Below are 144,179 nucleotides of genomic sequence, written 5' to 3'. Positions count from 1 at the left end.
CAAGGCACACTTAACCAGCATGGCTACCACAGCATTCTGCAGTTTGCGCTTAGTGGGACTATCATTCATTTTTCATCAGGACAATGACCCAACACACTTCCAAGCTGTGTAAGGGCTATTTGACCAAGAAGGAGAGTGATGAAGTCCTGCATCAAATTACCTGGCCTCCACATTCACCTCAACTCAATTGAGATGGTTTGGGATGAGTTGGACCACAGAGTGAAGGAAAAGCAGCCAACAAGTGCTCAGCATATGTGGCAACTCATTGAAGACTGTTGGAAAAGCATTCCAGGTGAAGCTGGTTGAGAGAATGTCAAGATTGTGCAAAGCTGTCATCAAGGCGAAGAGTGGCTACTTTGAATAATCTAAAATATTAAATATGTTTTGTTGAGCCCTTTTTGGGTTACTACATGATTCCATATGTGTTACTTCACAATTTTGATGTCTTCACTATTATTCTACAATGTAGAAAATAGTCAAAAATAACGAAAACCCTAGAATGAGTGGGTGTGTCCAAACTTTCAACTGGTACTGTATATATATATATATATTACACACCAATCATATTTCATCCACTAAACATGAGGAATAGAATGAAAGTAAAACATGAAAACACGAATTTTCATAAATACACACTGGCCCTTTAATGTCCAATGTAGGTGGGCATACATCTACAACAGTTTCATCAATTGCACCGAGCCCATCCAGGTCGTGTACTGTATAGGCTGCTGTAATTGTTATCTCCAGTAACCAGTCACAGCGAATGGATCAAAGGTCTCGGAGAAGCTGCTGACTCCTGAGACGAACAGCGTCATCTGTAATTGACGAGGAACCCTCTCAGATCTAGGCATCGCCGGTGGTTCCATCCACACTCATTACACTGTTCCCCCTGTTGATCTGGTTGCCATCTTCCTGTTCTGGAGCAGATGAAACACAAAGAGCAGACTGGGGGCTGACTGACAGAAACTGACACAACGATCATGGCAGTAATAAATAGGGGCGTGGTCCATGTTTAGAAAGCTGTGCAATTGGATAGTGAGATGCTTTTAGGTGGGAGCGTCGGGTCGAAGTAGTTTCTGACTAGACTGTGGGCAGAAGATGTTCTGATCATTAGGAATATAAGACGGGGTAGTAATCGCTTGACAGTCCTATCCTTTTCCCAGGGTGGATCTGTTGTAGAATGGATGCCCTGCTTGTTTTCAATGGGGATTTCTCACATTGATCTCATTTGGTCTACTACCATTTAAATGAAAACAAACGTATTTTCTCAATATGTAGGCCTACCTTTCTTACCATTTACACAATGTCCTTTGTCAAAATGGCTGACACTGTGTTTGTGTCTTGGTGATGATCTGTGATTGCATGGCAGTATGGCATCTATTGTTCACATAGCTTTGAAGTTATGATTGCCGCCTGCATCTGCAAATTGTTTTTGCATTTAGTGATGATGATGATGATGATGGTGATAATTTGTTGTTGTACTTATTGCTAGTGTGGCTACTTTTTTCATCTCCTGCCTGCACTACGAGTAGTGAGGGTTAACACTCTCACACGACAGCCCCAACACACCATGTGGCGTGCCACATTCCCTGCCAGCCAACGCTCGACTCCGGAGACGTTTTGTACACACAAACGGGAGGCTGTCAAAACCAACAGTCGAGGCAGGGTTGCCACGACGGCGCCTCGTCTCGCATCTCCTTCTCCGGGTGTCACACAGTTGGCCTGGCGCTCGACCCGTCTCTTCACCTTCCACAATGTCGTTTGATCTCTGCCACGCCAACACCACAGATCAGTCTCACGACAGACCCTAGTACACACAGCCACCCAGTGTCAGTGTGGTGGCCAACCATCTGTCGCCGGGCCCAGAGACCTTAGCAGCGTAGGGCTCTACCTCCTCACGCACAGTTTCCCCTCCCCTGGACCATTAGCTCTGCTACATACAGCAAGTGTATCCAGGGCGGATCTTAATAGGCACAAAATGGAGTCCTAGCTACATAATTCCCATACGGCTGCTTTTCAGTGCATACATACACCATTGAGTTTTTCAACCATTTTTCAACCACATGCCGTTCCTCAGCTGTTAAACAAACATGTTCTGCCATGTAGACAGTAGTGTAAATAATAATAATGACAACACTAAGAAAAATGTATCTGGGAGAAGTTATAAAAATAAGTCTTAATATAAGAGTCACGTAACCCACTCGTTTAATTCCTAGAGAGAGTTTAGTCAGTGCAGAGCCTGGAAAGTACACTAATGTAGTCAGATGATGATAGATGTTGCATGGCTAAATTTAGACCATCTCACATTTATAACGACCTAATGCTCTTAAAATAGGCTTAAGAGGAGAAATAGAAATAGGTTCTGAGGCAATTATCAGTTTCTTTCTCTGTGGAGTTTTTACAGACGCGCTCGCTGTGCTAATACATGGCAGCCATGTCAAATCTACTAAATAATGCACCTATTACAATACACCTTCATTTCTTTGTGATGAGCATTTATGGGCCATTCACATGTGAGATTGAGTACAGGTGGTAATACTCTAGTCATAACTCTCTTAAAGTTATTTTATTCTTTTCTAGCTCAATGTTAAAGTTTCCTCAATGTTAAATAAGGTAGGCAGAGAAAAGTTTGCTTTGGTTTGTTAGCTAAATCCAGGACCTGGCAATATTCTAAGGATGTGCATTGGAACTTAACAGAGTCAACAAAGTAAGCGAAACCAAAAATAGAAACACTATGATTTCAAGCTTAACAAAATGCTCCAAATGGTGTACATATGAAATGACACAAGCAAACAATTGTCTGCGGAGGCCTACACAGACCCTGGCCAATGATTTGTAAAGAAGGAAAATAAACCCGTGTGGCGCCTGTCAGATTTAGAACACTATCTCAAAATACATGTCATAAACAAGGGAGACAAATATATTTCTGAATGTGTTTCTTTCAAGGTGTAAACAGAAGACCAAGAACCCTCCTCTTCTCGTTAACCGTATTGGGAACAACAAAGGCGCTGTGTGATATTGTAAATGGCACACCCAGGCTCCTCCACAAGCTTACATGATGTAACGTCATATATATATATATATATATATATATATATATATATTACACTGTAATATATGCCTATATATGACATGTACGGTATATGAAATAAACACAAAACCTGAACAAAGCCCGAGAGACAGCCATGGCAGTGAGTTTGAGTTGACCATTACAAACCCACTCATGTGAGGATCAATTCTGCTGTAGACCCCCGTCGTCTTGTTTTGGCAACAGAGGGCCGAAGGATTGGATGCCGAGCCAGGACAATATGTTTTTTCAAATGCCCCTCGGCCAATATTTATTTAGCTACAAGCTGGCATGTCTGAAGAGTTTTACAGAGCCAAGGCTACTGTGGAACCCTGGTTTAAACACAACGAGACATTAGGATCATCAGGCTTCAAAACCCTACTTGACATTGACCACAGTAATCTACCGCTCAAAGACTCTGGCAGGAGACTGTCATTTCTGCCCTAGTAAGTAACACGACAATGAAATAATCGATAGGGGATAACAACACTTATTGTGTGAAGTCAACCAATGAATAATGCTTCGGACAGAAAAAGAGAATCAAAGAAATATGGGAGGTTAAATGAAGCCTATTAGACAGCGAGGAGAGTCCTGAATCAAGGCCATCTAGGTGTCGAGAAACACTTGTTAAGTAATTCCTTTAAGATAGAGACAATAGGCACATTAGACACTTTTAACGCTATTTCATTGGCTATTCAGTGAAGTATGAGGAGTATCCCTGTTGTAAAACACTGTTTACTGTAGCATGGACATAGAAGGATGGGAGGAGGGAGGAAACGGGTGGTATAGAGAGGCTCTTTATTTTTTTTATTTTTTTTGCCTTTAAACAGATGGTTCCTTATGTGCCGAGCGGAAGTGTCTGTTAACTCAGTTGGCTCGCTATAGTGGTGGCTCCTGGCCAACGACAACAACAGGATCGGGGAGTGCGAGCAACAGTGCAGTTTGCTATCTTCAGATGCACTGCTAACAGAAGGAAGGCAGGCTGTACATACTGTTGCACGGCCATCCCATGTCTATCTGTGCCAGGGGGACTCACTGTGGGCAACGGCTCGTCTTCACTCCTCCTGCAAGTCCAGGCAGGGAGAACCGTGGAAATGGGGGGGGGGGGAGTAGTAAAAAGTGATGATGATCCCAACTCTTTGTGCAGAATGTGGGCCAAAGATTTCAGCATTAAGTCTGTTGGGAGGCAGGGAGGTCTCTTGCTCTGCCCTTCAGTGTCTTTAGGCTGGAGAGGGTATGGTTGTAAGATGTGTGATTACTTTATGAGTAGGTGTTCATTTTCTAGTGTAGTGAGAAGTGAAGTATTTAGCCACAGATGTAGGATCTTAATTTGACTTAACTCTTTTGTTGCTGGCAATTTTCCTGCACTGTCGGAAATGCAGATGAGCTTCATGATTTACATAAATTCACTGAAAACCTGCACTTAAACACGGTTATATTAACAGTATTGCACTTTTCATGTAGCCTACTTTTGGCCAGCTAGTAGCCTAAACACCGATCAAGTAACATTATGGACTAAACGTTCAAATCCTGTTTACTGTGACAATATAGGTTAAATTAAGATCCTACATCTGCATACTTCTTATCTTTAGATAAGATTTCATCATATAAGAAAGATATATACATGTTCAAGCCAGAAGGTCTGAATGAGTCATCCTCATCCTATATGAGATTTCACTCATTAAAAATGTAATTCATCTCTATGCTAATGAAGCAATATTGATAAACTTGAATCTACAGTATAGGTCTGTCACGCCCTGGCCATAGAGAGGCTTTTATTCTCTATTTTGGTTAGGCCAGGGTGTGACTAGGGTGGGCATTCTATGTTCCTTTTTCTATGTTTTTGTATTTCTTTGTTTTTGGCCGGGTGTGGTTCTCAATCAGGGACAGCTGTCTATCGTTGTCTCTGATTGAGAACCACACTTCGGTAGCTCTTGCCCACATGGGTTTTGTGGGTAGTTGCTTTCTGTTTTGTACCTGACGGAGCTGTTTGATTGTTCTTTTTGTTACTTTGTATTTAGTGTTCAGTTCTATTTAATAAATGACAAACACGTACCACGCTGCGCTTTGGTCCTCACCTTCTTCCACCAATGGCCGTTACAAGGTCCCTATAGCAAAAAAAAAACTGCCATCAAATGTGTGTACTGGGAAAGTTGCTTCTCTAAAGCTTGATTGAATCAAACATCTCCCAATACGTGTTCCCCCCCACATTGAGAAAAACGGAGTCTCTCTCTCTCCCTTTCATATTGCTGTTTTTGTGCTGCGTCTGGCCCAGTGAGCGATAGACAGTTACCAACCTATATTTCCAGTTGTATTCTCACCTCGCGATGCTGAGCGGCAAAGTGAAAATTGAAGGCAGAAGGCTCGTGTGACAGGATTAATTAGACAGGGCCAAGTGAAGTCACACTCCTCATGGCAAACACACTTCAACCTTCAATTACACACAGTGCACAAAGCAATTAAAAGCTCATTCTCCCCTCCTTCCTATGGAGTTCTACCTGTGACTGGCTCTCAGGCTCCAGGTCTGTCTATAGCACCGGCCCCAGGGGCCTAAGAAGCAGCACTAGCAGCACTAGGCTAATCCACAGGTAGGTAATTACAATTGATCAATTGGTGTTGGAGGTGTAATGGCTTATGGTTATTTTGGACAGGGCCTATTTTGAGCGAGAGTTCACCTAATTTTGGAGTTGTTTTGTAGGTGAGGATCTGTTGGAGAGGAGGGGGGGGGTTCGGGGATAACTGTGTTTCTCAGTTTGTGAGACGTTGTTGCTCTAATGGGCTCTGTATATTTGTGTGGCGCGTGTGTGTGGTAAAGCTCATGTTCAGAAACATTTTTATTTTTGCCATTTAGTCTATATTTCACCTTTCTATTCATGGCATTTCAGAGGAATAGAAAACTATTATTTCCACTGTTTTGACTGATGTACGTACAATATGTACAGTAGGTTCATCAATGACCTATTACCACATATCTGTCATATCTGTCACAGTAGAATGACAGAGATCATGAGCCCACTCTCACTAAGTCAAACAGCAACGTATTATAAGACTGTAATATGGACACGATTGCTATAATTAGCCTAAAGTTAAAGCTGCAGTCTATAAAACAGTATCTCTCCCTCTTATCTACTGCACAATACAACACTAATGTGAGTTTTACACTGTGCTCTTCTCGTTAGCGCTGTCTCTTCATGCTATTCCTCAACAGGGCCATTGGCACTGTGCGCCATTCACCCTCTCCTTTGCTCCCCCTCCTTTGCTCCCCCTCCTTTGCTCCCCCTCCCTTGCTCCCCCTCCCTTGCACCCCCTCCCTTGCTCCCCCTCCCTTGCCACCCCTCCCTTGCTCCCCCTCCCTTGCTCCCCCTCCCATGCCCGTGGTGACCCCTAGGCCTGGGGCTGGGTACACCCTGTTACCACCCGTCCACCCTTCTCCCCACCGACCGGACACTTGATTGATTTAGATGTCTTGCTGGTGCTCCACCGCCCCTCCAGTGTTCCAGTAACATGTACAGCGCGGCGCTAGACAATCTTAGACACTACCGGATGGGAGTGATGATGTTTACTATATCAGACGCCTTTTTGCACTCTTTCTCTCTTTCTATTTCTCCCCCTCTTCTGTTTCTCTCCCTCTCTTTTCTTTCTTTCTTTCTCTCTCCCTCCCACGTCCTCTCCCTCTCTTTTCTCTATTGTTTTTCCCCTTCTGTTTCTTGCTCTCTTGTTCTCTCTGTCTCCTACAGCGATTCCTAGCTGGAAGCTGTTTGCAGTGTCGGTCTCCCTCACAAATAGAAAGCCTTGGGGAGAAGTTATCTTACAGATTTACACCTCAAAGCAGTGATTTCAGAGATTCTGAAAGTCCAGCCAAAAGCGCCATATCTCTCTCCCCGGGTCCTTTGAGTCTTTTTATGGATGTTTTATAATTCAGAGATGCACATTTACTCTGAAAATCAGTTAATTTAGGGATGCATATCCAAATGGAAACAACACGGACCTCTTTAAAACTGCGTTCATTTTTCCAACATTTGAATGGTTGTGTATTTGCACATGCCAGTGCCCAAATATTCAAAGGAGAAAACCATTGGTCTGTCTGTATCTTGTTACATCAACAGATTAATAAATTAATGAACATACATTTTTGTGTCTCTGACTAAGAATGATGTGGCTCTGCGCCTGTTCGCACGCTGTGTACATTGCTAACAAAATTTGTCTCCTTGGAAAAACAGACCTAACTTGAGCAATACTTGGGTTAATTCCAATTGAAGCAGCAAATTGACATACTTCCCTTAAGACCTTGACATATTATTAAGATTTAATGGTGGAATTATGATCATTAAAACAACATGACTGATACTGAGGGCAGATGATGAGCTATTCATTAAAACCTACTCTTCCTGTAATAATATTGAGACAGTCTGCCAGTTATTAGATCATAATTAGCTGGTGCAATCTGTACGGAATCTGAGGAAATGACGCCAAGTTAGCAGTGCAACAGAGCTCACTCTTCAGTGTGTACATTTCACTGTAAGGACCCACAGATATCAGTAACATTGTTGCTTACACAATGACTTACAAATGTGAAGAAATGATTGCAGTGGATGGGGTAAATATTATACCTTCAGTTTGGTGGCTAATATAATGAGCAGTAAATGAAAGGACATGAGCACCTCCCTGAGCCAATTTGAATTGGAAGGAACACAATCCATTTGGCACTGGGCCAGATGGTAGCTAACCAAAACATAACTGGTCCGGTGCTTTATTGTGATACCGCCACCACCCAAACATCAAACCCTGTTTTGATTGTGTGCTGTCATTGACTCAAAGCAGAGGTCAATTGAGGGTTGGACTCACTTCCTGCCAGCTTGCCCTTTCCTTTGTCCCCGAGAGAGAGAGAGAGAGAGAGAGAGAGAGAGAGAGAGAGAGAGAGGGAATGAGAGAGAGAGAGAGAGAGAGAGAGAGAGAGAGAGAGAGAGAGCTCTCATTGTGACTACATTTTTAGACAGGTGTAGGCATTCAAAAGACACATTGTGATCTGATTGTGATCAGAAACCATTTAAATCATCATTATTCTGATATCTATTATTCTGACAGGTGGCACCATTGACTGATTACATCAATATGTATCTTACAATAAATAAATAAGTATTATTTTTGAAAGAATAGCTGTGAAATAATTTGCATAAAGGAAGGGACCAAGAAATCTGGACACAGTGCAGACACAGTGGATGGATAACAGACACATTTTAATAGCATGTGTCGACACATTTCTGAAAATGTGGACACAATCAGAATGTAGACAAGATCAAGACAAAGGACCCATGTTAGCACCAGGTATAAACAGGGCTATCTCTCTCTCTCTCTCTCTCTCACACACACACACACACACACACACACACAGTTTGTCATGCATGGCTGGCCTAGCTCTCTGATTTCCATACAGTGCGTGCGTTTGTGTGTGTGGGTGGGTATTCACTGTGCCAGTTTCAGTGATGTCAAATCTGCACCATCAGCTGTTTCCCTCACTCACATGAGAGCGTTACCCTATGGGCGCCCTTCTCCCAGCCTCCCTTAGGCATTTCTCCAGGTAGCGTTCGCCAAAGCCGCCCTATTAATAAGCAACATATTTGATTTTCAATACGCAAGGTATTGTGTCGGGCTCCAACTCTGTTCTGATATCCAACACGGAGACACCAGACGTATGGTAAGAGTTGAATTATTCAGGGTAGATCAGGAGTGTGCGAGAGGTGTCATACCACCCTGGGGTGCACACCGTGCTTTAGGTGGGTGAGAATGTGAAACTGAGAACGTAGAGGCTCACTACATACCTACCGTAGCCCCAGGCGGACTGGGAGCTGAGCAGGCCAAGTCTTGCAATTAGATTCCATTTTCCTTGCCACCACATGTTGCCATATAAACCTGTACGTCTGGAACCCACTGAAGTGGTAATGAAAGGCTTCCACTGTACACTGATATCATTGATAGGAATCGTGCACAGGAATATGTTTGTATCGATCAGAAAACAGAAAAAAACATCACATAGCATATGAACATTGCACTTATCTCCACTCAGTGCCGATAACCTGTCATGTAGGTATTGCAAGTAACGTCTAATGTGCGTACAATTTGAAAAGAGCACATTGGAATGTCCAACGGTTCAGATCCTATTTGGAGACACAACAACAACATGAGATTGGTCCATGCTGGTTGCCCCATCGCTGTCCTTGCGTGTCATTGTTTGGGAGTGGTGAGCGAAGGAGAGGAGCTTGTCCTGTGTTGATTACAGTACTGATGGGCCTCCATTTGTCACCGCTCTCGCTAGCTCCAGCGCCGAGCAGCGGGGTTCCCTGATTACTTAATTGCTTGTAAGAGCTCATTAAACCTTCCTATCCATCATAAGTCATATGGTGACTATCAGTTTGAGAGAGAGAGAGAGAGAGAGAGAGAGAGAGAGACAGAATGAGAGAGAGAGAAAGTAAGAAAGTGTGTGAGACAGAGAAAGAGCGAGAGAGAGAGAAAGTGAGAAATGTGAGAGAGAGAGGAGAGAGAGAGAATGAGAGAGAGAGAAAGTAAGAAAGTGTGTGAGACAGAGAAAGACCGAAAGAGAGAGAGAGAAAGTGAGAAATGTGAGAGAGAGAGAGAGAGAGAGAGGAGAGAGAGAGAATGAGAGAGAGATAAAGTGAGAAAGTGTGTGTGTGAGAGAGAGAAAAATAGAAAGAGAGAGAGAAAGTGAAAAAGTGAGAAATGTGAGAGAGAGAGAGAGAGAGAGAGAGAGAGAGAGAGAGAGAGAGAGAGAGAGAGAGAGGATGGCAAGGATGATACCACAGCAGCTCAGAATTTGGTCGATGGGAAACTGACTAGTCGAGATGTCTATGCATTTGCTGAGAGACAAATAGGTTAGTGGTGTGCTATAAAGGACAAAAATGTTACATTGTACCTGGTGATCAAGACAAAAAAATGAACTGAGATGGTGGGCCAGTCATTTGCCTCGGTTTGGATTTCAGGAGGATTTAACACACATCACCAATACAATGAGGATCTTTATGGAATGTCAATCCATTGGTTCCTTAGCCTGTATTAGACTTGGAGAACGATTCTTCTCAGAGACTTAACCAGGTGCAGCACTAGAATTGGATGCTGTTCGTATTAATTGGTGTTCATTTGCAAAGCGTCTGGAAAAAAAAAGTATTTTGCCAAGAGCAAGTCTTACAAGCCCCCAGCTGGGGTTGTCAGGGGCAGGCTTGTTGGCATTGTGGCAGCATATGTTTGGTGCCAAGAACACCATCGATTTGCATTTCTTTTATATCAATTTCACAAAGCAGAAATGCTCTCTCTTGTGCAGAAATGATCCAAATGTGAGTGTTGCAATTAATCACAAGTGAAATATATCGGCTGATGAAAAGCCGTAATTCTAGTTGCGACATTTTGGGGGAAAGTGGGAGCAATCATTTACGACACGCGTAACATCTGCACCATGCTCGCTTTCACTTTTTGATAAATGTGCCGTTAAAGCGGTGTGGCTGGGCTCCATTTGAGACTGGCTGGAAGGATAGGAAGAGAAAGAAGCTGTATGAGCATTGAGATATTGAGATATTGAGATATTGCAAACACAATAAGTCATGAAGATTGTCCCTGCTGTCTCAAAAACATATACAGTGTAATGACAATGACATGACAAAACAAAGTGTTTTCATGATTGAAACGGAATTGAAATCTTTGTGATACAGACCAAAGCCTACTAAATTTTAAAAAAACGCCATATGGTGCCTAAAACCTAGAAAGGATCAATATTTAATTCAAATTCCACTTTAGAGACACTTCATACAATCTTTTTCAACATTTTTGAATAAACGTTTGGCGGATTTGATGTTTTATGTAGGTGAATAACCCATACTGAAGCTGAAAAGTAGCAGAATGGAACATGTTGTTATATTGCGTTAAAGTTTGCCATGAATTTACAAACCAGAATGCAACTGGGGCAGATCAGTGTGACCAATTGGGATGCCTAATTGATCCAATTACACAATTAATTGTTTGGTAGGATTAGAGCCTTGAACAGCCTTGTACAGTATCTGTAGAGAGACAGGGCTGGCCTTGCCAAGAGCTGTTCGAGGTCCAGGTTTTTGCTTCCTCAAAGCGGTCTCCAGATGGGTAGGGGACTCAACTCTCACCAATGGCCAAATGGTACAAACCGCCTACTGTTCCACAGATTCAGTATCATCCAAGGCCATATCACAATCTTTCTTTTGGTGGTAACTGAGGAACATACAGTACAGTCCTTCACCAATACCAGAAGAGGTGTTGGTAAAACTCAGAGTAAACAATTTGTTCAACTATCTCTTGCTGATGCTGAGCGATGGTGGTTTCACTTTACTTCCTGTTTTCCCTGCTCACTTTCTGTCCCTCCATAAGATCCCCAGTGATCAATATAGATGAGGGCTCCACCAAAGGCTCTGTGGAGAAACCAACCTGTATCTCCTCCTCTTGGTGCCTTGAGTAAGATTCGTTTAATGAGCTAAGTATCTCACTCGCTCAACACTCCCGTGCAACTCCCAGTTGACTTCTCAACACACATCCCGCGTTGATAGAAGTTGCGATCACAAATCCACAACAACAAAAATGATTTTTTTGTGTTTTTTTTTGACAATGACCCCACTTTTCATCAACTTTTTCTCCTTACGCCTAGCATTGTTATACCCAGTCCAACGGCCGAGAAACGCTACACCTCTTTTTATTTTCCTTGGATAATGATTTACAAAATGCCTCTCATCAAAGAATTCATTAACAACGAACATTAATAAAAAAAAAAATGAGTAAACATCAATATCAAATCTCAGCACTGTGGAAGTGAATACATTATGCACAGTAATGATGTTTGAAAGGGGCTTTAGCACCTCTGTGGGACTCTTTTAAACCCCTTACCTCTTTAGGCAGTTGCTTATTTTGCAACCCTTTGTTGTTAAACAACAAAGAGAATGGGCTCTCATAATGTTATATTAATCAGCGGATTAATATTTCAATTTGATTTGCTTTATAGTTGAGGTGCTGTTGGCATTTCCATTTTCCCTCCATATGTGCAGCGATGTTAAGTGGTATCATTACCATTTTCTACCTGGGGGTTCGGGAGATAACAGGCCCCAGTGATAGCTCTATTGGAAGGAGGGAGAGGGAGGTTTAGCGAGCGCTCATGCATTTTTAAAGGGCCTGTTTGGTGTGCCTTCACATTCAGTTTCTACAATGCAGCATGGAAACAGCTGAGTCACAGGCTTTCTGCTCGCCACAGGACAGGAAAAAAACAATAACGCCTTAGATTCAAATCAAATCAAGTGTTTTGTTTGTCACATGCTTTCATAAAACAACAGGTTTAGAGACTAACAGTGGAATGCTTACTTATGGCCCTTCCCAACAATGCACAGAGGGAAGAAAAGAGAAGTCATAGAAAAATAGTAAGACAAATAAATACACAAATGGTAACGATAACTCAACTTCAAGCCTCATACTCTTGGTTAGTAGTGGTGTTCCCTAGCTTTGGTAGAAGCTAGGAAACATGGTAGGTTTTGGAGGGGACAGGTAGAACTCTCAGATGATAAGTCTGATAAAGGCAGACGAAGAGTTTCCTTCCAAAACGCTATATATCCATTTTCAGAATTGTTGGTAAATAAGCTTTTATTGTTTAAAGAAATTATGAAAGAGATTGGTGTGCTTTTTCACTATCTAGTCATGGAACGGGGTTGTTCAATGACAGACATGTATTTGTTTTAAAATCTATCACTTGATGGTTTCATTACAGAGAGACAAAAAGTCATGTTTTTTTTTTGCGAAATGCTGTATATCCACCTCACTCTCAGAGAAAGAAGTAGTAGTGCTAGGATTTACAGAGTCAAATGTAACACTTAACTATGTTTAATAAAGAACTGTACAATGACACATGTGACATCAACATTTTGTTTTAACACATAGTTAAATCAAGTAATATCTGTATGTAAAACATTTACATTTGATATTTTAGTCATTTAGCAGATGCTCTTATCAAAAAAGAATTACAGTAAGTGCATTCATCTTAAGATAGCTACAGGTAGGCGAGACAAGCACATATCACAGTCAAATTTACAGGATACAAACACTGTATTCCAGCTTATAGCGTTTTGCAAATAAACACATTTTCATACTCATCTAAAATCTATGAATAAAAAAATCTGAGAATAGTCATATTTTACACACACATGAAGGTGTGTATAAGCAATCATTTCTGATGGAAAAACACAAATATGAAAAATGTGTGGATATAGCATTCTGGAAATAATATTTTCAATATACACCAATCCAACGAGCCTTGAATGGACTAGATAATAAACGGCATGAGTTTTAATATGCAGTGGGAATCATGACAAACACTTCCTCTAACTTGACTCTTCAGATCTATAGCTTCGCCGTATTTATACATACACTGTAAAGCACTTATCTAATAACTTAGATATATGTAATTTAACACATTTTGATAGCGGTGTGACGCCAAATATTTACATGTCACACATTGTCATCGCATATTTGATGACCACTTTATAAGTACAAGGTTGTTTACATAAGGTTGGCAATGTTCGTGTTAACTTTAAGGCTAATTTGTCTAATGATGTCAATTCTACTGCTAGCTAATCATACGGCACACCTCTTAAAGAAAACAGGTGCAATTACATAATTGTTCATTTGTCATAAACACCACACTGCAATGCAGTAAAAATAAACATAATTGCCAGACGGATTTTGAGTGACAAGTCATTAGATAATTGTTTGCGAAAGCTGATTACTATGACAGGCATTGTGGAATATAAACGTATCCCCTGGATGCGCAACTAATGCAAACTATTGGCACTACAATAAGCAGTGACTTTACTAAAGTATACCTTTGAAATAATTTGACAACACAATGAGCAATGACAAACAATGCATTGGTTCGAAATAACATCATCCTTAATGCTGGAATCCATAGTGGTAAAACTGCCAAGTCCGTTTGCGATATTAAAACAGAAAAGACGTTAGTTCAAACTACTAACACAGTTTTTTCCCCATCCGACATCATTGCACGCGCGATAAAACAGCGAGTATGTACTAAGATGCATTTTTACCACAATGCTGGATGCTCATTTCCTCAAAACAAAAACAATAACAAATGCGCCTGGGGCTGACAGTGGTGCTGTTGCGCCTATTTTGGATTTTGGCTATAAATACTTTTGATAATCCTCAGAAAAACACTGCATGTAACGGAATAGATTCAAAATGTGTGTGTTTAAAAAAAATCATTTTACCTCAATGTATACTTTAGAGGGGCAGTTTACCAATGCACCACTTTCTGTCCTATGGTTATCACAGCTGATTGGTTAGAGAGCTCATTCTCTGACTCCCTGACCCCTGCTCTTCTGTGTTTATAGGCCCCTAATGGGACAGTTAACTAATGTTCCCTAATTCCCCCAGTGACCAGTGTGTGTGTGTGTGTGTCTCTCACCCTTCCTAATCAGGGGTCTAAACTGAAAAGGCCCCTCACTCCCAATGAAATGCTCCCAGCTGTAGGCCCCTCGTAGCGCTGGCAGCCTCAGCCCTGTCATCGAGCTCCTGCCTATCTGACCTGCTAATTTGGATCATATGTAAGTGCTCTTAAAGTGGCGGCCCTTTTGACATGCCACAAACAGCAGCTGTGGCAGCTGCCCCCGAGAAAGCTTCATTTAATTAAATTACATCTTTGGGAGATATGTAAACGAGTCGTATAAGGGGCGTTAGGGTGGTAGTGGTGGGGTAAGAGGGATTTGTAAGGAGAGTTAGGTGGGTGGGGGGGGGTCACGGAATGTTGAAATAACCCCTCAAGCCTCCTGCAGCCCTACCACCCCACCAGTCTTCCCCTTGCCCCCACAGACCCTCCAAGCTGCACCCCCCTCCTTCCACACTCGCCACCCCTAGTGTCAAGGCCCAGGTGGCTCGATAGGCAAATGATTGGGTGAATATCTGTTGCAACCCCCCTTGCCCTCCCTACCTCCCTTCTTCAAGGGGGGATAATCAGGGTCAGGATCCTCTACCACACTGATCAGTGCGTCTCAACCCCCGGGCAGCCCTGCAATTAATGCGCCGTTGAAAGGGAGCGAAAATATTCGCCATCTGGCAATTAGGGTTCATAGGCTTCCTCTCTCTCTCGCTCCCTCTCTGGGCTTTAAATGCAATTGTGATCTTATTCTTACCAGCGCTCCACCAGCGCCTAATACTGGCCCTAGGCCCAGTGGCTGCTCAGTGCTCACAGGGCCTAGCGCTGGAATTAGACACATGTAATCCAGGGCAATTCAGCAGCCCCTCTTAGCCCCTCAATAGAGGTATAATAACAACTCTACCCCTCTGTTCTCTCTCCTCATGTGGAATTCATCCCTCGTTCATCTCGTGCTCTTAGCTCCAGCTGCTTGTGGCCTGAAAAGGCCTGAAAGAGCCTGGTGTCATCAAGATCAAATTAACTCTCACTGCTCGGGAGCAAAGGTTGTCAATGACACCGCGTTTGTTGTTTCACACTTCAATGATGTTATGATTAGTCATTTACCCCCCAACAATGGATGCCGAATGCGTGTGAATGCCCTTTTCACGTAAAAGAGTGAGAGAGGCTGTTGAAAGACAGTGATTTTGTGTGACGCCAGATTCTTTCCAGGTTTTTGGAGCACATTATGAGATTCAAATCTGGAGATGACAAATAGAGTGATTAGCTCTGGCATTAATGTAAATGGTTTTGAGTTGTAAATTCTTCACCTCAAAATGTGGGCCCTGAGTGAATGAGAGGCACAAACAAAGGAGGTACATATCTGAGGAAGCAATAGGTCACAGTTAATTTAGGTTACTCAAAACTCCAGAGCATACTGTGAACCTGTGAATGTTAAGCACTACCCTAGGGCAGTGTCTCATGAATTGATTTAAATGAATACATTTCCCCTAAAAATACAGGGAATTCGAGAAAATACTGTAATTTGTGCTCGTGTCTATCACCTGAAGTGGCATGTAAATCATATTGTCAGTCATCCAAAGAATCCCAGAAGATCAAGTTAGTTTGACGGAGTCGGTCTCGACGACAACCCCTGTACGTTCAACAAAGTCGACTCGACAAGATGGTAGCCTGTCATGTCCCCCTTGATCTTGTGACCCCGATCTCTCGCTGTAATTGCTCTCGTCATCCCTACAGCGCCCCGCCACCATTGTTGCTTTCCACACTGGGATAATTACACACATTGAATTATTAACAGTCATTATCAAAGCTTGTGCTTAACTTGTTTTGCTGTAGTGTAAGGTTCCTGTGATCTCGGGCAGTCATTACTTATTAACTCACTGGATGCTTTCCCCCAGTCGGAATGTGTGGATGTGTGGCTCTAAACATGCACCCATCCCATATACCCCTATTTTAACTTGAACTAAATGGCAGAAAAAAATATTAGGGTTATTCTGCGTGCTGATAAAACTAAAGTGAAAATGTCTATTTATTGACCCAGATGAAATCATTATCATAAAGGGAAATTAATTAAACCAGTATTTTGAATTGACTGTGTACATAGCTGAAAAGCTGTTTTGGCCCCGTTGTGCTTAATGCATCTGTTTCTTCAGGGCCCGGCCCACTGATGGTTTTAACCCTGGTGGAGATAAGCTCATTCCAACAGAACACATGGAGACAACGGTTATGTAGGAAAGTCTATTGGGGCTACTTAATGTTAGAAAGACTATGTAGGTTACTTGATGTAGAAAATACTATTGGGGTTACTTAATGTTAGAAAGACTATGTAGGTTACTTGATGTAGAAAATACTATTGGGGCTACTTAATGTTAGAAAGACTATGTAGGTTACTTGATGTAGAAAATACTATTGGGGTTACTTAATGTTAGAAAGACTATGTAGGTTACTTGATGTAGAAAAGACTATGGGCTCTATTCAATCTGTATCGCGGAAGTTCAGCGTTATAGAGTGATTGAAATTTAAAGGCAATGTTCCCGCATTAGTGGAGAACGGTGAACGGTGCACAAGACGGCTCAATCTGAAATTACATTTACATTTCTATCTCGCTTCAGAGATACAGATTTAATAGATCCCTTAGTGGGTTACTCCATGTAGAAAATACTATTGGGGTTACTTTATGTAGAAAAGACTATTGGGGTTACTTTATGTAGATAAGACTATTGGGGTTACTTTATGTAGATAAGACTATTGGGGTTACTTTACGCAGAAAAGACTATTGGGGTTACTTTATGCTATTGGGGTTACTTTATGCAGAAAATACTATTGGGGTTACTTTATGTAGAAAATACTATTGGGGTTACTTTATGTAGAAAATACTATTGGGGTTACTCCATGTAGAAAATACTATTGGGGTTACTCCATGTAGAAAATACTATTGGGGTTACTCCATGTAGAAAATACTATTGGGGTTACTTTATGTAGAAAACTATTGGGGTTACTTTATGTAGATAAGACTATTGGGGTTACTTTATGCAGAAAAGACTATTGGGGTTACTTTATGCTATTGGGGTTACTTTATGCAGAAAATACTATTGGGGTTACTTTATGTAGAAAATACTATTGGGGTTACTTTATGTAGAAAATACTATTGGGGTTACTTTATGCAGAAAAGACTATTGGGGTTACTTTATGCAGAAAATACTATTGGGGTTACTTTATGTAGAAAAGACTATTGGGGTTACTTTATGTAGAAAATACTATTGGGGTTACTTTATGCAGAAAATACTATTGGGGTTACTTTATGCAGAAAATACTATTGGGGTTACTTTATGCAGAAAATACTATTGGGGTTACTTTATGTAGAAAATACTATTGGGGTTACTTTATGCAGAAAATACTATTGGGGTTACTTTATGTAGAAAATACTATTGGGGTTACTTTATGTAGATACGACTATTGGGGTTACTTTATGTAGATAAGACTATTGGGGTTACTTTATGCTATTGGGGTTACTTTATGCAGAAAATACTATTGGGGTTACTTTATGTAGAAAATACTATTGGGGTTACTTTATGTAGAAAATACTATTGGGGTTACTCCATGTAGAAAATACTATTGGGGTTACTCCATGTAGAAAATACTATTGGGGTTACTTTATGTAGAAAATACTATTGGGGTTACTTTATGTAGATAAGACTATTGGGGTTACTTTACGCAGAAAAGACTATTGGGGTTACTTTATGCTATTGGGGTTACTTTATGCAGAAAATACTATTGGGGTTACTTTATGTAGAAAATACTATTGGGGTTACTTTATGTAGAAAACACTATTGGGGTTACTCCATGTAGAAAATACTATTGGGGTTACTCCATGTAGAAAATACTATTGGGGTTACTCCATGTAGAAAATACTATTGGGGTTACTCCATGTAGAAAATACTATTGGGGTTACTTATGTAGAAAATACTATTGGGGTTACTTTACGCAGAAAAGACTATTGGGGTTACTTTATGCAGAAAATACTATTGGGGTTACTTTATGTAGAAAATACTATTGGGGTTACTTTATGTAGAAAATACTATTGGGGTTACTTTATGCAGAAAATACTATTGGGGTTACTTTATGCAGAAAATACTATTGGGGTTACTTTATGCAGAAAATACTATTGGGGTTACTTTATGTAGAAAATACTATTGGGGTTACTTTATGCAGAAAATACTATTGGGGTTACTTTATGTAGAAAATACTATTGGGGTTACTTAATGTAGATACGACTATTGGGGTTACTTAATGTAGATACGACTATTGGGGTTACTTTATGTAGATAAGACTATTGGGGTTACTTTATGCTATTGGGGTTACTCCATGTAGAAAATACTATTGGGGTTACTCCATGTAGAAAATACTATTGGGGTTACTTTATGTAGAAAATACTATTGGGGTTACTTTATGTAGATAAGACTATTGGGGTTACTTTACGCAGAAAATACTATTGGGGTTACTTTATGCTATTGGGGTTACTTTATGCAGAAAATACTATTGGGGTTACTTTATGTAGAAAATACTATTGGGGTTACTTTATGTAGAAAATACTATTGGGGTTACTCCATGTAGAAAATACTATTGGGGTTACTCCATGTAGAAAATACTATTGGGGTTACTCCATGTAGAAAATACTATTGGGGTTACTCCATGTAGAAAATACTATTGGGGTTACTTTATGTAGAAAATACTATTGGGGTTACTTTATGTAGATAAGACTATTGGGGTTACTTTACGCAGAAAATACTATTGGGGTTACTTTATGCTATTGGGGTTACTTTATGCAGAAAATACTATTGGGGTTACTTTATGTAGAAAATACTATTGGGGTTACTTTATGTAGAAAACTATTGGGGTTACTTTATGTAGATAAGACTATTGGGGTTACTTTATGCAGAAAAGACTATTGGGGTTACTTTATGCTATTGGGGTTACTTTATGCAGAAAATACTATTGGGGTTACTTTATGTAGAAAATACTATTGGGGTTACTTTATGTAGAAAATACTATTGGGGTTACTTTATGTAGAAAATACTATTGGGGTTACTTTATGCAGAAAAGACTATTGGGATTACTTTATGCAGAAAATACTATTGGGGTTACTTTATGTAGAAAATACTATTGGGGTTACTTTATGCAGAAAATACTATTGGGGTTACTTTATGTAGAAAATACTATTGGGGTTACTTTATGCAGAAAATACTATTGGGGTTACTTTATGTAGAAAATACTATTGGGGTTACTTTATGCAGAAAATACTATTGGGGTTACTTTATGCAGAAAATACTATTGGGGTTACTTTATGCAGAAAATACTATTGGGGTTACTTTATGTAGAAAATACTATTGGGGTTACTTTATGCAGAAAATACTATTGGGGTTACTTTATGTAGAAAATACTATTGGGGTTACTCCATGTAGAAAATACTATTGGGGTTACTTTATGTAGAAAATACTATTGGGGTTACTTTATGTAGATAAGACTATTGGGGTTACTTTACGCAGAAAATACTATTGGGGTTACTTTATGCTATTGGGGTTACTTTATGCAGAAAATACTATTGGGGTTACTTTATGTAGAAAATACTATTGGGGTTACTTTATGTAGAAAATACTATTGGGGTTACTCCATGTAGAAAATACTATTGGGGTTACTCCATGTAGAAAATACTATTGGGGTTACTCCATGTAGAAAATACTATTGGGGTTACTCCATGTAGAAAATACTATTGGGGTTACTTTATGTAGAAAATACTATTGGGGTTACTTTATGTAGATAAGACTATTGGGGTTACTTTACGCAGAAAATACTATTGGGGTTACTTTATGCTATTGGGGTTACTTTATGCAGAAAATACTATTGGGGTTACTTTATGTAGAAAATACTATTGGGGTTACTTTATGTAGAAAATACTATTGGGGTTACTTTATGTAGAAAACTATTGGGGTTACTTTATGTAGATACGACTATTGGGGTTACTCTATGTAGATAAGACTATTGGGGTTACTTTATGCAGAAAAGACTATTGGGTTTACTCTATGTAGATAAGACTATTGGGGTTAGTCTATGTAGATACGACTATTGGGGTTACTTTATGCAGAAAATACTATTGGGGTTACTCTATGTAGATAAGACTATTGGGGTTACTTTATGCAGAATATACTATTGGGGTTACTCTATGTAGATAAGACTATTGGGGTTACTCTATGTAGATAAGACTATTGGGGTTACTCTATGTAGATAAGACTATTGGGGTTACTCTATGTAGATAAGACTATTGGGGTTACTTTATGCAGAAAATACAATTGGGGTCACTATGTAAGAAAGACTATATGGGCTACTCTGTGTAGGAAAGACTATGTGGGCTACTCTGTGCAGGAAAGACTATGTGGGCTACTCTATGCAGGAAAGACTATGTGGGCTACTCTGTGCAAGGAAAGACAATGTGGGCTACTCTGTGCAGGAAAGACTATGTGGGCTACTCTGTGCAGGAAAGACGATGTGGGCTACTCTGTGCAGGAAAGACTATGTGGGCTACTCTGTGCAGGAAAGACTATGTGGGCTACTCTGTGCAGGAAAGACTATGTGGGCTACTCTGTGCAGGAAAGACTATGTGGGCTACTCTGTGCAGGAAAGACTATGTGGGCTACTCTGTGCAGGAAAGACTATGTGGGCTACTCTGTGCAGGAAAGACTATGTGGGCTACTCTGTGCAGGAAAGACAATGTCCTTTTATTCTCTGTAAAAAAAATACAAATATAACATCCTGTTGTCTGTTCTTGCAGTACAGTTCCTGCAGAAAAGATTGAACAAAATTGTAGAAGGGAAAGTGTTCAGTATATACAGCAATTGCAAAAACAAATTCTAAACGGGTGGTTACTTTCTTCACTCCTGGTAATTTCACTGCAATTGAACGGTTTTTCTCCAATAACAATATGGGTCACTCATTTTCAAATGGAATAACACCGAATCGACTAAACAGGTCTTTCACCTCACCATATTTGACTAAAAGTAGTCTTCAGTAAAAGCCACCTGGCTCTAAATCCAGCAGCATCCAAATGTAATCAACTATGGAAATAGCAAGACAAACATTGAGGAGAGAAACCGTGACGGACAACTGTGACCTGTACTATTTCTGCCCTCCCTGACTGTGCACTCGGGCTACAGGTTATTTTCAATCACTGAAGTCATGAAAAGATGCGACCAGACTAGGTATCGCCTGTCAAAACACATCAGATCAGAGCTAAAGAGAGTTGTGATGAGCCCCTTTCATAAGCACTTACACACAGCACAAGCAGTGACAACCACACACGCTTAGAGGAGAGGAGGGGAGAGAGAGAGACTGCCACCGCAGCGGATCAACACAAGCCCTTTTTGCACATGCAAATGTGGCGCAAGTGGCACGCCGAGCTGCAGCCAGCCGTGATGGGCAAGTGCCAAGTTGCCAACCGGCACTTCACCTGCATGCCCCCCCCCCCTCTCCCTTCTGCCCTCCTCTACTCTCACTTCTCCTTTCTCACCCTTCTCATTCCTCCTCTCCTCTCACTTCTCCTTTCTCACCCTTCTCATTCCTCCTCTCCTCTCACTTCTCCTTTCTCACCCTTCTCATTCCTCCTCTCCTCTCCCTTCTGCCCTCCTCTACTCTCACTTCTCCTTTCTCACCCTTCTCATTCCTTCTCTCCTCTCCCTTCTGCCCTCCTCTCCTCTCACTTCTGCTCTCCTCTACTCTCACTTCTCCTTTCTCACCCTTCTCATTCCTCCTCTCCTCTCCCTTCTGCCCTCCTCTCCTCTCACTTCTCCTTTCTCACCCTTTTTCATTCCTCCTCTCCTCTCCCTTCTGCCCTCTTCTACTCTCACTTCTCCTTTCTCACCCTTCTCATTCCTCCTCTCCTCTACTCTCACTTCTCCTTTCTCACCTTTCTCATTCCTCCTCTCCTCTCACTTCTGCCCTCCTCTCCTCTCCCTTCTGCCCTCCTCTACTCTCACTTCTCCTTTCTCACCCTTCTCATTCCTCCTCTCCTCTCACTTCTGCTCTCCTCTACTCTCACTTCTCCTTTCTCACCCTTCTCATTCCTCCTCTCACTTCTGCCCTCCTCTCCTCTCCCTTCTGCCCTCCTCTACTCTCACTTCTCCTTTCTCACCCTTCTCATTCCTCCTCTCCTCTCACTTCCGCTCTCCTCTACTCTCACTTCTCTTTTCTCACCCTTCTCATTCCTCCTCTCCTCTCCTCTCCTCTCCTCTCCTCTCCTCTCCTCTCCTCTCCTCTCCTCTCCTCTCCTCTCCTCTCCTCTCCTCTCCTCTCCTCTCCTCTCCTCACCTCACCTCACCTCACCTCACCTCACCTCACCTCTCACCTCACCTCACCTCTCCTCTCACTTCTCCTTTCTCACCCTTTTTCATTCCTCCTCTCCTCTCCCTTCTGCCCTCTTCTACTCTCACTTCTCCTTTCTCACCCTTCTCATTCCTCCTCTCCTCTACTCTCACTTCTCCTTTCTCATCCTTCTCATTCCTCCTCTCCTCTCACTTCTGCCCTCCTCTCCTCTCCCTTCTGTCCTCCTCTACTCTCACTTCTCCTTTCTCACCCTTCTCATTCCTCCTCTCCTCTCACTTCTGCTCTCCTCTACTCTCACTTCTCCTTTCTCACCCTTCTCATTCCTCCTCTCACTTCTGCCCTCCTCTCCTCTCCCTTCTGCCCTCCTCTACTCTCACTTCTCCTTTCTCACCCTTCTCATTCCTCCTCTCCTCTCACTTCCGCTCTCCTCTACTCTCACTTCTCTTTTCTCACCCTTCTCATTCCTCCTCTCCTCTCCTCTCCTCTCCTCACCTCACCTCTCCTCTCACTTCTCCTTTCTCACCCTTCTCATTCCTCCTCTCCTCTCACTTCTGCTCTTACTCTCCTCTCACTTCTCCTTTCTCACCCTTCTCATTCCTCCTCTCCTCTCACTTCTCCTTTCTCACCCTTCTCATTCCTCCTATCCTCTCCCTTCTGCCCTCCTCTACTCTCACTTCTGCCCTCCTCTCCTCTCACTTCTCCTTTCTCACCCTTTTCATTCCTCCTCTCCTCTCCCTTCTGCCCTCCTCTACTCTCACTTCTCCTTTCTCACCCTTCTCATTCCTCCTCTCCTCTACTCTCACTTCTCCTTTCTCACCCTTCTCATTCCTCCTCTCCTCTCCCTTCTGCTCTCCTCTACTCTCACTTCTCCTTTCTCACCCTTCTCATTCCTCCTCTCCTCTCACTTCTGCCCTCCTCTCCTCTCACTTCTGCCCTCCTCTCCTCTCCCTTCTGCCCTCCTCTCCTCTCACTTCTCCTTTCTCACCCTTCTCATTCCTCCTCTCCTCTCCCTTCTGCCCTCCTCTACTCTCACTTCTCCTTTCTCACCCTTCTCATTCCTTCTCTCCTCTCCCTTCTGCCCTCCTCTCCTCTCACTTCTGCTCTCCTCTACTCTCACTTCTCCTTTCTCACCCTTCTCATTCCTCCTCTCCTCTCCCTTCTGCCCTCCTCTCCTCTCACTTCTCCTTTCTCACCCTTTTTCATTCCTCCTCTCCTCTCCCTTTTGCCCTCTTCTACTCTCACTTCTCCTTTCTCACCCTTCTCATTCCTCCTCTCCTCTACTCTCACTTCTCCTTTCTCACCTTTCTCATTCCTCCTCTCCTCTCACTTCTGCCCTCCTCTCCTCTCCCTTCTGCCCTCCTCTACTCTCACTTCTCCTTTCTCACCCTTCTCATTCCTCCTCTCCTCTCACTTCTGCTCTCCTCTACTCTCACTTCTCCTTTCTCACCCTTCTCATTCCTCCTCTCACTTCTGCCCTCCTCTCCTCTCCCTTCTGCCCTCCTCTACTCTCACTTCTCCTTTCTCACCCTTCTCATTCCTCCTCTCCTCTCACTTCCGCTCTCCTCTACTCTCACTTCTCTTTTCTCACCCTTCTCATTCCTCCTCTCCTCTCCTCTCCTCTCCTCTCCTCTCCTCTCCTATCCTCTCCTCTCCTCTCCTCACCTCACCTCACCTCACCTCTCACCTCACCTCACCTCTCCTCTCACTTCTCCTTTCTCACCCTTTTTCATTCCTCCTCTCCTCTCCCTTCTGCCCTCTTCTACTCTCACTTCTCCTTTCTCACCCTTCTCATTCCTCCTCTCCTCTACTCTCACTTCTCCTTTCTCATCCTTCTCATTCCTCCTCTCCTCTCACTTCTGCCCTCCTCTCCTCTCCCTTCTGCCCTCCTCTACTCTCACTTCTCCTTTCTCACCCTTCTCATTCCTCCTCTCCTCTCACTTCTGCTCTCCTCTACTCTCACTTCTCCTTTCTCACCCTTCTCATTCCTCCTCTCACTTCTGCCCTCCTCTCCTCTCCCTTCTGCCCTCCTCTACTCTCACTTCTCCTTTCTCACCCTTCTCATTCCTCCTCTCCTCTCACTTCCGCTCTCCTCTACTCTCACTTCTCTTTTCTCACCCTTCTCATTCCTCCTCTCCTCTCCTCTCCTCTCCTCACCTCACCTCTCACCTCACCTCTCCTCTCACTTCTCCTTTCTCACCCTTCTCATTCCTCCTCTCCTCTCACTTCTGCTCTTACTCTCCTCTCACTTCTCCTTTCTCACCCTTCTCATTCCTCCTATCCTCTCCCTTCTGCCCTCCTCTACTCTCACTTCTGCCCTCCTCTCCTCTCACTTCTCCTTTCTCACCCTTTTCATTCCTCCTCTCCTCTCCCTTCTGCCCTCCTCTACTCTCACTTCTCCTTTCTCACCCTTCTCATTCCTCCTCTCCTCTACTCTCACTTCTCCTTTCTCACCCTTCTCATTCCTCCTCTCCTCTCCCTTCTGCCCTCCTCTACTCTCACTTCTCCTTTCTCACCCTTCTCATTCCTCCTCTCCTCTCACTTCTGCCCTCCTCTCCTCTCACTTCTGCCCTCCTCTCCTCTCCCTTCTGCCCTCCTCTCCTCTCACTTCTCCTTTCTCACCCTTCTCATTCCTCCTCTCCTCTCACTTCTGCTCTCCTCTACTCTCACTTCTCCTTTCTCACCCTTCTCATTCCTCCTCTCACTTCTGCCCTCCTCTCCTCTCCCTTCTGCCCTCCTCTACTCTCACTTCTCTTTTCTCACCCTTCTCATTCCTCCTCTCCTCTCCTCTCCTCTCCTCTCCTCTCCTCTCCTCTCCTCTCCTCTCCTCTCCTCTCCTCTCACCTCTCCTCTCACTTCTCCTTTCTCACCCTTCTCATTCCTCCTCTCCTCTCACTTCTGCTCTCCTCTTCTCTCACTTCTCCTTTCTCACCCTTCTCATTCCTCCTCTCCTCTCACTTCTGCTCTCCTCTTCTTCACTGGACTTTTTCTCCTCTCTTATCAACTGTCCCCATCTCTCCGCTCCTCTCTACTATATTCTCCTCTCACTTCTCCTCTTTCTCTGTCATGAACCTCTCTCCATCTTCTCTCTCTCTCATCTTTCCTCTCTCCACGTTAACGAATCGCCAATCACCTCGTCTCTCCCCGTCCTCCTCCCAGCATTGAACAAATGGGTAATAAGCACCACTTTGTACCTCTCCGTCTCTCTCCCCTTGTTCCTCTCTTAAGATCCAGAGTGAAAAGTCTGATTAAATAATCATTGGAGTAGCGGCGAGCACGGTTTTCCCCCTGCTCCTCACCTTGGGGACATATTGTCCCCTGTCACTGGAACCTCGGGGACAGAAGGCGACACCGTGGGGAGGCTCAGCGGGGGAGCGAGGAGCTGATGAAACGAAGATCGGGTAATGAAGGCATGGCCCATGGCTTCCGCGGCTCCGCCATATGTTTCACCAAATGCAAATTGCCCCCAATTCAAACAACTTTTTCATCTTGATATATGCAAATGTGTTTATAAATACTGGCTTATAAATATAGCATTACACTTTTAAAGAGGGAGCTTAAATCCTTTCTCCCTCCTTGTTGTTGTTGTTGTCGGTGGCGACGTGTGACATAGGTAATGAAAAGGCTCGGACCCATGGATGCTTAATGGTCAATAAGAGCCAATAAGAAAATGCCCAGTGAATGTTTTTACCAATCAAAATGGGCACACTTATCTAATGAACCAATGAACATTTAAAAGACTTCCATTTACCAATGAGCTATTGAGGTTGTCTGACCTGGGCAAATGCCCTATATGACATAAATGACCAATATTCAAAATAGCATGTCTATGAATAAACTGGTGGCCTTGAACAAAATACTGCTGGTTTCTGGTAGTATAAACATGTTATGCCTGATTTTTACAGTACAGTAATACGTTTGACATGGGCCAGCAGTATTTCATGGCTGTATTCCTTTGAGAATATTGCCTAGGCTTAACAAGGAAAGAAAAGTTGATTCTGTTTACATGGAGTTGAGCTCTGTCAAACAGCTCCTTCAGGGGGACATCAACTAAATATGAAAAAGCTTGGAGTGTGTACAGTACTTAGCTGGGAGGGATGAACCCGAAAACATCAACATCAAAGAGGGAAAATGTTTAATAATGATAAAGCCATGATTGCACTCTAATTAACTTGATTGAGCTACCCAAGAGCTCCAGAGCCTACGTATATTTGAGCTCCAACTTGGAAAACTTTACAATATGTCATCATATAAGAAAAGCTTACAAACTCAATTTACATCTTATGATATTGCCAAATACTGTATGCATTCTACATACATGTCATACTAATCCTGGAGGCACAATGATCCACAAACATTAATGTTTTACCCAATACATTATTGGGAGTGTTATATATATATATATATATATATATATATATATATATATATATATATATATATATGAATATCAGAGAGAGAGCGAGAGAGTGAAAGAGAGAGAGCGACTTTTCTTTTTTATATACTAACCGAGGTCAACAGTTTCAAGGAAAATCACCCAAGTAAAACCTCTTAAACATATTAAACTGAAGCAACAATGAGATAATGATAATCAAATGCAGAACTTAGTGTTAAGTCAATTATCATAATAAATGTAAGTGACCAAGTATTCGTCTTTCCTACATAAAGTATCCCATAGACTTTCCTACATATAGTATCCCACATAGTTTTTCCTACTTAAAGTAGCCTACATCGTCGTTCCTACATAAAGCAGCGTACACAGTCTTTTTTTACCATAACCTTTGTCTTCATCTCGCTTGTCATGACCTTTTATAACCTGTCATAAAAGGCATTGTGTCATTCATACAACAGCCTTATCAATCTGTTTCCAGTTGGGCAGCGTCGCAGGCTGAGGTTAGCAGGTGTCAGTCGCCTGAGAGGTGATCACATCGCCACAGTGCATGCTGGTTCCCTTGGAGATGGCACCGGAGTCTCTGCTGCTTGTGCCAACATCTTCATCATCACCCGCGGCAACAGCGGCCGGCAGCTCAGGATGGGACCATGTGGCTTACAGGCCAAGTGGGTTTAGCTGTTAGCGAGGTCTCTGAAAGCTAACAAGGTATTCTGCTCTGTCTAGGTAACATGTTTGTTTTGTGTCCACCAGAAAACCATCAGGAGATTGTGACTGAACGGCAAAATAATGCATTTGGTTTGTTTGCAGTACGTAAGAAATAAGAACTACGCCGAATGAGTTTGTGCAGCTGTCGTTACTGCCACTAGGCTTGACACTGACAGTGCTGGTTGGGGCTCTGGCTGAGACTGGTGAGCTCAGGTATAGTCACCCAAGTTGGATGGGGTGAGAAAGACCAGCCTGTGAGACAGACAAGGCTATGGGATATGAGAGAAAAGGCGTGGGCCATTTCAATAACTGTATTTGACCATGATCAAGGCTGTAAATACAGAGAGAAAGAGAGAGAGATTCAGTGAAGTCATGCCTGGGCCTATTTGGGTAGCTAAGGGAAAGTTCAGTATTGATAGATGAGGTGTGGTGTGGTTATTGTATCCTCCAGGTTCACAGTCAGCTCATTAGCCTGTGTGCTCTAGCGCTAATTTGGGGGGTTATGAACTAGATGTTAATTAATCACACCGCTCGCAGATACTGACGGCCCGGCGTGCGACTGTGAGCATGCATACAAAGCAGCTGCGAACGCTGCTGCCGCCCATGTACTCTCTCAAGTGTTGTTGTTTGTGGGAGAAGAACACGGAGCAAACCGCAAAGTGTTACTGCGGTCTGTGGTGTGATACAGTGCCAGGTTCTAGAAAAAACAACAACTGAAAAGCAGGTTCAAAGGGCTTAGGAAAGTGACATTTGGTAGAATGAATGAAAGTTGGGTTGACATTATATTTTATACAATGCATGGCCTGTTAGTACTCAGTTTTTTGGGGTTTCATCGTTATTGGTCAAGGGGGAAATATCAAAAGTAGAAATAATTGGTTGAAAATCTACAATGACAGTTTTTTTGTTTGAGCAGAGTGGCCCTGACTTCTGTTTGTTAAAAGCAAACGTTTTATCATTGGGCTCTTCAACGTTAACTCGACACAATATTACACACTTCAGAGAATAATATAGCAGTGTCCAAAAATACATGCCTAAAGCACATAGTACACTGAATGACAGACAGACATGCTGTACATTAACATGTAAAAACTCCATTGAGGGCTCGCTTCAGTGTTCATAGGAGTTACAATAGCGCCCTCTGCTGAATGTTCGATGTATAAAACCAACAGACGAGACCATCAGTCTGGTGCCCCCATGCGTAATGTTTTGACGGAGGACTACAATAACGATCACAGTGATGATGATGATGATGATGATGATATGAAAATAAAGGTCTGAGATGCTCTGAAAAGACATATGTAGTAAAACAGTGGGAAAACAACGTACAGACAACACTGCACAACAATGAGAGCTCATGATGCCAATTAAGCAGAGTGTTGATTAGTACAGTAGGAATCACTTGCTAGTACATGTGTGGGGGCTGGGTGCTAGGGAGCATCCCTGTGACACACTAACAAAAACAATGAAAGTCACCCATTAACACTTCACAAAGATGGAGCTAGTTTACAGTAACACAATATCAGGAACCCTGCTGACAATAGTATTGAAAGGCTGTGATACTGATAACTGATCTGATCATATGAAATCAGAATATGTAACTATTTTGGTGTATGGGGATTAGTCACCACAGAGGCTTTGCAGTCACTTTACAATACGTTATTATAAACCCTATGTATCCACATTGTGAGTACTATACAAGTGTATAACAATGTGTACCTGCAATGTAATGACACTGTATCTACCTGTGTAAGCAGTACCATGTAAATATAGGTATGCATATGAGGAACACTTCGGACGAGATTCAATCGAAGGCACGTTGTCGATAACGTGCCTTTTGAAGGCCATTTCCCTGATGTTCACGGAGGTCATATTCGTGGTAAACATTGGGATGTCGGCTCAACTGTAACTTACACACTGCACTTGACGTTTAAAGGTCTGTCGCCAACGCTCCTTTGATTGAATTCTGGTCTTACTGTAAAGTGGGACCCGACAGAATGTCTGCAGCAACACCTTTCTACACTAGAGGGCAGTTTAGTATCAAATAACAACCTTTACTGTTAAAACCCCACTGGGCTTAAAATCAACAACCCTCAATATGTATTTTACAACTTTATGTTAGATGGTTCCTCACCTTAGAGTAGCATATGGGCCAGGAGAAACTTTAATCCATGGTTTAAACAGCCACTACAAGCTTTTGCTAACTTTAGCCACCACAAGCTAACAATCAATGGAAGTGATGGGGGCATGTGAGCATGTAAAACAAAAAAAATGTCCAAATCACATTTAAGTAACATCAAACTAACTGTGAATTTGAATTGATTTCAGGTGATAATGATTTCATGTTTTAAACACACTCACATGCCCCCATCACTTTCATTGATTGTTAGCTTGTGGTGGCTAATGTTAGCTGAAGTTTGTAGTGGCTGTTTAAAGAAAAACTATAATCCATGGTTCAGTTATCTTGGCCCATAGACTACTTTCTAACATCAAGTTGTAAAATAGTGAACTAAACATTTTACTACTTTTTCAGAATAACATAATGTACACAAACTAATAAAACTGTGAATCTCTACTATTTGCATGTATCTTTTAATTATAGCCAAGCCATGCTACATATGGTAACATATACAGTACCAGGAATAAAGCAGAGTGCTGTGAAGAACTTAAACTCGTCAGTCTAATTTCATGCCGAAAGTTCACAGGTCAGTTTTGCCCCACTCTGCCAATCATGAAGGCCAATGAAAAGAGGTTGTTAGAGGAAAATAATCTCAAAAGGAGAAAGCCATTGAAATCCTTCTGATTACAATTGAAGAACCGTGAAACCGCCATTTAAACCAAAAATATCTCCCCCCTTTCAAAACACAAATATTGGTAGTACATTATTCCCTAGGAGTCTCACAGGGTAATTCCACATAGGCACCAAATATTCTTCTTCTATCCCCTTACTAAACTGCCTTGAGAGAATAGCATTAAGAGAGGTTGGGCTGCATGAGAACTCAACAAAAACACATTTCTCAAATATATCTCCCTATAGCACTCAGTGATGTTTACCCCCCACAGATCCTAGAGGTCTCTCTCTCTCTCTCTCTCTCTCTGACAGTAGAAACATTCCCTCCAGACACTTGGTATAAACCAAAGCAGTTGGAATGTTTGCTTTGGTTGTAATTGCTGAATGATAAATTCCTCTGCACTGCTATTGATTTGACTCTCTCCCAGTTCCCCAGTGCATCCACATCAAAGACGTTTATTTGTAAGCTTTGTTAAAAACCCACAGTTAATGCTAGTCCTCTGGCCCCTCTGTGCCTTCTAAAGTCATTAATAATGTATAAAGTGAACGTTGTGGAGTTTTGGCCATAGTTAATGTGGGCAGAGGATACGTAGTCTATCGGGGATTGATGCAAATATAGGAACACATTACTCGACAATTTAACCCCATGAGATCATCTTAAAGGGGAAATTAAACCATGGTTTAACCCGGTTGTAAAATCCCCAGGAGTTTTTCATATTAATGGGTCATATGTATAACGACACAGGCGAGACCCAGATGCAGACACTGGAGGCACGAGTCTCTGATATTTATTAAAAACAACAAGGGGCAGGCAAGAGGCAGGTCGAGGACAGGCAAAAGTTCATTAACCAGGTCAGAGTTCCAAAGGGTACAGGGAGACAGGCTCAAGGTCAAAACCAGTAGCACGGAAAAAAACAACGCTGGTTGATTTGACAAGACTAACTGGCAACAGACAAAACAGGAATAAATACCCTGGAAATCATGTGGAAAACGGGTGACACCTGGAGGTGGGTGGAAACCATCACAAAGACAGGTGGAACCGATCAGGGCGTGACACATATGTACCAGATACCACTGGAATCTGGCTGTATTACAGCAGATATTACAGTACACAGCGGAGCCTCATAAGACACAAATGATCAAAATAGCTTGCTTTGTGTCTCAAACGTTTTCTGTTATAAGCAAGTGTTGCATCCATTCAACTGGATACACTAAATAACTAAATGTTCAGTGTATAGCCTACATACTCCCATCACCTGAAAATATACATTTGAAGCATTCCTACATTTGACCATCAACCTCCTATTGGAGCGATGGACCTGCAGACATGTTGACGCCCATTTTGGGAAGACATAACTGGATACCCACACTGTGAATCATTATTGGGCTATAAGCAACATTTCTATTTTCAGGTGTAGGAGGAAGAATCCACATAAAAGTGCCACTCCTAATACTTAAGTCCTGCTAAAAACACTGCTCTCAATAGTCATTTGCTGAACTAAGGTCAGTCTTGTGCACTGTAATACATGCTAACATGTACTGGATTAAGGGAGCGTAAACTGATTCTAGATCCATGCTTAATTAAGGGCAACCCAGAGCAGTGATTTAATACAATGTACTCCCTAACCCCACCCCACCTGACCCCACACCTGTCTGTACCAGCCACAGAGTCCTCACACCTCTCTCTTCAGTAACTCTGTGGAATGTAGCTTATGGTACAGCCCGTCACCACTGTTACACACCTCAACCAATAACAACAGCCGCCATTGGAAGTCCTCAAATTCCAGGCAACTGTATCTCTGAAGCATTGTAGTCCCAGAAAACAGGAAGAGCAACTAACCTGCTGTAGTTCAGTCCACAATAATACAGTAGTATTTCTTGATGATAAGAATCGACTGTTAACTTAGCATTGAACCAGAGCTGGCTATTAAGGATGTTAACAAAACTAGTGGAAGGTTAAGGAGTTTCATGCTGCGTTTGTTTAATGCTGTCAGTCATGTTTTTTTATGTTGCGGTTCAGTAGAATGAATGATGACTAACTCGTATCACTCTCCTCATCTTGCCCCTCTTCCTCCTAGCCCTCTCCTCATCTTGCCCCTCTTCCTCCTTGCTCCTCTCCTTTATTGTCTCCTTCTCTTTAAGCATAATTTCTTTCTCCCTCCTCAATGGCCCCCTTTCTTTTTCTATCTTCTTCCACTGTTTTTCGATGGCCTTTAACACTTCACCCATAAACATATGTGCCAAGTCAATGACCTTCCTTTCCTTCTTCATCTTTTTTTCCTCTATCTTCCTCTTTTCTTTAAACTTCTCTCTCTCCTTGAGCATCTCCTCCTTTTCAAGTTGCATCTCCATGAACTCCTTCTCAATGTGCTCACCAGCTTCCTTCATCTCCAACCTCTCCTCCCTGAGCTCCTCTTCCTCTTTCTCCAACAGCTGTCTGCACGACACCGCCTGCACTCGGTCTCCTCAAATCACAGTTCTCTCGCAATCTGCTTTTTCTAATTTTTTAAATGTTCTCCATCTCCTTCTGAATCCTCTCTTTCTCTTCCTGTAACTGCTCTTTCTCTTCTCTGACCACTTCCAATCCCTCCAAGACTATCTCGTTGTGTTCGTGTAACTTCTCCCACTTTTCCTTCGTCATCACCTCCTTCATCTCCTGTTCCTTTCTGTCCATCACCACCTTTCTCCTCTCTTGCTGATAATCTTGCCACAATGCCAGCTTTTGCTATCTTCATCCGTTCTCCCTCTGTTCTGTAGTAATCTTCCCCTCCCTCTTCGCTGTCACTTGTCACCTTCTCCTCCATCTCTCCCTCCATTCTTTCCTTTGATCTGGCCATCCTGGACTTTCTTTTGACTTGCCCTCCTTCATGTGATCCACAGACGTCATGAGCTGCTTGTTGAAAGAATGACACTCAGTGAGAAAGTGTACACACATAACCAAGCCAATGATCAACAACAAAACAGAAGACAAACAAACTCTCAAAATAGCTGGTTTTGCACTTGATTCACATAAAATGGTCTCCTTTACAGTCTTGTCTAGTGGCCTTTGTTTTGCTCAGTCAGTGGCCTACAGATGTGATTAACATAATGCATCATGTATTGTCAAAGGATTACTAATTACAGGAATATCTAGGATAGGATAAAGTAATCCTTCTCACCCCCCCCCCTTAAAAGATTTAGATGCACTATTGTAAAGTGGCTGTTCCACTGGATGTCTTAAGGTGAACGCACCAATTTGTAAGTCGCTCTGGATAAGAGCGTCTGCTAAATGACTTAAATGTAAATGTAAATGTACTTAGAAATGGTTGTCATGGTGATTATGATTTCTAGAATGATGCAGGAGTGCCAACATTCTGAATGTATAAACTTTAGAATAAAATGGGAAGAACAGGACATGCAACACAGAACGCGTGTGCGCACGCACGCGCGCACGCACTCGCACACACACACAATGTTATAATCCTCGGTCATTACACTCGAAAGTACCATACTGACAACTGTAATTTTGGCAAAGCTGAAAATGACAGAGGCCTACTGTATAATATTCTCTTTGAATAGTAGGTACCTGTATCAGTCAATGTTTATGTAATGACTGTTGTGTTAGACTCCATGGCACAGAACATCGGGTTCGGAGTCAGACTTTGACCATTGTGGATGAGCTAACACCCACTGGTAAGGACACCGTCAACAGAACATCGGGTTCGGAGTCAGACTTTGACCATTGTGGATGAGCTAACACCCACTGGTAAGGACACCGTCAACAGAACATCGGGTTCGGAGTCAGACTTTGACCATTGTGGATGAGCTAACACCCACTGGTAAGGACACCGTCAACAGAACATCGGGTTCGGAGTCAGACTTTGACCATTGTGGATGAGCTTAACACCCACTGGTAAGGACACCGTCAACAGAACATCGGGAAGAGTTTTATTATTATCAGGTTCTGTTGTTTGTTTAATGACATCATGGCGGGTTATCTCATAGTGAATGGAGTCTTGTTTGCTTACGAGGTGCCGCTGGTCATTACTGTTTAGAGGGAGGGCTGTTTTCACAGAGGCACTTCTGAATGACTAAACCAAGTCATTGTGAGCATTGACTATCGTTTAAACTTACAGGGCAGACTTGTTATGTAAAAAATACATGCAATAAACCAGTTTGTGATTGTTTATTATTTCCTGTCTTTCCCATTAAGCTGACAGATCTCAGTTGGTCAATGTCCACAATGTGAACCACAGAGCCTCATTCCCATAGATCTACATCTATCTGTCCAGTGATTGGGTTAACAGGAAATTATACTCTGACCTGTAAAAATGAAGCAATGAATAACTCAAACGTTCATTTAGGGAGACCTCGTGCGATCCATCGGAAAGGATACCCCCCCAGGTTAGCTAGATAACTGAGAACCGTAACATGTCATGTCCGTGGCGAATAAACGGTCTTCGACAAATGTTCGGCTAGTTGGTAAATTGGGAATGATCAATAACACAATCCTCAGTGTGACCTCTCTGTTTTAGTGTGAAGGCGATCTATTTATAGAATCACAATATTACACTCCGTCATAGAGTCTTACTCCACTCCTCCCTTATTAGCATGGGAGAGCCTCAGGTTCCAGAGGCTCAGAATGTCTTTGCATTGGAGTTCAGGTAGGACACATACCTCTTGCTCTGTCTCTGCATCAGTGGAGGCTGCCTAGGGGAGGACGGCTCATAATAATGGCCGGAAAGGAGCAAATGGAATGGCATCAAACACATAGAAACCATTTGTTTGATGCATTTGATACCGTTCCACTAATTCTGCTCCAGCCATTACCACGAGCCCGTTCTTCCCAATTAAGGTGCCACCAACCTCTTGTGCGCTGCATGGACATGTTTTTTTATTGGCTGGGTTATGGCCTACTTCCCTAGCCTATAGCACCGCTTGTTTCTCTGCCTGTAGAGTGGGTGAGTGTGAAAGAGAATGGGGAGAAAAGGGGGAAATGGGGGTATCCCCCCTACTGTGAGACAGGACAGTGGATGGGGGAACAAAACAGAACCTTCTCTCCATTAGCAACAGTGCAGAAATAGGATACCATCCACTAATGTATTTTTATATTCAACTAGGCAAGTCAGTTAAGAACAAGTTCTTATTTACAATGACGACCTAGGAACAGTGGGTTAACTGTCTTGCCTAGCGGCTGATTTTTACCTTGTCAGCTCGGGGATGCGATCTAACAACCTTTCGGTTACTGGCCAAACACTCTAACCACTAGGCTACCTGCCGCCCCAATGCGACAATTGATGGCACACTAGCAATTCAAATAGCTCAAAGCACCATAGGTGGGGTGGAACCTGAGTGGTATGTGGACAGGGATTTCCCAATGTGGTTCAAAATCAAACTGCTTCCTTTTATACTGGTTTTGCAGCTTTGTTTAGGAATGATGGCATGTGGACTTGGCTATTGTCATGACAGACCATGAAGATTTCTTCCAGGCCTACACCAAGTCCACAAAACTGTCACATTCTATGCCAAAATAAAACTGTACTGTATTTCTATCATTGATCGTCTCCGGGCCTTCTTGGTGGTATGCCCTCACATGACAAGAAACGCTGTGATGCAGATGTTGACGACAGCGGATGAGGGATTATGTGCAATGGGTTTTCCTGCCCAGAGAGTTCCCTTTCTCCACATGCCTGTTGTTTGTCCTCCAGTGACCGGTGTGCTCTGCCGCTGGTGAGGATTGTGTACAAGGAAGCACCTGCTCTAGTGAAACAGGTTCTGAGCAGAGCTCGTCCAAATCACAACACCAGCCACGCCTTCTCCCACCAGAGGGGTCCATTGTGAGGACAAGGAGACAGTTGAACTCAAATAACACTCAGGAGTGAGCAAAGTGTCAACAAATACAAACATGTATGTTCTTTGTGAGTAATATGGGGTTTTGGAGGGTTTGGCTTGTACTTTTCTTCAACTTTCTATCCAAGTTCTTGGAAAATTAGGATTTGCTGACGACAACTCAATACAGTGTGGGATCTCCCATAAATTCACATGCAGACCATCTCTAATAGGTTTTCAACTTACAGTTGAAGTTGGAAGTTTAAATACACTTAGGTTGGAGTCATTGAAACTCGTTTTTCAACCCCTCCACAAATTTCTTGTTAACAAACTATAGTTTTGGCAAGTTGGTTAGGACATCTACTTTGTGCATGACACAAGTAATATATCCAACAATTGTTTACAGTGTGTCAGAAGTTTACATACACTAAGTTGACTGTGCATTTAGCAGCTTGGACAATTCCAGAAAATGATGTCATGACTTTAGATGCTTCTGATAGGGTAATTTACATATTTTGAGTCAATTGGAGGTGAACCTGTGGATGTATTTCAAGGCCTACCTTCAAACTCAGTGCCTCTTTGCTTGGCATCATGGGGAAATCAAAAGAAATCAGCAAAGACCTCAGAAAAAAATGGTGGACCTCCACAAGTCTGGTTCATCCTTGGGAGCAATTTCCAAACTCCTGAAGGTACCATGTTCATCTGTACAAACAATAGTATGCTAGTATAAACACCATGAGACCACACAGCCGTCATACTACTCAGGAAGGAGACACGTTCTGTCTCCTAGAGATGAACGTACTTTGGTGCAAAAAGTGCAAATCAATCCCAGAACAACAGCAAAGGACCTTGTGAAGATGCTGGAGGAAACAGGTGCAAAAGTATCTATATCCACAGTAAAATGAGTCCTATAAATCGACATAACATGCTCCAAAACAGCCATTAAAAAGCCAGACTACAGTTTGCAACTGCACAGGGGACAAAGATTGTACTTTTTGGAGAAATGTCCTCTGGTCTGAAGAAACAAAAATATAACTGTTTGGCCATAATGACCATCATTATGTTTGAAGGAAAAAGGGGGAGGCTTGCAAGCTGAAGAACACCATCCCAACCGTGAAGCACGAGGGTGACAGCATCATGGTGTGGGGGTGCTTTGCTGCAAGAGGGACTGGTGCACTTCACAAAATAGATGGCATCATTAGAAGGAAAATTATGTGGATATATTGAAGCAACATCTCAAGACATCAGTCAGGAAGTTGAAGCTTGGTCGCAAATGGTTCTTCCAAATGGACAATGACCCCAAGCATACTTCCAAAGATGTGGCAAAATGGCTTAAGGACAACAAAGGCAAGGTAGTGGAATGGCCATCACAAAGCTTTGACCTCAATCCTATAGAAAATTTGTGGGCAGCACTGAAAAAGTGTGTGCGAGCAAGGAGGCCTACAAACTTGACTCAAATTACACCAGCTCTGTCAGGAGGAATGGGCCAAAATTCACCCAACTTATTGTGGGAAGCTTGCGGAAGGCTACCCGAAACGTTTGACCCAAGTTAAACAATTTAGAGGCAATGCTACCAAATACTAATTGAGTGTATGTAAACTTCTGACCCACTGGGAATGTGATGAAAGAAATAAAAGCTGAAATAAATCACTCTACTATTATTCTGACATTTCACATTCTTAAAATAAAGTGGTGATCCTAACTGACCTAAGACAGATCATTTTTACTAGGATTAAATGTCAGAAATTGTGAAAAACTGTTAGTTAGTGTTACTGTGTTAGTTAGTTACTGTGTTAGTGAGAACAGACATATGCAGAATCACTTTGTCACTAAATGACAGCATGTGCACACTTACTGTCCAGCGAATCAAGATGCCAGTTGTCATTGTCTTAAGGTCCACAGCTCAGAATACAACATAAACAACACACCACCTCAAGCAGTATGGAATGTTACCCCCGGTGACAGATAGTGTTTTTGCCATCTGCTAGCTAATTGCCTTCCTGTTTCTGCGTCATTCACTTTTCCTCTCATTCAAGCTTTTCCAGTTACCTGCCAGGCTATTGTGTTGCCCAGAGCGAGTGGGCCACACTTCATGATCAATGTCAACAAGCATGCCAGCCTTCCGGTGAAGAAGTGAAGTGTCAGTAGCGGGGTATCAAAACTTCCCAAAATCATCCAAGTGAAGTTCCAGATTCCACTATTGTGGTATTGCACCTGTAGTTATCTAATCTGTTACCACATATGTAGGATGAAAGGCAACTACATTAGTGGACAATCTGTATTACAAATCTCTATTGAGCTCATGTTTAAGGGGAGATAGGTACTGAACTGGCCTTGCCCTTGATGACGGGGGATGATGGACAGCCCCTAACTGTCCTCCGTGGTTTCAGGGAGAGCTAAAAGGTGGAGCCAGCCCTCTTTAGAAGTGCCTCCATCCTGAGTCAGATTGTCTTTCTCAGCACAGGGCCTCACTGTGTCAAAGACCCAGACTGCATAGAGACAAAGCTACATTGTGTTCAGCCAATGCAGCCAGAGAGATATACTGCTAATGAGCTTCCAGTCTACAGCCTCAGATCTGGCACTGGGAGGCTCGGCTAGAGTTTCAACTACCATCACAAAGTCATTATCGCTGTTCTTTCATTTCAGAAACAAAGTACCGCTCAAAGGAATCTGTTTGTTTGATCCCATGGTGGGCGCCTGGGCGGAGCAGCTTCTTATGGAACAGCGGAGAGTCAAGTCCCTTTCAAAGAGACAGACGAATTCAACTTTCATCAAGTTATCTTGACGTCCTCTCATTCAACGGGACATTATTTGGTTATGTGGAACACGTGAAATAGAATAGTTATTGTATTTCTATGGTTCAGATGTGACAATTATGGTGTAAGAAAACCCAATGCATTTCTTTGTGTGTAGCAATTGAAGAAATACAAACGCTTATGTGTAAACGCGTTAGAAAAGGTCTACAGCATTGGCCTTATTTGGAAGCGGTGAGAGGTAAGAATCAGGAAAGCGACAGGGACCATAGCAGTAGCAGGAAACAGATTGAACAGGAACCACCTGTGCTCATGGAGTAGAAAGTGATATTGGTTTCCCACAGAAAATAACAGGGACAAATGGCCATAATGACCACAAGGAGTTCTGTGTTTCACTATCCACTCAGTCCTCTCACTGCACATTGTTGCACTTGTAGTTCTACCTATTCTTACAGTAGGCCTTAACAAAAGTAGATATTTGTTGGACGGTTAATGTTTAGATCAAGGACGAACCAAGATGTGTTCAAGGTCTTGGGTCTAATTCAAAAGAACAATACCTAATAGTTAACGACATAGTGAAAATGTCAAATTCATATGAAAATAAGTGTTGGTCAGTGGTGTCAGAGAGCTGCATATGGGTCACATGTCCCCACTAAGGACATAGCAAATGACCAGTAACGAGAGGATTACCCTCTTTAAATGGATTATCAGCCATATCTAGGCAGATAAAAGCAGAGCTTTACTAGTGAGTCCACTACAGCTTATCAGGCCCTTCACTTCCCTCAATGCCATTGAGCAGCCTCAAGGCCTATAGTATGCCAAATAATTCTAACAACACACGGTACTTGTCCATTATTCTTTGGTAACATCCTGATTGTGACTTATCAAATAGCAGTCATTGATAAACAGCATATTAACATACATACTGTGGTGGTTTCGCAATTAACCCTAATTTGTTCTTTTTTTTGTAACCTTTATTTAACTAGGCAAGTCAGTTAAGAACAAATTCTTATTTTCAACGACGGCCTAGGAACAGTGGGTTAACTGCCTGTTCAGGGGCAGAACGACAGATTTGTACCTTGTCAGCTCGGGAGTTTGAACTTGCAACCTTCCGGTTACTAGTCCAACGCTCTAACCACTAGGCTACCCTGTCTTCACTGCAAGCAGGGGACAATGCTTGAAGAATTTGGGGTGAGTTGAGAGTGAAGGGTTCATGAAAACAGTGGGAGAGAAAGTGATACAAAGCTTAACTCTGCAAGCAACATCCAGTAATTGCTGCCATATGATCCATCAGAGAGAGAGAGAGAGAGAGAGAGAGAGAAAGAAACCTGAGTTGAAGTAAAGAAGAATCCCATTGCTTCCTCCTGATAACAGGGTTTCTGTTATCCGCAACCCTGTTGCTCCTTCCTAGGCAGGAGTGTTCCAGTGCATTGGACACCGATGAGTGAGCACACCAGAGAGAAGCAGTGATGAATGCAGAGGGAGAGCAGGGGCAACGGCAGGGCCAGGCTCTGTTACCAGGGGTGGGGCACCAGACGCACTGGGGATCCTGACTTTAATTTAGTTTGATTTATGACCAAGGGGGTCAGAGGGCAATAACCGCCCCACGAGGTTTCACTTGTAGAGAAAGGGGTTCTGTCCCGTGTCTACTTCATATGAAACCTAAACTGTCATTCTAGTTCGTCTTTTGTAATATTGTATATATTTGGGTTCACTAGCTGACATATCACAGCTGTGTTTCAAAACTGTCTAAGCTGATCAAACATGAAACCCTTACTATGAACAGATCAATGTACTTAATTCGAAGTACCCCACTGGGCACACACTGGTTGAATTTCATTGGAATGACGTGGAAACAACGTTGAATAGAGGTTGAATTGACGTCTGTGCCCAGTGGGACCATTCTTGCAAGTTACTTTAGCACACACATTTTGGTCCAAAAACATTCTTCAAAGCCGAACACAATCCTAATGTTCAAATTGCTAGCTGTAGCCTACAAATCAAGCCCTGGCACTGTAAGATAAGGGTTTGAAGATAAATAATTTAATTACCACAGATTCTGTCAGCCCGCTAACAGTTCCAAGCTCTCCATGCCGACAGCTGAGGACAGAGTGAGAGAGATTAACCAGACATCTCCTCTTACTGCCATTAAAAAAAGAAAAAAAAGAGGAGACACAGGACAGATAAGGGGAATGTTTGAGTGCAGACCCATGAAACACAGACTCCACTGAACCCAATCATTTGCTCTCTTATCTTGACTTTAATGTGACTGTGGGGCAGATGGTGCACTCGTACAGCCCCCCCTCTAATACACCAGAGTACCGAAGCAGAGCGCCTCGGCCTGAAAGCAATGAGCTCCTACACTGAGGGCCATCCCTGAGTGCCATGGAAATCGAAACAGATTGAGGACCCCTGGCCAGTCGGTGGTGGGCGTAAATGATTGGGAAACATCAATACGACCCCTCCTAGACTCTGTTAAAAGCATCTGGTTCCATTATTCAATCCCAATGTTCTTTGTAGTTAATGAACTCCTATAAAAGAGTCTTTATGGCACGGCTGTTGAATTACCTTGCAGATAGTAGGGTGCCCCCACAGTGTCTCATAGAAAAGGCTTGGCAAGTGTCAACCTTCTGTGTATAGAAATAGAGACGTTTCTGAGATGTCTACCCCTTACAACTAGAACTACATTTTAGTCAATTACATTAGCAATTAGGGTTAAGTTGTCAAAAACTTTCTTCTGCACACTGATGTTTAACAGTTAGGAATTACATACAATCATAAATCTATCACATACATTAGATATGACATTAGCGACATACTGTATAGAACAAGAATGAATGCAATGGGACAAAGAAGAGAAAGTCATGAGGGGCAACTGCATTGACACATTACCCTCTCTTGTATCGCAACTTCATTTTAGGTTCGACATCCTTATGACATGCTGACTTGAATATCAATGAGACAGACAGGGACCTTCCAGACAAAGGCAATGTACAGTTGAAGTCGGAAGTTTACATACACCTTAGCCAAATACATTTAAACTTAGTTTTTCACAATTCCTGACATTTAATCTTAGTAAAAATTCCCTGTTTTAGGTCAGATAGGATCACCACTTTATTTTAAGAATGTGACATGTCAGAATAATAGTAGAGAGAATTATTTATTTCAGCTTTTATTTCCTTTATCACATTCCCAGTGGGTCAGAAGTTTACATATACTCAATTAGTATTTGGTAGCATTGCCGTTAAATTGTTTAACTTGGGTCAAATGTTTGGGTAGCCTTCCACAAGTTTCCCACAATAAGTTGGATGAATTTTGGCCCATTCCTCCTGACAGAGCTGGTGTAACTGAGTCAGGTTTGTAGGCCTCCTTGCTCACACACGCTTTTTCAGTTTTGCCCACAAATTTTCTATGGGATTGAGGTCAAATCTTTGTGATGGCCACTCCAATCACTTGACTTTGTTGTCCTTATGCCATTTTGCCACAACTTTGGAAGTAGGCTTGGGGTCATTGTCCATTTGGAAGACCCATTTGCGACCAAGCCTGAACTTCCTGACTGATGTCTGGAGATATTGCTTCAATATATCCACATAATTCTTCTCATGATGCCATCTATTTTGTGACATGCACCAGTCCCTCCTGCAGCAAAGCACCCCCACAACATGATGCTGCCACCCCCGTGCTTCACGGTTGGGATGGTGTTCTTCAGCTTGCAAGCATCACCCTTTTTCCTACAAACATAACGATGGTCATTATGGCCAAACAGTTCTAATTTTGTTTCATCAGACCAGAGGACATTTCTCCAAAAAGTACAATCTTTGTCCCCATGTGCAGTTGCAAACTGCAGTCTGGCTTTTTTATGGATGTTTTGGAGCAGTGGCTTCTTCCTTGCTGAGTGGCCTTTCAGGTTATGTCGATATAGAACACGTTTTACTATGGATATAGATACTTTTGTACCTGTTTCCTCCGACATCTTCACAAGGTTGTTTTACTGTGCTGTTGTTCTGGGATTGATTTGCACTTTTTGCACCAAAGTACGTTCATCTCTAGGAGACAGAATATGTCTCTTCCTGAGCAGTATGATGGCTGCGTGGTCCCATGGTGTTTATACTTGCGTAGTAATGTTTGTACAGATGAACATGGTACCTTCAGGCATTTGGAAATTGCTCCCAAGGATGAACCAGACTTGTGAAGGTCTACAATTTTTTTTCTGAGGTCTTGGCTGATGTTACTTTGATTTTCCCATGATTTCAAGCAAAGAGGCACTGAGTTTGAAGGTAAGCCTTGAAATAAAACCACAGGTACACCTCCAATTGACTCAAATTATGTCAATTAGCCTATCAGAAGCTTCTAAAGCCACGACATCATTTTCTGGAATTTTCCAAGCTGTTTAAAAGGCACAGTCAACTTAGTGTATTTAAACGTCTGTCCCTCTGTAATTGTGATACAGTGAATGATAAGTGAAATAATCTGTCTGTAAACAATTGTTGGAAAAATTACTTGAGTCATGCACAAAGTAGATGTCCTAACCGACTTGCCAAAACTATAGTTTGTTGACAAGAAATGTGTGGAGTGGTTGAAAAACAAGTTTTAATGATGCCAACCTCGGTTTATGTAAACTTCTGACTTCAACTGTACAGTATGTGTCATTTTTCAGAAACATAGTTCAAAGTAAACAACAAGACAACAAGTAAACAAAATACTTCACAACTAGCCTATTTAGATTTGAGCTGCCTTCATCAAAATATATTTCTTCCCCGCATCCCCTCACCAAAAGAATCAGTCCTTTGAGTTGAACCCTTGCTTTACAGGTCACAACTTTCCCTAACGTTTGCCACTAGACAATGGAGCCACTACACAGCTATGGGGACCTCAGTCTGCCCCGGTCCTAATCCTGCACAAACGAGACGAAAGACAGATTTCACAGGCTCGTGCTTCAAAATAACTAGATTGGCGTTTTTTTTTATACACACACACACACACACACACGTGTGTGTGTGTGTGTATGGCCAAATGGCAGAGAGAATGACAAAGTCATCTACACATTATCTCTCTTTCTGTCCCCCTCTCCCACATAGACAGTCTCCCATACAGATCACAGCTGCCAATGTTCAAGCCCTCTCAGTCACAGACAAAGTTGACAAAGCAATCATCACCGTGACAATGAGCCTTTCACAGAGCCTTCCACACAGGGTAAGGCAGGGGATGCCATCACAGAGCCTTCCACACAGGGTAAGGCAGGGGATGCCATCACAGAGCCTTCCACACAGGGTAAGGCAGGGGATGCCATCACAGAGCCTTCCACACAGGGTAAGGCAGGGGATGCCATCACAGAGCCTTCCACACAGGATAAGGCAGGGGATGCCATCACAGAGCCTTCTACACAGGGTAAGGCAGGGGATGCCATCACAGAGCCTTCCACGCAGGGTAAGGCAGGGGATGCCATCACAGAGCCTTCCACACAGGGTAAGGCAGGGGATGCCATCACAGAGCCTTCCACACAGGATAAGGCAGGGGATGCCATCACATGAACACGCAGGCAGCACTGACTTCTATGCATAGTAAAACAGCCCAGACAGGAATAATAAAATCACATTCACATTCAGTGAGTAGCTAATGAACTAACTCATAGAGTTGGCGTTGCCAGCACGATATCCAAACCAACTGAGCAATATTTTATCAAAATAAATCACCACAAGCTACAACAGCAAGGACAACACAATTGTTATTGGTCTTACTTCCCATGACTTCCAAGACCCAGAATATTAAATGAATAATTTCTAGGAACATATTCGTAATAAGAACAATGATACAGAAAGTTATAATCCCTAATGAATGGATAATGAATGAATCTATGGGACCAACGATAGATTATATGCCAGGGATCATAAACTACATTAAGCCACAGGCCGATTTCTTCCTTGAGCGGATAGTCAGGAGGCCAGAACACAATGACAAATCATTTGAAGACTGCAAATTTGAAGCCCAAACTGATATTTTTGACTAAAACATAACAATTTCAAACCTTGCTTAGATTTGTATACATTCACAAATATCTATTATGTGTGGGAATACTTTGGAACAGATTTCCAAATTGAAATCACTTGGAGCTGATTTGCTGGTGGGTTTTTTTGCTCAGAAAACTTGGAGGGCCAAATAAAAATCACCCGCGGGATAGATTTGGTAAAACCCTGTTATACTGTTCACTTTTTCTCAGTCTCTTTTCATGCTTCTGAGGATTAATGTAAAGAGAGCAACCTTACACCAAAGAAGAGCAAGAGCAAGCTTCTCTAGAGCTCTCTGTCTTTCTTTCCCTCCCCTTGCAGGTGGCCCCGTTCACCCTACTTTCAGAGAGGCTGCTAGGACGATGGAAGAATTCATATGTAAATAGGCCACTCGCTCGCTAAAACAGGAAAAAGATTAATCCTGATATAACCCTGCATAATGAGCAGCATAGGAATATGCATTATTGCTACTTCCCTTGAGTAGTGTACACAGCTTGAAAATGTATAGTTATAGAAAATATATTTTTACTACACAGGTAGAGAAAATATTTCCACAAAAAAATATTTGATTCCGACTTGCTCCAGAAGACAGACTTGATGTACATGTTCTTGCATTTTGAGAAAGTGAGTTGAAGCACGACATTCCTAATCTCAAGGTTAGCTAGTAGAGTAGTGGAATGAGGAGTGGTTCTCTCCTTTCCTACAATTGTCTTCCGAAAGCGACACGCAGTTTGCCAGTGCAGCCGTGAGACAATGCCTTTCCTACAGTGATCCTGTTACTGAGAAGAGGGACTTACTATCGTCACAGAGTTGACCTTAGCCAGGGCCAAGCGGTCAAATAAAACCCACCAACTAGTAGATGTCCAGGAAACTAGTTGGGCACAGGGATATCATGTGACGACGGGCCATTACAGGGCATGTACTTTCCCGTGTTAGTGTATAATTGAGTTAGCAAAAGCAAAGTGTGAGAAAGGAAACCAGCTTCAGGATTTCCAAAGCTATGTTCAAACATAATCCCTAGTTAATTACATCAGCAGATCAACGGAAGAGACCCTGCCACCAGGCCTGTATCAGGATCTGACCCCAAAACTAGTCCCATGATCAGACTCACACTCACTCCCATTACCTCCATTTCCTAGAATGGAGAGCAGGACATGGGAATAACAGGAATATGGGTTGCTGCCATCCAATAGGGTTTCCTTCCTTGGAAAACAAGCTGGGAAGAGTTGCGCAACACAGATAAGGAGTGACACCCTCAAGATTAATCTTGGACCTGAGACTGTACTGTCTGTCTTTAAAACCTGATGCATATCAATCAAAATGACAGACATTGTAAAATGTGGTGTAGGTTTAACATTACTAATATCATTTGAATCAGGAAAGAAAGGACAGTGAAATGGCATCTATAACACACAGGACCATTACAAACAGGTCAAATCATTTTTGTCAAATACATCATGAGAACATAGAGCAAATTCTGCACTTGAAGTGGAGCATTGTAAGGAACAGGATAACATATGCAAATATAGTACTATATTTAGTAGGTGAACTGCTGCTCCCCCTGTTGCTCTACAGTACAAGGTTATAATTGTTCTAAAGGGATGGGTGAGCAACAGGCATCACTTCACTGAGCTATGTGACAACAGCCTCTCCCCATCACAAAAATGCTCCCAAGCCTCCAGTCTCCTCCTGCCCCAGCCTGTTGTAGAGGGTATGGCATCTGGCTTGGCATGCAGAGTAGACTGCCCTGACTGCATTGCTGAGCCTCTCGGCTCCAGAAAACAGAAAAAGGACTCCAGGCCCTATAATCACACTGCAAGTAAACACTCAACCACCATCACCTCAATCATATCCGTCTTGTTTACTTTCAGAAAGAGAAAAAAGGGAGGAGATTCATTATCCATCAGTACAAAGTGTGAGCAGGAGCAACCAAGATTCATTTTTGATTTACTTCAGTTTCTTTCAAATATGAGAATCAGAGGACATACATTGTACACATCTCATCAGGTTTATCAGATCTGCAGAACTTCTCTGAAAATATTATGACGACAAATAATCAAAATAGAAATATCCTTCAAACAAAACAAAAGCAGTGCTGCAAAGAGGTTTTTATTAAAGATGAAAACATGAAACACATATCCCATCTATTGTCCATGTGGCCAATAGGGACCCAGTAGTTGGCTTCTTCTGAAGCAACTAAACTCTTTGTGTAATAAGCTATATTGGGAAACCTCAAGGCTGTAAACTCCATCAAAAAAGGTCATCTAAAGTGCATTAACAAACAGACAGTAGAGGTACACTAGGCAGACAAAAAGCGCAAGACTGTACCTTCCTTGAGAAGGAAAGAAACATGTCAAAAAATGTTTACAAAAAAGGTACAACATTTAAAAGTAGCTTAGGCACTCTTTACAAGGTTCAAAAGTTCCCTTTGAGGAAGACCACGTTTGTTGTCCTCCCACTAACCTTTGTAGAGAGAAGTGAATTATTTTCTGTTCTTCGTCAAACATGTCATTTTTGGTGTTCAATTTTGAAGTAGCCATTACTAATGGTCTAATATCAAGGATCAAAACCATTCTTTGTAACGACAACTTACAAATTCCTATATGAATCCATAAACACCAAATCCTTTACCTTCATAGTGCTTTCTCAACCACTAAAAAACAACAAATACCGAAGACGAAGCAAAGAGACTTTGCTGTCTGAGACACGAGAACCTAGTTTAACATTGACTGATAAAACTCAGTGTGCCGAGCCTATGGGAGAATTCCTATATCCACCCAGGTGCGAGAACATCTCCTTTTTGTCCTTCATTTAAAACAAGAGATTCAGTTCCCTCCTTGATCATCTCTTTTTCTTCTGTTGGCGGAGCATCTTTCTCCGTTTAAGGATCATGTCATGGAGTCTCTCCATGCCGTCTTTCAGTCCGTCTCCTATGATGGCACAGGTGGGCTGCAGGTGCCACGGCGTGCCAGGGCCCAGTTCCTTCAACGCTAGTGCCTTTTCAATCTCCGCCAGGCTCAGAGAGTGCCTCAGGTCTTGCTTGTTAGCCACCACCAGCAGTGGCACTCCCTGGTTGTCTCCGGTCTTGGCGATCTTATGGAGCTCCGTTTTAGCCTCCTCCATGCGTTCGGCATCTACAGAGTCCACCACGAATACAATTCCATCGGTACAGCGTGTGTATGACTTCCACAATGGACGCAACTTCTCTTGACCACCCACGTCCCAGAAATGGAAGGTCACCGTCCTGTGGCCGCCCAAAGACACATTGACCTTTTCTGCATTGAAGCCTTTGGTAGGCACTGTGTTGACAAACTCATTGAACTGCAACCTGTACAGGACAGTTGTTTTACCTGCAGAGTCCAGTCCCAAAATGGCGATATGGAACGACTGAAAGAAGGAGATTCTTGAGAGGAAGGTCTGTGGTTCTGATAATCTATTCCCCATCTTTTCTCATGTGGGGAACAACAGGTGGAATAAAAGGGTTGGTCTACTTTTCCAACGATGATTGGCACTGATTATATTCCAATTAGAAGACAACAGTGACCTAAAAACAAAACAAATTTTTACTTCAGCCAAGCAAAAATAGGACACAAATATAAGTCTACCGCAAACTTAAGTCGACACAGAATACCTATAGACTATATGAAGGTGATCAAATCAGTTATCCATGTGTTATTCACTTATTGAGGGCAGCATTTGACCTGAGTACTACCAAATGCATATGACATTCATTAGACACCCTCAATTATAAAGGCTCAAATGAAAATACAATGCAGAAATACCGGACTTTGTCAAGGTATGCTACACACTTGAATTTTAGGCGGCAGCAATGCACAATCCTATTGCCAAGGATAGGCGCGTAAATGAATATAAAGTCGATAGGCATACAGATGCTGACAGCCAGTAACGCCACTTGACCTGATACCAGGCTCTCAAATTGCGGCATACATCTTCATAATAGCCTACAACCGTTCCGTCCAGCCAGACATTTTCGTGCAGGGCATCACTTACATCTATCCACTCTGAATACGCAGAACTGTGTTCACGAGGTCCAGTAACATGTTATCCAATGTTCACAATACAGAGCTTCTGATGACTGTCGCGCGGTCAGCAGCGTCCACAGTAGCGTCCTATTATTGTTACTAGACGGTTTAATTCCCATAGAATAATACTGCAGTGCAATTTGTGGAAAACCCTGCTCATGTTCTAACAAACGATTGGTTCAAGGGGTAGTCCATCAATAATGTATCCATTCAGACCACGCCCATCACCTGTTGCTGTAACGTCATTATTCCAGCCAATAGATTTATTATACTATCATTACGCAATACTATGCAACATCAACAATGCCTAAAATAAAAACGTATCTGATAGTATGCTAGGTCAAAGTCTAAACATAATATTTACGAATGGTTATTAACATAACATAGCAAGCCAAGCATTCTGTAGGCTATATTCGTAAAAGTAAAAGAAACAAAAAGTAAAAGAAAAGTCACTAAATAGTTTGTGATATGAATGAATTAAAATGAACAATTTATTGAACTATAAAAAATGCCTAATTTACCGTTTTTTGTTGTTGTTGCTGTGTTCGTGTGTCGCATGTGCCTTGGCTTGGGTTTTGATATACGCTAAACAGCGCCGCCCCATGATGCGTCCTTATCTGTTTACTTTCAAACTGATTGGTCAATAGTACAAATTGTATCCCACGCATACTGAATTTATAGTGAGAATAATCACAGGATTAATTGTAGAAATTATAATCCTGCGGTATCTATTTAAATCATGTTAATTATATATAATTAAAAATAAATACGTTAGCCTCTGTTTTTATAAATAGCGCCCCATTGAAGTTTACATTTAAAATAATGAAGGTGTGATTTAGTTTAGGGACGTCCCAGGGATTCTGGATAGCACTATCCGTTTTGTCAAGGGGTTGCGAAGAAGGAGTCAGACGGAATCAGGTGCAAAATGAACAAAATGGTGGAATTTATTTACAGGTGCAGAAGGTTAGCTTCCTTTTAGGCAGAGTGCCGACAATTCCTCACAAAGTTGAGTTATCAGAGCCCCAGCTAGGACAACATGCCACTCCAGCCTACATTTACCCGAAAATGAGCCATCTGTGGCTAGTAAGTTAAAATAATAATAACCCAACCCTTGAAACTGGGATAATCCAAAATGAACATAAACAGGTATTTCCTCAGTTTAAATAAAGATCTCACTCAATACTTCACTAGTTTCAATATCACTAGCAAATACATAATACATTTCAACACATCTGGACATAATGTCACATAAATATTCAACGAAGAAAGATATTAGGCAAACACCCATCAACAAAGAACATTGTAATTACTAAGCGCAAGCACATAAAATGTGGACGTGACCAAAGCGCGCCATCCAGGTCGAACCAGTTTACAAACAATTGAAATTGGCGAGTACAGACAGAGAGAGGGGTCCAACTCGGCGGAAAATCTGCCTCCCTACAGCAGGTGGCGTTGGCTTATTTGCAACACGAGGTTTATTTGATCGAATATACGTTTTGTAATGTTTAAATTGTTACGATTGTACTGTTATAAATAGGGTACGTGACATCCCGGCAACTTTGGAAAAAAAAACACTTCATATTGGAGTTGTCTCGAGATTGAATACAGGCGGTTGACGTCAACGACTAATCAAATATTTAAAAAAGGATTACAATAATGTGATGTAGCAACCAATTCAAAGAAAGGATAGGCGGGAGCGAGACAGCCCTCCATGCCGCTTTGTGGATAAAGGTTTCGTTAGGGCAGAGGGACATGTATCTTGTCAGTATATCCATGGTCTACTGCAGAGGGGTATATGGCCAATATACCACAGCTAAGGGCTATTCTTAAGCACAACGTCTTATATTTTTAATTTTAGGAGACACTCTTATCCAGAGTGACCTACAGGAGCAATTAGGGTTTAGTGCCTAGCCCAAGGGCACATAGATTTTTGTTTTTGCCCAGTCAGCTTGGGGATTCAAACCAGCGACCTTTCGTTTACTGGCGGGACTCTGTTAACCGCTAGGCTACCTGCGGAGTGCCTGGAGTCAGACATTAGCTGTGGTGTGTTGGCCATATACCACAAGGTGCCTTAATGCTTTTACAAACTGGTTACCAACGTAATTACAACAGTAAAAAAATGTTTTTGTCATACCCATGGTATACGGTCTGATGTACCATGGCTTTCAGTCAATCGGCATTCAGTTTTCGAACCACTCAGTTTATAACAAGGTTTAGAAACTCTGTGGGCATACTACAAAACAGGATTATAACAATATTCTGATAATTTTTTATTTTGTAGAAAGATAAGCTTGACATGGGCATGGTCTAACAACAATTTTATTTTATTAACCATAAAACCAAGTTATTTCTGGTTGCTTATAAAAGTTAGCTGGCTAAATCATTGATGCTGCTTTGTAGTATACCCCCCAGGTCAGGAATACAATGTGTAGGCTACAACTTCTAAATATACCTAACTTTTTTCTCGAATGCAAACTTTTATATAGCCTACAAATGTAGGGCATGTTTAGCAATAGGAATGTGCTTGTAATTGCTACATGAACAAACATTTGCAATAATTTGGTTCCGGGTTCCGAAATTAGTTTGGCTGCTCTCTAATCTCTTGTGGACAGACGACTTTAACATAAATGGTACATGAATTTGTCACGATACAACGGGAAGTGTGAGATAATGAGCAGCATTAGTTCCGGTGCTTTAGAATTTCGGAAAGGGGAGGGAACATTTGGCCCATAGATTTGCCCCTAATTTGCGAAGAGAACGGGTGGAGCTGTTTGTTCCCTTCTCCCTCCCTTATGTATGGACCCAGAATTTAATCGAGCATCTGACTAATTACTCAAGATTTTTGTTCTGGATTAAGCGAGGTTTAGCTGCTCTTCAATTGTGAACTTTAATTGCATTTCGGCCTACATTTTAGAAATGAGTTTCAATGGCATTGTAATGACACACTTTGTTTACATTTTCCAGTTACTGGGATTATCTTTGTTGCCTATTGTCTTGAGAGAATATATTTCTACACACACAATAGCCTATTAGGCCTAGATAAATTGAAAAAAATGACATCTTTCAAAAAGTGTCATGGCATGGGCAATTGTTTTGCAATGAACTCTCTAGTCTAGCCTACAATTATTGTATTTTCATGATACCTCAAAGTATTTTTATTAGGCTACAGCCTGCAAGATTCCTTTCTGTGAATGCAAATATTTCAGCCATGCCTTTCACACACCCAGATTAGAACATATTGTCACACTGGACATTTTAGTGGAGCCGATGCACAGATCACTGCACAGCTGTGGACTCCATAGAAGACTTTAGAGGTCAAAGTGTCAGCCAGTTTTCCAAGAGCTGGAGATCTTCTCCTCTACTCTGTCCATGAAAGCACTGTACACTCCGCGTCTGTGCCTGTGTCTCTGAGAAGAAGAAAATATTTGAGAAAATGTATATCAGTAGACACTTGAAGCAGAAGATACATTATTTATTATGGGTTTGCCTTATGCTCTAGGCTTTTTAATGGAGGAAAGATGATCCTAAACTGTATAGCCTTAAAACATGTAGTTAAAACAATAATCTTGATTATCATGGAGGGTCAATCATTGCATCAATATCTCTGCCTATGAATTTGAGTGGTTACATTTCTCCAGCCCTAAGCTTTTTACCAAAACAGTGGCGGGCGGGGAAATGGTTTTGTTTTAGCACTTTTGTATTAAACAGCATAATAACTTGGTAACTGACTAAGTCACGTTTCGGAAGTGGCCTAAAGTATCATAAAAGCATTGAATTAAAATGGTGTGGGGCCTATAGCCAGGCTGGGCATAAACCAGCCCACTCACAGTGTAGGAGGCAGATTTTGGGGGCCAAGGCAATTTAGGGAGTGTGAGCCTGGCCTCCCATCTAGGCTCTGTTGGCTTATAGGTGTCCATCTTCCCAAAAGGTTCCCTTGAATAAATGTCTGTTTCCGATCCGGTCCCCCTAACTGGAGTAGAATGGAAACCAGTGTCACAGTCGGCAGGATATTGCTGAGTTTGCTGTGTAATGTAGGCATAGTTTTCATAAAAGGCCATGGATTTAGCCTTCAAATGATAAATGACTTTGTGCTTATGTCATGAGTAAGCACAAAATGGATGATGCTTAGGAAATTGTCGAATTACAGTAATAGAGCAGTGTCTCCACGCCAATATTCAGGAAAGCTGACTTACTTATACTCAGGTGCTGAGATTTGAAGTTCAACTGACCAGGATCCCTTTCAGCTGCAGTAACCATATTTGGCATGTCATCAGCAAGCTGAAATAAATGTTTCAGAGCAAAATGTTTTTCAATATATTTGTCGCCATCTTGTGTTAGAATCATACGCGGCAAGAATTTAGTACCAGTATTTTGTTCAGATCATGGAAATCACAAACAACATGTAAGGAAGGTGTTATGTTATATGCCAGCAACATACCTGTCTAAAGTTATGTGGTTTAGGGTTCTTGTAGGCCACAGGAGGATATTTCCCTGTTTTAACGAACATCAGCTTGGATTCTAAAGAGCCAGGAGGTCTGTATGATGTGCTGAACTTTGGCAGTGCTTTTTTATTCTGGTCAATCTCAGGAAATAGAATGTTTGGGGTAAATGTGTCCACACTTAAGACTGTCTCACTGGAGGCAAGTGTCAGTAAAGGTTGATGTGTATTTTTTGTCTTCTTCCTTCGAGGGACACTCAGAGATGTGTAGAGTTTAGGAGAGAAATCAGGCGGCTTCAAGTTCCATGGGTCAACCTGATGTGAATAATGAGGACGGATAAAACCTTCGCTTCTTATGGTGGCTAAGTTCAGGCTAGCAGAAAAGACTGTCTTTTTATTCAAATAAACTGATGTCGAAGGATCCAAATAACTGTTAGAGGTCATTGTGATATCACAGTCCTGAAATTGTATGAACGGTAGGTAACCTGTTCAGGTGCAAAGAAAATAATTAAGGGCTATTGAACTTCTCAACCATACAGCAGTAGAAAACTCTAAAGTGTCTAACATTACACACTTTGCTTCTACCTCTTTTAAATACATCAAACGGCGTTGACCAGGGATAAATGATTTTACTCTTACCTTGAATTTCAAAGACACAATCTGTTACAGAAGACACATATTCAGAAATTACCAAGTTTCAAGTTCAGCTTGCACTGTTTGATGTGAAGTAAGGGACAACACAGGAAGAAAGTGTTAATACAATAAAAGTGGTTGCTAAGTGACCAGGGTCTGGAGACTTTACATAAAGATTATGCAAAAGGTCTGAGAACAGCAGGAGACTCCGCTAAAAGAAAAAAGAGAAACGTCCTAGCAACCGAGGAACAATGTGTCCTCTGAATGCCAATATCAACCCTCAAACTTAAGGACCTGTCAGATTAGTAAAGACTGACTAAGTAATTTGGAGGCATATGAAATGAAGCGGTCTGCTTGGTAGACTTTCTACCCTGAAGGGTAGTTTTCGAATGTGTAAACTTTAGTGTAGCTTAGAATATTTGATTAAATCTACAGTGTTTGTTCACAAATGTGTTTGATCACTGAATTGTTATGAGTAATAGAGTAGAAAATGATATGGTAATTTACACAGGATGTGAAGACAGAGGCAGTCTAATCTCATACTAGACATAAAATAGTACATGTAAATCCGGGACACTCAAATTAGTATGATATGTTATGTTTGGTATGGTTACAGAACATAGAAGGCTACTTAGTCGGGGTGGATGGGTGGACATATAACACGAACGTCTAGCAAACCTGAGGTTGCATATTTGAATCTCATCATGGACAACTTTTGATTTTTAGCTAATTACTTACAGGATTAAGATTGAATCCTACTACACCAGCTCTGACTCTCGTTGGATGTGTCAGGGCTTGAAAACTAGTACGGACTACAAAGGGAAACCCAGCTGCGTGCTCCCCATTAATGCAAGTCTACCAGACGAGCTTAATGCCTTTTATGCTCGATCGAGGCAAGCAACACTGAAGCATGCATGAGAGCACCAGCTGTTCCTGACGACTATGTGATAACGCTCCCGGTTGCCGATGTGAGCAAGACCTTTAAACAGGACAACATTCACAAAGCCGTGGGGCCAGATGGATTACCAGGACGTGTACTCAAATCATGCGCGAAACAATGAAAAACAGCTCCAGACCGTTATTCCTCCTCCACCAAACTTTACAGTTGGCACTATGCATTCGGGCAGGTAGAGTTCTCCTGGCATCTGCGAAACCCAGATTCGTCCGTCGGAATCCAAGATGATGAAGCATGATTCATCACTCCAGAGAACGCGTTTCTACGCGTGGCATTGCGCATGGTGATCTTAGGCTTGTGTGTGGCTGCTCGGCCATGGAAACGCATTTCATGAAGCTCCCGATGAACAGTTATTGTGCTGACATTGCTTCCAGGGGAAGTTTGGACTTCGATAGTGAGTGTTGCAACCGAGGACAGACGATTTTTTGCTACTCGCTTCAGCACTCAGCAGTCCCGTTCTGTGAGCTTGTGTGGCCTACCACTTCACGGCTGAGCCGTTGTTGCTCCTAGACGTTTCCACTTCACAATAACAGCACTTACAGTTGACTGGGGCAACTCTAGCAGGGCAAAAATTTGACGAACTGACTTGTTGGAAAGGTGGCATCCTAAGACGGTGCCACATTGAAAGTCGCTGAGCTCTTCTGTAAGGCGTTTATACTGCCAATGTTTGTCTTTGGAGATTTCATGGGTGTGTGCTCGATTTTATACACCTGTCAGCAACGGGTGTGGCTAAAGTAGTCTAATTCACTAGTTTGAAGGGGTGTCCACATAGTGTATCAAACGATTTTAAAATTCGTAACATATTGCACGAATTGTAATTCATAACATATCTTACAAAATTAATGATGGACATCCACAAATGAATACATACCCATACGAAACCTAACATATCATACTAATTGGAGTGTCCCTTGATTTACCTTTACTATGTTACATCTACCCTTGAGTCCAAGTTGACAGGGAATTTCTAATTATTAATTTGGTCTCCAATAGTTTACCTCTTGTCAGGTGGGGTGAGGAAAATAAGAAACCACTAGATGGCACTACATACTCCAAGTGAAAAGTATGTTGTATGTGTTATAACATCAGTTGAGGAGGCTCTACAGTGTATGTGTGTGTGAGAGAGAAAGAGGAGTCTACATAGGTGTAGAGAGGGAATGTCTCTTGTTATATGTAATGTATGTAAACTCAGCAAAAAAAAAAGAAAAGTCCCTTTTTCAGGACCCTGTCTTTCAAAGATAATTTGTAAAAATCCAATTAACTTAACAGATCTTCATTGTAAAGGGTTTAAACCCTGTTTCCTATGCTTGATCAATGAACCATAAACAATTAATGAACATGCACCCATGGAACGGTTGTTAAGAAACTAACAGCTGGCCTCTTGGGTGGCATAGTGGTCTAGGGCACTGCATCACAGCGCTAGCTGTGCCACCAGAGACTCTGTCGCAGCCGGCCACGACCGGGAGGTCCGTGGGGCGACACACAATTGGCCTAGTGTCGTCCGGGTTAGGGAGGGTTTGGCCGGTAGGGATATCCTTGTCTAATCGCACACCAGTGACTCCTGTGGCGGGCCGGGCGCAGTGCACGCTAAACAAGGTCGCCATGTGCACGGTGTTTCCTCCGACACATTGGTGCGGCTGGCTTCCGGGTTGGATGCGCGGCTTGGTTGGGTTGTGTTTCGGAGGACGCATGGGAGTTGCCTGTATGGGAGCCTGTACGGGAGTTGTAGTGATGAGATAAGATAGTAATTACTAACAATTGGACACCACGAAATTGGGGAGGAAAGGGGGTTAAAAAAACAACAACACACTAACGGCTTACAGCCTGGCAATTAAGGTCACAGTTATGAAAACTTAGGACACTAAAGAGGCTTTTCTACTGACTCTGAAAAACACCAAAAGAAAGATGCCCAGGGTCCCTGCTCATCTGCGTGAACATCCCTTAGGCATGCTGTAAGGAGGCATGAGGACTGCAGATGTGTCCAGGGCAAAAAAATGACAATGTCCATACTGTGAGACACCTAAGACAGCGCTACAGGGAGAAAGTACAGACAGCTGATCATCCTCGCAGTGGTAGATTGTGAGCACTGATGGAGGATTGTGCATTCCTGGTGTAACTCGGGGAGTTGTTGCCATCCTGTACTGCGGGACAGGTACAGGATGGCAACAACAACTCCCCGAGTTACACCAGGAATGCACAATCCCTCCATCAGTGCTCAGACTGTCCGCAATAGGCTGAGAGAGGCTGGACTGAAGGCTTGTTGTAAGGCAGGTCCTCATCAGACATCCCCAGCAACAACGTCGCCTATGGGCACAAACCCACCGTCGCTGGACCAGACAGGACTGGCAAAAAGTGCTCTTCTCTGAAGAGTCACGTTTTTGTCTCACCAGGGGTGATGGTCAGATTCGTGTTTATCGTCGAAGGAATGATCGTTACACCAAGCGAGGCCTGTACTCGATTTGGAGGTGAAGGGTCCGTCATGGTCTGGGGCGGTGTGTCACAGCACCATCGGACTGAGCTTGTTGTCATTGCAGGCAATCTCAACGCTATGCGTTAAAGAAAAGACATCCTCCTCCCTCATGTGGTACCCTTCCTGCAGGCTCATCCTGACATGACCCTCCAGCATGACAATGCCACCAGCCATACTGCCCGTTCTGTGCGTGATTCCCTGCAAGACATGTATGTCCGTGTTCTGTCATGGCCAGCGAAGAACTCGGATCTCAATCCCATTGAGCACGTCTGGAACCTATTGGATCGGAGGGTGAGGGTTAGGGCCATTCCTCCCAGAAATATTTCACAGAAAGAACTGGCAAATCTGGTGCAGTCCATGAGGAGGAGATGCACTGCAGTACTTAATGCAGCTGGTGGCCACACCAGATACTGACTGTTACTTTTGAATTTGACCCCCCCTTTGTTCAGGGACACATTGTTCCATTTTTGTTAGTCAAATGTCTGCGGAACTTGTTCAGTTTATGTCTCAGTTGTTGAATCTTGTTATTTTCATACAAATATTTACAAATATTTAAGTTTGCTGAAAATAAACAATTCACAGTGAGAGGATGTTTCTTTTTTTGATGGGTTTATTTCAGCAGTTCTCAGCATTTCAGTTAAATTCTGAGGCATATTTCCATCAGTAAGACACAGTGTAGCCTACCTGGTAAGCAAACAGTTTATAATGAATACTTCATCAGAAACCCTCTAGAGACAGGCCAGGGCATGCAGAGATTATGCCTCTTCCAGACCTTGACTTGCTATCATTCTCTGAATCAGACCGCTGTTTTATGTCTACTATACAGGTAGCTATATGGAGATACTTTTACAGACTAAACTTCCCAGACAAATCAGACTGTCAGCAGCAAGTTCTGTCCTGCACAATACATTTCCACCTTTAATTATGTCTTTGTAACAACTGTCCCAATAGTCAAATGAGTAGCCCCCTCATCAATACTTTGTGATCATTGTGAAATGGATCTAGTCAAATCTCAGTGTTTTATGTCATCTTTATCCCCAAGCAACAATGAAGTTGTTGGACATTATGTTGTATAGAATAGTATGATGAGTTATCCTCAAGACTGTTTCCTCCTTGCAGGTCAGCGTTCTCAAGGCAACTAAGAGAAACATGCACAAACCATAACTGCATTCATTGTATTCAGTTGCCATTGTGCTATGCTAAGTCAGCCATCTATAATGGTCAATTGTGCTATGAGTAAAACATTTTTGGACATGCTGAAAGAAACATTTGTCTATTTTTTTTCCTGATAGATTCCCAATATCCTGTGGTCGAATGAGGATGGAACCTCAGGTCTAGACACAGACGGAGGAGGTCAGAGGTCACAGCTGCAATATATTGGGGTCAGACGTAAAGCGGAGGGTATCCCCTTACACAAATTCATATCTGCATGTGGGAGAGTTTACCCACGCAGTCGGTGTGGTGGCCTTTTTATTTGGGCCCATCATGGCAGCTGAACAGAGAGGTTAAAGGCAACAGGAAACCTGATACAGGCCATACAACCCCTGTAAAGGAGTTGACCCTAATGCCCCTATAAAGCTGGGTTTAACCTTTGCCTTTTCAGCTGTGTCTTAGAATAGTTCTTGCCATTGTATCCAGTATCATTTACAGCTACCAAGCCCTCAAGGTTCAGTTATACCAATTATTGTGGGTTTTTGTCAAAGCTGTCAACCTAAATTTTATCAGCATATCGATTGCGCAACCAGGGGTGGTAAAACCTTGGATCATTGTTACTCTAACTTCCGCACGCATATAAGGCCCTGCCCCGCCCCCCTTTCGGAAAAGCTGACCACGACTCCATTTTGCTGATCCCTGCCTACAGGCAGAAACTAAAACAAGAGGCTCCCACGCTGAGGTCTGTCCAACGCTGGTCAGACCAAGCTGACTCCACACTCCAAGACTGCTTCCATCACGTGGACTGGGACATGTTTCGTATTGCGTCAGATGGAAATATTGACGAATACTCTGATTCGGTGTGCGAGTTCATTAGAACGTGCGTCGAAGATGTCGTTCCCATAGCAACGATAAAAACATTCCCAAACCAGAAACCGTGGATTGATGGCAGCATTCGCGCGAAACTGAAAGCGCGAACCACTGCTTTTAATCAGGGCAAGGTGTCTGGTAACATGTCCGAATATAAACAATGCAGCTATTCCCTCCGCAAGGCTATTAAACAAGCTAAGCGTCAGTACAGAGACAAAGTGGAATCTCAATTCAATGGCTCAGACACAAGAGGCATGTGGCAGGGTCTACAGTCAATCACGGACTACAAGAAGAAACCCAGCCCAGTCACGGACCAGGATGTCTTGCTCCCAGGCAGACTAAATAACTTTTTGCCCGCTTTGAGGACAATACAGTGCCACTGACACGGCCTGCAACGAAAACATGCGGTCTCTCCTTCACTGCAGCCGAGGTGAGTAAGACATTTAAACGTGTTAACCCTCGCAAGGCTGCAGGCCCAGACGGCATCCCCAGCCGCGCCCTCAGAGCATGCGCAGACCAGCTGGCCGGTGTGTTTACGGACATATTCAATCAATCCCTATACCAGTCTGCTGTTCCCACATGCTTCAAGAGGGCCACCATTGTTCCTGTTCCCAAGAAAGCTAAGGTAACTGAGCTAAACGACTACCGCCCCGTAGCACTCACTTCCGTCATCATGAAGTGCTTTGAGAGACTAGTCAAGGACCATATCACCTCCACCCTACCTGACACCCTAGACCCACTCCAATTTGCTTACCGCCCAAATAGGTCCACAGACGATGCAATCTCAACCACACTGCACACTGCCCTAACCCACCTGGACAAGAGGAATACCTATGTGAGAATGCTGTTCATCAACTACAGCTCGGCATTCAACACCATAGTACCCTCCAAGCTCGTCATCAAGCTCGAGACCCTGGGTCTCGACCCCGCCCTGTGCAACTGGGTACTGGACTTCCTGACGGGCCGCCCCAGGTGGTGAGGGTAGGCAACAACATCTCCTCCCCGCTGATCCTCAACACGGGGGCCCCACAAGGGTGCGTTCTGAGCCCTCTCCTGTACTCCCTGTTCACCCACGACTGCGTGGCCACGCACGCCTCCAACTCAATCATCAAGTTTGCGGACGACACAACAGTGGTAGGCTTGATTACCAACAACGACGAGACGGCCTACAGGGAGGAGGTGAGGGCCCTCGGAGTGTGGTGTCAAGAAAATAACCTCACACTCAACGTCAACAAAACTAAGGAGATGATTGTGGACTTCAGGAAACAGCAGAGGGAACACCCCCTATCCACATCGATGGAACAGTAGTGGAGAGGGTAGCAAGTTTTAAGTTCCTCGGCATACACATCACAGACAAACTGAATTGGTCCACTCACACTGACAGCGTCGTGAAGAAGGCGCAGCAGCGCCTCTTCAACCTCAGGAGGCTGAAGAAATTCGGCTTGTCACCAAAAGCACTCACAAACTTCTACAGATGCACAATCGAGAGCATCCTGGCGGGCTGTATCACCGCCTGGTACGGCAACTGCTCCGCCCTCAACCGTAAGGCTCTCCAGAGGGTAGTGAGGTCTGCACAACGCATCACCGGGGGCAAACTACCTGCCCTCCAGGACACCTACACCACCCGATGTTACAGGAAGGCCATAAAGATCATCAAGGACATCAACCACCCGAACCACTGCCTGTTCACCCCGCTATCATCCAGAAGGCGAGGTCAGTACAGGTGCATCAAAGCTGGGACCGAGAGACTGAAAAACAGCTTCTATCTCAAGGCCATCAGACTGTTAAACAGCCACCACTAACATTGAGTGGCTGCTGCCAACACACTGTCATTGACACTGACCCAACTCCAGCCACTTTAATAATGGGAATTGATGTAAATATATCACTAGCCACTTTAAACAATGCTACCTTATATAATGTTACTTACCCTACATTATTCATCTCATATGCATACGTATATACTGTACTCTACATCATCGACTGCATCCTTATGTAATACATGTATCACTAGCCACTTTAACTATGCCACTTTGTTTACTTTGTCTACATACTCATCTCATATGTATATACTGTACTCGATACCATCTACTGTATGCTGCTCTGTACCATCACTCATTCATATATCCTTATGTACATATTCCTTATCCCCTTACACTGTGTATAAGACAGTAGTTTTGGAATTGTTAGTTAGATTACTTGTTGGTTATCACTGCATTGTCGGAACTAGAAGCACAAGCATTTCACTACACTCGCATTAACATCTGCTAACCATGTGTATGTGACAAATAACATTTGATTTGATTTGATTTTGATTTGAGAGGCCACTGATGACCCTCTGTTTAAGTGCACTTAAACACATCCCACTTAACCCCACAGTAAGTGTAGTGGAGAGTGCCAAAGCAGAGAACTGTCAGCGGTGCCTAATTGCTATATTGTCTGAACACAAACAAGTGAATAGCCCAGACAAATCACGCTGTGAAACAGAGATATATATCTGGTAGCTGTAGGTGTACTGAAGTAAAGAAACACACAAAGCTAAATAAAGATGGAGAACACAAAGAACAAATGGCAGCCGATAGTATATGTGTGGGCTGTGGAAATGGTTCTTCCATTAACCGCTTGGGTTCATTACTAAGCTGCATGTCTCCTATTTCCTCCCCAGCCATTCTCCTTCAGCTCAACGCCCCCGTCTGCCTGGGCCACAGCCCGTCTCTGACCACGTTCCAGGACCCAACGTCTGTTTTTACCGTTGTTTAAGCTCGGTCACAAAAGCGACTGTGGGTCCTAGATCCAGCCATTCCCCCCCATCCTTTCAACTGTCTACCCTCTCACCCCTCCTCCCTTAGGTAGGCCTACTTTTATATTTGTCTGGAAACAGGATGTTTGGTCTTAGGAAAAAAGGAGTGAACAGATTGCAGTGTAAATCAGGGTACTGGGTCAATGTCATATTTAGATGTCATGTCAGAAAGGGTGGATCACTGAATGCATATCTAAAAAGGTCAGAGGTCAGCAACCTATTTTAGGTTGTTTCTGGAGCACAACAAGCAGTGTGTGGGTTATTTTTTATTTCCTGTACATCTAGGGCACCAGAAGCACGGTCATGTATATCGACAGCTTTAATACGGCATGTTACCATGTTATCTAATAGCCTCCCATCCTTTTGTCTGTATAACAATTGACCATGTCAATATGCCAATCTGCTCAGCAGTACCTTCTCCTTGGCAACTGATTATAATGAACATCACTTTCTCCATAGTGCCATCTTTCTATCAATAAGCAGAAGTGGGCTGGGCATGTGAGCACATGTCTGGATGCGTGTGTGGCTTTGGCCTCTGGAGTGGTTCCCTGTTGCAGCGCCACTGGGCTACATGGACAAGGTCCTATAAGGTCTGTCACTAGATCTATCCGTTACTTTTCCTACTGACATAAATCATGGAGCTTGTTCTGTCTTTATCTTTTGTATTTTGCTTCCATTGTTTTGTTCTGTTGGTGATTATAGTTAAAACTGTGTGTGCTTTAGTGGTAGGTTTTACACTGTTTTGTAAATATTGTTTGTGAGAGGGCCGCGTTTTGTGTTTCACAAATTAGGGGCTAAAAGTATAAATGCCAAAACCATGTTGTGTGTACATGAAGTTGTACATTCAGGGTTTGTAAGTGGAGGTCAAAGTAATTACACAGCAGTATTCCATTAGCTGATATTAGATTTCCCACAGGAGGTATAGGAAGTAGTATTTTCTCCTCACTCCATCCATGCATAACTAATTGTAATAGGGAAAATTGCACAAAATGAGGTCAAGTGTTCAGATTAAAATATCAAATTGTCAATTATCTGTATTTGTTAATGGGTCAGATCACTTATTCTTTCCCGAGATTAGATTTATACATGATTGTATATAGTGTTTACATGGTTGGAAAACTAAGTGATTAGGAATGTACGATCGAGATTTGACCTGTTATGGGAAAGAAACTACATGAGGGGAATATCTGTGTTTTCCCTGATAGATTTTCCAGACACTAACAGGTTGATGGTCCAGGAGATTTACGAGCGAGAGGTTGTGCCTCCCTCTGCCTGAGAGTCAAAAGGAGAAAGCCTTGGACAAGATGGTTAGGGAACCTTTATCCAGCAGTATATAAAGGTCATCATGTGAAAACCATTCTATGACTTTCAGAAAAAGTTATCACCCATCTGATTGGTTTGTTAGTTTTTCAAGAGCTCTTTGAGCCCACTGAAAATCCTCCCCATTAAGATATCAGTCCTGTCTTTATAGTGTAATTCTGTGTTATGTAATTCTATCAGTTCTCAAACAAATGTTAGTGTGGGATGTCAATGTGTTATTGAATGATGTCCACAGCTATAGTAAAATTTAAATCTTTATAAACATAATTCAACAGCTTTTTATGTCCCACACACATCACTGAACATATTTGCCTTTATATCATAGGTTAAATTTCGGCTCAGCAATGAATAGCATTTCACATTTTCCCTATGTAGGATCTTAATTTGATCACTATTGTTGATGAGAATTTCCCCATACATCAGGAAAAGCAAACGTAGTGTATTCGAAGGTTTTAAAAAAATCTTCTAACATCATAATACACATAGTAATTTCCACTTTAAAATAACAAATGTGCCATAACAAATGTATCAGCCCCTACAAAACATTTCCATATTAGGATTATTTTCCTGCTGTAGCAAACTGGCTCAAATTAAGATCCTACATCTGTGTATAAACGATTCGAACTGAGCGATCATTGTCGGTTCAAATCCAAACACTGAAAGAGATCTTGGAATGCCGTAAGCAAGGTATACGGTTGCACAATACACTTTCAAATTAAATGAGAATGGAAATATACCGTTTAGAGTGAGCTATATTGGCCTACGTGATATCTGGCCTATCCAAAATCTCACTCTTTGGCCGAGTAATTTTCCTGAAAGATACAGTATGACCATCTGGTTTAGTGGATTGGAGTAGTGACTAAACATCCCATGACTGCATAGTGAATGGAAATCATTATCGCCTAAATTGTCGCTGGATAATTAGAGAGAAATCTAGGGAGAGAGAGAAAAATCATAGACTGTACACATCTTTGCCTGTGGTAAATTCATTTTAACCTTACTGTTCTGGTCCTACATGGGCGTATGGAATGTATAATTATTGTATACTGCAGAATAATTATAAGGCAAATAACCAGCCAAGCTCGGTCAAATTGGTCAGGTTCAATCACCCAATGGTAATGTCATACATTTTAGTGCTAATATTAATTTCCATAGTTTTTGTTTATTATGCATTTGTAATTATGATGGTATTCAACGTCATTCACTCAGCAGCAGCAACGGTGACAAAATGATGATGTGTTTTGGGTAGAATTCACAGTTTGCTGAGTGGTAATTATAGTCCAGAGGAAAAATCAATCATGACTAATAACATTGTACCAAGAACAAACATTGTAATAACAGTCCATTATTTTCAACAACAAAAAAACATAAATTCTACTTTTATTTCATAATTGATTTAGGCCTACCATATTTACATTTGCTCAAAATTGAAAGCTGCATCAGTTCTCAGCGAATGAATGACCACAATCATGATGACGACTCGACCATTTTCCTGTTGATGCAACTGGATAGTCCCCGACTTTAATCCTTTTATCACTTGTCCTAGTCTAAACAGTCGTTGCTGTTGATTCGGTCGAGATAAGGTTCGTGGACGCTCCTCCTAATATGTTGTTGCTTTTGCTCTTGGGAGTTTGTGGTCACGCGCCGCAGTCTGGTGTGCCGGGGAAGTGCTTTTATCAGCTCTTGCGAACCTCTTAGAAACGGACTTTCTTTGACTCTCGGCGGTGTCTTTGATTGTCGTTTATTTCTGCCTATCCCTACTCTTTTTTAAGGCTACTGGAAAATCGAAGGCAGCTGAACTGAGCATACCTTTTGAGGAGCCAAGGACCGTTGTAAAACCGTGGTCTGTCAGTGGTCATTTTGGAAGGCTTCACATTGGCTCGTGAACGATGAAATTTAACATAGTTTTGGAACATTTGTATTTACTAATTTTACTCCCTAATGCAATGTTTTGTCAAACAGGTAAGTGGTATGCCAATATTATTAATTGATAATGCCAAATTGGGACTACATTGGATGTAGACCGTAAAATGATGTGCGTAAATTACCTGTAACCTACCAATGGGTTTCAAGCTTCTTTTTTCAACGGACATGGTTTACGAGGAATATTATGAACACAGTAAGCCTACTATTATGAACTGGGGGATAAATGTAGCATAGATATGGAAGAAAAGGTGACAATACCGTTTTTAATGCTGAAAATATATAATTTATTAAGAGCCAGATAAACATTTTGTATATGCTCTCTCCATTAGTCCTGTCCATCTGGTAAGAATGGTGTAAATCTGTGGCGTGTATACTGATAGTAAAGTTCATCAATCAAGGTGCTGTCATCCAAGGGCACATACCTACGACTCTCATTGCTATGGCAGTCTGTTGACCTGTCCTTGGAGGCAGCAAGGGCCAAGCCTGTCTCTGTGTCTTCTCCAACCACACAAGCCTTTGACCCCTGCGGCCAAGGTGGAAAGAGACACGTGTCCATGAGGGCCGCCCACTCGGACAGAGATATGGTGCTGAAGGGTATGTCAGGACATTTACTATGAGAGTTCCCGTCTTGGCGGAAGAGAGATGGACTGACCAGGTGCTGCTGAGAGTGAACGATGATAGGGTAGCTCTGAAAGATCCTGTCGTCACCTGCAACAACTTGTCCGACTGGCGTCACTGTGTCATAGTTAGTTGAGCTATGACTTTTCACTTGGCTGTGAAATCTCTGCCTCATGCTCATCTCATGTTGGCCTTTAAGTCCCACAGCTCTCACTTTTGGAGTTTTCTCTCCATCTTTATCTCTATTCATCTTATGTTCCCTCATGCTGTTCTGCTCTTCATTAACCATTAGCATATATAAGTCTCTGTCAGGGGTACCCACCACTTCTGTTTTGGCCTCAGTTGCCTGACTTGGAAGATTCACCATATCAGTAGCGTCCCATCTCTGATAGTTTGTATAAGAGGTGTCGTCAATTTTGGTTCCAGTCTTGCCCATCACCGTCATCAGTCTCCTGTATTTCTGAGTGAAACTGTTAGGGTCTCTTTTTGCCCTCGACCTAACAGCTCGTTGCCTTTTATCCTTCTCTCTTTTCATCACCCTAGAGGGGATGCTGGGATCAACCACAGACACAGGAGGAATAGCAGCACCCACCATGGTTGGAACACAGTGGTATGGCTGTGAGGGCCAGGCTGGTCCAATAGGCATCACCGGAAGGTGCTGAGGGTGTGGTGTGTAGACATAATCAATCAATGGAGTAGATGGCTGGATGATACCTCCAGAGGTGTAGGCCTCTGTGGAAATGTTTGCAAGAACAGCAGAATCTAGGCCCATTTTTGAACGGTGTCCTGTATATTGAAGACAATCAAATTAGTTTTATATTAAATATTTGATCAATCATGACCATCTATTTTTGTTAGGCTTGCAATTTAATAGTAATCATATTTGATGCTAGTACACCCTAAGTACACTTTTTCTTTGTGAAGCAATTTCTGATTGTTTCAACATTTTTGGTTTTGTGGTAATGCTATTAAAAGATGTTCAAACAACACACTTACCATGATCTTGTTGTAAGAAGTGTTGTTGGTAATTGTACTGAAAGTTCATTTTTATCCTCTGCTCTTATGCCAGATACATTATAAAGGACACACCTACATCAAATCAAGAGCATCAGTAGCACATTTTAGAATGTTTTTAGAATGTTACCTGACTGTGATGTCAGAATTGTTACTCAGGTGAACACAGCTGGTGTTACTGTGGCAACAACCAAACATTCCTGCTTCAGAACAGCTGCATTTGCAGTAGGCCCTACTTTCCCTCTCAGCAAAGTTTCAAGAGGATGTCTTTCTTTTAGATTCTGTCCAACACCCGCACCTGTGCTCCCGGGGCGGCAGGGTAGCCTAGTGGTTAGAGCGTTGAACTAGTAACCGGAAGGTTGCGAGTTCAAACCCTCGAGCTGACAAGGTACAAATATGTTGTTCTGCCCCTGAACAGGCAGTTAACCCATTGTTCCCAGGCTGTCATTGAAAATAAGAATGTGTTCTTAACTGACTTGCCTGGTTAAATAAAAATAAAATAAAATAAAAAATACTTTCCCTCCTGTTTCAATTTCACATTTTACCCTAAACTGAGAAGTCAAACTGTCTTTGAAGCTACTTTAAGCATGCTTATCAAATCAAATCAAATTTTATTTGTCACACACATGGTTAGCAGATGTTAATGCGAGTGTAGCGAAATGCTTGTGCTTCTAGTTCCGACAATGCAGTAATAACCAACAAATAATCTAACTAACAATTCCTAAACTACTGTCTTATACACAGTGTAAGGGGATAAAGAATATGTACATAAGGATATATGAATGAGTGATGGTACAGAGCAGCATAGGCAAGATACAGTAGATGGTATCGAGTACCGAATATACATATGAGATGAGTATGTAAACAAAGTGGCATAGTTAAGTGGCTAGTGATACATGTATTACATAAGGATGCAGTCGATGATATAGAGTACAGTATATACGTATGCATATGAGATGAATAATGTAGGGTAACTAACATTATATAAGGTAGCATTGTTTAAAGTGGCTAGTGATATATTTACATCATTTCCCATCAATTCCCATTATTAAAGTGGCTGGAGTTGAGTCAGTGTCAGTGTGTTGGCAGCAGCCACTCAATGTTAGTGGTGGCTGTTTAACAGTCTGATGGCCTTGAGATAGAAGCTGTTTTTCAGTCTCTCGGTCCCAGCTTTGATGCACCTGTACTGACCTCGCCTTCTGGATGATAGCGGGGTGAACAGGCAGTGGCTCGGGTGGTTGATGTCCTTGATGATCTTTATGGCCTTCCTGTAACATCGGGTGGTGTAGGTGTCCTGGAGGGCAGGTAGTTTGTCCCCGGTGATGCGTTGTGCAGACCTCACTACCCTCTGGAGAGCCTTTTGGTTGAGGGCGGAGCAGTTGCCGTACCAGGCGGTGATACAGCCCGCCAGGATGCTCTCGATTGTGCATCTGTAGAAGTTTGTGAGTGCTTTTGGTGACAAGCCGAATTTCTTCAGCCTCCTGAGGTTGAAGAGGCGCTGCTGCGCCTTCTTCACGATGCTGTCTGTGTGAGTGGACCAATTCAGTTTGTCTGTGATGTGTATGCCGAGGAACTTAAAACTTGCTACCCTCTCCACTACTGTTCCATCGATGTGGATAGGGGGGTGTTCCCTCTGCTGTTTCCTGAAGTCCACAATCATCTCCTTAGTTTTGTTGACGTTGAGTGTGAGGTTATTTTCCTGACACCACACTCCGAGGGCCCTCACCTCCTCCCTGTAGGCCGTCTCGTCGCTGTTGGTAATCAAGCCTACCACTGTTGTGTCGTCCGCAAACTTGATGATTGAGTTGGAGGCGTGCGTGGCCACGCAGTCGTGGGTGAACAGGGAGTACAGGAGAGGGCTCAGAACGCACCCTTGTGGGGCCCCAGTGTTGAGGATCAGCGGGGAGGAGATGTTGTTGCCTACCCTCACCACCTGGGGGCGGCCCGTCAGGAAGTCCAGTACCCAGTTGCACAGGGCGGGGTCGAGACCCAGGGTCTCGAGCTTGATGACGAGCTTGGAGGGTACTATGGTGTTGAATGCAGAGCTGTAGTCGATGAACAGCATTCTCACATAGGTATTCCTCTTGTCCAGGTGGGTTAGGGCAGTGTGCAGTGTGGTTGAGATTGCATCGTCTGTGGACCTATTTGGGCGGTAAGCAAATTGGAGTGGGTCTAGGGTGTCAGGTAGGGTGGAGGTGATATGGTCTTTGACTAGTCTCTCAAAGCACTTCATGATGACGGAAGTGAGTGCTACGGGGCGGTAGTCGTTTAGCTCAGTTACCTTAGCTTTCTTGGGAACAGGAACAATGGTGGCCCTCTTGAAGCATGTGGGAACAGCAGACTGGTATAGGGATTGATTGAATATGTCCGTAAACACACCGGCCAGCTGGTCTGCGCATGCTCTGAGGGCGCGGCTGGGGATGCCGTCTGGGCCTGCAGCCTTGCGAGGGTTAACACGTTTAAATGTCTTACTCACCTCGGCTGCAGTGAAGGAGAGACCGCATGTTTTCGTTGCAGGCCGTGTCAGTAGCACTGTATTGTCCTCAAAGCGGGCAAAAAAGTTATTTAGTCTATTTCTTCCTGTAGTCCGTGATTGACTGTAGACCCTGCCACATGCCTCTTGTGTCTGAGCCGTTGAATTGAGATTCTACTTTGTCTCTGTACTGACGCTTAGCTTGTTTGATAGCCTTGCGGAGGGAATAGCTGCACTGTTTGTATTCGGTCATGTTACCAGACACCTTGCCCTGATTAAAAGCAGTGGTTCGCGCTTTCAGTTTCACGCGAATGCTGCCATCAATCCACGGCTTCTGGTTAGGGAATGTTTTAATCGTTGCTATGGGAACGACATCTTCAACGCACATTCTAATGAACTCGCACACTGAATCAGCGTATTCGTCAATGTTGTTATTTGAATTGTCGTAAGCAACATTCTGATCACCACATCAGTTTTTTACCACATACCTTTGAATAGCATGTACTTCATATTGCTTCCCCCTTTTATGATACCTCTCATGTGAAGGCATGTATTAAAATGGACCATATGGACATTAGCAGTCACATCCTGCCAAAGCTGAAATGTCTCTACTTGACTTGGAAGCCTATAAATAATAAGGCTGTTAGCTTTGGCTACGGCTTAGTTCCGTAGCCAAAGAGACGCCATGTTTGGTAACAGATCCTTTCATACTAAACACTTCCACTCTAACTGCTCCCAGCTGGGACTGTCATTGGCTACATTAAATTACAACATAGATGTAGGGGAAGTTGAAGACAATCACATACAAAGTGGATCTCCTCACTGTGCATAGTGGATTTGACAATCACCCTTCCCTGTAGATCACATTCAATTAGTGAAACACGACAGTCAAGTGACAGTCAATGTAGAAAACATAGAAGCGAACCGTCGTTACCACCTTTTGTAGTATACCCCGTGCATCACTATAGTTTCCTAAAAGATACACTAAACACATGCAAACCCCAAAAAATTGCCATTCATTTATTCCAGATCTCCATTAGCTTTTTCCAGGCGCTCATGGTTCCCTTCAGCATGGGTACTGTGGGACTACTCAGGTATTTCTCCAGAGTGTACTGGTCCCTGTTGATGAACACGTTGTGGTCCCAGCCTTGTTTGGTGATCCGGGACACCCTTTCTCTCTGCTGCTGGGTCTTCCTCTTCATGTCCTCCCTCTCCTCCCTCTGCCACAGAGAGATGGGCACCGAGGCCTGCCATGGGCTGGGAAAGTAGAGGGAATCAGGAGGGGGTAACCTCCGGTACCTTCTCCTTGGTTGAGGGTTGGGGGCTTTGAACGGGGGTGGTTTTGTGTAATGGGTGGTGCAAAGGGTAGGGAGTGTGTGGGGTCGCTGTGGATTGTTCCCCCTGATGAAGTTGGTTGCCTACTCTGACAAGATGGTGAAACAGACTTGGTTGTGGAGCTAGCATACTTCTGTGAAAGGTTGTCAAGTGTTATTGGGTTGTCAAAGACAGTTGGTTTTGCAGACAAAGGATGTTCAGCTTGGGATGCCCCAATGGTATCTACAACATCTCGCATTCTTATTTCCACCACTGAGGAGTGACTGTTTGCTACGGTAACATGAATCGTCTCAAAGTCTAGCAGGTTGCGGTCAATCAAAATGACCTGTTCTTCTGTTATTTGTTCATTGGGAATAGACTGGTTGGACTGATTGGATGTCTGGGATTTTACCCCAAGTTTGTGGAAAACCTGAACAGACTGCATCATCTGATGACCCAGACGGCTCCTTGTCAATTGGAGTGGTTGGGGAGCGTTTAGGGTAGGCTGCACCCCTAACTTAGCCCCCTTAACGCTACCTTTCTGCTTCCTGGATGAGGAAATGTCTGAACCTGTTCTGTCCCCACCTCCATCTGCAGCACCACTCCTTGCACATTGGACCAGCTCCTTCACAAGACTAGGGTTACTCTCCTCTACACTTCTTTCTCCATCCCTCTTTTCACCTTCTATCTTTTCACTTTTCACGCCATCACTACTGTCACCAACCTCTCCAATGATGGCCGTTTTCTTTGTCGTCTCCCCTCTTCCCTGCTCTGCATCCTCCTCTTTATTTTTAGTAGCTTCCATCACAGGGCTTCCTGCAGCCTCCTCCAATGGGACAACTGGATTTCCAGTGTTCATTGTTGTATCAATAGGTGCCATGGTAATGTTTGTTGCAGCTGCTGGTGCAGCCACACAGATGTACCCTGGTGGGGGGCATACTGCCCAGATTTGTGGCACTGGTGGTGGCTGAGGGGGCTGATCTTTGGTAGACAACAATGTGCCATAGATCGCATGTTGATGGGTTTGATGATGAGAAAGAAGGGGTTGATGGTGATGATGAAGATGGTGATGAAGGAGATTGGGATGATTAGGAGGCTGCTGGAAATGGGCTGTTACAACCGGAGGGTTTGTGCTGTGATCTATGACCAGAGTTATCTGTCCTGCCAGTAAACTGTTTCCTGAAAGGAAACCAAATTATAATTTTTTGATTCACAAAATATTTTGTACAGTATGTTATGAATAAATGCATTTGTAAAGTCATCATGCCTTAATTAATTTCTGTCATGCAAAATGGTAATTTCATGCTAACTTTAGAATAAAGCATAAAGCATAGATAGTTAGAAAGCTGAAAAGCTAACAGACAGTTTTGAGAGGTTTGAATTGTAATTGAACATAAAATGCTTACCTTGTGTTGAGTCAGGTGTGAATGCATTACTCTGGAAAGGGTTATGATCCTCCATAGTTATAAACAGTTATTTTAACTAGTTTAACACAATATTTTTTGAAAGTACTTTGTTGTTTAGTCAAGTAATTGTTTGATTGATGCACCTAGAATGTCAGTGTCTCTCTATGATGTCATCATTTTTTACTTCATTCTGACTAGAGGGAGTACAGCTATGACCGGAAGGTACTTTTCCGTAGCAGATTAGGATCATTTACTCAGCAGGTTAGGATAATTAATGTGGCAGGTTAGGAGACTTAGGTTAAGGTTAGAAAAAGTTTAGGGTTAGCTAAAATGCTCTCCTAACCTGCTGCGAAAAGTAACTTCCGGTCGTAGCTGTACTCCCTCTAGTCACAACTCCTAGACGTTCCAACTCCAGAAAATTGTTGTTTTGTTAAGAGTTTCATTTCTCCAAATAAATGTTTTTTTACGCACAAAAGTACAAACAAGATCAACATATTTTCAACATTAATTTGTCTCATAATCCCATAACTCCTATTTTACAATTATTATGATCAGGCTAGGCCTAGTTATTACATGGTTGCAACATAGTATTGACAGTGTTTCATTGCTAACTCAGTTTGTGTGTGTTGGGGGGGGGGTAACTTGGGATCGGTAACTTCAAATCAAATTGTGTGCATATGCGTGCGTGTGCTTTGAGTGAAAACATAGCAGCAACTTATTGACTCATGTTTGTGCTACATGTTTGGCTGCTTGTGTCTGTCCTCAGTGCTTCCCCCAGAATGTGCTCCGGGGGGTCACTCTCTGCTCCAGAACCCATACCGCAGCACCAGTTTCAGCTCCCGCAGCCTGCAGCAGTCAGCCCTCCAGGACTTCATCTGTGACCATTCCCTCATACCAGGCTGGTACCAGTTCCAGATCTTTGACAAGCCCGCCAGCATGCCCACACAATGTGTGGAGGTAAATACAGAGGATACATTTTTATTTCATAGTACTTTTTCTCTCTAGGTCTCAAACGATGTTACAATGTATGGAGGTCACCCAATGCCCCTACGTGTCGCTAACACATAACATAAAAAATTCCAAAACAATGGATAGAGGAATATTTTAATTTAATTTTGACGCAGAGGAAATATTTTTTTAAATATCAGTGCCGCCCTCCGGACCTCTGTTGAAGACCGAATGTGGCCCCCAGAGAATTTTTTTGTTTTACACCCCTGGTTTAGGTGGTCTTTCATAGCAAATGCCATACCTCAGTCAGAACAGTACAGAAAAATATTTTCCCCATGATATAAGATCTTATAATGGCGCCGGAGGGGATGGCTGCCGTTTTACGGACTCCTAACCAACTGTGCTATTTTGTGTGATTCTTTGCATTGTTTGTAACTTATGTTGTACATAATATTGCAGCTACCGTCTCTTATGACTGAAAAGAGCTTCTGGAAATCAGAACAACGATTACTCACCTCGAACTGGATGAAGACGCGAAGGATATACTGCTTCTCTGAGACCAGGCCCAAATCCCATCATTTGCGTGAAGAAAAGACGGAAATACAGGGGGCGGAGATCGGGGTGCCTTAAGAGAATTCGTCGGCGAGTGGGTAACCCGTCTCTACCATCCGTTCTATTGGCCAACGTGCAATCACTGGAAAATATACTGGATGATCTCCGTTCGAGACTATCTTACCAACGTGACATTAAAACCTAGTTGTGTTTAAACGACGACACAAATAATATACATTTTTCGTAGCCGCCTATTAACCACCACAAACCGATGCTGGCACTAAGACCAGTAAGGCCATCAGCAAACAAGAAAATATTCATCCAGAAGCGGCGCTCCTAGTGGCCAGGGACTTTAATGCAGGCAAACTTAAATCCATTTGACCTCATTTCTACCAGCATGTCACATGTGCATCCAGAGGGAAAAATACTCTAGACCACCTTTACTCCACACACAGAGAGGCATACAAAGCTCTTCCTCGTCCTCCATTTGGCAAATCTGACCATAATTCTATCTCCTGATTCCTGCTTACAAGTAAAAACTAAAGTCGTCAGATGACGCGGATACTACGCTACAGGACTGTTTTGCTAGCACAGACTAGAATATGTTACGGGATTCATCCAATGGCATTGAGTATACCACCTCAGTCACCTGCTTCATCAATAAGTGCATTGACAACTTCATCCCCACAGTGACCGTACATACTGTACAGTTGAATTCTGAAGTTTACATATCAGTGCCTATTTGCTTGACGTCATGGAAAAATCTAAAGAAATCAGCCAAGAAAAAATGTAGACCTCCACAAGTCTGGTTTATCCTTGGGAGCAATTTCCAAATGCCTGAAGGTACCACATTCATCTGTACAAATAATAGTATGCATGTATAAACATCATGGGACCATGCAGCTGTCATACAACTCAGGAAGGATTTGCATTCTGCCTCCTAGAGATAAACGTACTTTGGTGTGAAAAGTGCAAATCAATCCCAGAACAACAGCAATGGACAATGTGAAGATGCTGGAGGCAACAGGTACAAAAGCATCTATATCAACAGTAAAACGAGTCCTATATCGACATAACCTGAAAGGCCGCTCAGCAAGAAAGAAGCCACTGCTCCAAAACCGCCATAAAAAAAACAGACTACGGTTTGCAACTGCACATGGGGACAAAGATCGTACTTTTTGGAGAAATGTCCTCTGTTCTGATGAAACAAAAATCTAACTTTTTGGCCATTATGACCATCCCAACCATGAAGCACGGAGGTGGCAGCATCATGTTGTGGGGGTGCTTTGCTGCAGGAGGGACTGGTGAACTTCACAAAATAAATGGCATCATGAGGGAGGAAAAGTATGTGGATATATTGAAGCAACATCTCAAGACATCAGTCAGGAAGTTAAAGCTTGGTCACAAATGGGTCTTCCATATGGACAATGACCCCAAACATACTTCCAAAGATGTGGCAAAATGGTTAAGGGCAACAAAGTCAAGGTATTGGAGTGGCCATCACACAGCCCTGACCCCAATCCCATAGAACATTTGTGGGCAGAACTGAAAAGGTGTGTGCGAGCAAGGAGGCCTACAAACCTGACTCAGTTACACCAGCTCTGTCAGGAGGAATGGACCAAAATTCACCCAACTTATTGTGGGAGGCTATAAGTTGACAATTTAAAGGTAATGCTACCAAATACTAATTGAGTGTATGTAAACATCTGACCCACTAGGAATGTGATGAAAGAAATAAAAGCTGAAATAAATAATTCTCTCTACTATTATTCTGACATTTCACATTCTTAAAATAAATTGGTGATCCTAACTGACCTAAGACAGGGAATTTTTACTAAGATTAAATGTCAGGAATTGTGAAATACTGAGTTTAAGTGAATTTGGCTAAGGGGTATGTAAACTTTCGACTTCAACTGCACATATCCCAAACAGAAGCCATGGATTACAGGCAACATCCACACTGAGCTAAAGGCTTGAGCTGCCGCTTTCAAGGAGCGGGACACTAATCCCAATATGCCCTCGTCGGATGTGGCAGGGCTTGCAAACTATTACCGACTACAAAGGGAAACCCGACCTGCCCAGTGACGCGAGCCTACCAGACGAGCTAAATGCCTTTTATGCTCACTTCGAGGCAAGCAACACTGAAGCATGCACGAGAGCACCAGCTGTTCTGGACTACTGTGTGATCACGCTCTCCATAGCCGATGTGAGCAAGACCTTTAAACAGGTCAACATTCACAAGGCCGCAGGGACAGACGGATTACCAGGACATGTACTCAGAGCATGCGCGGACCAACTGGCAAGTGTCTTCACTGATATTTTCAACCTTTCCCTGACCGAGACTGTAATACCTACATGTTTCAAGCAGACCACATAGTCCCTGTGCCCAATAAAGTGAAGGTAACCTGCCTCAATGACTACCACCCCGTAGCTCTCATGTCTGTTGCCATGAAGTGCATCATCCCGGAAACCCTAGACCCACTCCAATTCGCATACGGGCCCAACAGACCCACAGATGACGCAATCTTAATCGCACTCTACACTGCCCTTTTCCACCTGGACAAAAGGAACTAAACTGGGACTAAACACCTCCTTCTGCAATTGGATCCTGGACTACCTGACGGGCCACACCAGTGGTAGATCACCGTCAACGATGAGATAGCCTATAGGGAGGATTGTCAGAGGTCTGGCAGTGTGGTGCCAGGACAACAACCTTGAGCAAGACAAAGGAGCTGATCGTCGACTACAGGAAAAGGAGGGCCGAACACGCCCCCATTCACATCAACGGGGCTGTAGTGGAGCAGGTTGAGAGTTTCAAGTTCCTTGGTGTCCACATCACCAACAAACTATCATGGTCCAAACACACCAAGACAGTCATGAAGAGGGCATGATAACAACTTTTCCCCCTCAGGAGACCGAAAAGATTTGGCATGGGTCCCAGATCCTAAAAAAGTTATACAGCTGCACCATCGCGAGCATCCTGACCGGTTGCATCACCGCCTTGTATGGCAACTGCTCGGCATCCGACTGTAAGGCGCTACTGAGGGCAGTGACTACCGCCCAGTACATCACTGGGGTCAAGCTTCCTGACATCCAGGACCTATAAACTAGGTGGTGTCAGAGGAAGGCCCAAAAATTGTCAAAGACAATTCACCCAAGTCATAGACTGTTCTCTCTGCTACCTACGGCAAGCGGTACCGTAGTGCCAAATCTAGGTACAAAAGGCTCCTTAACAACTTTTACCCCCAAGCCATAAGACTGCTGAACAATTAATCAAATGCCCCCCCCCTTGTTTTTACACTGCTGCTACTCATTGTTTATTGTTCACGCTTAGTTACTTTAATAACTCTACCTACATGTAAAAAATTACCTTAACTAACCTGTAACCCCACACATTAACTCGGTAACGGTACCCCCTGTATATAGCCTCATTGTTGTTATTTTATTGTGTTACTTTTTACTTTAGTTTATTTAGTAAATATTTTCTTAAGCAGCTTTTCTTGCACTTGAGTACTTTTCAGTGAGTAGCCAAATCATTGCAATGGTAACATGAGTGCTAGTCTTGCCCTTTGAAGTGAACATAGGCTCTTTGTTCTGAGGACCCTGGGATGGTATCAGCATTAAGCACAGGACCAAAGAGAGCGAGAGACAGGAGAGAGATATTAGAGAGAGAAAGAGACAAGGTTAGAGAGATAGAGAGAGACAGCATTAGAGAGAGACATGGTTAGACAGCGAGAGAGGGAGAGAGAGAAAGATGTTCCTCATTTTCCCTGGGCTGCCCGCTGTGCTGCAGACTGAAGGATCCATCAGAGGTGTCAGCTTCCTCTTCTTCCCAGGGCATTGTCATGTGTCATATTACAGTTGCCTGCAAAGTGTCGCCCTACCAATCATTACCCATGTGGTTGTATTATTACCACCCAGTATAAACTAGCCTGGTCCCAGACATATTTGTGCTGTCTTACTTTTTATCACATTGAGTGACTAGAAGTTTGCAAGACAGCGCAAACAGATCTGGAACCAGGCTAAAGTAATCTCATTCTGTTCTCCATTGTCTTTATCTGTGTCCACCAGGTGAACCACTGTGGGACCCAGGCCCCAGTCTGGCTGTCTCTGGGGGAGGGCGAGAGCCTTCCCCGGCCCCTGGAGGTGACGCATCTGACGGCCTGTGCCACCTGGCAGTTCTTCCTCAGCAGCAGTAAGGACTGCTGCCTGTTCCGCATCCCTGTCACCGTGCGCAACTGTGGAGACTTCTACGTCTACCTGCTCCAGCCCACCCAGGGTTGCATGGGCTACTGCGCACAGGGTACAGCAGCTGTTTACGATAGTCTGTTTAGGTGGAGGCAATGAGGAGCTCCATATGCTATGAAAGTGAGGTGGCATAGTTTTTTTCTTCTTCAATGGGCAAAAACGTAGCGCCATGGTCTTCAGCGCCACAATGTCATAAAAGGCCATTCATACACAAATATAATTTCATAAATGAACTTGTTTTCATTAATTTGATGATATAATCGTCAAGCCCACTCAAAAGATTAGGGCTGACCTCCGAAGTACAGTCCGATGTAGTGCTGCATCACTTTCATAGCGTATTGCCAATGCTCTATGCTGTGATCTCTTACTGTATGTGTCAATGTAAACATGACATTACTTTAATCAAATCAAATGTATTTATATAGCCCTTCGTACATCAGCTGATATCTCAAAGTGCTGTACAGAAACCCAGCCTAAAAACCCCAAACAGCAAGCAATGCAGGTGTAGAAGCACGGTGGCTAGGAAAAACTCCCTAGAAAGGCCAAAACCTAGGAAGAAACCTAGAGAGGAACCAGGCTATGTGGGGTGGCCAGTCCTCTTCTGGCTGTGCCGGGTGGAGATTATAACAGAACATGGCCAAGATGTTCAAATGTTCATAAATGACAAGCATGGTCAAATAATAATAATCACAGGCAGAAAAGTTGAAACTGGAGCAGCAGCACGGCCAGGTGGACTGGGGACAGCAAGGAGTCATCATGCCTGGTAGTCCTGAGGCATGGTCCTAGGGCTCAGGTCCTCCAGGAGAGAGAAAGAAAGAGAGAATTAAGGAGAGCATACTTAAATTCACACAGGACACCGGATAGGACAGGAGAAGTACTCCAGATATAACAAACTGACCCTAGCCCCCCGACACATAAACTACTGCAGCATAAAGACTGGAGGCTGAGACAGGAGGGACTGAGACTTTAGGTTTCTTTAAAAGTGTTAGCTAAATGCTGTACCTGCTCCTAGAATAGGATATAACTCATTTTATTATTATTATTATTAAGAGGGAATTCTTATAGTGGTAATAGCGTAAAGGTGACATGATACAACTGTAAAAACGCTAAAGAATTAGCACTAACCACATGTAACTCATTAAACTGTTATATATGTGCTTGTGACTCAGACCTCTGTAGTGTTAACTGTTAAGACCGCCACTGTTAATTGTCTGTTCATTGTCCTGCTCTCATTCACCATGTAGAGATGTCAGACTCTGCGGCTGTGGTGTGTGGTCCTGACGAGGTGGAGGTTGATGGAGCGTGTAAAGGTGAGGGAGCTCTCTGCCTCCTGGCTGTGTGTTGTCTGGCTCTATAGGAGGCCCTTGTTAAAGTCAGACACCACAACAATCCACGTCAGAATTGCCATGCGGTGTGGAATGCAGCAACAGGCCCTTCTCAGGTCCTCTTAATGAGCTAAGCATGTGTGTCCTGTCTCCATGACGATATCTCTCGTCGAGGTCGTGAATTTTCCCTCCCGGTTTTAGGGCGAAGGAGGAGAGGGGGGCTGGGGACATAGGTGGATGGTTTAATTAACTTTTATTCACACAAGAGACGTTATCAAGTAGGAAAAGGTACCCACCGTTTAGGTACCTACTCTTTTGGTTTGTTATGGTTGGCCCCTTTCCCTGATTACAGTTACAGAAATAGAACAAAATGTTGGGACCCACTGGAAAGCAGTGGCTGATGACTGGATCTTTGCCTGAAATATAGACTTTGATTACTTAATGGGTCACAGGACAAAAACATTCAGCCAAGCTTCTATTATAACACAACCATCTCATATCACCCAAATACTGTATACATTATTACCTGCTATGTCCATGTAAATACCAGTTACATGTTCAGTAGGAAGAAAACTGGGTGACATTTTGCTAAACATTTTGCTTCGGTGTACCCTACTGAACACAACTCCGTTATCCCTTCCAGCCAAACAGCCTCCTTCCCCAGCGGTACCTGTGATAGTAGCAGAGCTCTCTGGGAGCATCGTCTACCTGAAGTGCAGCTTCGAGGGCCATAGCGTGAACAGCTCCCTAGGCTATGTGGTTGCCTGGTCTCGCCTCTCCCCCCAAGGCATCAAAGAAGAACTGAAACAAGAGATTACTGTCCAAACCGTTGCCTTCATCGAGCTGGATGGGATCAACCTCCGACTGGGGGACAAGGTGGGTAGAAGTTACCCCTAACCACTGACGCAGGTTCAGATATTTTTCCTCTCTAATGGTTAAGGTTAAGATCGGGGGTGGTGTCATTTGATCCGAGACTTGTGGTTACGGGTAGCTTCTACTTCGCTTGTAAAACAGTCAAACGGCCAGAATAATGCTAGCTTCCGAGCTCTCTCTCAAAACTGAAGTGAATTTATTTTACAAGTGAGGATATAGAGCAATCGGGCTGGCCATGTTGAAAACCTAGACTGCCACCGGCCATCAAAGTTATCCAGTATATTGTCGTGTCATCCTTTTATGAATCTCTTGTCAGACATGTTGTTTTGTTTTCCTGTGGTATCATGTATATTACCTGGCTTCAACTATAAAGGCTTTTCTACATCCTGAACTGTAGCCTCTCTCTTCCTCCTGAACGGCTGTGGCTGGCCTTCGCTCTCTGTCAGATTTACTGCAGTTGCTCCAGTTTTTTCGTGGACTCGCCGGACATCCAGGGAGCCCCAGCGGAGAGCGAAGAGTTCTTCGCCGGGATCAGGGTAAGTCAAAGAGATAGAGAACACTATTTCAAGGATTTGGTGTTTGAGTGTGAAGTGTGTAAGTTGTGTGTGCGTGCATGCCTGTCTGTCAGTCTCTCTCTGGGTCTGGGTTTGTGTGTCTCCTTTTTGTTTTAAATAGTCACTGGTTAATCAGAATTTCTCTTGTGATTTGTCTCTGCAGTTGAGTCCCGAGGTGACTACTGTGTCTGAGGATGGGAAGGACTATGAGTTGACTGTGGAGAGTACCATCCCTGTCCCCTGCCCTGACGGTGCCTCCTTCTCCTCCACCACAGAGCAGTGTACTCTCTCCTTACACCTGAGTACAAGCAATCAAGGTAAAGGCTTCGTAAGTAATCCTGCATACTCACAGTATCACCACAGTAAAGTTTTTTTTCTTCAAAATGTAGTATTCTTAATAACTGATTTTGGCAATACGTTTGATTTCCATATCGTCTTGATTCTCCAGTGACAACGCATATTGACATGTTGGTATCCCTACGAAATAGACAAAAACAAAGCCAATGACAATAACCATTAAATGATCTATTCCTCCGTAGGAGACGATCTGCTGGGTCCAGACGTGGTGTTGTCGTCGTGCCGGGTGGATCTCTCTCAGAGCCTGGGGTGTCGTAACGGGGTGTGCAGCCAGGCCCTGGTTCACCTCAGCGCGGTCACAGACTTCCTCAGGGACGGGGACAGGACAACACAGATCTTTGTCAAACCCATCGTCACATCCAACTTCCTCTGGAGCGGCTACACACCACAGAGTGTGCAGGTACTGGAACTGGAAAAAATACCCTTGTGATGGGTTGGGAGGAGAGTGACGGTTTTTATTAGCCTGGTCCCAGATCTGTTTGTGCTGTCTTACCAACTCCTATGGTCATTGTCACACTGTTTGCCATAACACTTTGCAAGACAGCATAAACAGATCTGGGACCAGTATATGTTGTTAACAGATCTGGATGTAACATATACGCCGGGAGTCAGGAAACAGGTGCAGAAGGTGAGTTTAATAAAGAACCGATTCAGATGAACAAACACGAGGCTGAACATTGGAGAAAACAATAACACCTAGTGTCTGAAGACAACTGAGGGCTAAATAAAGGGGGAGTAATCAAGGAGGGAATGACAACCAGGTGTGCGTATTGATGGGGAACAGGTGTGCGTAATAATGAAGCCAGGACCGGAGGTTAGTAGACCGACGAAGTCGAGCACCGGAGGGAGGAAGCAGGAGTAGGCGTGACACCGGAACCAGCCTATGTTAACAGATCTGGGACCAGTCTAGGTTGTTAACAGATCTGGGACCAGTCTAGGTTGTTCACAGATCTGGAACCAGTCTAGGTTGTTACACTTAACTCACTCAATGCAGAATATGCTATGATGCTGTATACACTGTATAGTGTACATTTGCTCACTGCCACAGTGCCCATACACAAACTGTAAGTTGCCAACACACTCATATAAGCATGCCCTGTATGCACTTTATTTTCTCATCTAGATAGCTGAATGTGAAAATGAAATAAATTATATCTGATATGTGATATTTTCTCTGTGTTTTCAGATCACAGTGACGGATGTTCCCTCAGCATACTGCTACTCTTTCACTGATCCTCACATCATCACGTTTGATGGCAGGTACTTCAGTCACTCCTCTATAGTCAGCATAAATGATAGATGCAGTCAAGGCAATGTTAGCCTGCAAATATGACAACAATCACAAGGATACACATTACTGTAACTGATACTGTAGTGTAATGTATTTCATGCATTTCCTTTCAGGCAGTATGACAACTATCAAATCGGGACGTTTGTGTTGTACAAGAGCACGAGGCAGCCGTTCGAGGTTCATGTGCGCCAGTGGGAGTGCGGGAGCGTTGTCCACGGCGCCTCGTGCACGTGCGGCTTCGTGGCGAGACACGGCGGTGACGTCATAGCCTTCGACATGTGCAATGGAGAGCTGGGGGACACCAGGCCGCACCTGTCGGTGAAGAACAGGGACGTGGGCCAGAGTGGCATCCGCATCACTGAGTCTTACCAAGGACGCAAAGTCACAGTGAGTGAATAAATACATCAAGTCTAACGTAAAAAAAAGAATTCAATTCAAGTTGTCTTCCGATGAGTTGGTGGTGGCAGGAAAAAGAAAAGGTCACAGAGTTGAAGCCCACGCCCACAGGTAGTAGTCATTAGCCAATAGGGTGTTGAGAAAGGCAGTGTAAACTTACAGTGCAAAGTCGGTTTTCAATTGTTTATGCTAATTATGATATGATACAGATGTGGTGATATAGCGAAGCACTGGAAAGCAGAAAATCGTTTAGTTGTAATAGAATAGAGCAAAATCAAATGAAATACAACAGAATACAATAGGATCTAATCCCCTTTCTGTCTGCGCTGTAGATGACCTTCTCGTCTGGGGCATTTGTGCGTGCCGATGTGTCTGACTGGGGCATGAGTCTGACCCTGAGGGCCCCCAGCTCAGACTGGAGCCAAACCCAGGGCCTGTGTGGGACGTATGACGGACAGACCCACAATGACCTCCACACAGCAGGGGGCGCAGCGCTGGACAACGAAGACGTAGCAGCCTTCATCTCTGAATGGAAGTTAGTCTGATGCCAAGTCTCAAATCAACCTCTAGCCCCTAACGCTATGGAGTTTGCAGATCTGAAGAAGATATGTGGTGATGGTTCTAACCAGCCTATCAGTGATTGCACTGCAGCTTTCATTGTAATTTCTATGCCTATACCGTTTCTTTAGATCTGCAAAGCGGGAGTGGGCTTTTGTCCCAACCATGTCTGGACCTGAGACTGTTCTTTTAAACGATGGATATGAATCATTTTGAACATTTTACATGAGCTCTTTCAGCTGTGGTTGTGTTACGTCATTATTTGTTTAATGTGTTTCCGTCGAGATCCTAACTGATAAGGATGTATTTCTCTTCTGGCAGACTCCCTCCTGGTGGCAGCTTGTTTGACAACGTTCCGTCCTATCAGAGCGCCCCAAACCCTCGCAGGTACTGTAACTGTGAAGAGGAGTCCCACCCCACGTCCCCGCGAACCAGGTCTCAGCCAATCCCTGGCTCCGACTCCTCCTGTTCTCACCATGGCAACGTGAGACTCCACAGTATCATCCCCACTCTGGATGTCACTGCCGAATACATCAACTCAGTAGAGCTGTTCAAAGGCCACCATGACTACCCCTCAGGAAACTCCAAAGAAAACGGCCGGGCCGAGGACACCGCCGCCCAGCCTGTAGAGAGAGGCTCTACCCTAACGGGCTCCAGCCATGGAGCCAACAACCAGAGGAGCCGTGGAAGGCGCCAGTTCTACCAGTTCCTCCCCGACACGCCCTACCAGAGCCTGAGCCAGTCCGACCTGGAGGGCTTCACCTACTTCTTCCCAGAGGACCACGAGCTGACGGCCCGGCCCGAGTCCTCCCCTCCCCCCGCCTGGCCCACCCTGTCTGGGCTAACACAGCTCCAGGCCAGGGTGCAGTGCCAGCGGGCGGTGGCTAACTCCAGCATGGCCCTGGGCTGCGGCCGGCTCTTAGGCCCGGCCATAGTGAGCCAGGCGGTGGCTATGTGTGTCAGCGACCTCCAGCTAAAGGACGACCAGGCCTGGGTGGGCGCCACTCTGCCTCTGCTTGAGAACGAGTGTGAGAGGAGGCTAGTGGAGGAGAGGGGGAGAGAGGAAGAGCACCAGGACATACTGTCCTTCCTCAAGTGTCCTAATCTATGTAATGGGAATGGCCAGTGCTCCAAGTTGGGGTGTGTGTGCTTCCCCGGGTTTGGGTCCTATGACTGCAGCATTATCTCTGGTAAGAAGAGGGGAGGGTTAGATCTGTAATACACATCTATACTCTAAGTCAATCATACATATTGTCAACACTAGACCAGGGTTTGGCTCATAGTTCATCAAAGACATATCACAGTGATTTACTAATCCTAGTGAAATTATTTTTAAAAAACCTGCTGAAATTTTTTTTGCTTCTCATTTCTGTCTGTTTCTGGTGTCGTTTGGGATGGTGAAGACCAGACTCCAGAGATCACAGAGCTGGAGAACGAGGGACTGTGTGATGTCAGACAGAGTGACTGCTCCACTGTACAGGTCTTTGGACAAGGCTTCAAAGACTCCTATGAACTCAAGTGTGAATTTTTGAAGGAAAAGGTACCATACTACATCACACACAGAAACACACACATATACAGTGGGGCAAAAAAGTATTTAGTCAGCCACCAATTGTGCAAGTTCTCCCACTTAAAAAGATGAGAGAGTCCTGTAATTTTCATCATAGGTACACTTCAACTATGACAGACAAAATGAGAGAGAAAAAATCCAGAAAATCACATTGTAGGATTTTTAATGAATTTATTTGCAAATTATGGAGGAAAATAAGTATTTGGTCACCTACAAACAAGCAATATTTCTGGCTCTCACAGACCTGTAACTTCTTCTTTAAGAGGCCCCTCTGTCCTCCACTCGTTACCTGTATTAATAGCACCTGTTTGAACTTGTTATCAGTATAAAAGACACCTGTCCACAACCTCAAACAGTCACACTCCAAACTCCACTATGGCCAAGACCAAAGAGGTGTCAAAGGACACCAGAAACAAAATTGTAGACCTGCACCAGGCTGGGAAGACTGAATCTGCAATAGGTAAGCAGCTTGGTTTGAAGAACTCAACTGTGGGAGCAATTATTTGGAAATGGAAGACATACAAGACCACTGATAACACACTACGCCGCCAGGGACTCAAATCCTGCAGTGCCAGACGTGTCCCCCTGCTTAAGCCAGTACATGTCCAGGCCCATCTGAAGTTTGCTAGAGAGCATTTGGATGATCCAGAAGAAGATTGGGAGAATGTCATATGGTCAGATGAAACCAAAATATAAGTTTTTGGTAAAAACTCAACTCGTCGTGTTTGGAGGACAAAGAATGCTGAGTTGCATCCAAATAACACCATACCTACTGTGAAGCATGGGGGTGAAAACATCATGTTTTGGGGCTGTTTTTCTGCAAAGGGACCAGGACGACTGATCCGTGTAAAGGAAAGAATGAATGGGGCCATGTATCGTGAGATTTTGAGTGAAAACCTCCTTCCATCAGCAAGGGCAGTGAAGATGAAACGTGGCTGGGTGTTTCAGCATGACAATGATCCCAAACACACCGCCCGGGCAACGAAGGAGTGGCTTCGTAAGAAGCATTTCAAGGTCCTGGAGTGGCCTAGCCAGTCTCCAGATCTCGACCCCATAGAAAATCTTTGGAGGGTGTTGAAAGTCCGTGTTGCCCAGCAACAGCCCCAAAACATCACTGCTCTAGAGGAGATCTGCATGGAGGAATGGGCCAAAATACCAGCAACAGTGTGTGAAAACCTTGTGAAGACTTACAGAAAACGTTGACCTCTGTCATTGCCAACAAAGAGTATATAACAAAGTATTCAGATAAACTTTTGTTATTGACCAAATACTTATTTTCCACCATAATTTGCAAATTAATTAATTAAAAATCCTACAATGTGATTTTCTGTTATTTTTTTCTAATTTTGTCTGTCATAGTTGCTGAAAATTACAGGCCTCTCTCATCTTCTTAAGTGGGAGAACTTGCACAATTGGTGGCTGACTAAATACTTTTTTGCCCCACTGTACACACACACACCTCCATATTTGTGATATTAATTTCTGTAGCACAGTACTTCTGAGCCGAGTGTCCCCACCTGTCTCTGTCTGCGTGCGTCCAGTTTGTAGATGGTGAGTGGACCCTGGACGAACCTCAGTTTACCCTGGCTACCTTCCTGGATGTGTCAGGTCTGGAGTGTCAGCTCCCCCTGGAGTACAGACAAGCCACTGCAGGCCTGGACATGGATACGGCCACCGACAGACCCCTCGCACGCTGGCAGATCAAAGTCAGTGGAACAACACTATGCAGCACATCACAGTAAAGTTTTTACCGTTTCTAACCAGGAGCCAGTCTTAAGCTGTTACCCAAAAGGTCCCAACCCACCAATGGGCAAATCCCTCATAAAATACAGCTGGGTAAGAGAGCCCTAAACAATAGTACGGTTTGCAGCAGGGCAGGGTTCTGGCCTAGTGTTGTAATATGGTTTGTTTGCACACCTACCAGATGTTTTCAAGATGGTGCCACCTGATGTTTTCAAGATGATACCCTTACTTATAGTAGTAGCTTCTGTAAATGTGTATTACCAGTAGTCACTGATAATAAGTCATTAACGTTGTCTTGGCAGGTGTCCAACGACGGCTACGGCTACAGCAACGCCAAGATCCTGACCCTGTTCGATGGAGCCTGTCAGATTTGCACGCTCAACGCTGACGTTCTCTGTACCTCCAGGGTGGGTTTCTCTTGGGTTTTTTTTCTCAGGGTTTTAATGGTATCAACGTTTCTGGTAGCATGATCAGAATATGTTGTTTAATGATTAGAATCTGACTTTAAATGATGCCATACTTGTAACAAGGTAACTTTTCCCCTTTTTTTCATGTCCTTGTTCATTGTGTTTTCCAAGTTGATTGAGAACATGTTCTCAGCCTGACGATGTATGAATCCGCTTTTGGTAGTTTGTGTTCTTTTTTTAGGCACTAACATTCAACAGATACTGTACATTATGGTGTGGGACATTCCACAGATGTTCAGGCTAGCTCAAATTTCAGGCCCCTTTCCCACCAGGAAAAACCAGCACATGGGCCCGTACCCTCTTAAAACGAACTGTGAGTGTAGCACATGGGGGATGTGTGAAACGTACTCCTCCACCCGAAGCGTCTTACCAGTCGGCGCCACACAAAAAGCTAGCTATGTGGAGCAAGTGGAGACGCTTCATGCTGACGAGTACGTTTCACACATCCCCATGTGCTATATGAACACCACTCCTCCTAGTTATGCGTGCCAACCAGTTTCTTCTGAAGAACTCCAACAGAACATTTATCACCATAACGAAAAGTGGCCAATGCTCTGATTGATTACCTCTCTGGCATCTCTTAACACAGGAAACAATTAGGTGTTTTAGCCCAGTCCACATGTACAGTGTGATTGTCAAGGTTCACTTGCTTGTATATGCAGTAAGACATTGCCAACCCTTGTTCTCTTGTTGGCCCGAAAAGTGTTCCTGGTTCCTATTTCAATGGCAAGAACAGATGTTTTTATGTTTTCTAAAAGGCAAATGGATAAATGCCAATTTTGTTACTGTGTATCAATCCCCAGGAGAAAACATGCAACATTGACAGTGTGTGTTATAGAGAAGGAGACCTCAATCCCAGCAGCCCTTGCCTGATATGCCGACCAGACTCCTCCAAATACACATGGTCCATCGCTGAGAGTAAGTACAATGTCCTCTTACCTATAACGTACTTTTACTCTACAACTGCTGTTTACATTATACAACAGCATCTCTATACACAGTCATACCACGCAAACTGAAAGGTATTTGCTGCCACCCACTACTGACGACAGCACACAGTCACAGAGAACACATATGGCTGCATGGTCTCTGCAATATGTCTACAGCTCAGTGTTGGTCATGCTATAGAGAACAAGTTGTTATTGGGGTCAGACTCATTATAGTAACATCAGGCCTCTGGGTACTGTAATTGTGGTTGACTCAATGTGTTCTTTGTGCTGTGTTTTGATTTGAGTGTTTATACAAAATGAGGCCAAATCACTCCAGATCAATCCGAGTAAATTATAGAAATTAATACAACTGGTTCAAATTAGGAATAGAACCATTTACAAAGATAGATAAACATAACCATAAACAAGTTGAAATAAAGGGAAAATTATTGTATATTTTGTACCTCAGATAATGGCATGGACTTTAAGGATGAAATTATTAACGTTATTACTAAATATTACTTTTCTGCGCCTGGAAGAGAATGAGCCACCAGTGTTTCAGTCAGCACAGGGGCGTCTGCAGATGTTCCAGGGAGAGAACTTTGTGTACCAGCTGCAGGCTCAGGACCCAGAAGGCTCTGTGGTGCTGTTCACTCTGGAGTCAGGCCCCAGTGACACCTCCCTCTCCCCCGCTGGCCTGCTCATCTGGAAGGCTACTGACACTGCTGCCGCCTCCTCCACGCAGACGATTCAGTTCACTATCACAGACGATTGTAGTGCTGAGACGCTTGCCTCTGTACAGGTAGGTTTCAAAAGATGAGAACACTGTTGAATAAGGATGTTCCCCAAAATAAGAAACTTGGGATGCGAATTCCTTGACTTGATTCTGTTAACTCTGTGAATGGGGATTCCTGGAGATTTCTCTTGATTGTCAGCTTTTCTGTCTACCGCGAGAGGGAGCTCTAGATGTACAATCCTTATTGTCCAGCCTGCCGCTGCACTAGTCTTTCTCCGTCTGTTGCTTTGGTATGTCTGTTAGCAGGACATTCAAAACTAAAATGCACTAATTACTCACGGATTGTCAATCATTCTTCCTCATGCTTATTTTTATTTTATTTTTTTATTTCACATTTATTTAACCTGTTGCTTCTACTCGGGACGCTTGCGTCCCAACTAGAGCTCTGGAAATGCAAATGCGCTACGCTAAATGCTAATAGTATTAGTTAAAACTCAAAAGTTCATTAAAATACACATGCAGGGTATCGAATTAAAGCTACACTCGTTGTGAATCCAGGCAACAAGTCAGATTTTTAAAATGCTTTTCGGCGAAAGCATGAGAAGCTATTATCTGATAGCATGCAACACCCCAAAAGACCCACAGGGGACGTAAACAAAATAATTAGCATTTCGGCGTTACACAAACCGCACAATAAAATAGAAAACATTCATTACCTTTCACCATCTTCTTTGTTGGCACTCCTAGATGTCCCATAAACACTATTTGGGTCTTTATTTCGATTAAATCGGTCCATATAAAGCCTAGATATCGTTATATGTAGACTGTGTGATAAACGAAAAAAACATCGTTTCAAAACGTAACGTAATTTTTTAAAATTCAAAAAGTCGACGATAAACTTTCACAAAACACTTCGAAATACGTTTGTAATGCAACTTTAGGTATTAGTAAACGTTAATAAGCGATAAAATTCATCAGGAGGCGATGTAAAGATCATTAGCTGTCCGTCTGGAAAAATGTCCGGCTAGAAACTCAACGAAAATATCCGGTCCTAGACCGGAGGAGATACGGTGTCCTGTATGTGTTTGACCAAGAAAAAACTCGAAGGGAAATGACAAGACTCTAGACACCGTGTGGAAGCTGTAGGTACTGCAACCTCAGTCAATTAATTGTGGTTCACGTTTATCAATGGGTTCAAGTAGCGCATGGATATATTTTCCCATTTTCAGTGATCAGTTTTTCCTGTGCTTTTCGATGTAAATGCCGTTCTGGTAAAGCCACAGCAGTGATTTAACCAGTTTTTTAAACGTCTGAGTGTTTTCTATCCACACAGACTAAGCAAATGCATATACTATATTCCTGGCATGAGTAGCAGGGCGCTGAAATGTTGCGCGATTTTTAACAGAATGTTTAAAAAAGTAGAGGGTCGACTTAAGAGGTTAACCAGGTAGGCTAGTTGAGAACAAGTTCTCATTTGCAACTGCGACCTGGCCAAGATAAAGCATAGCAGTGTGAACAGACAACACAGAGTTACACATGGAGTAAACAATTAACAAGTCAATAATACAGTAGAAAAAAGGAGAGTCTATATACATTGTGTGCAAAAGGCATGAGGAGGTAGGCGAATAATTACAATTTTGCAGATTAACACTGGAGTGATAGATTATCAGATGGTCATGTACAGGTAGAGATATTGGTGTGCAAAAGAGCATAAAATAAAATAAATAAAAACAGTATGGGGATGAGGTAGGTAAAAATGGGTGGGCTATTTACCGATAGACTATGTACAGCGGCAGCGATCGGTTAGCTGCTCAGATAGCAGATGTTTGAAGTTGGTGAGGGAGATAAAAGTCTCCAACTTCAGCGATTTTTGCAATTCGTTCTAGTCACAGGCATCAGAGAACTGGAACGAAAGGCGGCCAAATGAGGTGTTGGCTTTAGGGATGATCAGTGAGATACACCTGCTGGAGCGCGTGTTACGGGTGGGTGTCGCCCGCAGCAAGAGCAACATCATTGATATATACAGAGAAAAGAGTCGGCCCGAGAATTGAACCCTGTGGCACCCCCATAGAGACTGCCAGAGGACCGGACAGCATGCCCTCCGATTTGACACACTGAACTCTGTCTGCAAAGTAGTTGGTGAACCAGGCAAGGCAGTCATCAGAAAAACCGAGGCTACTGAGTCTGCCGATAAGAATATGGTGATTGACAGAGTCGAAAGCCTTGGCAAGGTCGATGAAGACGGCTGCACAGTACTGTCTTTTATCGATGGCGGTTGTGATATCGTTTAGTACCTTGAGCGTGGCTGAGGTGCACCCGTGACCGGCTCGGAAACCAGATTGCACAGCGGAGAAGGTACGGTGGGATTCGAGATGGTCAGTGACCTGTTTGTTGACTTGGCTTTCGAAGACCTTAGATAGGCAGGGCAGAATGGATATAGGTCTGTAACAGTTTGGGTCCAGGGTGTCTCCCCCTTTGAAGAGGGGGATGACTGCGGCAGCTTTCCAATCCTTGGGGATCTCAGACGATATGAAAGAGAGGTTGAACAGGCTGGTAATAGGGGTTGCGACAATGGCGGGGGATAGTTTCAGAAATAGAGGGTCCAGATTGTCAAGCCCAGTTGATTTGTACGGGTCCAGGTTTTGCAGCTCTTTCAGAACATCTGCTATCTGGATTTGGGTAAAGGAGAACCTGGAGAGGCTTGGGCGAGTAGCTGCGGGGGGGGGCAGAGCTGTTGGCCGAGGTTGGAGTAGCCAGGCGGAAGGCATGGCCAGCCGTTGAGAAATGCTTGTTGAAGTTTTCGATAATCATGGATTTATCGGTGGTGACCGTGTTACCTAGCCTCAGTGCAGTGGGCAGCTGGGAGGAGGTGCTCTTGTTCTCCATGGACTTCACAGTGTCCCAGAACTTTTTGGAGTTGGAGCTACAAGATGCAAATTTCTGCCTGAAGAAGCTGGCCTTAGCTTTCCTGACTGACTGCGTGTATTGGTTCCTGACTTCCCTGAACAGTTGCATATCGCGGGGACTATTTGATGCTATTGCAGTCCGCCACAGGATGTTTTTGTGCTGGTCGAGGGCAGTCAGGTCTGGAGTGAACCAAGGGCTATATCTGTTCTTAGTTCTGCATTTTTTGAACGGAGCATGCTTATCTAAAATGGTGAGGAAGTTACTTTTAAAGAATGACCAGGCATCCTCAACTGACGGGATGAGGTCAATGTCCTTCCAGGATACCCGGGCCAGGTCGATTAGAAAGGCCTGCTCACAGAAGTGTTTTAGGAAGCGTTTGACAGTGATGAGGGGTGGTCGTTTGACTGCGGCTCCGTAGCGGATACAGGCAATGAGGCAGTGATCGCTGAGATCCTGGTTGAAGACAGCGGAGGTGTATTTGGAGGGCCAGTTGGTCAGGATGACATCTATGAGGGTGCCCTTGTTTACAGATTTAGGGTTGTACCTGGTGGGTTCCTTGATGATTTGTGTAAGATTGAGGGCATCTAGCTTAGATTGTAGGACTGCCGGGGTGTTAAGCATATCCCAGTTTAGGTCACCTAACAGAACAAACTCTGAAGCTAGATGGGGGACGATCAATTCACAAATGGTGTCCAGGGCACAGCTGGGAGCTGAGGGGGGTCGGTAGCAGGCGGCAACAGTGAGAGACTTATTTCTGGAGAGAGTAATTTTTTAATTAGTAGTTCGAACTGTTTGGCTATGGACCTGGAAAGTATGACATTACTCTGCAGTTTACTGCAACTCCTCCCCCTTTGGCGGTTCTATCTTGACGGAAAATGTTATAGTTGGGTATGGAAATCTCAGAATTTTTGATGTCCTTGCCGTGTCTGAATCCTGGCTCAGGAAGGCCACCAAGGGTTAGCAGAGTGTGCTAAAGCAGTGAGTAAAATAAACTTTGGGAGGAGGCTTCTGATGTTGACATGCATGAAACCAAGGCTTTTTCGATCACAGAAGTCCATTTCAAAGTATTTGTGAATTAAACTGAAGCTCTACTAACACTTCCCGCTCCTTTGTGTGCGTGCAGATCTCTCTGCGGCCCTGTGGCTGTCTGAACGGAGCTTCCTGTGTTACAAACATCAACCTCCCCTCTGGCAGCGGGGAGTACCTATGTGTCTGTCCCGCTGGCTTCACAGGGGACAGGTGTGAGGAGGACATAGACGACTGTAAACCCAACCCCTGTCGTCTGGTCAAGTGTATAGATGGACCCAACTCTTTCTCCTGCATCTGTCCCCCCGGAATGACCGGTACTGTACATGACAGAAATAGAATTACAACACACACTGTACATTGTACATGCTTTCCATGCTAATACTGCAGCTCATTTGTGGGTCCCGGATGCTTTTATGACTCTGAGAACTTACTTTGAATCATTCAGTTAGGAAGCTGTGCTTTGACATCCTATGAACCATACTCCTTATGACCACTCTTTTAGTGTTTGGATACAAGCATTGCCAGATTTCCTTATCTGGTTCAGTGAATTTAGATTTTGATGTTTTGTTAGTAGATTACAATCTGTGTGTGTGGAAGGATGAGTTTTCATTCATGTTGTTTTTGTGTTCCAGGTCATACCTGTAGAGAGGATGTGGATGAATGTGCCGCAGAGCCATGCTTCCCTGGGGTGGGCTGCAAAAACACACTAGGCTCATTCACCTGTGGCTTCTGTCCAGAGGGTTACACTGGGGACATGAAGAGTTGCAGTGGGTCCCACTCTCCCCCTCTCCCTGTCTCTGTTTCTATCCCTCCCTCTGTATCTCTCTTTCTCTACCCCTATCCTCTCACCCCCACCCCTCATTATTTGATCAATATATTTCTATTGACTGTGAATAATTATATTCTACCTCCTCTTCTTCTGTAGTTAAATCGGAGCCGTCCAGTGGTAAGGATGATGACTTTGTCCCTATTCATAGAGTGACCGTGCCTATACCCGCTGTACCCACAGGAGGTCACCAGGGTTCTGGCACGGTTAAACCATCAAACCAGGCCCCCTGCTCCAGACAACCATGCTACCCAGGGGTGCAGTGCTTTGGGAGCACACACGTGTCCGTAGGGTACATCTGTGGACCCTGTCCACCTGGGCTCCATGGCAACGGACACACCTGTAGTAGAAGCACCACAACAGGTGAGAAGGGTCACCTGATCACTTAGCTGATGATTCACAGGGTTCGTGTGTTTGGGTGTTTATTATAAGGTTATTAAATATCTGGTCTTATATGGGCTTTTTTCATAGTTTTATAGCTGGATCATAGCTGGCTCCTAGTAAAGCTAACTGTTATGCCAGTATTATTTAGCTAGGTCTTCAGGGTTAGTTGATATAGGTGATTGAGTTATAATAGCTCTTATACAAATCCTATTTCATTTCTAACTTCCAGTGTTTTACAGGACAGAGGCCAGTTACCACCAACAGAGAAGATGGACGTCCTCAAGTGACGGAAGACTCCAGTAGGGAAATCACTGGCACCACCTCCTCCTCTTCTTCCTCCACCTCCTTCTCCCAGAACAGGAGAAAAACTGAGGGGCCCTCATTGGGTAGCAAGAGAGTCTTCTCCGTGGACAGAAAGACATCTATTAGCCCCCAGGACCAAACTATCACCAGAGTCTCCACCCCCACCAATCACAACCGAGGTCAGAGCAGCAAGGTGGAACTGACTCCTGACCTCAGCCACAGGGTGAGATGGGGGTCATCGTCTCCCATAGTGACCTGTGCAGACTCTCCCTGCTTCTCCGGTGTGCCCTGCGAGCCCACTGACTCAGGCTCCTTCAAGTGTGGCCGCTGCCCGTATGGTTACACTGGAGATGGGGTCACCTGCAAAGGTTAGCGGTTAGCACTCTTGTTGTCTGTTTTTCAATCATATGGTCTTTGTTATTTTTTCATATCTTTTTAACATTCAAATCCTTACATGGAAGTACAGTGCCTTGCAAATGTACTTCCATGTAAGGATTTGAATGTTAAAAAGATATGAAAAAATAACAAAGACCATGGCGTTTTTGGCGTTTTTCCTATTTTGTTGCATTACAACCTGTAATTTAAATTGATTTTTATTTGGATTTCATGTAGTGGACATACACAAAATAGTCAAAATTGGTGAAGTGAAATTAAGAAAATAACATGTTTCAAAAAATTATACAAAATAAAAAACGGAAAAGTGGTGCGTGCATATGTATTCACCCCCTTTGCTATGAAGCCCCTAAATAAGATCTGGTGCATCCAATTACCTTCAGAAGTCACATAATTAGTTAAATAAAGTCCACGTGTGTGTAATCTAAGTGTCACATGATATGTCACATGATCTCCGTATATACAGTTGATGTCGGAAGTTTACATACACCTAAGCCAAACACATTTAAAGTCAGTTTTTCACTATTCCTGACATTTAATCCAAGTTTAAAAAGGATCATCACTGTATTTTAAGAATGTGAAATGTCAGAATAATAGTAAAGAGAATGATTTATTTCAGCTTTTATTTCTTTCGTCACATTCCGAGTGGGTCAGAAGTATACATGCAGTCAATTAGTATTTTGTTGCATTGCCTCTAAATTGTTTAACTTGGGTCAAACGTTTTGGGTAGCCTTCCACAAGCTTCCCACAATAAGTTGGGTGAATTTTGGCCCATTCCTCCTGACAGAGCTGGTGTAAATGAGTCAGGTTTGTAGGCCTCCATGCTCGCACACGCTTTTTAAGTTCTCTCCACAAATTTTCTATAGGATTGATGTCAGGGCTTTGTGATGACCACTCCAAAACCTTGACTTTGTTGTCCTTAAGCCATTTTGCCACAACATTGGAAGTTTGCTTGTGGTCATTGTCCATTTGGAAGACCCATTTGTGACCAAGCTTTAACTTCCTGACTGATGTCTTGAGATGTTGCTTCAATGTATCCACATAATTTTCCTACCTCATGATTTCATCTATTTTGTGAAGTGCACCAGTCCCTCCTGCAGCAAAGCACCCCCACAGCATGATGCTGCCACCCCCGTGCTTCATGGTTGGGATGGTGTTCTTCAGCTTGCAAGCCTCCACCTTTTTCCTACAAACATTACAATGGTCATTATGACCAAACAGTTCTATTTTGTTTCATCAGACCAGAGGACATTTCTCCAAAAAGTACGATCTTTGTCCCCATGTGCAGTTGCAAACCGTAGTCTGGCTTTTTTATGGCGGTTTTGGAGCGGTGGCTTCTTCCTTGCTGAGCGGCCGATTCAGGTTATATCGATATAGGACTCGTTTTACTGTATATATACTTTTGTACCTGTTTCTTCCAGCATCTTCACAAGGTCCTTTGCTGTTGTTCTGGGATTGATTTGCACTTTTCACACCAGAGTACGTTTGTCTCTAGGAGACAGAACGCGTCTCCTTCCTGAGCGGTATGACAGCTGCATGATCCCATGGTGTTTATACTTGTGTACTATTGTTTGTACAGATGAACGTGGTACCTTCAGGCGTTTGGAAATTGCTCCCAAGGATGAACCAGACTTGTGGAGATCTACAAATTGTTTTCTGAGGTCTTGGCTGATTTCTTTTGATTTTCCCATGATGTCAAGCGAAGAGGCACTGAGTTTGAAGGTAGGCCTTGAAATACATCCACAGGTACACCTCCAATTGACTCAAATGATGTCAATTAGCCTATCTGAAGCTTCTAAAGCCATGGCATAAAGGCACAGTGTATGTAAACTTCTGACCCACTGGAATTGTGATACAGTGAATTATGTGAAATAATCTGTCCGTAAACAATTGTTGGAAAAATTACTTGTGTCATGCACAAAGTAGATGTCCTAACCGACTTGCCAAAACTAAAGTTTGTTAACAAGAAATGTGTGGAGTGGTTGAAAAACGAGTTTTAATGACTCCAACCTAAGTGTATGTAAACGTCCGACTTCAACTGTGTATACCTGTTCTGAACGGCCCCAGAGTCTGCAACACCACTAAGCAAGGGGCACCACCAAGCAAGCGGCACCAAGACCAAGGAGCTCTCCAAACACGTCAGGGACAAAGTTGAGGTGAAGTACAGATCAGGGTTGAGTTATAAAAAAAATATCAGAAACTTTGAACATTCCACGGGACACCATTAAATCCATTATTCAAAAATGTAAAGAATATGGCACCACAACAAACCTGCCAAGAGAGGACTGCCCATCAAAACTCACAGACCAGGCAAGGAGGGCATTAATCAGAGAGGCAACAAAGATAACCCTGAAGCAGCTGCAAACCTCCACAGCGGAGATTGGCGTATCTGCCGTACACTCCACAGTGCTGGGCTTTATGGAAGAGAGGCCAGAAAAAAAACATTGCTTAAAGAAAAAAATAAGCAAACACATTTGGTGTTCACCAAAAGGCATGTGGGAGACTCCCCAAACATATGGAAAAGGGTATTCTGTTCAGATGAGACTAACATTTTGCTTTTTGGCCATCAAGGAAAACACTATGTCTGGCGCAAACCCAACACCCCTCATTACCCCGAGAACACCATTCCCACAGTGAAGCATGGTGGTGGTAGCATCATGCTGTGGGGATGTTTTTCTTTGGCAGGGACTGGAAAACTGGTCAGATTTGAAGGAATGATGGATGGCGCTAAATACAGGAAAATTCTTGAGGGAAACCTGTTTCAGTCTTCCAGAGATTTGAGACTGGGACGGAGGTTCACCTTCCAGCAGGACAATGTCCCTAAGCATACTGCTAAAGCAACACTCAAGTAGTTTAAGGGGAAACATTTAAGTGTCTTGGAATGGCCTAGTCAAAGCCCAGACCTCAATCCAATTGAGAATCTGTGGGATGACTTAAAGATTTCTGTACACCAGCGGAACAAATCCAACTTGAAGGAGCTGGAGCAGTTTTGCCTTGAAGAATGGGCAAAAATCCCAGTGGCTAGATGTGCCAAGCTTATAGAGACATACCCCAAGAGACTTGCAGCTGTAATTGCTGCCAAAGGTGGCTCTACAAAGTATTGACTTTGGGGGGGTGAATAGTTATGGACGCTCAAGTTTTCAGTTTTTTTGTCTTATTTCTTGTTTGTTTCACAATAAAATATATTTTACATCTTCAAAGTGGTAGGCATGTTGTGTAAATCAAATGATACAAACCCCCCCAAAATCTATTTTAACTCCAGGTTATAAGGCAACAAAATAGGAAAATGCCAAGGGGGGTGAATACTTTCGCAAGCCACTGTATACTGTAGGTTCCCATGAAACTGTTTGTGGTGTTTTCCAGCTGTGTGCCGGTATCCATGTGGAAGGAATATGGAGTGCTCTCTACCCAATACCTGCACTTGTAAAGCAGGCTATACCGGATATAACTGCCACATAGGTGGGATCAACAGTCAGGGTTGGACGAGACAGCTGAGTTTCTATTCTTATGGCTTTTTATGAGTTACAAAGTAACTTCTGCAAAAATGTCTGTAGAATAAGAATTAGAATAAGTTGTTTTCAGTTACACATAGAAGTTGTAAATTTAAAAGTTAAGAAGTTAAATTTTAAAATTTAACCTTCTACCTTCTCAGCTGTCTGCCGACCGGACTGCAAGAACCAGGGGAAGTGTGTCAGCCCAGATGTGTGTGTCTGTCCCATGGGCTACAGCGGACCAACATGTGAGGAAGGTAAACATATCATCCCACACATATTTGAACTCGAACTATGTACTCTATATCCTGGCCCCAAATCTGTTTGTGCTAACTTGCCAACTCATTGTCACTCATTGTGTGGCTTGACAATGACGTAATATGAGTTGGTAAGATGGCACAAACAGATCTGGGTACAGGCTATATGTTCTCCATGTTAAATATTGTATACAGTGCCTTGCGAAAGTATTCGGCCCCCTTGAACTTAGCGACCTTTTGCCACATTTCAGGCTTCAAACATAAAGATATAAAACTGTATTTTTTTGTGAAGAATCAACAACAAGTGGGACACAATCATGAAGTGGAACGACATTTATTGGATATTTCAAACTTTTTTAACAAATCAAAAACTGAAAAATTGGGCGTGCAAAATTATTCATTATGTGGCAAAAGGTCGCAAAGTTCAAGGGGGCCGAATACTTTCGCAAGGCACTGTATATTCTCCTTGTCTTACTGGATGCTCTGTACACCCCTTGGTTGCTGTGTTTGTAGCTAACTGTGAGCCATCTTGCCAGCATGGAGGAACCTGTCTGGTCAGGAATCTCTGCACCTGTCCTTACGGTTACGTGGGACCAAGATGTGAAATCAGTGAGAGATAATTCGATCCATTTGACCCTTTCTGGCATATATCATGTTTCCCTACAATTATCTAAACCAGTCTGCTTCCTAAAAAATGGAATGTGTGTATAGGGGTTAGGAGTTGTCGTGTGTAACTGTGTCTATGTGTGTCTCTGTTCAGTGGTGTGCAACAGGCATTGTGAAAACGGAGGGGAGTGTATTTCTCCCGATGTGTGTAAGTGCAAGTCTGGCTGGTACGGACCAACCTGTAACTCAGGTAACTCCAATCAACACCACATGTTTCTACTTAGAAGCCCATGACGAATATATCTCTTTTCGACAACAGTGTGTTTAGCTATGGGCTAAATATTCCATTGTCTTCACCTCCAGCTGTCTGCAATCCAGTGTGTTTGAATGGTGGGACTTGTATCAAACCCAACATCTGCGCCTGTCCCGGTGGCTTCTATGGCTCCCAATGTCAGATTGGTAAGAATAGGTGTCACACTGACAATCAATAACCTCAATTGATTATGACACATTCTACTGTTCCCCTATTAGTGATTGATCTGTCATTTTGCACAGAAGTCTATTGCATGGTGGTACTGTGGTTTAGTGAGGTATAACTGTAGCTGTGTCACTGTGTGCCTTGCCCTCCAGCTGTCTGCAGTCCTCCCTGTAAGAATGGAGGTCAGTGTATGAGGAACAACGTGTGCTCCTGCCCCGGGGGCTACACAGGGAAGCGGTGTCAGAAGAGTAAGAGCCACTGCCACCCAACACGACCAAACACCCCACATCACTGTCTATCCATGTAGTATTAAATGGTTATAGGCCCTATACCAACGTGAATACATGTGAAAGGACCTAATTGTAATAACCCTGTAGCAAGCTAGTATGTACATGCAGTTATGTTAGTTGAGCCAAAAATGCATGTTGCATTGTGTCTTTCAGGTGTGTGCGACCCCATGTGCATGAACAAGGGGAAGTGTGTGGGGCCCAACTCCTGCTCCTGTGCCTCTGGGTGGAGGGGGAAGAGGTGTAACATTCGTGAGTGACAACATAATGTACAACCACTGTTAACCTGAACCTGTCACCATGTAAAGATGCCTTTACAATGCTAAGCAACTCTGTATGTGTGTGTGTGTGTGTGTGTGTATTTAGCTGTGTGCCTGCAGAAGTGTAAGAACGGTGGTGAGTGTGTGGGACCCAACACCTGCCACTGTTCCACAGGATGGGAAGGCCTACAGTGTCAGTCTGGTGAGTCCTTCTCTCATTCAATATGATATATTACCAAGTTTCAATACATAGCTATATACTTTTATCCTGTACTTATATTGGGTTCTATACTATTTCCTCCTTCTGCCTGACTGACAGCCATCTGTAAGCAGAGATGCCTCAACGGGGGAAGGTGTGTCCTGCCCAACTTCTGCTACTGCCGCAAAGGGTACACTGGCGTCACCTGTGGGTTAAAGGTGAGTATTGGGACACAGTTTGGGTGTTTATTAACAGTTTTAGTTTTATTGTTGGGAGATTATGAACTGTAAAATCTCTGCTCTTTTGTAGGCCACTCTTGCATAAGGGAAATGACTGAAGATGCTGAAGTTTTACAAAATACAGAGCGCAAGTGGAGAGTCCTTATTAGGCAGTGTGTGATCATGAAGTGTGTGTGCCTGTATGTGTGTGTGTATCTTTGTACATTAACTGAGGGGCTGGATATATTGCACGTATCTAATTGTCCCTGTTTTGTTACTACCTCAATGCTCAAGGTAGCACATTGATGTAAAGCCCTTGCATAAGAAATGCATAACATATTCATAAACAATGCATAATACTGTCTTAAACACTGCATATCCATTCAGAAATGTTTATGCCAATCGTGTTGATGTCTCAAAAGCTACATTTACACAGGCAGCCCAAGTCTGATCTTTTTCCACTAATAGGTCTTTTGACCAATCAGATCAGCTCGTTTAACAATAATTGGGCAAAAGATCAGAAATGTGCTGCCTATGTAAACGCAGCCAAACTATGTAATCTAACAGAGACATTAAGTCATGTATTTTAATGCATACAAATGTGTTTTATAGTCCGTATCCAAGGCTTTTATTTTTAAAAAGTGTTACTGCACACAGTATTATGTTGGAGTAAGAGAAGAGGATCAGATGGAAAACGAGTTGATGGTTTATTGAAGAACAATCTGGCTTTATAAGATCTGAATACCCACTTTTCTTTTTGATTTGTTGTTCCTTGTTATTGATTTGGCCAAAGTTTTCAGCTCGGGTTTATTGTGGTACAGAAAGTGTTTGTTTTTTGTTGCCTAAGCTGTTGTGCACTGTTTCATACAGTACTTAATATGTATTGAGAAATATCACTATTCTTCTTTATACATCACACCTGCCCTTGGAAATGTTATTAGCTTGTTTGATTTTTAGGGCCACTTGTCTGCAATTGTTTTGTAACTGTTGACGAGATCTGTTGTAAGTATCAATTCAGATATACTTGATCAATTTTGTACATTATACTGTACATAGGTCAAAACATTTGTCATTTTAACATTTACACCGCGTTGTAAACCACGCATATGGAAACAAAATAAAAAAGTTAGTGTCATTTGCTTTAAGTAACACGTTGAATGCTTAAAATGCAATTCAGTAAGGGATGGACGAACACTTTTGTAACAGTTTAGTTATACTATTAATTGGCTATAGTATATTGTTAGTAAAAGCAGTTCGCTAAGTGTTTTACTGTAAATCATCTGACTGCATGATAAGAAATGATTTCAAAAGAAAATAACAATAAACCTTTTAGCCACATTTTATTCATAATATAGCTCAAACCCAAAATTGTATAGTAGATATTGAGTTAACAGTCAAATGTTAACACAAAAATCTGTGGTTCTTTATTAAAAAAAAACATTTTTACAAAAGGCAGAGAGACGATATCTAAAGCACCAGATTTGGAATGAATACGGTTCTACATGGCCTCTGACTGGTCCTCTTTGACCTCTGACCCCTAAAGGGTTAAAACACCTTCCTCTCCTCACAGTGTGGTCCAGAGTAAGGAGGGCGACAGCGGCACGAATCGGGAGACAAACACTTGCCTCCATTCAGACATGGCCGGTGACACACAGCTGCAAGATAGAGAGACGGAGGGAGGGGGAAATGAGAAAAAGAGATGTTACAGAGAGGAAGGAGGGCTCATTATTTTTCACATCTGGGGAATGACAGCTCTCAGAATATCTCAAAACAGTAATTTTCAACAGGCATCTCATATTGACAGGTTTCTCACTCAGTAGATTCTTTCAGGATAAAGGATTTATATTTGTATTATTTAGCATGCCTGATTAACTTCTCTGCTATCTATTGTTTGACCCAAGTGTGTTAAAAATTAACACTCTTAACACACATCCAGAACAGATCAGTGATTAGGCTCCAGTTATGGGTTATACATTTATTTGGCCTGTTGCCTGTATCTGTGTAAGTGTGTCTGCAAGTGTGTGCATAATTACCGTGTTTGTGTGTCTGTTGGGGTCAGAGTAAGGAAGTGCATGTCTGAAAATGTGTATAGTTGGTTGTGTGCCAAATATGAGTGTGAAGTGTGTATGATTCTCACGTTTTACATTACATTTAGTAATTTAGCAGACGTTCGTATCCAGAGCGACTTACAGTTAGTGCATTCATCTTAAGATCTCACTCACCAGTGTGGCAGGCTCCACCCAGCCAGCCCTCTGGACAGCTGCAGATTCCTGGGGCCACACAGCTGCCCCCGTTCCTGCACCCCTGGGGACAGATCGCTGGGGAAACATCGCATTCTCAACATTCTGGGAACCAATAAATCATCATTATACCTTTGGCCATGTGAAGCATTTTCTTTGTCCCATTCAATCGTAATTGAAACAACTTTTCTTCATTGTTTTAGTAGGTGTGAAGGTATCTTAGCATTTCAATGGAGTTGTCAGAGGGTTCCGGAGAGGATTAATATGCTACTGTTGATTAATAGGCCAGCTGAGCAACCAGTCTCACTGCTGGTTTCACCTCTGTGTGGATTAGGCTAATTAGGAGGTAAACAAACCCTCTTGGCATTTGGAGCCAGTCCAGCTGGAGGGACAGATGCACTTGGCCACTCCATTCACAGCGATGCAGTCGCCACCGTTCCAGCATCCACTATCACATTTCACTGGAAAAGACAGACATAAAATCAAATCATCCACTTACCTCGCCATGTCCATGTTCAAGTCTTAACTCCCTACCCTTTTCAAACCACAGTCTCTCTAAATAAAACATAATAGGTTACCTGTACTAGCCTACTGTAGTTACCAATAAATATGATTACAATATTTAATCAGATTTTTAACATTAACCAAGAACCAACATACTGTATATCTAAAAGGTTAACAGAATTAGATAAGTACCTTTATGACAATATTTTCCTCCAAATCCAGAAGGACATCTGCATTTTCCAGGGCGAAGGCACTCTCCTCCATTCTTACATTTGGGATAGCAGTTAGCTGTTCAAAACAACAGACAATATATTCATCAGCACTCACCCAGTAAGTCATGCAACTTTTGCATCACATGTTGTGATGAAAAAAATATATGATATACATATTTCATATTCTCCAATGCATCACTTTTCTTTTCTAGTTTGGCTATTTTGTTTACCGTCTCCTTTGTAGGTAAATATAAAGTTGTAACATCACCATACTGGCAGGTCTCTCCCTCATAGCCGCGAGAACAGAAGCAGGTGTTGTTTCGGATGCAGATGCCAGCATGTTGGCACGGAGGGTCGCAAGTCGCTTTGAGGTCAAAAACAAAGGGCACCGCCACCCCTCGCGGAGCGTCCGAGCGCGCAAAGCAGATGCCCACAAGCGCAACCAAGCATGCAAGCAGCGCGACGTTCATCTTTACCGACGCGGGAAAGCAGCAGCGAGCAAGCACCATCCTCTTCACTTAGTGGACAATGGGAACTGGGGTTGAAACGAAGTTCTTCGAACAATGACGCCTCAAGGTTTCTCTCCACGTCGCCCCCACTGATGGACAGAGATACGACAGCAGATGTTAGTCAGTCGAGAGAAAGGATACGGAGAGGACGGGACCTATGTGAAGCTTGCCACAATGTCGATTAACAACAATAGTGGAATTTGCGTTTCGGCTTTCAAATAAAAGTCCCTCATTGAAAGTGACGCAAACGGATACAAATAGTGGTTTTCGTGACATATTTGAACTAGCTAATGTGAATAAAAGGTTGGATTATAAAAGTATTGCATTGGGGGCATACATACACACACCTGTGTGGACACCTGTCCGTTGCGACATCTCATTCCAAGATCATGGGCATTAGCATCCGCCAAACCCAGATTCGTCCTCGGACTGACAGATAGTGAAGCATGATTCATCATTCCAGGGAACGCATTTCCACTGCTCCAGAGTCCAGTGGTGGCAAGCTTTACACCACTCCAGCCGACGTGTGGCATTACACATGGTGATCTTAGGCTTGTGTGCACGGCTGTTCGGCTATGGAAACCCATTTCACGAAGCTCCCGACGAACAGTTCTTGTGCTGACGTTGCTTCCAGATACAGTTTGGAACTCGGTAGGTAGTGAGGCCAGACGATTTTTACGTTCTATGCGCTTCAGCACTCAGCGGCCCCATTCTGTGAGTTTGTGTTGCCTACAACTTTGTGACAGAGCCATTGTTGCTCCTAGACGTTTCCACTTCACAATAACATCACCTACAGTTGACCGGGGCAGCTCTAGCAGGGCAGAACCACTTCACAATAACATCACCTACAGTTGACCGGGGCAGCTCTAGCAGGGCAGAAATTGGACAAACTGACTTGTTGGAAAGGTGGCATCCTGCGACGGTGCCACGTTGAAAGTCACTGAGCTCTTCAGTATGGGCCATTCTACTGCCAATGTTTGTCTATGGAGACTGCATGGCTGAGTACTCGATTTTATACACCTGGCAGCTATGGGTGTGGCTGAAATAGCCAAATCCTGTTACGTCCGTCGTTCGAATGAGACCAAGGTGCAGCGTGGTAGGCGTACATTTTGAATTTATTAAATGAACACCAAAAAAAACAATACAACAAACATAAAGCTTCGTAGCGCTAACACAGCAACTAACAAAAACAAGATCCCACAACTGAAGGTGGGAAAAAGGGCTGCCTAAGTATGATCCCCAATCAGAGACAACGATAGACAGCTGCCTCTGATTGGGAACCATACTAGGCCAAAAAAGAAAAAGAAAACATAGATATACAAAAACTAGAGTACCCACCCTAGTCACACCCTGACCTAACCAAAATATAGAGAAGAAACAGGGATCTCTGAGGTCGGCGTGACAAATCCACTAATTTGAAAGGGTGTCCAAATTCCTTCGGCCATCTAGTGTATATGCTCTGTACAGCCTTACCTATGGTGTGCACCTATGAAATGGGGTATCTGCCTACTCAGTGACACCCGCAGAACAAAACTGTGTAGAGTTGGCAAATATTAGCCTCATAGCTCTCGCAGGACTTTGACTGTGGCAAATCACCTCTCCATTTCATGGGTGCACACTTCATAGGTAAGACTATACCTTTCAATATGAATGTTCAATACGCACAATAGATTGGCTGGGGAGGGGATTTGCCATGGTCAAAGTCCTGCAATAAGAGCTATGACGCTAATATTTTTGACTCCAACACCATCATCAAGTTTGCTGATGACACAACGATGGTAGGACTGGACACCGACGACAATGAAGCAGCCTGTAGGGACGAGATCAGAGACCTGGTAGTGTGGTGCCAGGACAACAACCTCTCCTTTAACATCAGCAAGACAAAGGAGCTGATCGTGGACTACGGGAAAAGGAGGGGCGAGCACTCGCCCATCCACATCGATGGGGCTGTAGTGGAGCGGGTCAAGAGCTTCAAGTTCCTCTGCGTCCACGTCACTAAGGAATTAACATGATCCACACACACCCACACATTTGTGAAGAGGGCACTACAAGAGGCTGAAAAGATTTGGTATGGGCTCTCAGATCCTCAAAAAGTTATACAGCTGCACCATTGAGAGAATCTTGATTGGCTGCATCACCGCTTGGTACGTCAACTGCAATGCATCCGACCGCAAGGCACTATAGAGGGTGGTGAGTACAGCCCAGTGTGTCACTAGGGCTGAGCTCCCTGCCATCCAGGACCTCTATACCAGGCGGTGTAAGGAGAAGGCCCAAAGAATTGTCAAAGACTCCAGCCACTAAAGTCATATACTGTTCTCTCTGCCACCGCACGGCAAGCAGTTAAGTCTGGAACATTTTACATTTGCATTTTAATAATTTAGCCAACGCTCATATCCAGAGCGACTTACAGTTAGTGCATTCATCTTAAGATAGCTAGGTGGGACAACCACATATCACATAGTACATTTTTTCCTCAATTAAGTACCTATCAGAGAAGTCAGAGCTAGTAAGGGGGAAGAAAGTCAAGTGCAAGTGTTAGTTCACAAAGGGCTTTTTGTGTTGGGGGGTGAGGAGGGGGTGTGCTGTGGGATTATTTAAGAAACTTTTCGAATAGGTAGGGTTTCAGATGTTTCGGAAGATGGGCTATCCTATCTTCAAGGTGAAGCTGGTTCCACCATTCTGGTGCCAGCACAGAGAAGAGCTTGGACTGGGGTGAGCGGGAGCTGCCCTCCCGTATGGGTGGGAGGGCCAAGAGACTAGAGGTGGCAAGAATGGAGTACTCGGGTTGGGGTGTAGGAGTTGAGCATAGCCTGAAGGTAGGGAGGGGCAGTTCCTCTTGGCTGCTCCGTAGGCAAGTACCATGGTCTTTTAGTGGATACGAGCTTCAAGTGGAAGCCAGTGGGGTGTGCAGAGGAGCAAGGTGTCATGGTGGACTTGAGAAGGTTGAATACGAGTTGGGCTGCAGCGTTCTGAATAAATTTCAGGGGTTTCGTGGTAAAAGCGGGGAGCCCAGCCAACAGCAAGTTGCAGTAGTCCAGACGGGAGATGACAAGTACCTGGATTAGGACCTGCGCCGCTTCCTGTGTGAGGTAGGATCGTACTCAACGGATGTTGTTGAGCATGATCCTGCAGGAGTGTATCACTGCTTTGATGTTTGCAGAGAAGGACAGGGTGTTGTCCTAGGTCACGCCAAGGATCTTTGAACTCTAGGAGGGGGACACTGTGGAGTTGTCAACTATGATGGAGAAGTCTTGGAGCGGGCAGGCCTTACCCTGGAGGACAGAGCTCGAGGTGGTGGGATGACATCCAAGCTGAGATATCTGCCAGGCACGCAGAGATGAGTGTCGCTGTAAGGGTCTATGTGTAGCTGGTGCAGAGGAGTCAGGCGCAGGACAGCAGATATGAGTGTCGCTGTAAGGGTCTATGTGTAGCTGGTGCAGAGGAGTCAGGCGCAGGACAGCAGAGATGAGTAAATAAAAGTAACTTTACTCAAAGTCATCAAAATACAAGATAAATCCAAGCCCACAATACGAACCACAATACAACAAACAATCACTCACAACCAAACATGGAGAACAGAGGGCTAAATAATAAACAGGTAATTGGGGAAGTGAAACCAGGTGTGTAAGACATAGAGAAAACAAATGGAAAATGAAAAGTGGATCGGCGGTGGCTAGAAGGCCGGTGACGTCGACTGCCGAACGCCGCCCCAACAAGGAGAGGGACCGACTTCGGCGGAAGTCGTGACATTCGCCACCTGGGTGTCAGAAGGTGGGACGGAGAAAGATAGCCGTGTCATCCGCATAGAAATGATAGGAGAGACTATGTGAGGATATGACAGAGTCGAGTGACTTGGTGTATAGAGAGAAGAGAATTTTTTTTTTATTTTTTTTTTATTTCACCTTTATTTAACCAGGTAGGCTAGTTGAGAACAAGTTCTCATTTGCAACTGCGACCTGGCCAAGATAAAGCATAGCAGTGTGAACAGACAACACAGAGTTACACATGGAGTAAGCAATTAACAAGTCAATAACACAGTAGAAAAAAAATGGGCAGTCTATATACAATGTGTGCAAAAGGCATGAGGAGGTAGGCGAATAATACAATTTTGCAGATTAACACTGGGGTGATAAATGATCAGATGGTCATGTACAGGTAGAGATATTGGTGTGCAAAAGAGCAGAAAAGTAGATAATTTTTTTTTTTTTTAAAAACAGTATAAAAACAGTATGGGGATGAGGTAGGTGAAAATGGGTGGGCTATTTACCAATAGACTATGTACAGCTGCAGCGATCGGTTAGCTGCTCGGATAGCTGATGTTTGAAGTTGGTGAGGGAGATAAAAGTCTCCAACTTCAGCGATTTTTGCAGTTCATTCCAGTCACAGGCAGCAGAGTACTGGAACGAAAGGCGGCCAAATGAGGTGTTGGCTTTAGGGATGATCAGTGAGATACACCTGCTGGAGCGTGTGCTACGGATGGGTGTTGCCATCGTGACCAGTGAACTGAGATAAGGCGGAGCTTTACCTAGCATGGACTTGTAGATGACCTGGAGCCAGTGGGTCTGGCGACGAATATGTAGCGAGGGCCAGCCGACTAGAGCATACAAGTCGCAGTGGTGGGTGGTATAAGGTGCTTTGGTGACAAAACGGATGGCACTATGATAGACTGCATCCAGTTTGCTGAGTAGAGTGTTGGAAGCCATTTTGTAGATGACATCGCCGAAATGTACAGAATAGGGCCTAGAACCGAGCCCTGGAGGACACCAGTAGTGAGACTACATGGTGCAGTCACAGATCCCCTCCAAGTCAAATGGTAGGAGAGTCCTGCAATTAAAAAGTGTGCAGAGCCTGAGATGCCCAACCCTGAGAGGGTGGAGAGGAGGACCCTGAACAGGTTCTACCCCCAAGCCATAAGACTACTAAATACAGTGGCAAGAAAAAGCATGTGAATCCTTTAGAATTACCTGGATTTCTGCATAAATTTCTCATAAAATTTGATCTGATCTTCATCTAAGTCACAACAATAGACAAACATAGTCTGCTTAAACTAATAACACACAAACAATTATACGTTGCTATGTCTTTATTGAACACACAGTGTAAACATTCACAGTGCAGGGTGTAAAAAGTATGTGAACCCGTGGATTTAACAACTGGTTGATCCTCCTTTTTGCAGCAATAACCTCAACCAAACATTTCCTGTGGTTGCGGATCAGACCTGCACAATGGTCAGGAGGAATTTTGGACCATTCCTCTTTACAAAACTGTGTCAGTTTAACAATATTCTTGGGATGTCTGGTGTGAACCGCTCTCTTGAGGTCATACCACAGCATCTCAATTGAGTTGAGGTCAGGACTCTGACTGGGCCATTTACAGAAGACATATTTTCTTCTGTTGAAGCCATTCTGTTGTTGATTTACTTCTGTGTTTTTTGTCGTTGTCTTGTTGCATCACCCAACTCCTGTTGAGCTTCATTTGGTGGACAGATAGCCTAACATTCTCCTGCAAAATGTCTTGATTAAATTGGGAATTCATTTTTCTGTCGATGATAGCAAGCTGTCCAGGCCCTGAGGCAGCAAAGCAGCCCCAAACCATGATGCTCCCTCCACCATGCTTTACAGTTGGGATGAGGTTTCGATGTTGGTGTGCTGTCTTTCTTTCTCCACACATAGTGTTGTGTGTTCCTTCCAAACAACTCAACTGTAGTTTAATCTGTCCACAGACTATTTTGCCAGTAGCTCTGTGGAACATCCAGCTGCTCTTTTGCGAACCTCAGACGTGCAGCAATGTTTTTTTGGACAGCAGTGGCTTCCTCCGTGGTGTCCTCCCATGAACACCCTTCTTGTTTAGCGTTTTACGTATCATAGACTCGTCAACAGAGATGGTAGCACGTTCCAGACATTTCTGTAAGTCTTTAGCTGACACTAGGATTCTTCTTAACCTCATTGAGCATTTTGCGTTGTGCTCTTGCAGTCATCTTTGCAGGATGGCCACTCCTAGAGGGAGTAGCAACTTTCTCCATTTATAGACAATTTGTCTTACCGTGGACATCAAGGCTTTTAGAGATACATTTGTAACTGTTTCCAGCTTTATGCAAGTCAACAAATCTTAATCTTAGGTCTTTTGATATCTATTTTGTTCAAGGCATGATTCATATCAGACAATGCTACTTGTGTTTTTTATAGAGCAGGGCAGCTCTAACCAACAGCTCTAATAACATTTGATTTGATTTTTAATATATGTGTAAACTCTACAGTTGTAATCTGTGGATGTCACTGAGTAGGCTGATACCCAAATTCATGGGCGCACACTCCATAGTTAAGGCTGTACAGTCCAATATGAATGAATATTCAATACGCACAAGGGTTTGACTGAGGAGGTGATTTGCCACAGTCAAAGTTCTGCAATAAGACGCTGATATTTTTGACTCCAACACCATCATCAAGGTTTCTGACGACATGACAGTAGCAGGACTGATCACCAATGACAATAAGAGCTCTGACGCTAATATTTGTGTAAACTGTACCGAGTTGTAATCTGTGGGTGTCACTGAATAGGCTGAAACGCCATTCCATGGGTGCACAGACAGTGCACACTCCATAGGTAAGGCTGTACAGTGCACATACTGTATGTAAAATGCAATTATGCAGTCAAATACACCCACAGTGGGATTAAAACATGTTTTGTACTATTTATTTTCAAATTAATGGATTATTGTATTTATTTAGAATTATATAACCACAAGCCAGGCTTGCTTAGCATTATCTAGTCCAAATATGGCATAGTTCCACTATTTGTATCCGTTTGCATCACTTTCAACGTGGGACTTTTATTTTGAAGGCAACTCGCAAATTCCATTTTTGTGGCTAATAGTTATTGTGGCTAGCTTCACATCGGTGTGGACAGGGTGGGATTGGGGAGTTTGAAAGTGGTCTCAATTTCCTCTCGGGAACTCTCTGTTAAGTGGTTCTGCAGAGAGCAATGCCTGCCATTCAAAGTGATAAACCCTGGCTGCTTATGTAGGTAACTGACAGGAGTGTCAAGGAGTGGAATGTAAGCTAAAAAGACTGGTACACAGACTATGAACACCTGACATAGTAGCTATAAGTATTCAAATGTTTGTGTGAACTGGAAAAGGACCATAATTGGGTTTCTCTAACATTTAGGTAGTCCCATGTTGACCTTTCACATTAGCTGGAAAAGTCTCGACAGAGTTCAGAGACAGCTGTCAATAAATCACTTCAAAACAGTGAGTGACTTCTGTGCAAAGGTAATTTCTGTTCACCCAGAACTAAAGTCTCAGGTAATTTGTCAGCTGCCCACCCACAAAAGATTAGTGCAACGGTAAAAATTTTGTAAATGTTCAGGCGATCTCAATTCTCTAAGTCAACAAGTCTTCAAATAGGCCTAGGCATTATACTTTTTTATTGCATTTTTAATTAAACCGACGAATTTGGTTATGTTCAATTTCAGTTCATTGGCACAAAACGTGCGTCAGACCAAAAATATTATTGTGCAATTCATGCATCTCCGCTGGCATCTCTACTGGCCTCTCTTACATCCATCCTCTCTCTATTCCTCTTATAACTCTTGAACCAGTAGTCTAGCCCAATGTGTGTCCCAATGCACTGAGTGTACAAAACATTAGGAACACCTTCCTTATATTGAGTTGCCCCTTTCTATTGTCATACCCCTTTCAAAGGCACCTCTCTTACGTTCTTTTGTCTCGCCCGTTCACCCTCCGAATGGCACACATAGACAAACCATGTCTCAATTGTCTCAAGGCATAAAAATCCTCTGTTTGGAAAAAGCTGTTCAAAAGAGGGCATTGTATTATCATTTCTTTGTACTCCCTGACAAAAGCCACGCAGCCGAAAGGCGTCGGATATTTAAAACGTTGTTTACATTGAACATGCCATGCAAATAAAGGCATTTAAATTAATTATATGAGAGTGCCTTGGTCCTCCTTTCTTTTTGAGCATCAAAATCCTTCTTTAACCTGTCTCTGCCCCTCCATCTACACTGATTGAAGTGGATTTAACAAGTGACATCAATAAGGGATCATATCTTTCTCCTGGATTCACCTGGTCAGTCTATGTCATGGAAAGAGTAGATGTTCCTAATGTTTTGGACACTTAATGTAGTCGTCACCTATTTTGAGCAATTAAAACATATATTGGACAAAGAAGCACCTTGCTCTTGCTTGCTGGATATAACATATGCTACAGTGTTCACAGTAGCAGGGAAACTTCTCTGGTGTGATGTGGTCACATTGGCTGGTGGTAAGAAAGCAATGAACAGGAATGCTCTGTTCTCCCCGCGCCCAATGTTTATGTTTACAATAAAATGTTTTATGTCAGAATGCTCAATGTTACAATGCTTCCAATCAAATGTATGAATGAAGTTTTTTTATTTTTATAAATGCTATCTAATTTGCATAAACATTGTGATTTGATAGCTGTGAGGGTTAAATGTTCAGTTGGTTTTCTCTGTAATGGAAGTCCATCAACAGTGCACCTGGAAAAGTAATTTCCTTACATCTGGAAAAGGGAAAATATATATAATCTATGGGGAAGGAAATGACATTTACACAACCAAACTAGTCTAGTCTGCTCCCATTTCTAACTTCCTAGTCTACCTTACACTGATATCTAAATGTATTTTTCGGTGTGCTATGATATTTAGTGTTGTTTGTAGTAACACAATTGGATTTAGATCATTATTTCGCACACTTGTTGTTTGTCTAGGCTACATCCCTGAAACATGAACCCATACACTGGCATCCATACATCCCTGAAACATGAACCCATGCCCTGGCATCCATACATCCCTGAAACATGAACCCATACACTGGCATCCATACATCCCTGAAACATGAACCCATACACTGGCATCCATACATCCCTGGGTTAATGTACTTCCTCAATAGCTGTAAAAAAAACATCACGCTACGTTCACCATTTGTAGCTTTTCTCCCTGAAGAACAACCATATTTCCGCAAGAACTCCATTTTGTGAACATTGCATGAACTGCTTAACCCAGAAGTCTGAAACCAAATTCACATCCTCACTCAGTCTACTTTATGTTCCAGATGTCTTGTATCACGCTGAGGAAGCACAGTAAGACTGCACACCATTACAAATAGTTCCCGAATCTTGACCATTCGTTTCAATACACTCTGAATACAGGAAAACTCAGTCTCCCTCATAGTTGGTGGTCATAAATGATGCACAGCATGTGACTGACTGCATTGTGTCTGTGTCTGGACCCGGTTTCCCAATAGATGGAACTTAAAGCTTAACGTGTTACACAATATGATTGAAATACATAGGCCTATGTAGCCTATACTGTATTTACATTTGAATGCGGTCATCTCGGTTTTCATTTGAACCATATTTTCTATCCTTTGCTTGTTTGTAACAATTGCAAAGCCATTGGCAACTTTGTATTTCTATTGAACTTTGTGGTCACAGAGGGTGTATAAACATCCTTATTGTATGTTTAGTGGAGATCTTCTGTGTATAAAGTGACGCGGAAGGGCAAAAAAAAAAGAGCCTTTAACGACGCACTTAGCTGTGTTTTCAAGTGAAACTTTGGTAACAATGGTTTTGGGAAACTATTGAGGCACGAATCCCATTCAAGTCATGGGACCGATATTAGCATTTTTTTTTGCGCATCTAAAACATCTAGAACTGACTTTGTTGAGCTTTTACAATCAATTTCAGATACCTTCAGATGATTTGGACATGGTGTGTGAAAAATGCTAATATTGGTCCCATGGGATTTGTGCCACAAATGCTAGAACGTTAGCATGTGGAAACAGTGCCAGGGAAACTAAACCAAATCATGGATTGCTGTCATACCTTTTCCATAGACTGCTGACAGGGCAAGGAAACCCATGTGTAATTTGGTAATTTGGGAGAACTATCGCTTTAAGATGCTTTTGGGAAACTGGGCCCTGGTTAATTAGGAACCGCTCCAAGTCCCAGACCTGAATCCTGGGGAGGAAGTCAACTGCCGTTTAAACGACAGCAACAGATGTGAGGTAAGCATACCGTTACACACTGGAAACCTGAAGCATCTAGAAGCAAACAAAGTAACACACTGACACACATCCAGAACGGTCTACAAATAAAATCAAAGGTCATACAGGACTAGCAGATGCATTACAATACACATACATTACAATACACATGCATTACAATACAGCATGCATTACAATACACATACATTACAATACAGCATGCATTACAATACAGCATTCATTACAATACACATACATGACAATACAGCATGCATTACAATACACATGCATTACAATACACATGCATTACAATACAGCATGCATTACAATACACATGCATTACAATACACATGCATTACAATACACATGTATTACAATACACATGTATTACAATACACATGCATTACAATACACATACATTACAATACACATACATTACAATACACATATATTACAATACAGCATACATTACAATACAGCATACATTACAATACAGCATGCATTACAATACAGCATGCATTACAATACAGCATGCATTACAATACACACACATTACAATACACACACATTACAATACAGCATGCATTGCAATACAGCATGCATTGCAATACAGCATGCATTACAATACAGCATGCATTACAATACAGCATTCATTACAATACACATACATGACAATACACATACATGACAATACAGCATGCATTACAATACGCATGCATTACAATACACATGCATTACAATACACATGCATTACAATACACATGCATTACAATACAGCATGCATTACAATACAGCATTCATTACAATACACATACATTACAATACACATACATTACAATACACATACATTACAATACACATATATTACAATACAGCATACATTACAATACAGCATACATTACAATACACATATATTACAATACAGCATTCATTACAATACACATACATTACAATACACATACATTACAATACACATACATTACAATACACATATATTACAATACAGCATACATTACAATACAGCATACATTACAATACACATACATTACAATACAGCATGCATTACAATACAGCATGCATTACAATACACATACATTACAATACACACACATTACAATACACATGCATTACAATACACATGCATTACAATACACATGCATTACAATACAGCATGCATTACAATACAGCATGCATTACAATACAGCATGCATTACAATACAGCATGCATTACAATACACCATACATTACAATACACCACGCATTACAATACAGCATGCATTACAATACAGCATGCATTACAATACAGCATGCATTACAATACAGCATGCATTACAATATAGCATACATTACAATACAGCATACATTACAATACAGCATACATTACAATACAGCATACATTACAATACAGCATGCATTGCAATACAGCATGCATTACAATACAGCATGCATTACAATACAGCATGCATTACAATACAGCATTCATTACAATACACATACATGACAATACACATACATGACAATACAGCATGCATTACAATACGCATGCATTACAATACACATGCATTACAATACACATGCATTACAATACACATGCATTACAATACAGCATACATTACAATACAGCATACATTACAATATAGCATACATTACAATACAGCATACATTACAATACAGCATACATTACAATACAGCATGCATTACAATACAGCATGCATTACAATACGCATGCATTACAATACACATACATTACAATACACATGCATTACAATACACATGCATTACAATACAGCATACATTACAATACACATGCATTACAATACAGCATACATTACAATACAGCATACATTACAATATAGCATACATTACAATATAGCATACATTACAATACAGCATACATTACAATACAGCATACATTACAATACACATCAATTACAATACACATACATTACAATACACATACATTACAATACACATCAATTACAATACAGCATACAAACCTGTTTAGGATCTTGTAGAACAGAGTACAACATTGACACAATACTGTATGACAGCAAACACATGCTGTATACTGTCCATTTAGAATAAAAATACGTGTTCACTAGAGCACCCTGTCAAACATACCTAAGCCTGTCTATTCTGAGTGACTTTAAATGTAACGTCATGCTATTTTTCAGATGCTAAATATTGGACTTGGTGTGTTTTACACATGAATGGCATGCATTGTGTTGTTAATTACTTGGACTTCAATAGTGAGTAAAGTAAGCTTTTTATGCAAACTTTCGCATATGGTCATTTGTCATTACAGAAACTATATTTTCATCCAACACTTACTTGTTTCTAAGTTAATTTAGTTAAATTAGGCGCCACCCTGTGCTAGTGATTGGTATTGCACATTTCTCCCCCAACTACAAACTATCAATAAATGCACCAAACAAAAACCTCAAAATCAACCACTTTTATTCCCAGTTTCATGCAAGGAAAAAACATTGTTACATGGACTGTATGATTGGCAGTGGCTTACATGGACAGTAGCCACATTTACACAGTAGTACACAGTCAACGCACCTCAGTGAGGATTCAGAACTGACTTTAAACTGATGAAAATGTTCCTTCTTGGATGATTTGGTACATAATATGGCACATTGACATATACAACGATACATTGGTGTGATTGTTCCTCCATAGAGTATATCAGATAATGTAAACAATGTACACATCTGATATTTTATCTTGGGCATTTTTATTGTCCTCAGTTCAGTATTCTGTGCATGCACAACAGACGTTAAAAGCAATAACAAATGTTTAAGGAAAATAACAAAATGGATACTTACTATATCCTGACATTTAATCATCTCAGAAAGAAACACAAACTCGAAAAGCACAACTTACTTGCGAGTTTCAGTGATCAATCGTGACAAATTAAAAGGGGCAAAGGGCATCAAATAAAAAATGTAAAGACAAAATGACCTCTTAAAATCGATTCCCAAAGAGAAAACCTAATTTTACAACACCATTGAGGGTATTTATGTAATATCATATTTCGAAATGGGTAGTCGTCTACTACCCGAGTTAGAAAAAAACCCTGCAACATTCCCATTACAACAAACAATTAAAGAGTAATTCACATCATAAAACACCACATCTAATAGTTATAGGTACAGTATTTGAATTATATAAAAAATACAAGATCCCTCTCATTAGATCCCTAAAAGACGCAATCTAATTATGGTCCGTAGTCATCACAATTACGCCGACTCCACCCCGACATGATCTGCCACCTCAGTTAGATTTATGTCTCATTCTATCATTACAATGAAAATGTAAGAGTAACGACACACATCATCAGGAAGTACTATTTTGTACAAAATACATCCTTGAAGAAAACAAAATGGCCGGTATAAAAAAAGAAAGAAAGAATGGCATAAAATGCCATCAAAAAAGTGGTTTGGGGTGATTAGTGGTGCTGGTAATCCAAATGAGGATGCTGTCCTATTACTTCATTTGTATTGCACGTCCCATACCTAGTGTTCTGGGAAGGTTAGTGGTACAGACTACATTACATCAACAACTCTGCCATATAAATACTTTCTGATGATTGCGTTTCCCATACAAAGCTAAAGTGCATCTTTACCTCAAAAATGCCTGTACACATCCGATTGGGCCATTCGATTAGGAAGAATTTGCACAAGAGATTTTCTACCTGCGACATCCTCAAACCCTCATTAAACTGAACATTGGCACCTTGCTAACTTCATGGTTCCTCCTATTCTCCAGTAGACGTGTGCCCAAAGGAACTCTCAGACGAGAGGGTAAAAAACCCTCTCGTCTGCCTTTAGATGGACGGGCTTCCATTATGTCTGTGTTTTTACTGCCTTACTGATACATCTGCACATGTCCATGCAGCGAGGTGGTGTTGCCCCCACAGTCCACATACTGGTATATCTCCTGGGAGACCTGCTCCGAGTGCCCGAAGTAGGAGGTGGTCACTGTCACCCTGAAAACCAGTCAATAGACAGTAGTCAGTTTCCCCAAAATGGCTGCCCACATGGGCGTGTGTGGTTTGACTAAATAAATAGAGTAGGTACAGTAACATGTGTAAACTCAACGTATTAGTAGATATTTGAAAAGGTACACTGCATTCAGAAAGTATTCAGACCCCTTGACTTTTTCCACATTTTGTTATGTTACAGCCTTATATTAAAATGGATTAAATCGTGTTTTTCCCTCATCAATCTACAAACAATACCCCGTAATGACAAAGCAAAAAGGGTTTTTTGAAATTTCTGCAAAAAAATAATTTTTACATTAAGTATTCAGACCCTTTACTCAGTACTTTGCTGAAGCACCTTTGTCAGTGAATACAGACTTGAGTCTTCTTGGGTATGACGCTACAAGTTTGGCACACCTGTATTTGGGGAGTTTCTGCGTTGCTGCACAGCTATTTTCAGGTCTCTCCAGAGATGTTTAGTCGGGTTCAAGTCCGGGCTCTGGCTGGACATTCAGAGACTTGTCCCGAAGCCACTCCTGCGTTGTCTTGGCTGTGTGCTTAGGGTCGTTGTCCTGTTGGACGTTGAACCTTTGCCCCAGTCTGAGATCCTGAGCGCTCTGAAGCAGGTTTTCATCAAGGATCTCTGTGTATTTTGCTCCCTCTTTCCCTCAATCTTGACTAGTCTCCCAGTCCCTGCCTCTGAAAAACATCCTAACAGCATGATGCTGCCACCACCATGCTTCACCGTAGGGATAGTGCCAGGTTTCCTCCAGATGTGATTTTTGGCATTTAGGCCAAAGAGAACAATCTGGGTTTACTCAGACCAGAGAATCTTGTTTCTCATTGTCTGAGTCCTTTAGGTGCCTTTTGGCAAACTCCAAGTGGGCTGTCATATGCCTTTTACTGAGGAGTGTCTTCTGTCTGGCCACTCTACCATAAAGCCCTGATTGGTGGAGTGCTGCAGAGATGGTTGTCCTTCTGGAAGGTTCTCCCATCTCCACAGAGGAACTCTGGAGCTGGTTCTTGGGGTCCTTGATCACCTCCCGTACCTAGGCCCTTCTCCCCTGAGTGTTCAGTTTGGCTGGGCGGCCAGCTCTAGGAAGAGTCTTTGTGGTTCCAAACTTCTTCCATTTAAGAATGATGGAGGCCACTGTGTTCTTGGAGAACTTTAATGCTGCAGAAATCTTTTGGTACCCTTCCCAGATCTGTGCCTCGACAAAATCGTGTCTTGGAGCTCTACAGACAATTCCTTCGACCTCATGGCTTGGTTTTTGCTCTGACATGCACTGTCAACTGTGGGATCTTATATAGACAGGTGTGTGCCTTTCCAAATCATGTCCAATCAATTGTATTTACCACAGGTGGACTCCAATCAAGTTGTAGAAACATCTCAAGGCTGATCAATGGAAACAGGATGCACCTGAGCTCAATTTTGAGTCTCATAACAAAGGGTCTGAATACCAATGTAAATAAGACTTTTCTATTTTTTATTTTTTTTAAATACATTTCTTCGTCATTATGGGGTATTGTGTGTAGATTTATGAGCAAACATTTTTAGAATGAGGCTGTAATGTAACAAAATATGGAAAAAGGGAAGGGGTCTGAATACTTTCCGAATGCACTGTATACTTACTGCATCATGACCACAATGTTGTGAACCTTTATGGACTGCAGGGTGCAATAGTCGCTGCAACACAAAACATTTATTAAAGAAACGTCACCATTTGTACGGTCAACCACACAATAAAATGCAATTACTTGTGAAATACTTACAACATATAACTCATCTCATCAGCAATGACTGTGGGAACCATGTAGTCAATCTGAAATAAACAATATGATGTAATGCAGCCGTTATCCATCTCCCATATTGAACAGGGCGGTTGAGTGCTGACTGAGTAAGTAATGAGTAACGTTTGAGGGCAAACAGTCCAAAAATGACATCCTCATTCCATCCTTGCTGCTACTGATGCCCTCAGAACAGGGACAGATGTTCTAGTGGATTCGTCAACAACAACAAGGTTCATTATCAATGAGGTCTGATTTTGTTGCTAGATTTTGCAGCAAAGCGGACGGAACAATAAGCTGCTGTGTTGAGCGATAGAAAAGCACTTCAGGACAGTTGAAAGTACAACTTTGATTCACTTGTCAAGCTATGCTCACTTTATAAACTGTAATATGTTTATAACAAGCAATTATACCAAGGCATATTATTCTAATATTCATATGGTAAAGACCCACCTGCTGCTTATCCAGTGGTATGATGGTCGTCACATTGCTAATACGGGCCTTCCCAATCACAGTCTTAGAGAACTGCACCTGGGCTGTGATGTTGGTCAGGGATACAGCGTAGTAGTTGTTATTGGTGATGTTCAGAGTGTTCTAGAAGAAAAGACATACGGCACAACAGTTGTTGGAAAGAGAGTCATTACGTTGAACCCACTTAAATTTGCATACCGCCCCAACAGATCCACAGATGGTGCAATCTCTGTTGCACTTCACACTGCCCTCTCCCACCTGGACAAGAACACCTATGCGAGAATAGTCTTCATCGACTACAGCTCAACGTTCAACACCAGAGTACCCTCCAGGCTCATCACTAAGCTCAGGACCCTGGGACTGAACACACCTCCCTATGTAACTGGATCCTGGACTTCCTTACGGGCTGCCCCTAGGTTTAAAAATATATATATATCCCAGGCAGTGAAGGTGAGCAACAACACATCTACCACTATGACCCTCAACACAGGGCCCGTCAGGGGTGCGTGTTCATTTCCCTCCTGTATTCCCTGTTCACCCATGACTGAATGACCGAACACACGACTCCCAACACCATCATTAAGTTTGCTAACAACACAATGGTGGTAGTCCTGATCATCGACAACATTGAGACAGCCTATAGGGAGGAGGTCAGTGTGGTGCCAGGACAACAACCTCTCCCTCCACGTCAGCAAGACAAAGGAGCTGATCGTGGACTACAGGAAACGGAGGGCCGAGCACATTCCCATTCACATCGACAGGGCTGTAGTGGAGCGGGTCGAGAACTTCAAGTTCCTCTGTGTCCACATCACTAAGGAATTAACATTGTCCACACACACCAACACAGTTGTGAAGAAGGCAAGACAACACCTCTCCCCCAAATGGAGGCTGAAAAGATTTGTCACGGACCCTCAGATCCTCAAAAAGTTCTACAGCTGAAGAATTGAAAGCATCTTGACTGGCTGCATGATCATTTGGTATGGCAACTGCTTGGCATCCGGCCGCAAGTCGCTACAGAGGGTAGTGCGTACGGCCCAGTACATCACTGGGGCCAAGCTCCCTGCCATCCAGAATAGAGGTCGACCAATTAATGGGAATGGCCGATTAATTAGGGCCGATTTCAAGTTTTCATTACAATCGGAAATCAGTATTTTTGGACACCGAATTGGCCCGATTAAAAAAATATATATAAATGTTTTTTTACACCTTTATTTAATTTTATTTAACTAGGCAAGTCAGATAAGAACACATTCTTATTTTCAATGATGGCCTAGGAACAGTGGGTTAACTACCTTGTTCAGGAGCAGAACAACACATTTTTACCTTGTCAGCTCGGGGGATTCAATCTTGCAACCTTAAAACCCTCTAACCACCTGATTACATTACACTCCACGAGGAAACTGCCTGTTACGCAAAGGCAGTAAGCCAAGGTAAGTTGCTAGCTAGCATTAAACTTATCTTATAAAAAACAATCAATCAATCATAATCACTAGTTAACTACACATGGTTGATGATATTACTAGTTTATCTAGCGTGTCCTGCGTTGCATATAATCGATGCGGTGCGTAACCATGAACATCAATGCCTTTCTTAAAATCAATACACAGAAGTATATATTTTTAAACCTGCATATTTAGCTAAAAGAAATCCAGGTTAGCAGGCAATATTAACCAGGTGAAATTGTGTCACTTCTCTTGCGTTCATTGCACGCAGAGTCAGTGTATATGCAACAGTTTGGGCCGCCTAGTTTGCCAGAATTTTACGTAATTATAACATAACATTGAATGTTGTGCAATGTAACAGGAATATTTAAACAATGCCACTTAATATAATGTTTACATACCCTACATTACTCATCTCATATGTATCTGTATATAATGTACTCTATATCATCTACTGCATCTTGCCATCTTTATGTAATACATGTATCACTAGCCACTTTAACTATGCCACTTTGTTTACATACTCATCTCATATGTATATACTGTACTCAATACCATCTACTGCATCTTGCCTATGCCGCTCTGTACCATCACTCATTCATATATCTTTATGTACATATTATTCATCCCTTTACACTTGTGTGTATAAGGTAGTAGTTGTGGAATTGTTAGGTTAGATTACTCGTTGGTTATTACTGCATTGTCGGAAGTAGAAGCACAAGCTTTTCGATACACTCGCATTAACATCTGCTAACCATGTGTATGTGACAAATAAAATTTGATTTGATTTAGACTTATGGATGTCACCCGTTAGATAAAATACGGAACGGTTCCGTATTTCACTGAAAGAATAAACGTCTTGTTTTCGAGATGATAGTTTCCGGATTTGGCCATATTAATGACCTAAGGCTCGTATTTCTGTGTGTTATCATGTTATAACTAAGTCTATGATTTGCTAGAGGAGTCTGAGCAATGGTAGGCAGCAGCAGGCTCGTAAGCATTCATTCAAATAGCACTTTCGTGCATTTGCCAGCAGCTGTTTATGACTTCAAGCCTATCAACTCCTGAGATTAGGCTGGTGTAACCGATGTGAAATGGCTAGCTAGTTAGCGGGGTGCGCGCTAATAGCGTTTCAAACGTCACTCGCTCTGAGACTTGGAGTGGTTGTTCCCCTTGCTCTGCATGGGTAACGCTGCTTCGAGGGTGGCTATTGTCGTTGTGTTCCTGGTTTGAGCCCAGGTAGGAGCGAGGAGAGGGACGGAAGCTATACTGTTACACTGGCAATACTAAAGTGCCTATAAGAACATCCAATAGTCAAAGGTTAATGAAATACAAATGGTATAGAGAGAAATAGTCCTATAATTCCTATAATAATTACAACCTAAAACTTCTTACCTGGGAATATTGAAGACTCATGTTAAAAGGAACCACCAGCTTCATATGTTCTCATGTTCTGAGCAAGAAACTTAAACGTTAGCTTTCTTTGCACTTTTACTTTCTTCTCCAATACTTTGTTTTTGCATTATTTAAACCAAATTGAACATGTTTCATTATTTATTTGAGGCTAAATTGATTTTATTGATGTATTACATTAAGTTCAAATAAGTGTTCATTCAGTATTGTTGTAATTGTCATTATTACAAATAAATAAATAGGCCGATTAATCACATAGTCTTTTTTTGGTCCTCCAATAATCGTATCGGTGTTGAAAAATCTTATCCTTATCCCTCTATTCCAGAACCAGTTGGTGTAACAGAAGGCCCTAAAAATGGTAAAAGACTCCAACCACCCAAGACATAGACTGTTCTCTCTGCTAATGTATGGCAGGCGGTACCGATGCACCAAGTCTGGAACCAACAGGACCCTGAACAGCTTCTACCCCCAAACCTTAAGACTACTAAATTGTTAACCAAATAACTACCAGGACTATTTGCATTGCCCCTTTTTGCACTTTTTTGACTCATCACATACACTGCTGACACAGTTTATTATCTACCCTGTTGCCTATTCACTTTACCCCTAACTATATGTACAGTTGAAGTCGGACGTTTACATACACCTTAGCCAAATACATTTAAACTCCATTTTTCACAATTCCTGGTAGCCTTCCACAAGCTTCCCACAATAAGTTGGGTGAATTTTGGCCCATTCCTCCTGACAGAGCTGGTGTAACTGAGTCGGGTTTGTAGGCCTCCTTGCTCGCACACACTTTTTCAGTTCTGCCCACAAAGGATTGAGGTCAGGGCTTTGTGATGGCCACTCCAAAATTCGGACTTCATTGTCCTTAAGCCATTTTGCCACAACTTTGGAAGTATGCTTGGGGTCAATGTACATTTGGAAGACCCATTTGCGACCAAGCTTTAACTTCCTGACTGATGTCTTGAGATGTTGCTTCAATATATCAACATCATTTTCCTTCTGCATGATGCCATCTATTTTGTGAAGAGCACCAGTCCCTCCTGCAGCAAGGCACCACCACAACATGATGCTGCCACCCCTGTGCTTCACGGTTGGGATTGTGTTCTTCGGCTTGCAAGCCTCCCCCTTTTTCCTCCAAACATATCAATGGTCACTATGGTCAAACAGTTCTATTTTTGTTTCATCAGACCAGAGGACATTTCTCCAAAAAGTACGATCTTTGTCCCCATGTGCAGTTGCAAAATGTAGTCTGGATTGTTTATGGCGGTTTTGGAGAAGTGGTTTCTTCCTTGCTGAGCGGCCTTTCAGGTTGTCGATATAGGACTCGTTTTACTGTGGATATAGACTTTTGTACCGGTTTCCTCCAGCATCTTCACAAGGTCCTTTGCTGTTGTTCTGGGATTGATTTGCACTTTTTGCACCAAAGTATGTTTGTCTCTAGGAGACAGAACACACCTCCATCCTGAGCGGTATGACGGCTAAGTGGTGTCATTGTGTTTATACTTGCGTACTATTGTTTGCACAGATGAACATGGTACCTTCAGGCGTTTAGAAATTGCTCCCAAGGATAAACCAGACTTGTGGAGGTCTAAAATTTTTTCTCTGAGGTCTTGGCTGATTTATTTGGATTTTCCCATGATGTCAAGCAAAGAGGCACTAAGTTTGAAGGTAGGTCTTGAAATACATCCACAGGTACACCTCCAATTGACTCAAATTATGTCAATTAGCCTATCAGAAGCTTCTAAAGCCATGACATCATTTTCTGGAATTTTCCAAGCTGTTTAGAGGCACAGTTAATTTAGTGTATGTAAACTTCTGACCCACCGGAATTGTGATACAGTGAATGATAAGTTAAATAATCTATCTGTAAACAATCGTTGGAAAAATTACTTGTCCTAACCGACTTGCCAAAACTATAGTTTGTTAACAAGAAATTTGTGAAGTGGTTGAAAACCTAAGTGTATGTAAACTTCTGACTTCAACTGTACATATCTACCTCAATTACCTCATGCCTCTGCACATTGATTCGGTGCTAGTACTCCGTGTATATAACCATGTTATTGTTACTCATGGTGTATTTAGTCCTTGTGTTGTTGTCTTTCTATTTTTCTCTCAGCATTGTTGGGAACGGTCGGTAAATACGCATTTCACTGTTAGTCTACACCCGTTGTTTTACGAAACATGTGACCAACACAATTGGATTTGAATCCATGTCAACCCTTAGATGGAAACACAAGAAACAACTAAGAGGATCTTACTGTGATATTGAGATAGACAATCCGTTTGTCCTGGTCATAGGAGACGAATGCAGACTTCACGCCCACATAGGAGACGTCGATAGAACGAGGGAACATGAAAAACACAGCCAGGCCAGACAGCAGGAGGCATAGAAACACAGACACAGTGACATACAGCTTTCTGCAAGAGAAAGGGAGGAAGCGCCATTAAAAGAAAGACAGAAGTTGGATATAGACCACAGTCAACCACAGTTGAATCATTCAATTGCACAGCTTTCAACAAAAAAAAGAGACGTCTGGCTGAGCGAGATGAGACTTACGTTCTCCTTGGCTGGAGCCTCTGGTCACTGTATGGAATCAGAGCCACAAGCTGGTTCTCTTGGCCTGCATTAGAGACGTGATGACAAAGCCATTTACAGAGGAAACTGATGTTGGTTCAAACGTATGTCTTTTTCATTTTCAGTGAATGTTGGAAGTCTCAGTGTTTCTAGGTGGCCTATCAAATCAAAATGCAAATTAGGAAAAAAAATAGCAGCTCATGAGGTGGAGATTTAGAACAGATGTAGGTGTATTGTGTCAGTGAGTGAGAGTCCATGTTTATTACTGTGTAGGAATGTATTTGTTTATCCCCTTACCTCGTGGTATTCTGCCAGTGCCCTGGCATGTGGGGCATGTGACACTGTCTCTGCCAGTAAATTCCACATAGGGGAACTGAGACACATCTCCATTCTTTCCATCCTCTTCACTCTGTGTGTCTATGTACTCTGGACCAGTCGTCAGGCCACTCTGGCTGCTACGGTCGTCTTTCCCCTTCGACAAGAGGGAGTGTGACTTCCCCATCACTTTCTGTGAATAAAACATTTAAGATCTAATAAGTAGGTGTGGTTGGTAGTGAAAACTCATGCCACATATTCATTTGATATTTACATGGTAGTTATGGTCATTTTACACAAATTGTTTTATACTACTTTTGTACTATAACAAGGTACCTGCCTACGTCATGACCATGTATATACAGGTTTAAAAGCCCATTTTTACTGTAGACAGGCTACCGTTCTCCTATTCCATTTTTGCATAGATTATTTTGGGTTTTGTTTAGACCAGTTTACACCAACTCCCAAAAGCTCTTATTAAGTGCGCACCATCTATGTAATTCATGCGTGCTTGAAACAATTATTGTCAAACAAAAGACACTTGTTCTGACCAAAGTTTCGTATGGACCAAATATATGTAACCTAGTCAAACACATCGCATCGTGTCTTCTACTCCTACTATACATTGTGCGCCAATGGTCGAGGTACTGTGATGACGTGCAGACGACCATTATGCTACACAGTACACCATGTTCCTTCCAGAGAAACTCGTTCGCCGCCGCCTGCCATTTTAATCCGAAACTCACGAATAGATTGTTGCGTATTTGCTCCGATATTCTGTTGTACTTTTATTTGGTGTCAAGTTATTGATGTGAATGATTGCGTAGAATACTTGCAGAGCACAGGGCATTGTTAGCATGGATAAAATGTTTCCATATTGCAAAATGTTGCCCGGTTCCCCTGACAATGCCAAAGCATCACTGTGCGATATTACACACGCACTACAGATATGATCAAAATGGCAACATTCGATATTCGATTAATCTGCTTACCTTTGCATATATTCACGCAGAATTGCTTTACATATGCTTGGTCACGAATAGCCGCTGTTATTATCAATATAGTACTGACATAAATACACGCACTAGTATTCTGCCAGCAGCTCCGACGAGACGTCACTTTCGTATGGTAATGTGGAAACCTTCAAAATAAAAGTCGGCATTTCAAAAAATCTATGTCAATGTGTATAACTAATTCAAATTATATTGAATTTTAATCTATGGCCACTTGTATTGTGCCAACAAAAAATTGCAATAAGTAATTTATGAGTTTTTTATTTTTAAGACCAATAATGAAAATACAATGTTGACACTAATATGTTGAGAATATTGGGCTGTAAAGAGAAAACGTTTCCACCTGTCTCAGCTAAAGTGGGGTAGAAAATACACAGTAGGATCTCTACTAACCAAATATGATTAGTTTTGGAGGGGGACTGTGTCATACATATGTGTGTGTCATACAGCACTTCGTTCTCCAGCACTTCTTGTACTTTATGTTTCTCGTGTAAGGTCAAAAGTCATCCACAGTGATGTGAAACCTTGTGTCCTTATCTCGCTTTATTGATCTTTCAGCAGTTCGCAATGGGAGGTTGACCTACATATTGAGCTCAGTAATCTGTCATTCAGGGATAAATGCCAAAAAAGGACACGACAAGGCACATCTTATATTTGACTCTTTTAAGATGAAGATTATCTCTATAGAGCAGGGGTTATCTAGGGGAGCGGCAGGTAGTCCAGTGGTTAGAGCATTGGGCCAGTAACCGAAAGGTTGCTAGATTGAATCTCTGATGTGACAAGGTAAAAATCTGTCATTCTGCCCCTGAACAAGGCAGTTAACCCACTGTTCCTAGGCTGTCATTGTAAATAAGATTTGGTTCTTAACTGACTTTCCTTGTAAAATAATGTAATAATATATATTTTTATGAATTATAATCCTCAAAAGGTTATACAGCTGCAACATCGAGAGCATCCTGACTGGTTGCATCACTGCCTGGTAAGGCAACTGCTCGGCCTCCGACTGCAAGGTACGCACAGGATGTACTTCGAACACCCGACAAGGCCAACATCCCCGTCATTGGCAAGAGAAAGAGACACAGGTAGAGAGGACACAGAGCAGGGTGCATCACAAGGATCCACAGAAGGCGAGTGGGAAAGCTCCCGTTACCGTCAATATATTACTTGACTGGAACATGTTCGCCACAGTGACTGTACGTACATACCCCAACCAGAAGCCATGGATTACAGGCAACATTTGCACAGAGCTAAAGGGTAGAGCTGCCACTTTCAAGGTGCGGGACTCTAACCCGGAAGCTTTTAAGAAATCCTGCTATGCCCTCCTACAAACCATCAAACAGGCAAAGTGCTAATACAGGGCTAAGATTGAATCGTACTACACCGGCTCCGACGCTCGTCGGATGTGGCAGGGCTTGCAAACTATTACAGACTACAAAGGGAATCACAGCCGCGAGCTGCCCAGTGACACAAGCCTACCAGATGAGCTAAATCACTTCTATGCTCGCTTCAAGGCAAGCCACACAGGCATGCATGAGAGCATCAGCTGTTCCGGACGACTGTGTGATCACGCTCTCCACAGCCGACGTGAGTAAGACCTTTAAACAGGTCAAAATCCACAAGGATTGCCAGGACGTGTGCTCCGGGCATGTGCTGACCAACTGACATGTGCCTTCACTGACATTTTCAACATGTCCCTGATTGAGTATGTAATACCAACATGTTTCAAGCAGACCACCATAGTCCCTGTGCACTAGAACACTAAGACAACCTGACTTAATGACTACAGACCCGTAGCACTCACGTCCATAGCCATGAAGTGCTTTGAAAGGCTGGTAATGGCTCACATTAACACTATTATCCCAGAATCCCAAGACCCACTCCAATTTGCATGACTGGTTGCATCCCTGCCTGGCACGGCAACTGCTCGGCCTCCGACAGTAAGGTACGACAGAGGGTAATGCGTACGGCCCAGTACATTACTGGGGCTAAGCTGCCTGCCATCCAGGACCTCTACACCAGGCGGTATCAGAGGAAGGCCCTAAAAATGGTCAAAGACCCCAGCCACCCCAGTCATATAGAATGTTCTCTCTGCTACCGCATGGCAAGCGGTACCGGAGCGCCAAGTCTAGGACCAAAAGGCTTCTCAACAGTTTCTACCCCCAAGCTATAAGACTCCTGAACAAGTAATCAAATGGCTACCAGGACTAGATTGTCTAGCCCAGCAGATTTGTAGAGATACAGATTGTGCATCTCTTTCAGAGCATTCCCTTTCTGGATTTGGGTGAAGGAGAAGCGAGAGGGGGCTTGGGCAAGTTGCTGCAGGGAGTGGTGAGATGTTGGTCGGGGTAGGGGTAGCCAGGTGGAAAGCATGGCAAGCCGTAGAAAAATGCTTATTGAAACTTTTGATTATCGTAGATTTATCGGTCTGTAACAAGCGGCAACGGTGAGAGACTTGTTTCTGGAAAGGTGGATTTTTAAAAGTAGAAGCTCGAATTGTTTGGGCACAGACCTGGCTAGTATGACACAACTCTGCAGGCTATCTCTGCAGTAGATTGCAACTCTGCCCCCTTTGGCAGTTCTATCTTGTCGGAAGATGTTATAGTTAGGGATGGAAATTTCAGGATTTTTGGTGGCCTTCCTAAGCCATGATTCAGACATGGCTAGGACATCAGGGTTGGCGGAGTGTGCTAAAGCAGTGAATAGAACAAACTTAGGGAGGAAGCTTCTTATGTTAACATGCATGAAACCTGTCATGCAAACAATGCTATGAATTGGGATTGAGTCATCACACTGTGCTCACGCTGTGCTCCAACGCCAGCCAGTCGCTAGTCGTGGGTATCACCTTCTCTCATTCTTCCGCTACACTATAACTTGTAAATGATGTTCTCCATTGTTGTTCTGAAAGCTTGATTAGACTGTGCACTCTTAGTTAGCCTTGTAACCTTGTTGTCTCTTGTAATACATTTTAATCTCTACAAAAAGTGCTTTTGCTGACCTTGATCAATAATCATGTAAATTATCTTGTCTTTGTTATAATGCTTTTAAACTAGGTAATAGGTCTTTACTGTGTGCTGCAAACCTTGATAGATAAGAAGTACTTATCGGCCTACAACCTGTAAATAATTTTGTCCATTGCTGTTCAGAAAGTGTGATTAAACTGTGTCCTAATAGCCTGGTAAATATTCATTACATTTAACTTGTAAATAAATTACATTTAGTTTTGATAAAAAAGTGTATCTTTTGTGTTTAATTTTTGTTGTTGTTGTTGAGTGTGTATTGATTTCAAGAGCATGGATAATAGCAGGTGATTTAAAGCTGTGCTTGGTTAGTAGAGACCCTACTGAGTATTTCCCACTTCACTTTAGCTGAGAAAGCTGGAAAGGTTATCTCTACAAGCCAATATGTTTCCCATATACAGTTTATTACAGTGTATTGCATTAGGGACCACAGAGGGGACGGAGTGAAAATCCAGCAGCAGGCCATGCAACACAGACCCCCTCCAAAAGTAACTAGAGACAGTGGTGTAAAGTACTTAAGTAAAAACACATTAAAGTACTACTTTTGGGGGTATCTGTACTGTACTTCACTATTTATATTTTTGACAACTACTTCACTACATTCCTAAAGAAAATAATGTACTTTTTACTTCATACATTTTCCCTGACACCCAAAAGTACTGGTTACATTTTGAATACTTAGCAGGACAGGAAAATGGTCCAATTCACACACTTATCAACAGAACATGCCTGGTCATCCCTACTGCCTCTGGTCTGGAGTACTCACTAATCATACATGTTTCATTTGTAAATTATGTCTGAGTGTTGGTGTACCCCCGGCTATCTGTACATTTTAAAAACAAGAAAATGGTGCTGCTTAATATAAAGAGTTAGACATTTGATACTTAAGTATATTTGAGCAATTACATTTATTGTTGTTACTTAAGTATATTTAAAACCAAATACTTTTAGACTTTTACTCAAGTATTCTTTTACTTGGTGACTTTTACTTGAATAATTTTACTTTAGTAATTTTCTAGTATCTTACTTTTAATTAAGAATGACAATTGGGTACTTTTTCCACCACTGAGTAGAGAACCTACTGAGTATGTCCCACCCCACTTTAGCTGAGTCAGGTAGAAACGTTTTGGAGTGGAATACTCTGCACTACATAGGTTGCTCAGCAAAAGAACCATTTCAGTTTAGAGTCTTTTGAGTAATTCCAATCAAATATATTTGTATTTTATTAAAAGTGTATTTTAAAAAAATCAAAGGTGGTTGCAATGCTGTGAAAAACTGCACTAGAGTTAAAAATATATATATATATATTCGCAAAGTTTAGTAAGCATTTTGCAACGGGACTCTTATTTTGAAAGAAACATTCCGCAATCGTGCTGCTAGAAAAATATCCTGCTGCTAGGAGAACGATATTCGTACATGCCCCCTCATTATCTTCATTGGACTGACTTTGTTGTTATGTAATTGTAGGCCTAGATTTGACATGAAATGTGTTTACAATACTAGTGTGATAATGTAAATAATCTTACATCGATTTTGCATTTCAAATATGTTGGTTGCTGTGTCTCATATTGATTATGTAGTCTGTATACTGCATGTTTCTAGAACAAACAGGCAATTCAGATGGGAGTGGGACATTTAGAGCATACTTAGTATTCTAGCATTCTTTAGGTTCTAGTTCTACTGTCAGATTCCTGGTAGCTTGTGTCACCTGATGGGAGAGATTAACCTACTGTAATTCTTGGCTTTCCAAGTGTTCTACAAATGCCAGCATTGTAACCGGACTACAAGTTTGTCACATGATTCCAATAGTGTAATAAGGTTACCTTGTGTGTATTCCTTGAAGGAGCCCATGTCCTACTGATGGTTAGATGGTTAAATTACCTTGTTATGTCAGTCACTGACAGTCACTCAATTAGCCATGTCAGCTAACAATGTTTAGATTGGTAAATTAGTTTAGCCAGCTATCTAAACTTGTAGTAATCATGGCTGAATACCGACCGGTAACCTGCCCAGGAGCCCTGACCTCCAGGGGGCCCCCATTGATATCGTTAGTCATTTTCACTCAGATGTCATTAACACGGCATTAGTTTTGGCAAATGTGTAACATTTTGGCAAATTTAGTAGAATTGCGTGAAATTTGTTATACAATTGCAAAATGTTCTATCTGCCCCATGACAAAATGTGTAGAACTGCAGAAAACTTGCTTTAAAACTGTAACATTTATATTTATTTATTTTATTTTTTATTTTTGGGGGAACTCAGTCTCAGTCTCAGGTCTCCTGAGTGGTCTAAGGCACTGCATCTCACTGCTAGAGGCCTCACAAGTGGCTGTCATTGGGAGTCCCATAGGGCGGCACACAATAGGCTCAGCGTCATCCAGGTTTGGCCGGTGTAGGTTTACATTGTAAATAATAATTTGTTCTTAACTGCCTTGCCTGGTTAAATATCAAATAAAAAACTTACTGTTGAGAGTTATAATAGTAGAATATGCAAGGAGCAAGTTTGAAATTTGATTGTGCGTCAGCAATTTGTATCTTGTTATGTCAGTCACTAACAGTCTATCAATAACCCATATCAATGAAAACAAATTGATTGGTAAGTTAGTCTAGCCAGCTATCTAAACTTGTAGTAATCATTGCTGAATACCGACTTGCCCAGGAGCCCTGACCTCCAGGTGGCCCCCATTGATATTGTCAGTCACTTTCAGTCAGATGTCATTACCATGGCATTAGTCTTGGCAAAATGTGTAAAATTGTAGGGAAAATCAACATTAAAACTGAATTTTTTTATTTCCACCCCTTAGCAAAATGAGTAGAATTGCATTTAATGTGCATTTAAAATTGCTAAATGTTCCCTCTGCCTCATGGCAAAATGTGTAGAACTGCATAAAACATGCTTTAAAACTGCAACATTTTGTATTTATATTTTTGGAACTCAGTCATGGTTTCAGGCCTCCTGAGTGGTGCAGCAGTCTAAGGCACTGCATCTCAGTGTTTGAGATGTGACTACAGACACCCTGGTTCGAATCCAGGCTCTATCACAACCAGACATGATTGGGAGTCCCAAAAGGCGGCTCATGTTTGGCTGGTGTAGGACGTCATTGTAAATATGAATTTGTTCCTAACCGACTTTCCTTGGTTAAATAATAAAACACTTACTGTTGGGAGGTAGAATATACAAGGTTCATGTTTGTGCATCAGCAATTTTTATATTGATATGTCAGTCACTAACAGTCATTCAATTAGCCATATCAGTGAAAAAAGTTTATTGGTAAATTAGTCTAGCCAGCTATCTAAACTTTTAGTTCTAAAGGCCAAAATCGACCAGGCCCAGGGGCTCTGACCTCAAGGGGGCCCCCATTGATTTTGTTAGTCACTCTCACTCAGACATCATTAACATGGCAAAATGTGTAGAATTGCAAGAGATTAGCTTTAAAATGAAAATAAATGTCTCTCCACCCCATGGCAAAATTGGTAGAATTGCAGTAAATGCATGATTACTTGGGTGCGGCCAGCTGTGGGCATGTAGGCAGGATTGAAATACCCTTCATTCTGTGACATACAATTTTTTTCTATCATCTCGCAAAACGTACTTTTGGACGAGACTGACTTTATGACAAAATTTTTCCTATTTAAACTTTTTATCCAATTTTGACACTTGAATAAATGTTTCGGACTGTTATCGATGCCTCATGGGCCGTTTTCAAAACGAGAAGTTGCTTTTTAGGGGCAGTCGCTCTTGAAAATGAAGTATGGAAATGAACTGAGACTCAAATAATTTAGGCAGTGTGCATATATTTGTATTAGTTAGACTAGAGGATGATGATAGACATATAGAGAACTCACTATTCCTTCAGATAAGAAGACACATGAGGTAATACACACTTTTTACATTTCTAGAATTGCCTGGCAGGAGGAGGAGTATTGAATTTGATAACCACAGGAGGGCAGTATACAGTTAAGTATTGCAGATGACTGGATGGTTCCCCAGCAGATAATTGGAACAATAGTTTTATTCCAATCTCTGTACTCATTCCCATGAGCTATTCTAAATAATGTGGAAAAAATTGTGAATTAAGACAACTGTCAAGTAGAAACATTTCAAAATATTTTGCCCTGACAGTGTTTTAGTCGTGGCCTACTTGGTATTGCCACTAGTTTCGTCATTGTGCCCACACTAAGTAAATTAGAGAGACAGCTCCAAGCATGACGAAATCAACCCATGCTAATGATTATAATGTACAAAATATTCCTGAAATCAGTCGATGTTAATGAGTATAATGTACAAAATATTCCTAAAATGCAGACCAATGTAGGAGTCTTGAGGTGCTCAAACATATTTACATGTAGAGATTTAACAAGCCCAGAGAGACCCTTACAAAAAAAGAATGCCGTTTTGAAACTGCAGTAAAAGTGCAGTAACAGCAGTCAACTGTAGTATTTTGGGCGCAGTAATTGCAGAATAACTGCAGTGTACTGCAGTTGAAATGCAGTTATACTGCACCCAAACCGCAATTACGCTGCAAAATTACTGTATTAAAAAAACGGTGCCATTTTGGATGCAGTATTTGCAGCATACTGCAGTTATACTGCACTCTGACTGCTGTCTTTTTTTTGTAAGGGGAGCAAGCCCTACTTTCCTCCACCTCTTATTAGAGAGTTGGCTTCCTCTTACTCAGTCTGAGTTTCCTGTTACCGTACGACTACAGCATCCTAAGCACACAGCTCCCACTACAAACACAATCATATTTGTACATAATTTACTCTGGATTACCATAAGGGGTATGGAAAACCCTTCAGTTCCAGTCTTAGGTGGAGAGTTAAGAGTCTTCTGGCACTGCAGTTCCAGACAGGCTACAGTCTGAGGCTGCCTGTGTGTCTCTGATAAGACCTTAGGGAGAGCCATGTAGACACATCCGCCCTCTCCCAGTGTCAGCAAGCTATCAGCGTCTGTGCAGAGGGTGCGGATGAAATCCATATTGCAAAGGTGGTTTTTTGCAGTCCCTTCAGTCCATTTTCTGCTAAGTTCATCTGCACCTGTCAATTTCAACTGTAAATCATAAATCAGTAGCGTGGCATTAGGCAACCAATGTTAATTGAAATGATCAACCACATAATAAGAATGTGGAATTGAATCATGTATATAACCAAGCATGCTTTCTCTCTTTACATTTCTGGAATTGGCCTTAAGAGGTCTGGACGTTATCAATCCCAGCCATAAGCCGTTAGAATTCTATAAACTACGCACCGAGGTTAAAAATGAATAGTCAAGCTTAAACTGGTATTAGCGATGGTACGTTAGGGACGAGGCAGAACTCCTACATTTTCCCTGAAGCAATATCCTCACTTGAATTGCCATGTGCTTGTTTTTAATTGCTCTGTAAGTTATCAATATCGGACTGCAATGAAATATTAACATGGCCATTCCCTCTGCGATTGGTTAGAACAAGTTTACATGAATTGGTAATTGCAGGCAAAGTCAAAAGCCTCCAAGATACAGAGACCTCGGAAATTCAGGAAGCATGAATATTAGTCGTCTTGGTTGAATCCTCCTAATAATTATGATAAACTGTGATTACTCAACATGCAATCATACAGTTTTCAGATGAGTCCTGGGGGCATTTTGGCCTTTTTTTTCAACCCCATCTCTCAACAATCTCAGAGAATATTCACTGGCGTTTCAATCAAAAATGCTATTGCTGAACAGTTCTGTACTGTGGTTCAAATAACTACAACACCACTTACAGAATTGTAGTTTATCAATGTAAAATGTTGTTTTAGGGATCAAGGAGTCAACTACAAGGAGACAGGTCATCTTGAGGGGATCCACAGTATTGAAACAGTTGAACTCTGTATTGAAATGTGTCCTATATAGTATAAACTGTTCAGAATACAGTGTGTGTTGAGGTTGTTGTCAGACATAGCTAACTCTAGATTGATCTTGGTTATGTACAGTACAGTACATCTGTTTCCACAGAGGATCACCCAATCACATTCTGACCAAATTGAGAAAAGCTGGCTGAGAGATTTTATGACAGTGTCTAAGTGCATGTGGTTTGCATGAGGCTTTTAGTGTGTGGTTAAATGGTTCATTTTACTGCCCTCCTTTTTCTTGCCCTCCTTCTTTGAATGAATGAAATGGGACACTCCTTGTAGTGCTGGCCTGATTTGGTTTCCTTTGCTCTCTCCTAGAATATGACTCTTTAGATCTGTGATTTCTCAGAGGGTTTGGTCGTGGCCAATGCAGACTTTCCACCTGGACTATTGGGGTTTCGACTAATGCTTGATGCTCAGTATGGCTCATTAAGTTAACACATTAACCTTCCCCAAAAATGCTCTTGCCCTCATATGTTTTTGTTGTACTTAACTGTATTTGTTTACATGTTACAGTGACCTTTGACACACATACAACATTACTTGCTTTAATATTTGCTGAGATGATGTTTGTTGCTGTTGATCACCTGCTTGCCATTTTGACCCCCCCTCCCCCCATTCTGAAGGGTGTAATATTGGTCCCAACATGTCCAAGGTCAATTACTTAGCCCGTCAATCTGGAGGGCTGCACATTAATCACGTTTGTTGGAGCGTCAGGCCAGCAGTTGGATTAACATGCCACGCTATCTGTGTTTCACCACAGCTGCTAGACTGTAGCATTAGCTTCCTGTTGGGATTGAGACTATAGGAGAGGAACTGACTGGTGCATTGGGGAGGACGTCGGCCAAATGTGGATGGTCTAGCCAGTAGGTTGTTGGGCATCATGAGGGTTTTGAGGTTACAGTCTATATTTCGGTGATTCTTTTTGTGTTATGTACGACTGATACCATGTTTTGACTAGTAGGCTGGGGGGGGGATGGGATGGAATGTGATTGAAGTCGCTCTAATCTCCATGACAGCATTTTAATAGATCAAATTGCGGTGTGTTTTGAGACCGATAGAGTATAAGGAAGTGGCAGGAGATGGAAATAGAGCAGGCTGTGTGATTGTAGGTCATGGTAATGCCTGGTGAACCTGACCCACGGGACCTCTCTCTGTTTGATCTCACTAAGGAGTCCCCCAGGGGCCCAATGTGATGCTTGTGGGGGCAGAACCTTGGCCGTGCCTTCCTGCGCCACATGCCACGTACACATGCACGCACACGCGTGCACACACACACACACATACACACCCTGTAGGACTGCTTCAGGACTAGCTATAGTATATCCCTGCTCCAAAGTCTCTCCTTCTGAACAGCAAAGACAAATGAGTGGTGTTGAGTAGTTAATGAGCATCACACACAGGCATGAACACGGGCACATGCCGGCATACACACACACACACACACACACACACACACACACACACACACACACACACACACACACACACACACACACACACACACAGCCATCCTGTCTGATTGTCACAGTACATTACCATTGGGTCTAGTTGCTCTCGTTGCCGTTGCTATGGCAGCACTCATTGAAAAGTGTCTGGCTGTAGGCCTGTCCTCTAGGCTGCGCCTTCAAAAGAAAAGCCAATCACAAGTCAGCGTTGTCATAATTATACTCCTAGAAAGCATTACAGTTTTTTTACAATCACTTTGGCACTATTTTCAGAACCTTATGATCATTTTTCAAAACTCTAGACACAAAACTCAAAACTGTCATCACTTGTAACACAGGCTGTCCAATGTTCAAAACACTGCATTGTGCATTCATATCTTCAAAGAAACCTTGCACTTGCAGAATCATTGGTTCAAATAACTCATTTATCATGAAATACCATCGGAACATTCATTTAGATCTCCCACACACAAGATCCCGATACTTTCACTGTGTAGTTGTTCGTACAATCATTAAATATTGTAGTACAAAATATGTGATACATGTTTCATTTGCTACTACACGTAAATACATCAATGTAAAAGGACTAGTAGAGAGAATACTATAGACACAGTTGAATCATTGAACAAAATATGAAATGTATTGATGAAATGCAATAAAATCCAACATAGGTTTCTTTGAATCAAAGCAAAAATAATTAGCTACAAAAAAAGAAAAAAACTACAGTAAAATGTCAACTGTTCCTCACCTGACTTACTGTAAAAAGCAAAACAAAGGATAGATTACTGTACTTCTATATTTCCATCAAAACTGTCTTGTGGATTTGGCCACAGGTTCTCATCCACATCACAGTGGATGTTTTCATTAGCCAAATATCTTGGGAAGAATCTTTGGGCGAATCCAGGCCTGACACTGGTCTGCCGTGATGTCATTGCATGCCTCATCCATGGCCTGGAGAAGGGCGGCTTGTTCGTGAGGGCGCCTATCATATACCTTCCAACTCCATGTGGAGAAGAATTCCTCAATCAGGTTAAGGAAAGGAGAGTATGGGGGTAAGTAAAGGGTGGTAAATTGTGTATGGGCCTGAAACCATGCTTGCACCATTCTGAGCATGGTGGAACCTGACATTATCCCACACAATGACATAGGTCATGCCATCTGCTCTACAGACCTAATTTAGCTCATCAAGGAAGGTTACATTCGAACAGCGAATCATGTGGCTGCCTGCAAATCAATATATAGAGTATATAGAGTAGAGAGCTTTAGATGTTGTTCGACCAAACATTAGAACAGGCAAGATGAGTAATCTAAGCAACTTTGACCGTGGTATGATTGTTGATGCCACATATGGTGATTCCAGCATCTCAGAAACAGCTGCCTTCCTGGGATTTTTACGCACTACAGTCTCTAGAGTTTACAGAGAATGGTGCGATAAACAAAACACATTCAGTGAGCGGCAGTTCTGTGGGCAAAAACACCTTGTTAATGAGAGAGGTCAGAGGAGAATGTCCAGACTCATTCAAGATAACAGAAAGGCCACAAATGCTCAAATAACAGCTGTTTAAAACAGTGGTGTGCAGAAGGGCATCTCTTAACATACAACACTGTGAATAATTCAGGCTGTTGTGGAGGAAAAAGGGGGTCCTACCGACTACTAGATAGGTGTACCTAATGAAGTGGCCGGTGAGCGTACAGTAATGTCAAAATCAGAAAACATGGTCTGGAAAAGTGGTACATGGGACCATAGAAACAGTGTCTGATGAAGAATGATGATGAAATATTACATCCATAGATAAATGAAGTCCAATTGGTTCATGTTCCACGGTAATTGGGGTCAATGGATCTCGTTGTCCTGAATCCTTCATGATCTAAACATGGAATATTGTTTGTCAGTTTCCATAAAACTAACTATGCATTAAGAGTAATGCAACAGTTACTTATAATTTTGAGCAGTTGTATCAATTGATAGTTAGATCATTGTAATGAAATGAATAGACAGTCATTTCAGATGTAATGTGTGAATTGCATTTTGAAATGGTAATGATGTTATGTTGTGTCATTTTGAACAGGTGATTTTAATTCAATGAACAAATGATCTTAGCTTTATGTGTATTGTATCCAAGCAATTGGAAAAAAATGTTTGTTTTGAAAAATTAGCATTTTGATCATTGGTTGTGAGTTTTGTGTCTAGAGTTTTGAAAAAAGATATCAAGGTTTCGAAATTAGTGCCAAAGTGATTGTAAAAAAACTGTATTATCACCAAAAAGAGAATATGCAGGCTCCTGCTGTTATAGTATTACTCAAAATGACTAAATACCCTTACCGTAAAAGCATGTAACCCCTTCACTTTTTTTCACCATTTGCATGGTGTTAATGGTTAAACGTGAGTTATTCAACCTGCAAACTTTGAGAAACCTACATTATTGATGATTCCGTCCTCCATGATATGTTCCGTACATTATTGAACCTGTGCTAAACGGCCAGCCATGCAGGTGCTCTACATGATGACGTGAAGTGTAGGCTGTGATATGACATCTGGGTCATTTCCTGTATTTTGGGTGGATTGGCTGGGAGGCCACTAAAAAGAACTGCATCTGACCTCGTTCTTTCCTGGCTTCTTTGTCTTGTTTTTCAATGCTACTGACCCATAGTTACTTTGACTCTATCCGAGCATCTATATGAAAGTAATTATGGAAGGTGCTTTTTATTCTCAATAGAACCATTCATATGCTCATATTTTTCACGGTTCAGAAGATCAACAGATATGTCGATCACAACTGTCATTTATGATCTCACTCCTAGTTACAGTACAACTGATTCCAATTCATTATCATTCATTGACCAAATACATATTTGTCATTTTGATTAATCAATAGATTCATTTAGATTAGTTTAACAAAATGGATGCGACTCGACTGCCATTGATTAGTCGAGTAGTCCATTATGTAATTGATTGTTTGACCCCAGCTTTTAGGGAGGGCGCTGATCAAAGTCACATCAAAGAGTTAAAAGTCTAGATGAACGGTCCATGAATTCATGTGGAGCTATTTTGAAGTAGCAGCAGCAGCAGCAGGCTTTGTGACAAAAATCTGTCCAGCATACTGCGGGTGTGTTGTGACGCTAGCCTCTCATTAGACTAATTGGTTTTGGCCCATGGTCAGTAGATGAGGACAGCTGAGAGTGGTCGAGGCAGATGAGGTAAGCTCTTAATCTCCTGGAGTCCTTCCTTGCCTCACTGGGAGGACACGACTGGGACTCTAGTGCACTCCAAGGTGCAGTATCTTACTCACACGCATCGCACAGTCTGGACAGTTCTCTGCAGGAGGGGTGTGTATGTGTGTGTGTGTGTGTGAGGTTCTGTTTGAGTGTGAGGGAGATGTGTGAGAGAGAGAGCGGGAGTGTGAGTGGGAAATGTGTATGTGCATAATGCATAGTGTGTTTGTGTGTTAGAGTGTGTGCAAACAAATTTATACAGTATCTGTGTGCACACACGTGTGTATCTGTTTGTATGTTCAGTGCTCATGTTTACTTTATACAATGCCTTTTAAAAGTATCTACCCCCTTGGTGTTTTTCCTATTTTGTTGCATTACAACCTGTCATTTAAATGGATGTTTATTTGGATTTCATGTAGTGGACGTACACAAAATAGTCCAAATTAGGTGATGTGAAATTAAAAAATCACATGTTTCAAACAATTATACAAAATTAAACACAGAAAAGTGGTGTGTGCATATATGTATTCACCCCCTTCACAATGAAGCCCCTAAATAACATCTGGTGCAAACAATTACCTTCAGAAGTCACATAATTACTTAAATAAAATCCAGGTGTGTGTAATCTAAGTGTCACATGATCTGTCCCATGATCTGAGTGTATGTCCTGTTCTGAAAGGCCCCAGAGTCTGCAACACCACTAAGCAAGGGGCACCACCAAGCAAGCGGCACCATGAAGACCAAGGAGCTCTCCAAATAGGTCATGGATAAAGTTGAGGAGAAGTACAGATCAGGGTTGAGTTATAAAAAAATATCCAAAACTTTGAACATCCCACGGAACACCATTAAATACATTATTCAAAAATGTAAAGAATATGGCACCACAACAAACCTGTCAAGAGAGGACTGCCCATCAAAACTCACAGACCAGACAAGGAGGGCATTAATCAGAGAGGCAACAAAGAGACCAAAGATAACCCTGAAGGAGCTGCAAAGCTCCACAGCGGAGATTGGAGTATCTGTCCATAGGACCACTTTAAGCTGTACACTTCACAGCAGAGCTGGGCTTTACGGAAGAGTGGCCAGGAAAAAAGCCATTGCTTACAGAAAAAAATAAGCAAACACGTTCGCCAAAAGGCATGTGGGAGACTCCCCAAACATGTGGAAGAAGGTACTCTGGTCAGATGAGACTAAAATGTAGCTTTTAAGCCATAAAGGAAAACACTATGTCTGGCGCAATCCCAACACCTCTCATTACCCCGAGATGACCATCCCCACAGTGAAGCATGGTGGTGGCAGCATCATGCTGTGGGGATGTTTTTCATCGGCAAGGACTGGGAAACTGGTCAGAATTGAAGGAATGATGGATGGCGCTAAATACTGGGAAATTCTTGAGGGAAACCTGTTTCAGTCTTCCAGAGATTTGAGACTGGGATGGAGGTTCACCTTCCAGCAGGACAATGACCCTAAGCATACTGCTAAAGCAACACTCGAGTGGTTTAAGGGCAAACATTTAAATGTTTTGGAATGGCCTAGTCAAACACCAAACCTCAATCCAATTGAGAATCTGTGGTATGACTTAACCTGTTGCTCCTACCCTCTACTTTTTTAAACATTTTGTTAAAAATCGCGCAACATTTCAGCGCCCTGCTACTCATGCCAGGAATATAGTACGTTCATATGGTTAGAATGTGTGGATAGGAAACCCTCTGACGTTTTTAAAACTGGTTAAATCACGACTGTGGCTATTACATAACGTGCGTTACATCGGAAAGCGCAGGAAAACCTGATCACAGAAAATGGAAATAAATATCCTTGCGCCACTTCAAGCAATTGTTAACAGTGAGCCGAATTAGATAAGACCGAGCATTCAACTCCCACAGCATCCCCATGTTGTCTAGAGTCTTGTGAATTGAATCCTCTTTGATTCTTGGTTGAACCGAAAGAGGGGCACGACTTACCTCCGGTCTCCGCCCAGATCATTCCGGAAGAGCTCTCTCCTGAAATTTTTTCCAAGACGACAGCTAATGATATTTACATCGCCTACGGATGATTTTTATCGCTTATTAACGTTTACTAATACCTAAAGTAGCATTACAAACGTATTTCGAAGTGTTTTGTGAAAGTTTATCGTCTACTTTTTGAATTTTAAAAAATGACGTTACGTTGTGAAATCGCTGTTTTTTCGTTTATCACACAGTCTACATATAACGATATCTTGGCTTTATATGGCCCGATTTAATCGAAATAAAGACCCAATAGTGTTTATGGGACATCTAGGAGTGCCAACAAAGAAGATGGTGAAAGGTAATGACTGTTTTCTATTTTATTGTGCGGTTTGTGTAACGCCGAAATGCTAATTATTTTGTTTACGTCCCCTGCTGTGCTTTTCTGTTGTAGTGTATTGGTGCATGCTATCAGATAATAGCTTCTCATGCTGTCGCCGAAAAGCATTTTAAAAATCTGACTTGTTGCCTGGATTCACAACGAGTGTAGCTTTAATTTGATACCCTGCATGTGTATTTTAATGAACTTTTGAGTTTTAACTAATACTATTAGCATTTAGCGTAGCACATTTGCATTTTCAGAGCTCTAGTTGGGACGCAAGCGTCCCAACTAGAGGCAAGAGGTTAAAGATTGCTGTACACCAGCGGAACCCATCCAACTTGAAGGAGCTGGAGCAGTTTTGCCTTGAATAATGGGCAAAAATCCCAGTAGCTAGACGTGCCAAGCTTATAGAGACATACCCCAAGAGACTTGCAGCTATAATTGCTGCAAAAGGTGGCGCTACAAAGTATTAACTTTGGGGGGGTGAATAGATATGCATGCTCAGGTTTTCAGTTTTTCTGTCTTATTTCTTGTTTGTTTCACAATAAAAAAACATTTTACATCTTCAAAGTGGTAGGCATGTTGTGTAAATCAATGATACAAGCTCTCCAAAAGTCCATTTTAACTCTAGGTTGTAAGGCAACAAAATCTGAAAAATGCCAAGGGGGGTGAATACTTTCGCAAGCTACCTAATGTGTGGTTGCTTGTGTGCATACTTAATATCTTTACCTTTTGGCATGCCGGGATCTCTGCTAGTGTGCCAGAGGACTTGTAAAAAAAGAAGGACTGCCTTGACCTGACCCCAGATTTAATCTCATTAGGCCATTTGGCCACCTGGG

The 144,179-nt window shown here is 42.5% G+C and overlaps 5 protein-coding genes across 7 annotated transcripts; 1 reads left to right on the top strand and 4 right to left on the bottom strand.

The window, feature by feature from the left end:
* Positions 1-47,437: 47,437 nt before the first annotated feature.
* Positions 47,438-49,972, bottom strand: LOC115141137 (ADP-ribosylation factor-like protein 4A). 2 transcript variants are annotated; one of them, XM_029679810.2, is made up of 2 exons: positions 49,909-49,972; positions 47,438-48,888 (listed from the first exon to the last, which is right to left on the bottom strand). In XM_029679810.2, the coding sequence occupies exon 2, from the start codon at positions 48,786-48,788 to the stop codon at positions 48,186-48,188; it is 603 nt and encodes a 200-aa protein (XP_029535670.1). In that variant the 5' UTR covers positions 48,789-48,888; positions 49,909-49,972; the 3' UTR covers positions 47,438-48,185. The 2 variants fall into 2 exon arrangements, with proteins under 2 accessions (XP_029535670.1, XP_029535669.1); XM_029679809.2 differs by lacking the exon at positions 49,909-49,972 and adding an exon at positions 49,356-49,843.
* A 360-nt stretch (positions 49,973-50,332) lies between these two features.
* LOC115142054 (uncharacterized) lies at positions 50,333-58,057 on the bottom strand. The gene is made up of 7 exons (XM_065027202.1): positions 57,920-58,057; positions 56,966-57,125; positions 54,465-54,485; positions 53,826-54,232; positions 53,581-53,665; positions 53,215-53,357; positions 50,333-52,794 (listed from the first exon to the last, which is right to left on the bottom strand). The coding sequence occupies exons 1-7, from the start codon at positions 58,055-58,057 to the stop codon at positions 52,711-52,713; spliced, it is 1,038 nt and encodes a 345-aa protein (XP_064883274.1). The 3' UTR covers positions 50,333-52,710.
* Positions 58,058-65,680: 7,623 nt separating this feature from the next.
* LOC115141135 (von Willebrand factor D and EGF domain-containing protein-like) lies at positions 65,681-102,301 on the top strand. 2 transcript variants are annotated; one of them, XM_029679807.2, is made up of 31 exons: positions 65,681-65,987; positions 73,543-73,733; positions 78,348-78,579; positions 79,769-79,834; positions 80,493-80,725; positions 81,169-81,258; positions 81,440-81,593; positions 81,816-82,033; positions 82,820-82,893; positions 83,038-83,311; positions 83,653-83,855; positions 84,200-85,068; positions 85,282-85,418; positions 86,990-87,154; positions 87,494-87,598; positions 88,462-88,576; positions 89,127-89,389; positions 93,354-93,573; positions 93,892-94,026; positions 94,269-94,448; positions 94,709-95,140; positions 98,529-98,624; positions 98,818-98,913; positions 99,427-99,522; positions 99,674-99,769; positions 99,883-99,978; positions 100,150-100,245; positions 100,441-100,536; positions 100,651-100,746; positions 100,864-100,961; positions 101,053-102,301. In XM_029679807.2, the coding sequence occupies exons 1-31, from the start codon at positions 65,915-65,917 to the stop codon at positions 101,065-101,067; spliced, it is 5,310 nt and encodes a 1,769-aa protein (XP_029535667.1). In that variant the 5' UTR covers positions 65,681-65,914; the 3' UTR covers positions 101,068-102,301. The 2 variants fall into 2 exon arrangements, with proteins under 2 accessions (XP_029535667.1, XP_029535665.1); XM_029679805.2 differs by having other exon boundaries at positions 94,185-94,448.
* Positions 102,285-104,585, bottom strand: LOC115141136 (von Willebrand factor D and EGF domain-containing protein-like). The gene is made up of 5 exons (XM_029679808.2): positions 104,186-104,585; positions 103,898-103,993; positions 103,558-103,662; positions 103,184-103,279; positions 102,285-102,616 (listed from the first exon to the last, which is right to left on the bottom strand). Exons 1-5 carry the CDS (start codon positions 104,424-104,426, stop codon positions 102,507-102,509), a joined length of 648 nt encoding a protein of 215 aa, XP_029535668.1. The 5' UTR covers positions 104,427-104,585; the 3' UTR covers positions 102,285-102,506.
* Positions 104,586-116,890: 12,305 nt separating this feature from the next.
* Positions 116,891-127,567, bottom strand: LOC115141134 (transmembrane protein 106B-like). Its single transcript, XM_029679804.2, has 8 exons — positions 127,441-127,567; positions 126,431-126,641; positions 126,116-126,179; positions 125,817-125,976; positions 120,680-120,820; positions 120,212-120,261; positions 120,072-120,125; positions 116,891-118,444 (listed from the first exon to the last, which is right to left on the bottom strand). The coding sequence occupies exons 2-8, from the start codon at positions 126,633-126,635 to the stop codon at positions 118,324-118,326; spliced, it is 795 nt and encodes a 264-aa protein (XP_029535664.1). The 5' UTR covers positions 126,636-126,641; positions 127,441-127,567; the 3' UTR covers positions 116,891-118,323.
* Between the last annotated feature and the right edge of the window lie 16,612 nt (positions 127,568-144,179).

The sequence above is a fragment of the Oncorhynchus nerka genome, linkage group LG14, assembly GCF_034236695.1.
Source record: "Oncorhynchus nerka isolate Pitt River linkage group LG14, Oner_Uvic_2.0, whole genome shotgun sequence".
Classification (NCBI taxonomy): Eukaryota; Metazoa; Chordata; class Actinopteri; order Salmoniformes; family Salmonidae; genus Oncorhynchus; species Oncorhynchus nerka.
The sequence above is the reverse complement of the archived record's forward strand: the minus strand, read 5'-3'. Positions and strand labels throughout refer to the sequence as shown.

Excerpts from the sequence above, each read along its gene's own strand:
- LOC115141137 (XM_029679810.2), bottom strand. The coding sequence starts at position 48,788 with ATGGGGAATAGATTATCAGAACCACAGACCTTCCTCTCAAGAATCTCC.
- LOC115142054 (XM_065027202.1), bottom strand. The coding sequence starts at position 58,057 with ATGGCTGGTGGCATTGTCATGCTGGAGGGTCATGTCAGGATGAGCCTG. Across the intron at positions 57,126-57,919 it reads ACAACAAGCTCAGTCCGATG|GCTCCCATACAGGCAACTCC; the intron begins GTGCTGTGACAC and ends ACTCCCGTACAG. Across the intron at positions 53,666-53,825 it reads AACCACATAACTTTAGACAG|CTTGCTGATGACATGCCAAA; the intron begins GTATGTTGCTGG and ends CATTTATTTCAG.
- LOC115141135 (XM_029679805.2), top strand. The coding sequence starts at position 65,915 with ATGAAATTTAACATAGTTTTGGAACATTTGTATTTACTAATTTTACTC. Across the intron at positions 83,312-83,652 it reads ACCAAGGACGCAAAGTCACA|ATGACCTTCTCGTCTGGGGC; the intron begins GTGAGTGAATAA and ends TCTGCGCTGTAG. Across the intron at positions 85,069-85,281 it reads TGACTGCAGCATTATCTCTG|ACCAGACTCCAGAGATCACA; the intron begins GTAAGAAGAGGG and ends GGGATGGTGAAG.
- LOC115141136 (XM_029679808.2), bottom strand. The coding sequence starts at position 104,426 with ATGGTGCTTGCTCGCTGCTGCTTTCCCGCGTCGGTAAAGATGAACGTC. Across the intron at positions 103,994-104,185 it reads GGGAGAGACCTGCCAGTATG|CTAACTGCTATCCCAAATGT; the intron begins GTGATGTTACAA and ends TGTTTTGAACAG. Across the intron at positions 103,280-103,557 it reads TGGCTCCAAATGCCAAGAGG|CGATCTGTCCCCAGGGGTGC; the intron begins GTTTGTTTACCT and ends ATGTTTCCCCAG.
- LOC115141134 (XM_029679804.2), bottom strand. The coding sequence starts at position 126,635 with ATGGGGAAGTCACACTCCCTCTTGTCGAAGGGGAAAGACGACCGTAGC. Across the intron at positions 120,262-120,679 it reads TACCACTGGATAAGCAGCAG|ATTGACTACATGGTTCCCAC; the intron begins GTGGGTCTTTAC and ends TGTTTATTTCAG. Across the intron at positions 120,126-120,211 it reads GATGAGATGAGTTATATGTT|CGACTATTGCACCCTGCAGT; the intron begins GTAAGTATTTCA and ends TTTGTGTTGCAG.